The sequence below is a fragment of the Plectrocnemia conspersa genome, unplaced genomic scaffold, assembly GCF_051122295.1.
Source record: "Plectrocnemia conspersa isolate PC_06_02 unplaced genomic scaffold, ASM5112229v1 ptg000001l, whole genome shotgun sequence".
Classification (NCBI taxonomy): domain Eukaryota; kingdom Metazoa; phylum Arthropoda; class Insecta; order Trichoptera; family Polycentropodidae; genus Plectrocnemia; species Plectrocnemia conspersa.
In genome coordinates, this window is record NW_028277165.1 from 21,072,708 (window position 1) to 21,216,886 (window position 144,179).

Here is a 144,179-nt window from a genome sequence, read left to right on the forward strand (position 1 = left end):
TCCTTTGATATTTTCAAAATCTATGAGCACAATTTGGATATTTATCATATAGGTTATCCGACTTCAGCTTCCGAACTTTTCCAAAAAACAAAAAATTTTATAATCGAACATTTTAGGTATCTCTTAAATTATGAAAAATTCATAATGCTAACAGCTAAGAGTTCGAACACAGTGTAATATATTTTTAAATTTTTTTTTCAAATCCTCAAATTTGCAGTCAAACTCCACATACATATATTTCATCAATAAACTTTACAAGTGATGAACATAATATTTCCTGTTTTTTTTTATTTTCCTGAAATGTTCTTTGCAACTAGAAAAACTGTGAAAACATTATTAGCCAACTTTGGCTTAAAGAGCGTTAATTTATATTTAAATTCCTTCAAACGACCGAAATAATTGCCAATATTATGTTGCTTGCCATACAATTCAACTCGTTTAACTGGTTGGTAATATCAGTTATAAATGCAAAAACTGATGCGAGTCATGCATTTGATTTTCAAGTTCTCTTGTTTCAGACTGTACACTGTCTTAATAAATATGGGTACTTCTTTTTAATGGCAAAATAGCGCAAAGATATTTTTCTAAGGATTGCTCAGTTATATAAAACAACGGCACTCGAACCCTATTACCCGGACTCTGCAATAAAACAATTTAAACCCATGTTTAGATGCATTTAGGGCCGGCCCGAGGAGCGGTCGCCCGGAGCGGCAATTACTCCTAATGGGGAACCATTTACTTTAAATGAGGGTGGTATTTGATTATATTTAACACGGTATTGATATCTCCTCGATTGCTCGAAAAAAATCGGAAATTAATCTTCTTGGAGAATAAATTACGAGATGACCTTTTGACTATTTCGCTCATAAAATACAAAATCTACCATATATTCGCGGACTGCGTGTTGGGACAGTCCTGTTCTAGATGGAAAAATAAGTGAAATGCCATCCGTGAAAAATATTGTTTTGGTATGCTGTAGCGTCAATAATTGTTTAGAGCTATTATTTATGAAACAGTTACTACTACTTATTGTAATTTACGATGTTTATAAAAAGCGCATCTAATCAAAAAATCAAACTATTTTTACCTTTGTGATTTTTGAAAAATATTTTATACTCATAAATTAATTATTATTAGTTAATTTATTATTTTGATTATCAATTAATTAGTGAAATAGTTCTCGTGATCGCTGCGGTAATGGCCGTGAACCGACAGGTTTGGGCCCGAAGGTCGACTAGCCGTCATCGCTAGCTGCTGTCATTCGCAGTCGCACTCGAGGTCGCGAAGTGTGCGTCTTCGCTTTGCCACCTTTCCACCTCGCATCCCCAAACAACGGGTGAGTACACTACGTTACAATATACGCTGTTGCAATTCGAACGCTTCTTAAAATTTGGCATTTGGACAATAATACGCCCTAGCCTTGAATGTCGATTCGATAGCATGCATCTTTGATATTAATATCTTCAATGTCACTAATATCTAACGCACATAACGTCACTCTTGCACGCCTTTATATTTAGTAACGATTTCGTCAGTGTCGTGGTTTAACTCGTTAACCTTTCATGTTGTAATATTTTTAGGGTAATGACTTCAGAAATCCATTCCGTAGGCACTGGCGTTTACGTTTTGACGACGGTTTGGATTGTGACGCTGGTGTTGTGCTGTGTAGCGCTCAGGACCGGCCGTCTGCTCGGCGTAGTCGCATTTCTTCTAACGTCGCTAATTACGCTTATATTAATCGCGTTACCGCGCGGTCTCGATTCGTTATCGAACGTAGAAGAGGCTTACGATAAACTGTATATTTCGAGATATTCCATCTTGTCACTGCTATTAGTGAGCGCAGCCGGAGGTTTTGGTTTTTTCATACTTTATTTCTGCACAACGCCAGTCGAAACCAAAAAGATTAAAAATTGGGTACAATAAATTATCGAGAGGTATGGGAGTTTGTTTTTTGTGCGTTGTTTGTTCATATCGGAGATATGTGTTTTATTGTTGTTTTTCTTTCCATTTGCAGGATCATGATGTCGAGTAGTATATCGAAGACTTTGAGGTCTCCAATCCGCCGTTTGATAAGTGCCAAAATCAAAACAAGAGAGATATCTACATCATTGCCACATAATGAGATAATTGTAGTTAAAAATAATGACGATTTCGTCGATCGGGTAATTATTCTTATATTTTATTAATCTTAAATTAATAATTAAAAACATCTTAACTGACCTAGCCGTTATCAAATTTACCAATATTTTATAACAAAAATATAAAGTTTAAAAAATAATCATCTATTGCAAATATATAGTATAAAAAATATTTTGCATATCAATAAATTTCAAATAGTCTTTATTTTGCTCTTTGAAAATATGGTTTCCTCTTTGTATTATAATTATATTATGAAGAAGTTCATATCAATGTTTATTTTTATCTCATACGGTTTATTATATCAATAATAACGAAATGTTGAATTTTTTTTAAAAAGTGTTTATTTACTCAGGCATAATCATATGTATCTAATTAAAGTTAAATAATAAAATTATTTCCTTTTTAAATGTCTCAACATGCTTTCAAATATAAATATATTCAGAATCGTTGGTCAAAAATAACATTTCTAGTATTAAGAAATGTTATGCGCTTTCACCGAAATTTGATAATATCAAATTTACGGTACCTTTCTCTTGTTTCGTATGAATATATAATTTGAAATTATAAACTTTTATATTCAACTACAAAATCCTGCAAACCACACGTTAAAAATCAATGTATGATGATATAACCAATTTATACAAATATACTATAATTGGTATTAAACTTTCGCTAGGTCATGTTGGGTCTGGTTAATTCGTTTAGATTAGGTTTGGATTTCAACACCTAACGGGCGTTTCGCAACTGTAAAATTGAGTTCAATAAAATATTTTAGAGCAGAATATAATTTATCTAATAATTTTTTCGTTAGTATAAATATATGATATCTAACAGATTTAATTTCACTGAAACGCCCGTGAAAATATAACTTCACTGGTAATATACATATCTTACATTTTAAAACAAGTAAGTGGTTATAAATATTTTTTGCAATATGTCATTTCAGTGAAATTGTATATTTTCCCTGGTAGATATATATTTTACCAGTGAAAATATAATTTATCTAACAGGTGCTAGTAAAATTATACGATTTCAATACTTAGTAATATATGCATTTACATAATTATCATTGTTTATTTACATGCAATGGATATATAAATGTTACAGTGAATGTGTATTTTTCAGTAGTAATATTTTCACTAGTAAAGTCCAAATACATTTTCACCAGTAGATATATCTTTCTACTAGTGAAAATATAATTTAACTGATAGGTAGCAGTGAAATTATATGCTGCTCTAGAATATCTATAACATTCAATTTGATGGTTGCGAAATGTCCATTTGCTATTCAAACTCAAACCTAACCTACACGGATTAACCAAACCCAACTTGTCTCAATGAAATTTCTACTAATTATAGTCCAAAATACAAACTAAGGCAACTCATCTCTCAAGGGACAATAAGCGAAAGAAGAATTACTGACAGACGTTGCATATCGCATTTTGCTCCATAGTTTAATTAAAAAGTCTTAATATGAACGCTAGATAACCGAGTATTTGAAATACTATTAGTCTTAACGAAATAGAAATATAAAAACAACCACTGACTGGCCAACTTTTGCCCTCCTCTGGAAAAAGCTGAAATGATGTTCATTCACATCGTAAATTATATATTTAGCTCTTATATAAAACTTTTTAAAGTAGATATTAAAACTATTTTTTTACAAAAATGTTAGTTAACGTATTTTTATCTTCAAGTATTTAGCAATTCTCCATTTTAATTAATACATTTATTTTTAGTTAAATTATACTATTGCTTCTTTTTTCTAGGTAATGAATAGCGAAAAGCCAGTAATCGTAAACTTTCATGCAGAGTGGTGCGATCCATGCAAAATATTAACGCCTAAGCTTCGCGAGCTAATCGAGCCCCTTGACAATTTGGACCTAGCTATAGTGGACGTCGAAGATCACGCCGAGCTGGTGCACACTTTTGAAGTAAAAGCTGTACCGGCCGTCATTGCAGTACGTGACGGACTCGTAGTAGACAAGTTCATCGGCTTAGTGGATGCTAACCTGATCGAGAACCTCATAAACAAACTGGCCGGCGTGAACAAAAACAAAGAAAAGGACAAGGGATAATTATCGAGAGCAGAGTATAGCCTATCGAATTTTTATTTAATATAATAGTCGAATTTCGTTACCTAGGGCAAATATCAAACGTACTTTTGATATGATTTGTTTTTTGTTGTTGCATCAATGTTAATTATTTATGCCAATCGTATTATTAACTGGTTGTAAAATAGTTTTTCCGACAATTGTAGTATAATTCAAATGAATGTATAACTCATAAGATAACTCTTTTAGTATATATATATATATATTATATCAATAGAAGTACCAGAAAAGAATCCATATTGAGTTGTTTCATAAGTACTGTTCACTTTTTTATATATATATATTTAAATTTTAACGATTCCAGTGTAGAGGGAAACAAAACCACTGCGCAATTTTTGTATTAAAAAATAAAATTCTTAGCATTTAAGTCGCCATCTATATATGAAGATAAAGAGTTATGTTTATTTTATTCTTAGAATAAAACTTTAAAAACCTCTGACTTGTATCGATTGATAGCATGCTACTCAATACCACACATATCTTTTTATTTGCAACACTAATTCCAAGGCCAAGTGCAAACTCATAAAGCTAAAGTGTTTTAATAAGCAGTTAGGATTAATGAACACCAACTGTTCTTTAGGCTGTTATTCTTAAAATAATATAATTCTATATGATGCCAGAACTTATGAAACCCGTCTGGCACTTTGGACCATGAAGTTGTTGCGTTCTACAAAACATGTAAATATTTATATTATCTTTGTAATTTAATGGAATTTTCTGGTACCCCAATTGTATCCATACAAAACTTATATATACACAATTACTTTTGTATATGCTGAAGCTGACAAAAATCTATCGCTCACATTTTACATTTGTCAGTGCCTTACTTTCTTGTTTATAAGAGTTATTTAATATTTATTAATGTTTGCTACTTGTATACCACTACCACTATCATGACTCGTTGTTTTTTATTACTTGTGCGTATGAAATAAATGAATTATTTGCCATATTGTATATGTAGATATAATTTAATGTTTAATACGACATAGGAAAGATATTCGGCAGGACCGATGTGATTGCTCTATGAAAATGTTAACACAATAACCTCATTGACGAACAATTAAATAATGCATAGTGATGTAATTTATTGTTGTCAATTATTGTAAATAACAATGTGATAGTTGAGCGTTTATGTTTCTTAAACATGTCGTAATCGACCGCTTAGAGACATTCTATTAATAATTAATTATGTTAAATGCACAATTTTCTTAATTATTTTTAGCTTCATTTATATATTTTTTTTATTAATAAAAGCACTCATTTGTAGTATATGTGTTTTTATAACTTGTTGATCACTATTTATGATGAATTATTATTAGTATATATAAACTCGCTATAATATTATATAATAATGACTAGTTATCTTCCTTGCTTAGGGTCCAAAGATTAGATTTATTTATCAAATAATATTATAATTATATTTTTCTTGGCTTTCGGGGTATTGTTAGAAAGTGAAACAGTGAGAAACTTGCCTTAAGTTTGGTTGTTATTAGTAAATAGTATGCTATAATATTGTTTTTTGATAAAATCCATAGTTTAAAATATTCGATCCAAAGCAAAGTTGATCTTTAGTTCATAAAAATTAGCTTCATCGTCGCATCATCTACTATGTCGTTTTAATATACTGAAAAAGAATAGTTAAACTTAAACGTCCATCTATTTAAATGTGCTCTCTAACGTTCTAGTTTCACAATAATTGTTATTAAAAAAATATTTAGACTTTATTGTACAAGTTTTATCGGCGGACGAAGAAGAGTTTATATTTATAGTGATTTATAGTATGTGTATAAACGGCACATTCATAACTCCCGTCACTCGACCTAGGCCTTTAAATCCCGAAAACCCCTCGTGTCTTAAAATTCAAAAATTGAACTAAAAAACGTGTTTATATTTATGAATATATACATTTTTAAAGGATTTACGCCAAAGTGTACATATACTTTAAAAAATTGTAAAAAAGATTTCGGAGTGTATTTCTTGTAACTAAAAAAAATAACTATTGTGTGTCGATAAATTATGGAGTCAAATCCGAATGTTTCAATAAATATATGTATACAAAATTGGCGTGCTTATTATTTATTTATCTACCGGTTTTTATATGAATCTCTTTTATTGCTCTTAGTTGTTTAACCTCAGAAGTTTATTTTTCATAAGAAATGACATAACATATCACGGCCATAAACATGAAATGTCACGACTATCAATATCATTGACATTGAACTATATTATTTTGTTATTTATGGCTTTGGAAATTAACATATTTGGTTCATAATATATTAAACAAGATTTTGAGTCATATACTTCAAATTTAATAAACCATATTAAACGAATACGAATTGTTGAAATGAAAATCTTTAAATAGCCCAAAAATGTAAAAATCACAGGAGTAAGGTATCTGGTAAGTACGGCGAATGTTCAAGATACTTGAAGTACAAAATCTTGGATATTCACAACTTAAATTGATAGTATATGGCTGAGCATATTGTCACGTTGCAACACTATACATATAATCAGAATTCTACGTTGTTTTGATTCGATTATAGATTGAAAATGCTTCTCGAGGAGATATATATAGTGTCCCAAAATTAACGAACGAAATTAATATATGTCGTACTGGTAATAGTGTTTCCCTATTGGCATATAGTGCTTTAAAATAACCCCTATTCAGGGGTGTTCACGACAACTTGGATCGCTTAAGGTGATTGAATGATGCGAAATGGAAAACAAAGGTTTCATCATTATAGCTGAGAATTATCCATTATCTAATACAACTGGAAATTTCTATAGCCTACATTGCACTTAGCGATCTTAGCTCAAAATTACCTTTGTTGTATGACAAATCTTGGAACCTTTTGTGACAACCATACGTTAAGTCGTTAAGTGAATCCCTTTTGTGACAAAACGGTACGGACGCAATCAATCACCACAATGCAAATCCTTTCCGAAAAACTCGAAAGTCTGGAATCAAGCAAAAAATTCGCATTCGGAAATACACATCCGATTTCTCGAATTCTAAGAAGCCACTGCAGCAATTTGCTAGGAGATCGATGCACAATCGCGATTGACCAGCTAGCGTGCATCCCCGTAAAGGATATAAGTCTGGACTCCGATGAGGAGAGGGCAGACGGTCCGAGATACGAGACGGCTGAGGCACGAGACAAGAGACGTCACCAGACAGCAGAGCCAGCGACGCAGACGACCAGAGAGCCAAGATCTACCAGCAGCCATCCGGAGAAACCAGCAACGCGCCCTCACCGACAGACCTGAAGATCACACCTGACACAGAGCCCTGAGACATAATCACCTGCACACCTTCATCGCGAGAAACGTCACGTCATAATTGTCCATAGTCAAAATTGTAATTATAACTTAATAAATATCTAATAGGATTCACCGAAAAGTCGCGAGGTCAACCACCCCTAGGGCTACGCCCCCTAAACATTGCATATTATTATCAAATAAAATCAGTCTGTCATCAACATTCATAGCTTATCTATCTTCAAAGGAACATCAGTGAAAATCAAGGAAACTTCAAAGTGTGTTTAAGGAATATTAGTGAAGCATAATCCAGTACGTACATTTTAATTTATTTTAAATGAAAAAAATTCTTTGGCGTTATTTAAATTTGGCTTTGTTTATTAAACTTTTTTCTTAAAGTCTTCAATATTTTGTCAAGGAATATATACATATATACATATATTTATATTAGGTTTCACTTTTTTATATTTTAAATGCCTCGCGTACTGGAAATTAAAATTTAAAATATTTTATTACTGAAATTAAAATTACTCAGTTTACGTTGAATCAGTTTATATATTTTCAATATCATGTCTTTTTTATTTTATGGAAAAGAGAATAAGCAAAGTAAAAGGTAGACGACATTTTAGTTTTTATTGACTTAATTTCGAAAGTTTTTATAAGTGTTTGTTATTAAAATTATAAAATATTTTAATGGGATTTATAGATATTACTTGCTTTTTTACCACTTAAATCGCAGAATTTGCTGCCCAATGCAAAAGTTCGATGAATAGTTCCATCTATAGAATAAAATATAAGACTCTATAAATATTCTACTATACATTCATTAAATTGTGTTTTTTACGACAGATGTGACAAAATTCAATTATATATTTTATATTTCATTGTAATTCTAATTAATTTTACATTAAACTCTGTCATGTGCATATAAACATATGTAATATCTTTTCATATCACACCATCTACTATCAATGCTTATCAAATGACTTATGCTGTAATAAATATACTAGAGATAAAAATTTAAAATGCTTGTGGACTGCTAATGTAAGTAAAAGTTCGTACTTTTAAGTATATGTTCGGTTTGGTGATTATTGCTCACATGGCAACTGGTAACAAAAAGGTTGGTTATAAATCGATCGCTCACACGGTTTAAGGAAAGTTATTTAATTTCAATATTAACAAAGTGAAAAAAATTCAATTGATTGAAATAAGAATTAATAAATATTCATACACTATTTGGGTCCACAAAAAGAGCAATCTCCATTTATTCGAATTTTAGTTAATAAGTGTATAATAATCTCCATGTAGCCTTTTATTGTACTGTGATGTCATTTTTTCAAAACACAAAATCGAAGTCAAAAAATGTACTTTAAATAAAAAATAACAATCTCCAACACAAGTGATAAGCAAATAGAACAATCTCCATTTTAATCAATCAGATGTTGGCATTCCGAACATGTGATCACTTTAAATTTTCCAGTAACACAGTGGTGAGCGTACCTACATTACAATAATCGTTTTAAAAAATATTACTTAACACAAAACGTTACAACGGTTACTCCGACCTAAGAGAGGGACAGAAGATTACATAAAAGCAAAACCTTTTAAAAATGACAAGGTAATATTTATTTTAGTTACTATTAAAAAATAGTACGTTATTATTGTTAATATGGTTTTGGTTGAATCAGTAAAATTTTCAGAAATTATGTTATTGTTTTCATTTTTTAAATTTTTCATTATTTATGTAGAGAGATGGTCGATTACATAACTTACCAGATAGTAATAGATAGTTTAAATTTTAGAAGTAGATACTTCATATACTTTTTAATAATAAAAAAATCTTTGTTTTTCACTCCGGTATACTCCGAATGATTTGCCTGAATATCCAAAATGTAAGTACAATGAGAAAATGGATGTTGAAAATTTACAAGTAAAATCATATTTTTTTTTTAGAAAGATATTTGTAACCCGCTTCAATCTTGGATTTAAAACACCTACGGAAGATCCATGTTCTGTTTTTGTGGATTAAGATGGAAAAGGACAGCAGAGAGAAAAATGAATTAATGACAAGTAAGCGAGTTCATGAATGTATTTTATTTTATTTTAAATAATGTAGATGATGAAACAATTGTTTTGTCATTTGACATACAAAAATCAATGTTTACCTCGCTTGTCAGATTTTGTACTATTGTCATCAAATTTATTTTTCACACCTTACTGAAATATCTTTCATCGATGAATTTCAATGGGTATGCAATTCCATTAAGTATAATATTCATAAAAATAACATCAGAGCTTAACTTCGATGCATATTGAAAGTGCAGGAGACATTTTAAGCTATAGGTGTGCCTTCGTGTTGTATGCCTGATTCGTACTTTCGTTTTTATGAAGTGTATGTGAGCACAAGTTTCATCGGCTATTTGTACAATGTAAATTTAATTCGTTCTATTAGAAGTCAGGAAAGGAAGTGACAAAGGAAGCCAAAATATAAGGTATGACAGGTAAAACGTGAATATTTCGACTGTTAATTTTCCATTGAAGATAGAATTTCGAGTATCAGAAATCAATAGTTTTAGATTTTAGTTTTAAAAAATCGATTAGACAATTCTTAATGCAAAATATAAGGATTTAATATCTTTGTATGGCATAGAAATTTTGGAATTGGGTATATTTTGAAACAAGATTTGGACATCAATTTGAATAAAACTAAGTAGATAAAAACAATTTTATCGTTTTATTGTTCCTCTTATCTCTCTTGAAAGTGGCATAATTACAAATCTAAGTTAATAAAATGCAGAGTATAGATTAGGAATTTTCTTAATTAAATTAATTTTGGAGTCAGATGCGTACGAAGCGATCGCAGCCAGTGGACGGACGAATCACTCCGCGGGTAAAGCTCAACGCTTCGAACGCATCCGACTTATCCAGAGTGCAAATATCCAACTTTAAGAATATATAAGTACATATGTCTTTGGGTTTAAACATTTTTTTTTCTTTATCATACATTATCGATTAACGAGAGCATCTCAAATTACATGTTACAAATACAATATACATATTATTATTAATATATTATATAGATATACTTTTTAAATGATTCATATTATAATATAAAATCAGTCTAATATGTATTAAGGCAACTTGAGAGCATATTATAATAATTGTTTTTTTTTTAACTCAATTTGTTCCTATTGTAATCGCTTTTTCTTTTACTAAAAACCGTGTTACGTTTGGCAAATTCGTACGATGCCGAAATGATACAAGGTTATGTACATATACATATAACATACAAAAAATAATAATATAAAAAAGGTAATCTTAAATTAATCAGTGTAAAAAAACGAAGAATAAAAAGTATGTAACATAAAAAAAATTATTATGCTACGTATCATAATAATCTTGATCATTTGGCACAATATAACTTCAAAGTTAAATAATTATAAATTAAAAACATCCCAAAATTATAATATTATACATGTGTGAAAATATATATATAAACTAAAGTGATCAGACGTTCCAGATTTTGCGGAACAGTCTCGCATTAATAATTGTAATTAACATACGAGTTGTTTTCCACTATAAAGTTATTTAAAAAAAATAATATAATAACTGAATCACAGATAAGCATCTCAATAACTCTTACATAATCACAATTTCATTATTTTTTATTGTTTTAAGTTGTTAATAAATAATTTAAGTACACATCATATGTTTTCCTGAAAATCCAATGTAAATTCTTTATATATATATAATCCTAGTAAATACCGAAAGCTAATCCTACACAGATTTGGGAGTCAATCTAAGGCTAGGGCTAAGATTGTGAATGGGAATGGAAATAATTCTACTCCCAGTAGTTTAGCTCTGCACGCTAAATTTCCGGAGGAAAAGTCGTTAGTATGGAAGTGAAAAAATTCATAGACAAAATTTTGTGTTCCTGTTTGATACGTTGGAAATCTGATCACCTTAGTATAGACGTATATAAGTATATAAAGGTTTATATATTATGTATTTTATATTATATGATGTACGCATTTAATTAACACACTTGTTACAATATTACAAGTTTTGTACGTCGACGGTGTAACGCAATACGGAACGAATGTTAATCGTTTTATTAAAAGGTAACTTTTATGAACTAAGAACACTTTTATTGTTAAATATGAGTTATATGAACATTTGAGGATATCGAAAAGAAATTTATTAGAAAGCGAGTCATTAATTTTTAAAATATTAAAAATTATGATATGTTACATATTTTAATTTTATTTCGAAAAAAAAAATTATATTAATATTTTTGATTAGGTTCAATCGAATTAAATAGCCATAATGATACATATTAATGATTCTCAGCAATTAAAATAGTTTTAATAAATAAATTTGGCGATTTATTGCTAGTGAGTTAAATATTTTAGCTATAAAGTACCACATTTGAAAAGGCACTGCTTGAAATATTCATCACAAAAGGAAAGCCTTTTAACCTGGCTAAGCCTAATATGATCTTAAATCGAATTTAAATATTAATTTGTTCCAAACTAAACAGTTTAAGAATCTGATTAAGAACAAGCACATATTGCAATTAAAAAAATATTTCTTTTCGATACCTCTGATTGAGGTAGAGAACTAAACATGAATAAATTGAAAATGTATTATTATTAACATAATATGGTCAGCATGATTACATTGATATATTTTTGAAAATACATTTTTTTTTACGTTTCACAAAATAAAAAAGTTTAGTAGGAATGTCACGGATGCATAGACTCGTACATCCCAGCTTTGTGCATATGCTGATAACATAGTCATAAACAGGAAATCGAAAAGAAGTGTGGGCTGAAAATAAATTCATACAAAACAATATACAGGATCAGCTGGGTCACAAAGTAATAATATTATTGGCAAAAGGTGTCAAAATAATATCTATAGAAGGTTGTAGCACTAAGAAGAAATATTATGACTAATGAAATAAGACTCGCACTACTAGTAAATTTTGTGAAAGGTAAACGTTAAATTATAATCAAAAATATAAGAAAGTATTCATGCCGACATTGACATAATGTTAATAAAATATTCAACAGTTCAAGAAACAGATGATAAAATTTCACGCATATATTATATCAAATTCGTAACGTCTACTGCGCTAATACTAATATTACCGCATTTTTATAGATATAGATGTCAACACAATATTGTAGAAAAAGATTCACCGTCGCACCGTAAAACGACTCCATCTAGAAAAGCTAGGCAAAACGTAGCTAAAGAACATAACTTTCTTAATATTCACGTACCACATACATTATTGCCGAAAATTGCGATGATGTTTGATAAATACGTGCGAATTATATTAAAACTCACTATAGAAACATCGTTACGATCGTCGAATCACAATAATTTACAATATAATTTTGAACAGTTTATAATACATAACTCAAATGTACATTATTAGATTGGTTTTGAAAACCGTCATTAAATACCTATGTACATTTTACAATAAGCAATATGTGTGAATCGTCTGTATATTATATATACATATATAATTTATATAGACTATCATTTAACTACGTTTTGTACCAATTCGTAAATTCTTATCATAATAATAATATAAATCTTTTTTTATAATAATTTGGTAAAAGCATAATAATATTATGTATACAATATTTAATTTCATAGATCCAAATTAAATAAAATAATCAGAAATTCTGTATTCTATATAAATATATAACATATAAGTAATAAATATTATATGTAGTATATAATATATCTGCCTTTATTATGATTTATATAAAGAAAATGAGCACAATAGAATTTACGATAATTAAAAAATATATAACAAATCTGTCCTATATATGCTTTTATCACAATCAAAAGTTATAATAAATAATTCATTTAAAGTTATAAAAAAACGATCGGTGTTTGATTGTAATACAAGCACACATTTCAGAATGACTAGTGCTTTAAAAACGTTGCTCGAAATCAGTTTTATATATACAATAACCAATAAATACTGTTAATTTTCAAGCAGCATCCATTGCACAGGATGAGCCGATAAATATTGAAGGATGTCAAAGTTTTTTCTTTCTTTTACATCGTTCACTTTCTCTTAACATACCTGTATAACAAAATTTAAACAATGCATTATAGAAACTTGATATTTTTAGCTACAATAAATATCAGATAATACAATAAAAAAATACTTCAAAGTGATTAAATGAATGATCAAATCTGGCTTATATACACAATTAGTCAGTTCAATATATGTATTAATGTAATAATATAAGTGTGATATACAATATTATTTATAATATATACAATTGTTCATGCATCGTTTATAACTCATTCACACCCTAGCGGCATTGAATATTTACATTGTATCTATACGCTACTTAACAATTTGTATTTATATATTTATTACAAATATCACAATGAAAAAAACACTCTCTTCGTAGCCGAATCTCAGTCTCTCTCAGCTGCGAGAAAAATGCAGTCCTCAGACTTCGTCTCCCAAGTCTTGAACGCAATTCTCAGCTATGGGTACAAACCTGTCGCCTATCTGAACCAACAGAATGGTCTTGTCAACGTGAGATCGGAGATTCGGATCTCTGTGATTCGGTGTCCATTTGTGTACCACCTGAAAACAAATAAAGCCAAGACTTGAATCTAATAATTAATATGGAAAATTAGTTAACAGAATTGATTCTTGACGATAATTAATTTTTGCGCCCTTCTGTTGACCAATATTCGGTTTGAATATACTTTGACCAACACTCATATCAGAAGTCCATAGTACTATGGCAAGGATAACTATCATATTTTTAAATAGTGCAGACGAACTATAGAGCAATACATATGATGTGACATCTGTCTATACTCTTCTTTCGCTTATTTCCCCCTGAGAGTTGAGTTGGCTTAGTTTGTACTTTGCCCTTGATCTAATGAAAGTTCTAAAACTATTTACAAGTTGAGATTGGTTAATTTGTATAGGTTAGGTTTGGGTTTGAACAGCAAATGTACGTTTCGCAACTGTCAAATTGAGTTTCATTGACATTTTAGAATAGCATATAATATCAGTTAAATTATATTTTCGGTAGTAGAAATATATATCTACCAGTGAAAATGTGTTTGGACTTCACTAGTAAAAATATAACTTCACCGAAAATGTATACATCGCATGTAAATGTATTCATTACTACATATGGAAAAGTTGAAATCATATTATTTTACTAGCACGTGCCAGATAAATTATATTTTTCCTGGTAAAAATACATATCTACCGGTGAAAATGTATTCTGTTATGATTTCACTGAAATGACATTTTAAAAATATTTAGATAACCCGAGAATTTATGGTTTAGAATCAGGAACGTCATTTTAGCTTTTTCCAGAGGGGGGGTGGCAAAAGTTGGCCAGTCAGTGATCTTTTTTTTAATATTTTGATTTCATTAAAATTTATAGTATTTGATTAAATTACATGCATTTCTCTGGCCAAATTCAAGGGGGGGCAAACGCCACAACCTGCCCTCCCCCTCCCCAAAACAGCGTCAATGTATAGTACATTTTAAGCTACATAAATATCCATTTCTTCGTAAACATTAAAGTCACTATCAATGCCTTAAATAAATATAATTAACACTTTACCAACAGGTCGAGTAATATCTACGCACTTTGTCCGCTGCTGGTAATCTATGGGATGGGTAGTGACTAGCTTTTACAACTTCTGATGTTTAACGACGGGTTTATTGGTATATACCCGCAAAAACTAAAGCGTTTTGTTATCTCTGTGTTGCGCAAAGTTCTCGCGAAACTGATCATTTTTGCACATCACGCGGATTAAAACGACTCGTCGGTCAAGCAGAAAAAATCAAAATGGGCTGCATACAGCCAGCGGGCTACAGGTTGCCTACCCCTGGTATAAGGTATCGAAAATATGGAGATCGGAGTATTACATCAACAAAATTTGTATTAATCGAACTATGATATTTTACATTTTTCTTTACGAAGTTGAGAAAATAACCAATAAAATGAGGAGACAAATAATCAATGCTTTCAATGTTTGTACTGCCAGAAAAGAAAGATATTTCGAAAAAGTTTAAGGTTGTAGAGAAATAAGGGATTCCCTAAAAAGAATGATTAACCAAATCAAGTAATAAATAAATAATTTAAATGTGCTTACCTGTCCATCCATCCCCTGAAGTGGGACCCAAGTCCCCCAGCTGTTCCTACCGCCACGCCGTCTCTGATACGGCGACGGCCACGTCACATCTATCCTCCTCCCCAAATTGATACAATCATATACTCCTGCTGGGTCGGTGATTACAACTTTACATCCAACGCTCACATGGTTCTTCAGCTCAGACTTGAGAGACTCGGATCGTTTAACGATTGGCTTTCTCTCTTTGGGATCGACTGCTATCCTCAAGCCGGTCTCTTTGATGGAAAGCTCGCTATATTTCCCCGGTATGTCTCTATAATTTTCTCTATCTAATCTCGAATCTTTAGGCGTTTTAGTTAACTCTCTAGGATTCTCGCCGGTTCTCTTGAACACGCTGTGTTCGGAACTCGATTCAGTGCTTTTTAAAGTCAAATCCCTAGATATATTATCAATGCTCTTTTCAGAGTTGTGGTGCTTTCCTCCTAAGCTGCTAGTGCACGCGAAATCGCTGCTTCTTCGTTTGTGTGATTCTTTCGGTTGATCGAATGAATTTGAATGCTTCGAAGTGTTCCTATTGATTATGATCTGACACCCCTCCGGTGGATTGCAAGAGAGATCTTCTAATGAACTCTCGGGTGTTGGAAAATTCGTTCCTGATGCTGTCGCCATCTAAAGTAAAATAATTATATAGAAGTGAATATTATTTACTGGTTATTTAAAAAGAGTGCTCACTTTGGAAGACGAACTCCTGTGTTCTTTCTTGAATTCTTTAGATCCGCTCGGCTTATCTCGTTCTTTCGAATGATCTTTTGACTTGTCTCCTTTGAACGAGTTCATTTCGTAGCCCTCGTTCGTAGCCGTCGCGCCTTTACTGCCGTTGATCTCCTGGGAGTTCATCAATCGGAAGCTTGACGGACGAATTCTATCACGCTCCCTATCCCTCTTCGATCTTCTGGCGCCGTCTCGAGCTCTATCGCGAATGGATAAATTCTACAATATCGAACACATCGAGACATATACACGATTGAAGTGATTTAATTTACAATTGATCTATATATACTTGTCTAGAATCTCTTGAATAATGAGACGATACAGATCCGTGCCTCCAAGATGAGCCTCTACGGATCGTAGCAGGATTTCTAGGTGCAACCGGAGGCGGACAATCATCACTCGGGGCAGTGTTCTTCTCTCCCGATTCTCTAATCGTTGTATACACTATAAAATACAGAATATTAAATAATTTCAAATTTAATTTTTATAATATTTAAATCGATACTGACCTGATTCAGACTCTTGTCTTTCGTATAAATGCCTTTGTCCAGTTAGAGGAACGTCTATCGGAGCCTGCAGTGCAACAGGTGCTAACTGCTGCTCTCTAGAGCCCAATAATCCGACCAATGACACTAAAGTCGAACTACCTGGTTTGCCGACACTTGCTAAACTTCCGCGAGTTCCCGCTAAAATTTTACATTATTAGATTAGTATAAATTTGCAATGAATCAGTGCATTTTAACATACCTAAAGATGTTCTCGATAGATCTAAAGTATGATGAGGAGTCTGATTCAAATGAGCTGTCGTTGTATTGTTTCCGCATTCGATGGCATTACTTCCGCTTCCAGAAGAACAACCTTCGCCACATCTTCGACGCATTCTACAAAATCATTTACATTATAATATATATTCAAATATGTAATATAGAATATAATTATATCGTCCATACTTTCTCCAAATGCCTAAAGCGTGTTTTTTGATAGTCCCGAGAGATAACGAACCACCAATCACGCTAGTCAATTGCTGGTTCGTCTCCGCATACGACGTCGTCAAAGGAGATACATAAATTGGATATCCAATGGGTTGATCGCAAGACGAATTGATGATGTTACGTAAAGCCTAAGATAAACAATAATAAATTTATATTCTGGCATATATAATGTGTTCAACAATCATACTTGTTTTGCGTTCTGTATGCTGCCTCTCTCCGGATTTATGTTCCTCAAATAGATCAACTCTTGCTGTTGTCCAGCCCAAAGACCTCGCACACATTCTCTATTCAATTTGATAACCCTAAAGCTGAGGTAACGCTTATTGAGCATTATTATTTTGTATTCGTCGTTCCCATCGTCCATGACATGTCTATAAAAAAATACAAAATTAATCATATTTTGAGTGAATTATTCCTTTTTAACATATAATACTAACCGCAATGCTAATAAATGAGGAGCTCCACGCAAAACGTTGTTCCGCCACGTCGGAGAAGCCTCGTGACATATGACGAGGAAAGATGAATGGAGGGATATGGCCGAATAGAGAGCCGGACAACTGCAATACTCTTCGGGCGACATGAAGTGATCCTAAAACAAATAATATTAATTCGAAATCCATATTTTAAATTAATTTTATTCGTCGCATACCTGATGAAGCTTCAATGCCATTCTCACGGCTGGTGCTAGAACAGAGTGCAATAAGGAAACGTCCGAAAACACCCACTCATCTCGAACACACGTGATTCTAAAATCGCCTTTGAATAACACATGTAAACCGGACAGGAAGAATTCAACGCTGAAATTATAAATTAAATTGATCAATCCAAATAGATTATTTAATATAAAAATAGCATACCTTGAAACCGTATTATGGCTAGCTGTTCCTAAAGTTCTTCGACCGACGAGACTCAAACCGAAGCATAGCGACACTAACGGTGAATCGCGAGCAATTAATTTGTCGCCTTTCTGTTTATATAGATCGTCTCTCCTCATTCCACAGTGTGATATCCAGGCATGATAGACAGAACAAAACGATGCCCTAAAAATATTATTTTATGACATCAAATACATCAATTATAGCCAATTATTAATCAATATAATATAAAAAACAATACCTTGTAATACCAGTAGCTCTATATTCATAATCTTCATCCAGGTTTAAATTGAAAATTGGGTCCAAATCGATGAAATTACGATCTAAAGTCGGCTTTAAGGCTTCTTGAATACTTGGCGATGATAGCCACTCTTCCAATTTAGGCGATTGTATTGTATAAAATATGATACTCTATAAAAACAAACGTGAATTAGTCTTTTCAGACTTTATAATGCTAAATACAATTTAAAATGTACGAACCTTTACATAATATGTTATAAGTACTTTACGAAAATCAAACACTTGAAACATTGATAAGGCGTTGTTGTCCGATATGGAATATCCTTCCAAGACATAACGAGCAGTAGTTAATTGCCAAGCCAGCCATCTCAACGAAAACATTGCATTGACTGACAACATTTGCGGTAAATGGCCGACGGCACAACAGCAACAACCGTCGTTATCTTCAGGTCCTTCGGTGATGGCTTCGACTTCCCTTTGCTGGCAATAAGTACCTCTGAACTCCAAGCCTCGTAGCTGAAACGATACTAGGCCATTTCCCATCTCTACTATGTGGACTAAACAATTGAGATAATCCGAGGCGAGTACTGCAGATATAAGTAGAAAATAAAATTATAACTTTGACTATGATTGATGAATATACAGTTAAAAAAATATATTTAAACCATACCAAAGCAATCTCCTTGTTGCACTTGCCCCCATCTCCCGAACATTAAATCACCGCATAGGTAATGCTGCAGAGATCGTGTCAGATGTTCGTAAAAAAGCGAATTCAAGTTATTGTCATCTGAAAAAATGGCCATATATAGTTAAATTAATCACTTGATGATTAGAATAAATGGAATATAGAACAAAATAGAGAAAATATCTATGGCTTGCAAAAACACACTGGAAAAATATTGGTAAAAAAAGTGTTCTTTCATCAAGAAACACTAGAAAATTCTGCTGGTCACTAAACAAAATATTAAAGAACTTTAGTAAATGAGATAAGGAAATAAATTAGTTCTAATGTATTTCTCCATCTCTTATACTAAAATAAGATTTACACTTATTTGTTAGACCTTGTATAGTTTAATTATTTAAAGTAGTGGTCGGCTAACCAGGATAAATTACCCCAAATGGGGTAAAAATTATTTTTTTTTGGGTAATGAGCATTCATTTAAAAATATAATATTTCTGAAATATTTTTTTAAGACTCCAAAATCAACAATAGACACTGCCCTAATTTCTGGAGTAATTAAACATTGTCTTGAATTTATCTTGAAATATTTTTTTAAATGTCATTTCAGTGAAATCATATTGGAATGCATTTTCACCGGTAGATGTATATTTTACCAGTGAAAATATAATTTATCTGACAGGTGCTAGTAAAATTATATGATTTCAACTTTTCCATATGTAGTAATATAATATATACATTTACATACATATCACTATTCATTTTTAAGCGATTTATAAATGTTACAGCTAATGTGTATTTTTCAGTAGTTATATTTTCACTAGTGAAGCCAAATACATGTTTACTGGTAGATATATATTTCTGGGCGCCGTCACAAATGAGCGTTGCATCATAAAACCTAACCTAATGAAAGTTCTAAAACTAATCATAATTTTAGAACTTTCATTAGGTCAAGTGCAAAATACAAACTCATCTCTCATGGGATGTTTGATGTCTGCACTTGGATATTACACCATGTTTTAAAAATATGATAGCTATCCTTATCGATAGTACAACGGACTTCAGAAATGAGAGTATTGGTCAAAGTGTCTTCAAACCAAATTGTGGTCAATAAAAGGGCGCAAAAACTCAGAAGTCAAAAATTCACTTCAAAAGAAAAAAATCGTGCCGGCGGCATTGCAGTTGGAACGCTCGGTACCGAGCGCTCCCACTGTGATGGCGACATCTTATAACTACACAAAAATTTGCGACGCATACCTGTTTTTCAAATGAAAGTTAAACGATAATAAAGGGTGGACCTTATCAACATTTTGTTTCTTTGAACGAATGAATTCTACGAATTCGGTCATAGTAAACACGCTACAAACATTATATTCACAAATGTTTTTCGAAAGCATTTAAAAGTATTTTTTTGTTAAGAAGGAGCATCTCATTGACCTGCATTTCGAAACAAAATAAAGGCGCATAGAGCGAAACGTCAAGTATCTCTCAGTTGAGAACCCTACTGTCAATGTTGTCAAAAGTCATACATTAATTATGTACAGATGGTGAGGCTGAATATTTAGACCTACTTTATCATACAGAAGTGAGTTAGCTCTCACATGGAAATGTTTTGAACCGAGTGCAGGCTATCCAAACTGAACTCGAAATTTTCATGGTAGATAAAAAAAATGTTCTTGCAAATGTTCACAAACACTTTGTGGGTTGCACGTCTTGCATATTTTGCTGATATATTTGAGTATGTAAACACATTAAACAAAGAATTGCAAGGATAAAACATCAATATAGTTTGGAGACAGAAAGCAGAACAAAACAAGATAGCTGTTTTTTTCAAAGTTATCTATGTTTTTAGAAGATTGTGAGAATATAACTTTTGACAAAACACACAGTTATAAGGCATCTTAACAAACTCAAAGAAAGGTGCTCTGATTACTTTCCATATTTTGATTCACATACTGTAAATTGGATTGTAGATCTCTTTAAATGTGAAATTGCTGATTTATCAGATGAGCCTTAAAGATTGGCAGAGGCACTTCTTGAACTTCGATCCAATAATGAAGCACGGATTTAATTTGGTAATGAACCAGATCTGGCATATTTATGTATGTCAATAACTGCAAAGGCATTCAAAATTGCACAAGAGGAGGCAGTAAAAAAATTGTTACCTTTTGCAACAATCTACCTTTGCGAACAAGGATTTTCCACTCTGATATAAATAAAAACAAAACAAAGAAATCGACTGGATCTCTTGAAGACATTGCTCTGACATCAAAATGCCCCAATTTTGATGTCATTATATCAAAAATTAAACAACATCATTTCTCCATAACCTGAAGTAAAAAAGTTTTCTCGAGTTTCTGTTTCATAATGATATTAATTAATTTTATTGCAATTATTTTATATTTATTATAATTATAATCTCTGTATAAATTTTATAAGCCTTTCAAATTTTAATAATATATGAATTTCTACTTTTCAAATCAATGTACCCTCGGTGTAAATAAATATATTTTGGGGTAATGGGTAGAAAAGTTAGCCGATCCACGATTTAAAGGCATTGAATTTTTTTTTAAATAAATGCATGATAAAAAATAAATACACACCGGCTCCAAGATTCCTCTCAAGCTGTGAAAATAGCTTGGTGTTGCTTTGATCTACTCTCTTGGTATTGTAATCACGCTCCCAGAACTTCACAGGCCTCACGTACGAGCTGATGAAAATTGCACTTCCTGAAAAGTGTAAGATTAATTAGATTTAGACTGTATTTACAAGTTAAAGATCAAATTAAAAACAATATTAACCCAGAATGGGATTCAAAGGCGTAGATAGGATCGCCGAAATCGCAGCCTGAAGAAACAGCATAGCTGAATGAGGAACACTAAAAGGTTGTGCGAACGCGTGAAAAGCACTTCCCCAAGTAATTTGCCACGGAGCGATATACGTAACGACAAATTGAATCTGTAGAAATAAAAATGCATGTAATGATTTGATCAGATATTAACCAACTTCATGCGGAATATATATAACTACCTTCAATAAGAACTCGTACACCTTATTGAAAACTATTCCCATCACAAAGTAATCTATAAGAAACGTTTCACTGGCCCAATGGTAATCCAATCTGAACAACAAAACAGCGAAGAGCAGAATCAAATATTGACTGTCCGGATCGGAATACGCATTCCTCAAACCTGCAATAAAAATATGGATAATTACAAACTAAACTATAGATTAACATTTCCGTATTAAACACATACTACAGTTAGTCAATAGGTTAGTAAAGTAGTATTAAAATATATTGATTGAACACATACTTTTGAGTGCACATATACAGACAATTAGAGCTCCTAACCCCGGGCCGAACTTAAGTATTATTTGCGGCGAGTCCTGGGTGACTGCTGATATGAAAACTACCGGATATAGTATGTTTCGTTCAATGAAACATAAATACACATATCCCTAGAATTGAAATTGTTACTGTTAATATTAATACACACAGAGAGACTAAAGATTTTATTTGGCGGTGGTGCAAGAAACCTTTTCAAACCACATGACTTTGGCCGGCTCTCGAACTTCAAACTCGTTGTGCTCCTTAGATTTAAGTACGGGCGTCGACAGCCACAACCACGGCAATTGCTTGCGTAATTGCGGCACTAAATAGTGCAATATCCATCCTAGAGCTCCAGCTATGGACCAGATGATCTGTAAAAATTATTAAAAATAATAGCCATTATTATACAAAACAGTGGTGATGATATTAAAGTTGCTAAAAAAAGATATGTAAATATATACAATCATTTTTTCAGTAGTTCGATCACTATAAAGTTTGATTCAAAAGGTAAACAAATAGCAATGCACGTAATCTAGCAAAGGTTTAATGGAGTTGGATAAAGATATAACATTCTGATTTATCCATTACTGTGGGGCTAAAGCAATTGATAACATATCGGTACTGAACAGTTTTTATGTATTTTGTATATTTTGCACCTAATAAACTTATTCTCATTTGTTACGTTATTAAGTATGAAAAACTGGGCACTGAAGTTTATTATATGCTGAAACTATTTATTATAAGCAAATAATTTTAAAATGGCTATTATTTAGAAAATAAGTAAAAACTAGCTTATGATTTCAGTTAAAAAATGATGAAATTATATTTATTTAAGCATTGGGGATGAAGATTTATTAGAATATAATATAATATAAATCATATTAATGTAAAAAATATATACAGTGGTGTGACAAAATAATTGGACCACCCCAACATTTTACATATTTTACAAGCAATGTAGGAAATAAATGTTGGGCACTAAAAGATTTGAAGCTCGTTAACAAAAATAATGAATATATGTATACCCAAAAGGTTGGGGGTACAATACAATTACAGATTGAACAAATAAGACTGTATTCAGTGTGCAGAAATTTGTGGTTCTGTCAAAACATTCGGATAAAATAATTACGTTTTATTTTTTAATCTCTTTCTAAAGCACCCATATCATAATTATTCGTAATTGGTAATTTGTGGATTAATTCGAATGGGCCAAGCAACACCAAAATTAGACTGCTAACGATTGGAAAAAACTATGTCTTTAAATTATGTTTTAAAATGACTTTTTAATTTTTTTTTAATTTACACTATAAATGTTGGTAATTTTTTTGTGCGTTTATTTCTCCAATGAGACAACCGTGCGCACATTGACCAAACAATGCGATTATTTACATAGACGACCTTCGAAGAAGTACAAGGAATAATGTGATGTTACGATCTGTTATTAGCGGCAAGAGTGCCAGTCCTCTTAATTTTGTACGAGGAATGATGAATCAAGAATAATATAAAAACGTTTTGGCTAGATATTTTTAGCCATATTTTATTGACAAAAACATGAAAAACAATAACTATATTTATGCAAAATGCAGCTCCCTGCCACACGGCAAAATCAATAAAGAATTACTTGCAAAGCAAAAATATACATGTTTTACCTTGGCCACGTAATAAACCTTAATCACCAAACACACAAAAGTGTTGAATAGTTCTTAAATGTATCATATACAAGTACTCAAATACTAATTTAGATATTTTGAAAAAATAAACATTGAAAACATTCAACTAAACTACCCAAAATTAAAAAAATATATAATAGCGAGTTATAGAATATGCCTCGAAGTAATAAAAGAGAAAGGTAGTGTTACTAGATTTACATTTTTTTTAATTAAAAATGTGCAAAAATAAATTGTTTGTGTAAAAATAGTGTTTTTACATTTTTAAATTACATAAAAATGTGTGGAAACTGCAAAAACATAAAAAATAATATCTGGTCCAACTATTTTATCACACCACTGTATATATATATACATATAATTAAATATTTAGACTTACAGGGTTCAGTTCAGGTTGAAGCGTTGAAAACACTGTAGTGCAATGTATTCCAAAGATGAACAGAGCCATAAAACCGCAGACTATTACGTCGTTCTTGAACCTTGCGTATACAGTTTCTTGTAACTTTTTCGGAAGCGGATCTTCCATCTCGTCTTCGTTCGGATCGTCATTCACCTTCGGTTTCATCTCACTCTTGCTATCATCAGTTGGCAAATCCATTTTGATAGAGCCGCTCGAATGTAGATTAACACCGCCCCTCGAATCGGTCTTCAACGAGTTCACACTAGAATTCACACTGGTTTGAGATCTTTTTTGACTCTTAGATACGTTCGTGTCCGAGCTAACATTAATTTTAGACATAGAGCTGCCTATTGATGGCGGTTTAGATATATTGCTCTCAGAATCGTGCTTCGTCTTTGATGTCTTATCGCTCTGAACGTCCTGTTTTTCTTCGATTCTGGAATTTCGTCTACTGTGCACTGAATAAACGTCTGATGGGATCAAATGATTCTTGACGATATTCCACACCATTGCATAATCAGAGGCGCATCGGCTCAAATGGTACGAAATAGGCACAACTAAACCACAAAATATAGAAAATAAGATGTGTTGAGATCCTTTGGATTCAGTCAAACCACCGTATGCAAATCCGTATAAGACGGCGATGGCCATTAACGATCGGAAAACGCAATACAACGACGCTGTGAGACTTGCTGTCGCATTTCCACCGAAGATATGCAAATCAAACTGTTCGAACAAGTACATCGAGAAAGTGTTAACTTGTGGAAATAAGCCGAAGCTGAATGCCAACGGAAAAAACAGTAGAAATACTGATATCACATTCTGCATCACCATTAATATTTCTTTAGGCTTAACTTGCATTCCGTAGAGCGTAAATTCATCAGTATCGTCATTTTCATAGCCTTCCAAACTAAAATGTATGATACATAATAAAGTTGTGTAAAGACAGAAGTACACCGGTCTAGAAAATGCCACCATTCTATTAAATCCGTGGACAGGAGATGCCGAATCCGGTTGTACACTTTTCAATAGCGAGTATTGACTCCCAGCCATTACGAAACAGAACCAGAATGCGCATATATCTTTATAAAACTCTAAATGTAAAACGACGGCACCTAAAACAGCTACCATTATGCCTAATACGATGGATAAAAAAGTCTCTTTCAACGTCAGATTCCTATCAAAGAGTGCCATCAACTTTAATCTATCGACGGTGACTTTTATCTGCCAACACTTGAAAATATTGAATTTATAATACATTGTAGGATGGCTTTCGTTGGTGATTTCAGTCGAATCAGTAGTCTTGAACTTATTCCTGCTCATGCTCACGTCTCCGACGCTACCGGTCACATGCTCGTTAGGCAAATACGGATTTAAGAAACTCATCTGCATATTCGGCGAAGCCATCATGGATAACTCCCTCTCCGAATTTGTAAGACCCAAGCCGGGAGATTTAGGTTGCGTTTGTAAGAGTAACGGCTCCATTACATACACGGATTTGTTCTTCAAAGAACTGATTGGCAGCATGTTCGTAGAATTATTATTACTCGATAGTAACGGATTGTTACTTCCTTCGTTAGACGGCGAGTTGCTGTTCGTAGCGGCCTGATCGATGCTATCGGAATTTTTAATCTTGTTCGATATATCCATATCGTCGACCAAGCTGGATCCGACCGAATGGCAACTTTCAATCATTGTCGATAGTTCGTTGTCGCATTCGACTATTTCAGTCGGTTTTTGGCTGATGCATTCGTTGGCAAGACCAGAACTGTTCTTATCAAAAGTGTACGACACATACTTCCCTTCTTCGTCTAAAAAATAATGTATAGCACCGTCTGTCGTATCTTCGAACGAAGTAGCCAAGTGAACGTTGTTCGATTGATCTTCATAATTAACACTATCTTCCCTCATTTTTCTATTATGCGACTGTTCATCGCTTCTCCTTCTGATCGGTCTTTTTAAATTCCTAACTCTTTTCTGATGGTTCCTATCCATCAATGGTTTCGTTCTTTTTAATTCAGTGGTACTTTCAACGAAAGTTGAAGGTCCAGGATCCGTTTCACCAGGTAAATAGATAGGAACGTGTGGAAAATCGCTCCTCGAGTTTAAAAAAGCTGCCAAGAGAGGCATTGACGTCGGAATTAACGTTTGAGCCACTTCCTCTATAGATTTCTTTCTATCTGGTTGTCTATAATTCGGATCTTTAGCAAATGGGGACATTTTGCTAGATGCTAATAATTCTTTCACAAGAGTTTCTACCTTTTCTAAATTAATTTGAATTTCACCATCGTTAATTTGAATGTCACCATCGTTAATTTTAATTTCACCTTGCTTCTCCTTCTCTCGAGCCTTTTCTTTTTTCTTATTTTCTTTCAATGACGAGGCACGATTCCTCGACAGATTTTTTAATTGCTTAGGTATTGCACCTAAATTTTTTTGATTAACTACTTCCAATTCTGTATTAGAACATGATGGTTTCTCGCTTGATTCGTTGCATTCTAAACCCTTACTAGACGAATCGCTCTGATGATTCGACTCGTCGAATAACCATGTGATTCCAAATAAGCTGTTTTCGTCACAAAACTTGGAGTCGGAATCGTCTTTAGATTGCGATTCAGAAGTCGTCTTTTGATCACTAATTTCGCTAGTCTCCGTAGCAACGTCTTGTCTGGCATCTTGCATCTCTAAACTGCCACTAGAATTGGATATTTCTAAATCGGTCAATTTTTTAACATCCTTTTCAGAGTCCATCTTTTCTTTGTGCCTCTCGAAATTTTCTAAAAGGCATTCGTTAGAGTCGACGCTCGATTTTTCTATTAAAAAATCTTTGGAACTAGCACTTGTCTTATCAAAATAGTCACTTGGTTCTAAACTCTTGGCTTTAGAGCACTTTTTATAATTTTTAGAAGTACTAACTACATCACTATTATCGAATATACGTTCACAATCACCGTTTGATACACTACCGCATCCAGCCGCTTGATTGCCGTCTTCTTCCGTCATGACGGTCGTTGTAGCATTAAAGGAGTTGTTTTTTAACAATTTCTTATTTCTATCGAACCTAAGTTTATCACAACTTTTAGAGTCTGCTGTAAAAGAGTTATTTTTATGGATCAACTGTCGTTTATGATCACTGTCACACTTATCCGATTTGGCTTTAACGATTTTGATGTCGTTTAAACAATCACTTCTGTCTAATAATGGAGATCTTGAACCGTTATTTTCGTATTCCGTATCGGAAGAATTAACTTCCAAAGGATGATTGAACTCGGAATCGAATCCTCTGAGATGATGCTTCATTCCCATTGCGTTATCTTCGTCGTAATCGCTTCCACAGTGACTGGAGAGCGATTCAAGATCGCTCTCTTGGCATTGCGATGTCTGCATCTCGTCTGATATTTCAGCAATAGGATAAACAATCTCCGAACCGTAATTCATGCAAGGCATTCCAGGATCAATAGAACTAGCCGAGTTCTTAGGCCATAAATTTAAATGAGGATTTCTAATCAAGCTTTTACTCGGAGGTGGTATGATGGCGCTCTTTGGATTCTTTAACACTTGTCCGCCGATCGTTTCGACACTATTAGGATGCGGAGATAGATTCGAAACGCTAGGAGGAAGACAACCGATTTCTAAAGCTGCACTTTTTATTCTTCTAACGCCGGGCATCCTCGATTCGGCGATCGATTTATTCTTATTACAAGTTGCTTCACTACTGCTACCCTTTTCCAACATGTAAGCCCCCAGCTCTAAGCTCCCGGTCGGTAAAAATCCAAAGCTAGCGTTCGTAACATTAGAATGCCTTCTAGCGTGCGATACTAATTGAGCCGAAAGACTGTTCAACGGCAGTTGAATCGTCGACATAGTCGAATTGGAGTTTCGCCTCATAGACGACGATTGCGACTGTGAAGGTTGAGCCAAAGCGATCGTCGACTTTGTACAGCTCTCGACTGGGTATATATTGAAATAATGGTGCTGCGATGAGATAGGCACTTTCTTCTTGACTGGAGACACTTGGAAGGCGTTTATGCTCATCTCTGAATTATCCCTAGAGTCGGCGCTTAACTGTCTCGCGAACTTTGATAGAAAATGCTCAGAGTTGAAGTTGTCCTGGTTGTAATAAGGGTTCTTTCGCATCGGTTTGATGGTTTTAGTCGAATCGGTCATACCTTCTATATCGTCTATGTTGACGGCGACGGCGTCTTCAGTTTTAGAGCAAATTTCCATCCTCAACGCGTCGTCTGATGTTAATTCGTCGATTTTGAAAGGAGGAATACCGTCCCTATTCCGTTTTGCCCACCAACGATTCGTCGCCTGAGTCCTCAAGCGAGTTCTACTGCTACCGCTCGACGTTCCGGGCATATTTGCAGCTTCAGCTGATTCGCACTGTTGAACCAGATCAGTACTGGGATTCGCCGTGTTGCGAAATGTGGCTCCTTCGTCTGCGCTCGACTCTGAACTATTCTTTCGGTGAACGTCTACTTTTAGATCTAAACAAATTAAAATAAAACCGTTAATAAGAACTCGGTAATCGTAAACAATGCAACAATAACATTCACCTATTGTACTATTAGTAGGTTTGTGAAAATCTATGGAAGTGACCGATTCGTCGTCACTCTGAGTCCTCACAACTGTTACCCGTCCACCGCTAAGCATTTGTAATTCAATTCCTTCGGTATCTCTGAAAAAGTAAACAAAATATAATATAAAAAAGTATCTTTATTTTATTTATATAAAAAAGGCTTACTTATTTGCTTTTTGCGTCCTTCGTTTCTCCGGCGGTGCAGTGTTATCTGGAGGTATGATGACGCATTCGGAAGTGTCGTACATGTGGTGCAGTGCAAAATTGAACAGCTTAATCAGGCAAAACAAAAGGGTGACCAAGCCGCAGTACACACACCATCCACTGATGGACGGAGGGAAGTACTGAAATATACAAAAAAAAACATTCAAAATACAATTTAACTCATATAATGTCATATTTGCAACAAGATAATTGATTTGAGAACTCGAAGGTATAATAGAACACACCTTGAAACGATCAATCAATCATAGGTCGACTTATTTAGGTCAAGCCATGGGTCATTCTATTTTCCACCGTTTTATATATAAGTGGTGTAAAATTTCCATAGTTTGTTATTGATTATTCAAGAACGTAATGTGACATTTTATTTTTAAGAAAGAATTGATTTGTATGACTAATTAATTATAATATTTTCCTTGAGGATAAATGTGAAAATATTTCATCTGAATTGATAGAATACTAGTTCTAAGTACATAATATATTTTGTGAAGCACCTAATATGATGATTTATAACTCACCTTATGTAGGAATCATTTTAAATAATCTGCTTAGAATGAATTAAAAATGTAGATTTGATAATGTATTTATGTCTGACTCAAAACTTGATTTTTAAGAGCTATATAATTGTATACAATAGTTGATGGACATGGTACAACAATTTTACTGGGTTTTAGCTTTAAAATAAATTAATTAAATATGTATTTATAAACACTTATCAACCTTTTTTAAAATGAATTGATAAAAATGATCGGAAAATGATGATACATTTTAACTATATAACAAAGAGCGCAATATTGTTGCATCATCTAATTTTTAGTAAGCCATTATCACTATATAATTTTCATAATAAATTAGGTTGAGCTAGATTAAACTTAACAAAGAAACTCTTGATATCAAATGGACCTACACATTAATACATTTTATCATATACGGGTTTAATAAAGAATTTCATGGCTATAATATAGTTGAGCCATAAATGTATACGACATTCTGATTCATTATACTGAGAATTGTGGATAATTTTTTGTTCATTTTCAATCGACACGGTACTAATAAATATTTAAATTCAATATTTTGTCTATGAGAGAGGTATGTTATTAATCGATTATGGATAATTAAACAGTTAAAACAATAAGTGGTATTAATTGTAATTCAAATACATCATCGTCGATTTATGTAATTATAAGCTCCGATGTTATATGAGAGAGAAAACTTATTTTAAAGTACAAAAATAAAAATAAATTCTATGGAAAACTTACATATTAATTTATTAATATAGATAAAAATAAATCTTGCTATTAAAATATATATAAATATATACACATATTCGTAAATAAATTTAAAGCTGTTATTCAGAAATTATTGTAGAAATAACACATCGAACACGCCAATACAGAAAGAACTCAAATCATTTAGAGAATATATTATGAAAATGTGATCTTATAACTTAATTTTATAATATCAATGATTTAAGGATGACAAAATACTTTATAGTTCATCGTTACAAGAAGCGCTTCACCATTATAATTGTTTTTGGCATTTCTCCAAGTATTTTTTCCGCTTGATGAGCTTTATAAATATTTTGATTTATATTTAACTTTGCAAATATAACATTTATCTTTTCGAAGCATATGAATTGCATTTTTGTATTTAACTGAATCAAGACTTCACGATTTTCAAAAGCAAATCTATATTCTTTGATTGTTTATTTCAAATAAATTGTTAGTTGATCAATCTTCTTTGGCTTCATTCGAACTATACACTCGAATGCTTCCTTCCTTAATCAAACGCTTAAAACTATCCTTATTCCTAAACATGTGTTCAGTAATATCAGTTTACACACTTTTATATGGTTTCCGTTCGCACAAATTAAAAAAAATGTTCTTGTCCTTCTTAAGCAGGTTTTTCTTCTACATACTGGTTTTGTTTGAACTCAATTTTTTAATATATGCATTGGTATGCACATAATAATTATTACGGTATTGTTTTTTATGAGGTTAATATTAGGTGTAATATAATGTGTTCCGAGACATAAACAATATATTTTATTCCCCCATTGTAAAATTACAAGATATTCACCCGCAAAATATGATTTATGTTGCTTAATGATTTATGAATTCAACAATAAAAACTCAGCTACTGTTGCTACAAAAGACACAAAGTAAGATTATCAAGATAAATTGAGTGTTCAGATATGGCAATACTGGTTAAAAAATATTTTAAGGACGAATCTCGAACTGAACAACCTGCAAAATCGATGATGAAGAAATAAATAATTATATTATATACTCGGTGTCTTATATCAACAGTGCATCAGCATTTAAAGAAGATGAGAAAGCTTTGAAAAAATGGAACGTGGAAGACGAAAACGTTAAAAAATACGTTTCACTTTAAAAAAACTTGAGAAATGGGACTATATATAACAACCGAAGATGTTCTATGCGATTGTTATTATGATAACACCTTGTTTATGTTTGACGTAATTTTTATAAAATTGTATGTTACGAAATTTTGAAACCTGGAGAAACAATCACTACAATTAAAGAAAGCATTGCAAAGAACACATCCAGAGCTTTTTAATAGTGAGAGAACCATTTTACTCTACGAAAACACACAGTTCCATGATGGCAAAAAGGCTTTACTCCGCTCCTCTTCTTTTAAATTACTATTTGATTCGTTCAATACAAGACTTTGTAAAGTATTGAAGAACTAAACTAACTTTTATCAATAACTGGCTAATAAAAGAATGGTCGAAAACTTGTTGGCAATAATAAATAATAATAGATTAATAATTAATGGTTAAGTTGTTTAAGAGAAATCTAGTAACGTCGTGGCTGCTCTGACGGTCTAATTAAGCTCATCCAGACTAGTCTTAACGAACATAAATTCACAAGGAGTGTATGAATTTTTTGTAAAATTCCATCTATAAGAAGTTGTTTACTGACATTTTGTGCATTGCGTTGGTAGTTATGGTTCATGTTTCTACCTGTTAAATGCATTAATATTTGCATGCTTTGCTGTGCCTTGGTTCGAATTTGTCGAACGTTGAGCAAGACTTTCTTTTAAAAAACAATAGTGGATATATAATATCTAAGGCAACAAATGTTCAGAATTGAAATCAAGTTTAGGTCAGAATTTTATTAACAGAATAAATATGAAATGGTCAGAATTAAAATAACGAATGGCCATAATTATATTATTTAGGGTCAGAAGAAATATGAAACTGTTAGAAAACCATAGCGTACGGTCAGAATAAAAATATAGAATGTCAATGTGAATTAAAAAAATATTATAACATTTATAAATATAAATGGGCAATAAATTATTTATTCTAGAAATATCTCATAAAATATTCTGCTAGCACCAAAACTGTTGCACAACAGTGAACACCCCATGAATAACTTTCAACGAATCTATTTAATTGTATGTAGGAAGCGAAGGTATTCTGAGTGACAAACGAAGCTGGAATAACGACAGAGCGGCAGCGGCGGTCGAGAGCACACTTGACTTGATGTGTTGACATTTGACAATATTGCAAGCCAAAACACATTGATAATGACCATGTATTATTATAACATAAAACTGACCTTGAGGTTAAAATACAGATCATATAATATAAATACTGACTGCAAAAAATAATTCTTAACAATTAATATAAATTCGACAATCTAATATTTTTTCTGGCCACTTATATTCTGACCTTTTAATATAAATGTTGACCCTTGTAATATAAATTCTGTTCACAACTGTATTAAAATTCTGACCCGAAAAATACTACACTGGTCGAAATGCTTTGGTTGACAGTTTAAATGGTCAAATTTTGTGACATACTATATACAATTGCTAAATAGTTCACATTTAAAAATTCACTATGTTACTAGGTAAATTTATTCTGTATCTTTGTAGCTTATTAAGTCCACATATTCATAATATATTATTTATATTATATATACACTATGTATAAAAAAAGTTGTATCTTTTAGTGTAGTTCTTTTGCTAAAGAAAATTACATAAGTGTAAAATGACACACGGTGCCGCAAGAAGAGTTTATTATCGATAGAATTTTTATTGCATAAATGATATATTTGCTTATTTAGATTTTGTAAAAATTGTGATTTTTATATAAAGGTCTTGGCCTTTAATCGTTGATAAAACATACAAGCACTAAATTAGTTATTGAAAATAGCCATCATTAAAGCAAATAAGCACCAGACAAGAATCAATAGATATTCCTTCTTAAATAGGTTAAAGATCGGGCCTTTGTTTACCAAGTAGACGGTGAAGGGCAGGCACAGCAGGAAGAGCCAGATGTAGAGGTGTGCCGTGTTGCAAAAGACGGACTGGTGAGGATCGTAGAACCAGCCCCCGGTGGCGGAGGCCCACACGCCCTGCCGCAGGATCTCGAGCGCCTGCGAACCCATGACGTCGCCAGCGCTCCCTTCTCTCCCCCTACCGCGCCATCCGCGCCCCCGAGGGCCTCGCCTCACCCCGAAGACGGATCACGACCGAACGCCACATTCGGACATTGGGCAACATTCGCGGCAACGTGGGCAATCACTACACTACAGCGACTATAGTACTACTGCTACTGCGATGGAGTGCACTTCGCCTCCTCCGCACTACGGTTGTGTTTTTTTTACAGCTGTCATTGCGGTGAATACGCAATCGTATAAATGGTTGTTACTCGTTTGACGGATGAATTCACCCCTCCCCCTACTACGGTGCTGCGATATTTTCTTAATAGTACTAAAAAAAGGAGGATTAAACAATCAAAATGTTGACCTTCTAATGGGAATGTCGATTTAATTAATTAATTCTAAGCCTTATTAACAAGTATAAAAAACCGCTTTGTTCAATTTACAAAAATAGTATTAAATGTTCATTTAAAAAAAACGCAAAATTTAAAAAAAATCTCATTTTATTTATGATAGACATTATTTTTGCTTTTTAGTATTGTAAGGAAAAATTCATCATCAACCTATTTCTACCTTAGATCAGATTCCATTAAAATTTTTAAATATCCAAATTTTTCAAACCAATCAAAATATATTCATATTTTGCAGCTCTCTAATCAGACTATACATACAGTCAGTTAAAGAAATATTCATTTCATAATTATTTATAATTGAGAAAGATGGCATATTTGGTTTTACGCCCCTACTACTAGCTTTAAAGCACACGATACGTATATATGTTAGATATACTATATTCAACTTTTCCATGTGCAGTAATATATGCATTTACATACTTGTCATACAATTTAAGCAATTGGCGCTAGTAAAATTATATGGTGCTCTAAAATGTCTATGAAACTCTGACAGTTGCGAAACGCCTATTTGCTGTTCAAAGATAAGTCTAAAACTAAAACTAAGCCAAATCATCTTTTAGAGAAAATTAAGCGAATGAAGTACAGACAAACGTCGCATCTCATATATTATTCCAAAGATATAAGAGTCTTTATCAAAATATATTCAAACCACTTCTGATATAAGAGTGTTGGTCAAAGTATATTCAAACCGAATTGCTGATATTTTCAGCGGCTTGTTGTGGTTTTTCGGTAGTATTCTCTATTTTCTTCTCCACTGATAGGATTGCTGTATCATCGGCGAATGTTGCAATGGGCCATTTTCTATTTGTCGCAAATCATATGCGTACAATAAGTAGAGTATCGGCCCTAGGACACTTCCTTGTGCGACTCGAGCTCTTATTTCTTTTAATTCAGATTATTCGTTTTTTTGCTTAATTCTGAATAATCTGCTGAAAGTGTACGATTTAATTAATTCTACATATTGTTTCGGCAGTATGCTGTTAAGCCTTTGTACCATATTTTATCAGAAGCTTATACAACATTTAAAAAATACAGCCGAACAAATTTATTTTTCTTATAGCTCTTTCTTTATTAAATCAGTAATGCGATGCACTCGATTGATTTCAGAATGTGAATTTGTAAAGTAAAAATGTTATCGATGTTTCAAAAATGTATTTTTTTTAATATTGAAATTTTATTGTATGATTCTTTAAATTAATTTTATTATTACTTAATTTTGCGAGGATGAATGTTTATCAACAAACATGTATTAATTAATAAGAGTGATTACATTTATAATTTTAGATATATTTTTCATACTTTTGAATAGGTTAACAGCTAAAAAAAGTCAACTCGGACATTTTTGTTTATTTAGGAATGTTGCGAGAGCTAAAAATAAAAAAAAAAACATTTTGAAAATTTTGTAAAATTGGAACAATCCTATCAGACATCAACAATCTTGTTCAAACTGGGTCGTAAGGTAAACCTACTTTTAAATAATTGGTTGCATTATACAATAAACATATAATTTTATGTATATTACAAGATCGCACATGTGTGCGTGTTTAAGCTCTTAAAAATTAAAATACTAAATGCGTTTTTATTTATTGAAATCTAAATATAATATTTAAATTATAAAATGTAAAAATACCATAAAAGGGGGGAAATAAATTAAGTTTGACAGCTGAACGATATTGCACTGGCAACACCGGCATGCCCGTGACGTATGTCACGATATAAAATGGGATGAGCATGTCATTGTTAGAATTCAAATTTCAGAACAAGTCTTGAACAAACGAAACAATAATTCGCTACCAAATGTCAAATCTATTATAACATATCTGAGGCAATGGCCGCGACAATTGCGTTTAAAACCGTGTGCTCATTGCTTTTTATTAATGTTAATTGCCGATGACATTCGAGTGCGGACGTGAGCGGTCGTCAAACGATTTTTTTATAACTTGGACGAACGTAGATAAGAAGTAAGATATGATTTACAAGTCATTGGAGACAGTTGTTTACTTTTAGAGATAACAATGTGGTATATTTAGTTGTCTCGACAGTCGCGTACTATTCTATCGATATTAATTGATTTGCTGCAAAACAGAGGTAAACAAACAGTTTCAAGCAATTATTAGTCGATTATGTCATATGTTATTGAAAAACAAGTTTTAAATTCATTGTTGAGCAACAAATTATGTTTTTCACTATCATTGACTTTGTGATCAGTGGTGTTCACAATCCTATTGCAATGTCTTAAAATATTGTATGAGGGTAAACCACATAAACACCTTAAATATGTTTTATGTCTTAAATTACTAATTTAAGAAGATGCAAAATTATATTATTTTACTATGTTGTCTCCGTAAAATTTTCCGGGGCTAAGAAAGTAATGTGCTTGTAAATTGTTACGAAATAATGTATTTAGAAATACATGAATGTTCATAAATAGCCAATAAATCTCTTTTCAATCTGTATATCCTAAATTCATTTCTGCGATGATATTTTCGCCTAATTCTGCAAAATTAAATCATTTGTAAAATATGTAATTTTAGTGGAATCGTATCGGAATTCATTTTCCCAGGTAGATATATATTTTTACTAGTGAAAATATAATTTATCTTTTTCTATTTATCAGCAGGTGCTAGTAAAATTATACGATTTTAACTTTTCTATAAGTAGTAATATATATATTTACATGCTTATCATCATATATTTACATGCGATGTAAAAATGTCACAGTAAATGTGTATTTTTCAGTGAAGTTAAATTTCACTAGTGAAATCAAAATACATTTTCACCAGTAGATACATATTTCTACTAGCGAAAATATAATTTAACTGATAAACGCTAGTGAAATTATATGCTGATCTAAAATGCTTATGAAACTCAATTTGACCGTTGCAAAACGTTTATTTGCTGTTCAAACCCAAACCTAACCTAATGAAAGTACTAAAACTAATTATAGTCAAGTTCAAAATACAGACTAAGCCAACATTTCTCAAGGGATAATAAGCGGAAAAAGAAGTATAGACAGTCGTCGCATCTCGTATATTGCTTCAGTTTGTCTGCACTTAAATATTATGTTTTATAAATATGATAGCTATTCCTACCAATATTACTAAGGACTTGTAATATAAGAGTATTAGTCAAAGTGTATTCAAACCGAATTTCGGTCAATAGGAGGGTGCAAAAACAATTATCACTTCTCAACACTAGTTACCGATCGTTCCAACTGCAACTGCGCCGACACGATTTTATTGCTTTTGACATGAATTTCTGACTTCTGAGAAGGGATAATTGTTTTTTGCGCTCTTCTATTGGTCAAAAGTCGGTTTAGATGTGCTTCATTCGATTCTCACTGTAAGTCGGAATATTTTTATAAAAAGTTTTAATATGAACGCTAGATAACCAAGCGTTTCCACTGCAATGGCAACGGCACGATTTTGCTGTGGATTCTACACAGGAACCCCCTTGAATTTGGCCAGAAGCTTGCATGTCATTTAATGAAATACTATGAAATGACCACTGACTAGCCAACTTTTGTCCTCATCTGGAAAAAGCTTAAATGGTGTCCCTGAAACTCAGTGAACCCAGGTTTTTTCTCCAGTAGAAATTTTTCCTAGAAAGCCATTACTTTCTGATTCAAAAGCGTCTGGCAGGCTTCATATGTCGTTTTGGAACTGCAGAACATCATAGACTAAAATTTTTATTATTCTTCACAATTCCTACAATAAACTCTGATGTTGTTACTTGGTTCAAATCATTCAATTAAGAGTCTGGTTTACACTGCCTTGGAATTTTCTAGTCCATTTGTACACTTGCTGGAGTGATAGACGTGCATCTTCATACTGTACTTCATTTGACGATGAATTTTAAATTGTTTCACTCCTTTGTTGTTCAAGAAACCAATAAAAAAGCGCTGCTTTGCTGAGCTTTTGTGTTATATGCCTGATCACACTGCTACATGTTGACCACACTGCTACCAATTTACAGGACAAAAGAGCTGTCTTTTGAATTTTTATGATGAACCACTATCAGCATTATTAATCATTTAATACAGAAGCAACATCATAAGCGAATACCAATGCAACTCAGAAACATATATTAAAATTTTAATGATTATTAAATAAAATAAAAATGTAAAATAACTAAAATACTAATGATATTTTTTCTATAATATTCTAGAAAATGGGAGACACTAACAAAATTCTCAAACAAGCAGCCATGCAAATCGGTGCAGGTGGAAGCGCCGGTTTCGTCGAAGTCTGCATAATGCATCCGTTGGATTTGATCAAGACTCGTCTGCAAATACAAACAAGCAAAGCAGCCAATCCGAAAGATCCTCACTACTACACTGGAATAGTAGATTGCTTCAAGAAAATGTACAAACACGAAGGGTTATTCTCGTATTGGAAAGGCATAATACCACCAATCTTAGCCGAAACGCCTAAAAGAGCAGTGAAGTTTTTCTGTTTCGAACAATACAAGAAATTATTCTTGTTTGGTTCATCAACACCTACTCCATTGGTATGCAATATATAACTATACTAAGAGATTGATTGTGCTTATTTATACATTTAAATTATTACTTTTTAGACATTTTCTTTGGCCGGTCTTGGAGCTGGTGTCACCGAAGCCATCTTAGTCAATCCTTTCGAGGTCGTTAAAGTCACTCTTCAATCTAATAAAACACTCGCCGCTCAAATGCCCAGCACATGGATGGCCACTAAAGAGATCATCAGAACTCAAGGATTCGGCTTTCAAGGACTCAATAAAGGAGTCACTGCTACCATAGCGAGAAACGGATCATTCAACATGATCTATTTCGGATTCTATCACAGCGTCAAAGGATATTTACCTGAATACGAAGTATTTTTATAATAATTGAAATAAATTTATCTTTGATATTAATTAATAATTAACGTTTTTCAGGATCACGTTAAAGAATTTTTCAGGAAAGTGACGATCGGATTTGTATCTGGAACTCTGGCCTCAATTTTCAACATTCCATTTGACGTAGCAAAGAGTCGCATTCAGGGACCTCAACCGATTAAAGGGGAGATCAAATATAGAGGAACTCTAAGAACTATCGGAATTGTTTATAGAGAAGAAGGGTAAATAATTTGTTAATAACTAAATAAAGTTATTAATATGACTTCATTTTAATATGGTTTATTTCAGATTCCGTGCCTTATACAAAGGACTTTTGCCTAAAGTTTTACGTCTGGGACCAGGCGGCGCCATTATGCTTGTCGTTTATGAATACGCTTACAAATTTTTGGAAGAAAAGTTTAACTAAATTTATAATTCTATTTTTTTTTATTGTTACATTGTTAAATATTGTATTTTTTGCATTTAATGAGTCAACTTTATTGTGGTAAATGTGTCACAAAGATTAATCATGTTTAAAGGGACCTATAAAAATATATCAAATGTAATTCTGTGATATTTTTGTGTATATTTCAACGTAACTAATTAATGTATTACTTTTCATTCAGTGTATAAAATGTATTGCATATGAGATGATAATGGTACACTAGAACCTTGACTTACAAGTTTTTGAGATACGAGCAAATTATTTCTTTTTAAATTTGACTTGACATACAAGTAAAAATACGTATATAATAAAAATAAACTAAATTTTGATAGTATGTATTCACCATTTCAATCTTCCCCTTTGAAATGGATTAATGGCATTTCAATTCATTTCAATGGGACAATTGATTTGGCATACGAGTAGTTTGAGTTACGAGCTCCGTCACGGAACGAATTAAACTCGTAAGTCAAGGCACCACTGTATATGTAATTAAAAAAATAGATTTACTGCTGAACTCGATATCACTGTTAGATTCAATACATTTATTTTAGTTGCACATAATGAATGAAACGAATTATTTACAATTTTTTTTAATACTACAATAGCTTCAATTATCAGTAAACCAAGTATTTTGTATTTATTTTTAGAAAGAGATACTGACTCGTGAAGAGTAATAACAGGTGACTCACCAAAAAGTCGCTTGCGTTTAAAGGGTTAAACAGATTGCTTTGCCATTTACACTGCTTATTTTAAACTTATTATTGTTCATTATGTTTAATATATATTACACAATTTAGTTTAATGTGTGTAATTAATCAGAAAAGGCATCGTCATATAAATCAAATATTTAATTTTTATATAAATATGTATTAAATGATGTTATAAATCTACTTTGAAGATATTGTCATGTTAAAATATATCAACAAATTGATATTATGATTCTTATCCAAGACTGAGATATAATTTTTTTTTGTATAAATAAAATACGTTGCTATATGAGGTAAATATTTTTGATAAAAGTTTTATATAACCAATCGTTATAAGATAAACTGTTGATTATGCAATTTTTAAATGTTGATACATATATTTTTATACACTGCATTTTATCAATGTACCAATAAAACTATTTTTATAAATCCCAATAATCGTGCATATTTAATAAAATAACACAACAATATTATTCAACAAATTTAATGAAAAATCAATGTACATAAATACAGTCATATAGAAATAGTTAATAATTTAAAATAACTTTTTTTCAATTTACAATTTTACAAATATTAATAATTTAACAAAGCATCATTAATGCAGACGTTTCTTTGAACTTTTTACAACTTTATACGGCAATTGATGTCCGTTGAAGCTCGGATCGTCTATTTGTGTACTCCTCTCTGTTGCGAAATTGTTTCTATATTCTTTCGTAGTGATCTTAGCACTCTTGCTGTTATCTATATCTTCTTCCTTCCATTGAACTGGACTCTCTAATCGAGCTAAATCAGCGTAAGGGGTCGGCTCCGGAGCCGTATACTTAAGAATATCTCTCTCCTCTTCAGACGGTTCGTTCTTAAGTCCGAAGAAATCATAATTATCTTCCCCAGTACTTCCATAATCAAATCCATAATTGTTTTGCTGCTTCTTTGGATGTCTATCTTCTCTTGGTCGTCTTATGCTCTCGTACGGTTTTTCATAATCTTCATAGTCATACCTCGGCGTGCCTTTAAACTTATGTAATCTTTTAGGTTTATCGACTTTGAATATAGGAGGCACTCTTACTGTTATAGTGTCTATATTTCCAGGATTGTTTTCTGTTGGAGGTAGAATTCTTGGTACTAGAGATTTCCTTGGATTTTCAGTGGTTGTTGTTTTTTCAGCTGAAGGCTTCCTCTTTTCAAGTTCGCTTATGTTAAAATCGAATCTTTCAGCTTCATTATACTTTCTTTTATCTTCTACGGGTATTCTATTGATGTTTAACTCAGGCGCTGATTGTAAAGGTAAGCTTCTGGTGAAAGGATGTGGGTGATTTTGTCCCCAGCGCTGATTATAGGATTCTGGACTCTTCGTAGCAATTAGATATGAAGGCGCTCCTGGATTTCTTCCATTGTTCACATAACTCGTAGGGTGAGAAACAGTGTTGGTGTATTCTGTGCGGTGGTTTAGTTTTGGCGAATGCTTCCAGTAATTTTCGATCGCTTCGCCGAATTTTGCGTTCAAGATTTCGTGTTTGGAAGTTCTGTCCGGTTTTGAATCGTAGGAGTGCTTCTGGCGCAGATTTTGTGATTCTGCTTCGTCGTAGTTGGAGTAATCTGGTTGTTGCGATTTTGGTGCGTCTTCTTCGTATTCATCGTAGTTTTGCCTATCATCTTCGTTGGAATTCCTCGGTGGAGTGTTTTGCTGGTCTTCTTCTGGCGTTTGAGGGTTGTTGGAGTAGTATTCGTCTGCGTCTACGGCTGCTAATCTTTGGATGTTGCCTCTTCCGTGGTCGTAGAATGCGTCTATGTATATTTTAGGCTGTTGTGATTTAGCTGCTCCTCTTGAGGGTGATTTTGGTGGAGGCGGTGGTGGTGGTGGTGGTGGTGGCGGTGGTGGCGGCGGCGGCGGAGGAGCTTGCGGAGGTGGAGGTGGTGGTGGCGGTGGTGGAGGTGGTGGCGGCGGTGGTGGTGGTGGCGGCGGTGGTAATTGAGATAAAGATGGTGGCATCGGAAGAGCTGGGGGTGGAGGAGGTGGTGCTGGTGGTGGTGGTGAATTTTTATTCCAGTTGAAATTTAGCGTGAAATTCGTTGTAACTGATTGCCTAGGCGGTGCTGGCGGTTTCTGTGATGCTTGTGGTGGTGGCGGTGGTTGAGGACCTGGTGGTTTAGCTGCCATCTGTGGCCCATTCATTCTAGGTTGTTGAGGTACTGGGCTGATCTGGAAAGTAATCACCGAAGGCTTCGCAGGAGCTATCGCTTGCGGTAGAGGAGCAAAAGAAACTACCGGAGCTGGAGGTGGAGGAGCTGCTGCTGTAGCTTGCAGCTGCAAAACTACAGCCGGTTTCCTCACAATTTGATACCCGAGAGAATCCGCTATGCCTCTGAATAAAAAATCACCAAAAGTCCTCTTTTTTCTAATGACTTCTTCAGGAACATCATCGGAAGAATATTCTTCATCTTCACTATTTTCATAGTCTTGCGCCCAGCCGAACGGCACAATACAACACAACAGCACAAAAACAAATAACTTCATGGTTTCACTTAATGTATCCGTCGCGTATCATGTCTATGTTTCGGAAACTAGGACCAGAACCTGGACACGTTCACCGTCCGACCGACGGCGCCGAATTAAACCTACTTTCGTAAGGCCGCAATGGTTTTACTCTGTAAAAATTCAGCATGAAGAAACTGGCAATAGAATAGATTCGGTTGCATAAGTCGCCATAATTCATCATGTAAAAAACGGTCATTTCTGGGTTGAAAACTTCTCGCTTGAGCGGGCCCAAAGAGCCTTTGGCTCTGGGTCTCGCCGCCCCAAGACTCAGATTCGTTTAACAGCTGGCGGTTAAAAAAATTGACGTTGTGAAGTATTTCTGTCAATGAACGACAAGTACAATTTGTAACGCATTCGAATTGCAATATTTAGAGCGAAATGCAAATCCCTGCTGTTGAGAACTGAAAAATCCAATGTGGCATTGAATGGGTTTTCTAAACTTTTCATCTACAAGTGTGCTGAATCGAAGGACATTAATTGACCCTCGTTTATGTAACTTTTTTTCATTCTATATAACTTTCGTGGTAAAAAAAACTAATCAATTTTGCCCCAAATACATTCGCCTTTCTACATAGAAAACATATTTATTTTCTAATTATCTTTCATACTACACAAAATAATTATTTTACGAGCTGCATTTTATATCGATTTTTATGTAAGAGAAAATGCAATAAAGCAATGACACAATCGACTAACGTAAAGTTTATGCAGAGTGAACAATATTTGATTAATCTATAAAAGTTATTTTTACTTCATCAAGAGTCGGCAAAGTGTTCACGAACCGAATCTTGAAATGATAATAAATATTAATTGTGAAAACAAAACTAGCAAACATATTAAAAAAATATACTTATTACGTATTTTCTTGTGTTCTTTGGTTAACTTAGAAAACTTGCCTACTTGATAAATACATACTTATACTTGGTTATCAATGTATTTTAAATCAAGGTCGGTGACTTTTGATTCGTCGGTCAAAATTATGCGACCCCATAATTTTTTTTATATAAATATCACTTTCCATAAACGTATGCTTTATCGTTAATTATATTCGGTGTGTGTGATCCATTTGCTTTCAATATATTGAATTCTTTCTTAGCTACAGTTATTTTCTTTAATTGATGTGTGGTTATCAGTATTTTTTAGTCGCGGGGCCCCATTAATTCGAGTTCTGTGTGTCTTGCAGACACACTATTTTTAATATGTCTTGTCCGTATTATACGAATCTTCCATCTGAAATTGTAATTTTAATTGCACAGCGTAACATAGGCCTTTTTGGGTAGTGTTATAAATTCAATACCAAACACCAGTTGACAGAAGAAAGTGATCGACACTTTCACAGAAAATCTAAATAGATGGATTCATACGTTTTCAGCATATAAACGTTTGGGTACATTTAGAATATGATTTCCAAATATCTAAATACGCACGTTGAGAAAAATATATATGTACATATACAACATCTGCATTTCTGCTTGAAGCAAAAATATACACCAAAAGATTATTATAATATGTATAGTAAAAATCATTAGATTTTTACAATTTATTATAGTAATTTAAAATAGTATAAGAACATTAACGCAGTCTTACTTATTCTCTCATTTTGAAGTAAATAGTATTATAAAATAATTTAATCAAATTTGTAAAAATCGTGGAGTAAACCAAATTTGATCTAATAATTTAAAGATGGGTTTGGTTCATGGAGGTATACTTTAACAAATCGTACGATAACTTTCTTGGTTTTGAAAGGGCCTAAAAATAAGTATGGAATTTAGTAATGAATTTTGCATCTTACTTCACGACAAAATACAAGATATTTTATCCCATATCAATGATGAAATATAAACGTTTTTCGTTTCTTATTTACGGATATTTGCAATGATTAATTTGAGCATTTTGATTCTAAATACCAAATCGTAAGATTTTTTCATGCTTGAATGAATTTTTAACCACAATTGAAATATTTTAAATTTCAATCAGTAGTTTAAAACGAAAAGTACAATTAGATAATAACGCTATGTGTTGAATATTTAAAAGGAATAATTGAATGATTATATTGATAAAGCGAAATTTAATAAAAAAAATGAAGATCGTGCCTTTTAATCAGAGACTTTGTAGTAAATCCTGCGAATAAGCATTTTTTACATTATACCGGGTATTAATTTTTATTTAAAAATATGCAACGACATTTTTCCATACTAATCAAATTAATAAATAGTATTGCGCGTTAAGAACTAAAATAAATCCAGACCTTTTTTTCTGATTTCGTGCTCTCGATGATTTTATTTAATCGTACATTTGCCGGTCATAAAATCATAAAAAGCGACCAGTCGATATATTTATTTCACAAACTTATCTTTTATGTAAGTTTTTAAAATGTAAATAATTTACAATTCGGAAGTAGTTGTGCTAGGAAATGGGTTTGATTGTAGTGATTTAATTATTTACATATCGTTGCATTAAGAGTACGTAACTCCATTATTGGATCGTATTCGCATTGGTCAGCCGTACACAAGACGAAATGAAAGTGACACGACTGTTGTCACGTTCCCTTTTGTGATTCGCTTTGGTGTGCGCGCTGTCGTGACTGCAGCCGATCACGCCAGCCTAATCTGACGATGAGACAGGCCATCGTCTACCGAGAAATACTACTATTATTAGACTACTTTGTAATCGGCGTTTAATTAATTTTTTACGTCGCATCGGGCAAATTATAAAGAGGAGCAAAAAAATATTAATTTGACATGGACGCTTTTTGTCATGTTATGATTTAAAAATAAATCATTAAATTTGCCACTTGAAAAGTGACGTTTGGTTTTATTGATTAAACACATAATAAATTATTAATTACATTGATTTTTTCCTAAAACATTATACGTAAAAAAATAATATGGAAAAAGTTCGATTGATAATTGATCCCAATAAGATATATCTTACTAAAAATTTGTTTCTTTATTTCAACGTCCAAAACACGAAGATCTCGATGGGTCCACTAAGAATTGGAGAACACTCAAAATTTTGGTTAAAACACTTTGGATAGCTACTATTATATTATTTGTTCTGTGGTTACCGCTGTTTTTCAGCATTGATCTAATATTTTTTAGATCTCAAACACGTTAAATTATTAAATAATTATAATACAATAAACCACTATATAGTTATTTTAATTTACTATAAATTTTAAAATGTTTGTAGTTAATTTTTATTACTATAATTATTTGCGATGGTATAGTCGTATTGGTGTATGATATTTTAATGTATATCAACTTATGTTTTAAATTGAATGTGTTGACAATATGTAGAGGAGTGTTTTTTCCTGGGGCATTAAATAAGCTAGGGTCGGCTATGAGAATATTTATTGACATTATGGACGTTAAAATAAATGTATTACTAATATAATAATAGACTCGAATATTATTTTTTGCTAGTAAAACATAAAATATTGGAAATTATGTGTATAATTAATGATTTATTAATGAATTGGTCATATAATAGTATCCTGTTAAAACGAGTTGTACATTTCTGTTATCGAAGGTAAAATTTATTAATAAGATATACTTTTTTTTTGTTTGTATATTTTATTCATTTATATACGATTATAAACGATATTTTTAAGCAGATTCGTTGCAGAGAGTTATTCATGGGGTGCTTACTGCTCTGGTTTTTAAAAAGGATAGGTGCGAACGAGCGGCAGCGAGTGAGCATTGGTCAGAATAGTGATGTATTATAATAAATACTTTTTTAGAATAAATTTGATCCCTGATTACAGGAAAGTAAAAACGTTTACGGCCTAACGATTTGTTAAATAAGAAGTATATACATGGTCAATATAATTAAATATAAAAAATTATACTGTACTAAATCACCATGTGTATTTTCATTCAATGAATAAATATTTTCATACCCCACCATTAATCACAGTACTTTTAATTAAGTTATAAACTTGCAGCAGACGATTCGAACTCGACCTTAAACGATTGAATCTTAACTTTCTTTTTGCACATGTGTCTCGATTTAGTTGTGTAAAGAAATGTTAGCTATCGCTGATGTCATCAATTGAATCGAGGGACGAATTTTGATGAGAGAGAAAAACATCTACTTACAAATTATTCAGACATAAAACGGCTACATATCAAAATACTTTATTTTTAATAATATAATTCACACCCATATATAATATAAACTCTTCTGCCATAATTATGTATGACTTTATACATATAATAATAATGAAATATATGTATATAAAATATTGAATGTTATTTATAAAATATAATAATAATTAAATACATGTTCTAAGTATCAACTTAAAAAAATATTATAATGATTGACATTGCACTGCATTGTAAACAATTGGTTTATATCTTTATGGTGAAAGAAATGGAAAACTATTTGTGCATGTAATTCGAATGGCAATTCGGTCGACAGAACCGTACTTTTATTTAAATTAATTTAATAATATTGTTAAATAAAATAAGTATTTTTTTAATATTTTTAGCTGATTGTATTTTAGCACATACTTGAAAAAAAGAACTGAGAATTAACTATTCCAATAGTATTCTCAATGATACATGCTCAATGTTGTGTTTAATTCTTGGCTACTAGATATTTAATTTTCTGTACTTTAAATTATTATATTCAAGTTTAGTAATAGAATATCAAGTATTCAATAAACTCGGTTCTAGTTCGTCCCTGGCCATTTCTCTTTCACCTTGGCGCTTCACCATAACGCACTAGACACTCATCGTACGATATATGAATCGAAGATTTGATCGTTACGCATTGAATTTCAATAACCCCCTATCGATCCAAGTTCATCAACTTCCTTATGTTCCGGGTTCGTCGAAGAGGTGGTGAAATTTTCCAAATTAAAAATGTCTTATGCGTTGTTATAAATAAAAGTCAAGCAATTAGAGAGTGTCACATACGCTGTAGGTCTACCAAGACCATCGTTTCTTTACAAAGATTCCAATAGGAAATCTGTAAATCATGAAGTGGCTTTCGTTATTAGTGAGTGCTTCACGTCATCTAGTTTTGTGATTGTGTCCAAGTGCTAATATTATTTCTTGACTTTCAGGCCACTCTATCGCTGGTCTCGGTTTTGGTTCAGGCGGACGCGCCCTTAGCAAAACCAAAAGGAGTTACCCATGCAGTCACCCATCACCCAAAAGCCTATTTTGTTCGAGCATTCTTACTAGGAAAGAATCATAAAAAACGAGGATCGATCCCGACATATTCTCACGGATATGACATTCCAATAGTGAAACATTCCATCGTAAAGCCCTTCGTCGTAAAATATCCAGTTCGATCTGTGCCATTGGGTGTTAAAATACCTGTCAATCCACCAACAACACACTTCAAATATCCAGTATCAGTCGGACATCAAGCACCAGTTCCTCATCACAATGTTCCAGCAGTCCAAGCCAATTCTCAAGTCAATCCAACAATTTCTAAACCAGGATGGCCAGTAGCTAACTGTCCAGAACCAGCCACCATATTAAGACCAATAGCACCAACATTCATACCTTCGACGACATTACAAACATCTCCTACATTCATTCCAGCACCCCCGATATCACTTTTGCCATTGCCTCAAGCTCCACTACCATTCTTTACAAATCCAATCGTAAAACCCGCCGTTCCAATATTTCATCCAACACCTATCGCACCATCAGTGATCAGGCCGGGTAATTCTTTACACACTTCATTCTTTGCTACATATCCAAGACACCCATTTATTAATTCAGCTACAGTGCCCATATCTCCAGTTACTCATTTACATCCAGTATCTCATCTAGCTCCTGTTGCACCAATTCCTCCTCCCTTTGCTTTACCAGGGCCACAATTTCCATTACATGTATCCCATCCACCATTAAATTTAGGACATATTCCAGCTCAAAGATTTCCATTTATACAACATTTCGTACCACAAGCTCCCACTAAGTTTATACCAACGATTCCACCGAATCCATTCCCGTTACATCCAATAGGACCCAATCCTACATTCAATTTTGGTCATCCGTTAGGAATCAATCCTGCTTTTCATTTCGGACAACCACAAGCTAATATACCTTTAGGTGTTGGAGAATTACCGGGGAGTATTCAAGTTCACCAGCATGGTGAAAGTCTAGATCAATCAAATGTTAATTTACATGGAATTCAACCATTTGGTGGAGATGGCAATGCTTGGACGCCAATGGCCCCATCATCTTTTCCAACTCAAGCCTATTTCCCGCACACACAAGCCCATTTCCCGAGCCAAGACAATGGAACTCCACTCTTTCATCAAGGAAGCCAAGACAATGAAACTCCACTCTTCCAGCAAGGAAGTCAAGAAAATGGAACTCCACTCTCTCATCAAGGAAGTCAAGACAATGGGAATCCACTCTTCCATCAAACGGGACAAGACGGAAGCGATTTAAACCAAAACGTCGATCAAAATCAAGGATATTACTATCAACAAGAATCGGAACAGTCCTTCCAAGAAGGAAATCAGCAGTATCACTTCTCAGGAAATCCTCAACATGAACCTCAATTGCCTGAACATCATCCAACAAATCCAATAGAGCAAGAATATCATAATCACATACCTCTGAGGCAGCATCTACCTTTAAACGATCCTTCAGAAAACTTTGCAGGATATAATAACCAATAACATATAATATCTAGTGCTCTAATATGATTTAAATATTATATGGATCAATTTAAAGTTTACTATAATAAAATTATTAATAATAAAAAAAACTTTGAATGATTCGTGCGCTAACAATCTGTGATCTTCTGGATGTGTATGTTTGTATTTATTTTTTTATTCTTAATAAACGTGTTTATAAATTAAGTTATATCTATTTATTAAACAGCTGTATTAAATTAACGCACGATTGACTATTTTGTCACTGTGGGTTATGAAATTGTCGTTGTCATTTTTTTGCAATTTTACGCTTTACTCAATCTTGACTATCACGCAAATTGCTTAACTGTCTGAATAGATACAATAAAAAAGGGTAAAAATGAATTTATTGAACGGGTTGAGAAATGAAATAAAATTGGGTCAAGTGCGATGTAATTAAACAGTAATAAATCGATTTGATGGATTGAAAGCTTAGCGAAGATTAATTCAAAGGTTGTATTTTATAATAAAAAATAATAATAAATACATACATATGTATATGTATTTATATAAATAATAATTTATGATTGGAATAATCGTTACCGTATTCATATTTATAGAATACAACGACTCACAGAATTTATCTAGACATCTAGAATCTGCTTCTTTGAACAAAAGCCTTGCTTAAAAATATGTTTATGTACAACGGCAATCCAATATATTTTTTTTATTTTAGTTTTTAGTAATACATGTATTCTACAATCGTCTTTTTATTGTGTTATGTTTTATCATTGAACAAATTTTAAAAGAAGTTTCGTTGATGACAATCACGAAACTTACTTATCTGTTAGTGATTAGGCAATGAAAGATAGCTAAAGTGATAATACAAAAATCAAGAATATCGCTTCTCCCAGCTATTTTACTTGCAAGATATTTAATAAACTGCTTCTTTAAACCAATATATGAGGACCAGTAGCTAATTTTGTCTCACCAGTGTTTTTTGGGAAAAGTATAGAGCAATTATGTGGTGCATTTGCTCTCAGCCATAGAGCAAATGCACCACATAATTGATCAACATTTCAAGAAATAAATAAAAAATGATCCAAGTTCAGAGTCCGAATATTTAAAAAAAACACAAATTAAAGGATCTCTATTTTTTATATTAATCAAAGATTTGATGTATTTCAATAATTATGAAAAATAATATCAATGAAATGGCCGCCTTGGATCTTTTGCAGCAGGCGATCCTTTCGATGACTTTTTCGTAAATTTCTTGGTGGCTTTCAGATGCTCCAACGTTTTGGGCTTATCGGCGTAGACACTACTCCTTAGCGTACCCTCACAAAAAAATTGCACTGGGAACTTTTCACGCAAAACATTCATCGTTGCGATGTGTGGCAAGTTGCGCCGTCATCTTCGAATCGATTTTTACCAAAAATAATCAGTTATCATGCGCTCACCGTTGACTGTTACAGACCGTCCTTTATCGTTTTCAAAAAAACTAAGGCCCAATGACGCCGCCTGACAACAATGCGTACCATCACAGTCAAACATAATTATTAATCTTACAAAAAAACGAAACATTACTGTTGAAGTAATTTATTAAAATAATTTTTATTAATCACATTTCCAAATTTCAATATAGCATTATATAAGAATCTTTAAATTGAACATGTAATTATACAACCGCATATAATATTATAATATTGTAAAAATATTGTATTTTTCATAAATTAATGCAACAGCGGGTAACCATGATTGTATCCGAAATAGCCGGGATATCCAAAGTGAGACACTGGCGACACAGTTTTGGAGATGATCGGGGCGTGGTATGGGGCTGCGTAGCCGAGTGGAGCTATCGGAGCCACAGCTTTGGAGATTACTGGAGCGTGGATAGCCGGAGTTGCGTAGCCGTGGCTCAATGGCAGAGCACCGTGGTAAGCCGGATAACCGTGGTAGCCAAAGGGATAGCTGTTGTAGCCGCTGTAAGGTAGACCGCCATAGTAGCCACCGTATCCGAGGCCTAGAACTCCTCTCTTCTCTGTCTTCTTCTCTTCCTCTGCAGAGCAGACTGCAAGGAGAGCTAGGACAAATACCTGAAAAACAATTTATTTTTTAATTCAATAAAATAAGAAATAATGAAAAAAACATTAAATAATGAATTTTCAAAATAATATTAATTATTCGGAGCAGCTCCTCATATATATATCATTGAAGAGCTCAAGGCGACAGCCTATTGAGAAACAGTATGTTCTCGCCGAAAACTGGACGAAAAGTTGACTTGAGCGCATTAACCTAAAGCTGTAAATTCTTAAAAATTACCGAGCGTACCTACTGCGACGGCGCCGACAAATTTTTTATTGCTTTTGGCGTGAATTTTTGACTTCTGAGAAGTGATAATTGTTTTAGCACCAGGGAAAAATCCTATCTCACAATGATACTTTTATAATGTCACTGTTATTTATTTGTTTAAGTATTTGTTTTAAGTCGTTTTATTTTGTCACGATAGAGAAACAGGACGCTGCGACAAAATTTAGTGATTTACACGATTAAACTATTTTTTGACTTGAAATTGTTTTGGGTACAAACTAAAGAACAAAGTTTACAGACTCAAGGCAGTCGGATATTATACAGTAGCAAATCTACGAATATTTTATATGAAATGCTTCATACGATAATATAGTATTTTAACTTAATTTATAAAATAATTAAAAATATAATATTTAAATGTGCTATATATTTATATTTTGTATAAACTATATAGCTTGCATGTTTTTTACAGGAGTGCTATGGAGTATTTCACATTTCCTGAAAAACCTTTTTCCTAAAAATAATCCATCGATAGTTTTTCGTACTAATACATTATTAATTTGATTAAAGTTCATGCGAAATAAGTAAGAATTATATATTAATAACTATAGACAAAAAATTTGTGACTATAATTATTTTGTCAATATCTACTTAATTTATAAAAAATCTCAAACATGTGAATATTTATTAAGGTTTACTATAACATATTTAAAAATAGATTTGACTCACGAAAGCCTTCATAGTGATTATATTCTTGGATGCTGGACCTTCTCGAGCTACTAAGACCGTTCTGTGTTGTCGAAGAGATCAGGGAAGGCTTATATACCAGATTTGACCATATGACCATACGACCACACCCTCATCAGCCTTGCCTTTTGCACATACATACACTCTGATTGGTAACCCTTCCATTTCAATCATAACACTATAACAACGTTCTACTTTATACATATCAAAATCCAATGCTTTATGGTGGTCGGGATTTTTCTCGAACCTTGTGCATATAGAATAGGTGAAGGGGCCCGCATTGGGATTTTTAGTAAATACACTACACATAACACGAATACATTTGTAATATAATATAAGGATAGTAAGAAATTTAAGTAGTTTATTTATTATGATTGAAATTAATCTGAAAAAACACAGGCAGTGGACTTTTAATCTAAAGAGTGAAATCTCTTAAGGGTATGCACTTCAATACATGATTATAGAGATTCTTGCCCATTGAAAAAGCTACCGATATTTTTTGTCAGTATACAAAATACCATTATGGACAAACGACCGAATTAGTTGAGAGGCCGATAGGTACAAGGCAAAGATATTATCACAAGTTTTCACAAACATTTTGTAGTGAAAGTTAAATAACTATGAGTTTTTTGACTGATTCCACGCGGCAAGCATGCGAAGCCGAAATAAGTAAAACCGTGTCTCAGATCACTCTTTGCGTGGCGTTCGATCCAAATAAAATATTGAGCGATGTCGTTTTTCGTAAATTTTTATTTTTAAAAGCCTGTTTTATTTTTATTATTGCATTTTATTTTGTTTTGCAAGTTGTTAAAATTATTTTCCCTTATAGAGAAAATAGAAGAACGTTTTGTTATTTTTATTCCAGTATTAGGATACATCATAAATTAAGTCTAGTCTCTTCAATTGTATGAGCTTAACTTTTAAATGTAATATGGTGTGAATTCAGTTGTGCAGAACTGTAGTGTGTCTCAAGTCGAAATATAAGTAGTAGAACAATAAAATGTTGACTTCCTGAAGTGTCTTTAATGTGTTATATTAGCGCTTATATAATTTTTTGGGATATATTAGAAGTACTTCACTCTTTCCTATTTTCGATCTTCTGCTAATGCGACGTTTGGGGCGGAAACAGACTTGTTATTATCTGTTACTTTTATATTTAGAATAATGTTTAAAACAAACATATTTAACACTTATTTTGCAAGTCTCAAATACTTATAGCAATTAATTTTATTGAGCTTTTAACAAATATTTGCGCAAGGGGCTGTCATGACAAATCATACATATTTGGTTCATATAAACTACTGAAATATTTGTCTTATACATAAATATATTTTTTCAAAAAAATAATAATTCCATAAATTTTACAGATATTTATTGACTATTTAATATGATTATAATTGACAAGATACACTTAAGAAATTACAAAAATATTTTATATTTTTTGCCTTTTCTTGGTCATCTTTATATTTTTCGATCATATGTTTTTTTATAACTTTTTGTCCATATCGGCTATGTATACACATATGTTATAGACTTTATGGCTTTCGAGTTTTTGTTTTTTTAATAGATTTTATTTAGTCCAACAGATATGTTTTATTTGTAACAAATCATTTATTATTGTCTCAAAAACCATCCCTGCTATTTGACACGATCATACCTAAGAAAAGAGCATAGTACTACAATATAACGATTGCAGTTCATGCGGTTAACAGTATTACTGCCATTACATAATACTAACACGACACACTACGTCGTCACCAACAATTTATTATATTTAATCTCACAACAATTAAACAACATTCATAACAATTAGATAAAGTAAGATAAATATATAAATCAGTTACGCGTCGGTTATGAAATAGTGTTCATTATCATATTAGACAAATTCCTCTCTAAAAGGATTACAAGACAAGAAAAAAACTTTAAACCAATCAAGATCTTATTTTTCACTCAATTAAATTATGTATGTAATTGCTCTTAAATTAATAGTTTTCCACCTCTGTCCTACTCTACGATCGTGATACACTTATTTTCGGTATTTCATATTTGTTTAGTTTCATTGTGGAACGAAAGTGAGAGGTTTGCAAAAATGTAAGAATTGTTCCAATTGTAACAATGCATCTGAAAAGGTCGGACGCAATGGATTCTGATCTGGCAGAAAAGTGCTAAATATAAGGTTGCAAAATCGGCATCGGATTGAGATTGTTCCGCTAGATAAGATATTATACAAAATAGCCACGAGGGATTTCGTAGTTATTGATCAGAAACGACGGATGTTTGAACTGAAAGGAAAGGAATTAGATTTTTTTTAAATGCATGACGCTATTTAAAAAGAATAAAAAGATCAGCGGATATTGATTGTTGACAAGGATATTGCCAGCGCCTGTGTTTTGCTATAAAACAATATTGCGAAACGAGAATGAACTAATGACGTGATCAAAAGTGAAGTTCTGATCCACGACTTGGAAGTACTCGATCCATCATAATTTTAGATAGGAATGAGTTTGATACTGTTACATTATGACACAACATACATTATTTAAATTATTCATTTTATAATTATATCATATATGTTGTATAAACCGACAGTACGGCATGGAAAAACTGTCCCAATTATGCTACAAGATAATTTATTAGGTGATAATCAAATCGAATTTTATTTAAGCAAATTTTGAATCGTCTCTCTTTAAAAAATACAACAATATAAATTAGCAATATTATATGAGATGTAACAACCATGGCATTTTCAAATATTTTTATGATATTATTACACAAAGAAATAGCAAGCTAATGCTGATCACAGAAAATAGCACGGATTCCGTCGTAATAATGGTTTATTGCATAAATATAAGGGATTCGTTCAACTTCAAATCTGAAAAGAAATTAAAGTCTGCATAACTTTCACTCTCTTTTATGCTGGTTTCGAAATCGAAAATATTTACATACATACATTTATATAAATAAATTCTAAAATGGAAAAATGCAGCAAATTCGTTTCGATCGAAAATAAATAATGCCGGTTTTGCGCAATACGGATTACGCGTGAAACAATGCAAATTATTCAGCGAGCGCTAAAAGCTCGACTATTGTTCGATTATATGCAATTTTACTATCGATTCTAACGACTGTGCAACGATCAATTAGAAGGTGGTAATGTGGAATAAATAGTGAGACAAACTATTACGTGAATTGTTCCGCAATTCGTGCAGATCGTGCTATGCGATAATCTGTTTTAAATAAAAATTTTCAATAAAAAAATTGTTTCTTTAGTATTTTACCTCCCATATATTCAATTAAGCAAAACAGTAATAATGTGTTCAATTATATCCATTTGGTTTTGTTTTATATTTACATATATCTATATGTTCATCTCCTGTACCTACAATACTTTATATTTTTGATTTTCGGATATTTTTTTGTATAGCGAATGTAATGTCCGAATGTAATGTTACTCGAATGCATCTACTATAAAAAAAACAGCAGGTCATCAATTATACATTTAATATTTCAATGTTAGTTATTAAATTTCGATTTTTATATAAAAAATGTTGGGACCATCCATAATTGTTGCGTCGAAATGTTATTTATATTGTTATTAGTGTCATAAAACTAATTGAATTGTGTCCCTTAGTGGTTAGGTGTATCAGCACGGATGACCATTAATGCTATCAATTATTAATTCCGAAACAATTCTATTAAAAACCGTTGGATTTTATTATTTTTATTATAATATATTTATTTAGATAATATGGCTAATTGTTTATACACTAAGCAAATTTAATCAAAATATATACATAAAACATAATATAAACATAAGTAGAATTAATATTTTAATTTTTTTTTCATAATGCACAAAGGTGTTTCTTTATTTCATTGAGGAAACCCGCTACATTTTAATTTTTGTGGATTGTTCTAGGAGTATTATTATACAAATTCACTCATCCGTACATTATTCCCCTGGACGTACTCGTTTTCTTATTATGCTTAAATTGTCTCTATTTATAGTATTAAACCTATGCACATCTTTAGTTTTTATTTAATATTTAATAAAATACTCACAGGTAACAGATTAATTTCTAACTTATATATAAATACTAAGACATTCGTCTTTAACGTTTCTTGAACATCCGACCATTCTAATCTATCAATCATACTTCTACAACTAGTAAATCTATTTTTATTTAAAACTATTCTCATTGCCCCATTTTGTAATTTTTGCAACATCGATTTATCTAATTTATTAGGCTTATATAATATTGTTGCACAATAATTAAAGTGATTAATATAATATAATACTATTGTATTTTTTGTGTTTACAGGCAGTTCTCGAGTTACGACCACCTCGACTTATGACCATTCGGAGTTACGACGAAAAAAAGTTGTAAAATTTTTTTTTTATGTCATATACATAATTTCAAGACTGGTTTGATAACTGTTTCATTCCAGAAGTAAAGAAGAAATGTGATGAAAACGACATAGCCTTTAAAATTTTATTGATTCTTGACAATGCTCCAGGCCATCCTCCACAGTTAGGGGAATCACATCCAAGTATAAAAGTGGTTTATTTACCTCCAAACACCACCAGCATTCTACAGCCGATGGATCAAGGGGGTATTGCTAACTTCAAAGCCCATTGTTTAAGAATCACTTTTGCCCAAGCAATTGCAGGAACAGACAAACATTAGACATTGAGAGAATTTCGTAAAAATTACAACATCTTTCATGCAATAAACAATATCTCAAAAGGATGGTCCAAAGTAACGACGAATTGTATGAACGGCATATGGAACAAACTCTTAAAAATATATAATGACAATATGTATTTTAATAAACAAGGGGAAATAGATGAGATAGCAAATATTATTGTAAAATGTGCTCAACAACTTAATCTGGAAGTTGATAATGAAGATGTAATTCATCTTTGGGAAAATGATGTTGAGGAACTCACAAACCAAGATTTGATTGAGATTGAGGAACAACGAGTTGTAGAAAAAAATGTAATGGAGCTAAAAGAATTAGATGAACTCGAAGAACCACCAAAAAAATTGTGTTAAAAGACATGGCTGCAGCTTTTAGCCAAATCAATGATGCTTTTAAAAAAATTGAAAATATGGACAAAGACATCGATAGATCTTCGAGGGTACACGGCCTTATTCAGCAAGCACTTGCGTGTTGTTATGAAATTTATAGAGAAAAGAAACAACAAACTGTACAAACAAACCTGGACGTTTTTTTAAGAAAAACAAGCACTATCACTGCACTCGCTGAAAAATCTCAAGAATTAACAATGGATATCAGTAGCACAGATGATAAAAATACTCTAGATCAATTCTTATAAATGAATTATTTATGTAGATATTTGCTAAAAAGTATTTAGTTAACAACTTGAAGTCAGCAATAAAAGTGGTTTTTGTATTTCGCATGTATGCATTGTTTTTAATTATTTTTTGTATGATTTTCGACTTACGACCTTTTCGAGCTACGACCAAGGTGGTGGAACGGAACCCCGTCGTAACTCGAGAACTGACTGTATACTTAACATATTTATCATCCTAGATATTATACCTATTTTTCTACTAATTGTTTTTAATATGTAATTACGATGTTCCTTAAAATTTAATTTTTTATCTACAATTACTCCTAAATATTTTATATTACCAACTACATATTTCTATATTAAAACGATAATTCATTCTTTAAAAAAGTACACGTCATCGACAAGTATGAATGACCGAAATCAAATTATTGTAATACTATTAACTCGAACATATTATAATTCGCCTATAAACTGGAATGGAGTGTTTCCATAGTGCAGTGCTTTAGTCGAGCTCTAATCGATGTAATTTGCTTTGCCGCTACATTATCATATTTTATATTTTTGGGCACGGAATATGACAAACAATTTAAAATAAAAATGAATCATTACATCGTGATCATTTCGATATAAGAATAAATTTCACTATTTTTATTTTATACAATTAAAAGTAATAATCGACACTAATTGCACGTTAACAGTGACGCGCTATAAAACAAACTATATTGCACAATAAGAATAACTTCCCAATACTGCTGCAATTATATGCATATAAAAACGCCATTTCTTTTCATATTATAAATAATTTTCTTCATAGCGCGTAATTAAATAATGTCGCGTGCGTTATAATATTACATTGCTTACAAAAATATCACTGTAAACATTCATAAATATCACTTTAGCAGGCGATGCACGCAAACGTATATAAAAACTGAAATTTTACCAACAAACTCATCAGTCTATGACTTTCGTTCGATTCACAAACATGACCAGTATGAAGGCTTTGGTTAGTGTGTAAATTTTGTGTTAAAATTGTAATGGTTTTGATTTGATATCTATAAATTGCAGAATCTATTCTTAATTGTGCTTATGATGAGCGAATCGAGTGTCAAATGTGCTTCAGAACGAAACAAACGAGCAATATACGCCATTAGTTTAGGACACCATGGATATAATATGCCAACAGCTTTACCATATTATAATCCATATAACCTACCAATTATCCATCCAAGACAAATGATGCAATCAGCTTCTTATATGTCACCGATGATACATACCGCTCCGGTAAAATATATAAACATAGGTCACATGATGCCTACCACAACCAAATACATGGCTGTTCCTATCTTAAGATATATAAATCAGTGGCAACCAAGCTATGGAATGCAAGTACCGAAGTTTTATCAACCTTTTCAAAGATGGGTATAAAAAATAAAATTATAATATTGTTGACTTATTTATTAATAAATATATTTAAAAAAAACTCTTTATATGCAGTAATTATATCACCATGTTTCTAATTGTATCCTACCCTTTTCCTGCATTTCTTTAAAATATTCCTCACATTCGTCTTTACTCATTGATCCTTCTTTAGATATCACATTTTTAATACTGCTTTTAACTGCGTCGGGCATATCTTTAGAATTACCAGCCACAAATATATAAGCTCCTTTTTCATTTAATAAATTCCATAGTAGGGTTCCATTTTCTTCTATTTTATGTTGAACGTATCTATAAAATAAAATTAATTAAACAAATACATAAGTGTTTTATGCTTAATTAACTTAACAAACATTTTATTGACTTGATCTCGCGAGAATGCAGATATTAGAATCAATTTTTGGTTTTCATGCATTGCTTTTAGATAATCTGAGCAATGAAAATCGCCAAGTTCATTCCTACACCCGAAAAATAGAATGAGCGTATCTTTTGAAGCTTCATTCAAAAATTCCTTCTCCATTATTAAGCTCCTAAAAGGGGCTAATCCTGTCCCTGGACCGACCATTATAATAGGCGTGTTCTAAAATATATTTAATATTTATTAAAAAAAACCATCTCAATATCACAATTACCCACAAAAATACCTTATCTTGTGGAAAAGAAAAAGTCCCTTCTTTAATCCAACCTAAAACATTATCGCCAACATTAAGTTCTTTCAACCAATTAGAACATAATCCCAACCTCGGATTTTTCAGCTTTGAATAATAATTAACGACGGCAACCAATAAAGCAATTTGGTTATTTTCAACAGCTTTACAACTGCTCGCTATCGAAAATGCACGTGGCTTTATACAAGAAAACAATTCAAAAAGCGATTCTAATGTCAATTTTGATGTTGAATGATGAAAATCCTCTAGAACCTATAAAAAAAATATTCACATAAGAAATATGTTATTTTGAAGTTATAAATACAAACTTATTACCTCGATAATATTTCTTCTTGGTCTATTACAATAATTAAACAATTCCTCTTGACCTTCCGGTGAACAAAACTCAATACATTTATTTTTCTCGAGTGTGTTCTCAGATACGTGACCGAGAATAGAGAAAGCATATTTTTTAGGAATTGTCGATAAATCCCAAAATTCTTCTACGATTTTTATCAGTTTAATAGGCTTAGAAAATATTTTAGGAACAGGCATGTCTAAAATGTAATTAAAATATTAATATAAAGATTTTTTTATACATAAAAAATTAAATTCACCTGAATATATTTCAGTAATATTAATCATATCATCGGGTTTTAAGTTCAATTCATGATCTTCAAAGATCTTAAAAAATCTTTCGACCGTCTTATTAGAATTTTTAGGTCTTACATACAAAACATCTCCAACCTCGTAATCTTTGAACGGTTTATCAAGTGCTTCAAATTCCAATAAACGAACATCCTATCCCAAAACATAATTATGATTTGAAATACAGTATATTTTAAAATTTAAATTAAACTAATAAGTTCTATAATACTTGAAAATGATCTTTGGACGTAGTCCTAGTGTTGCTCTTCAACTTCATAACAAATTGTTCTTCGTTTTCATTCTCTAAATGTGCCCTTTGATATAAGCTCATTGAACTATAAAACTGCTCATCTAAAGCGTGATTTGTAGAAATTTTCCACCTTGGAACAAAAGCCGGTACAATATCTCTATCAATAGTAAATTCAGTATCAGGAAAAAATGATTTAAGTGAATTCCATAGCTTCTCCGTCCACGGCTCAGCGATTGAATCGTGACTCAGATCATGCTGATAATCACACAATCCTAAATAACATAAATTAAATGGGAAAAACTATTATTTATTATTATAATTAAAATATATTATCTTACCAACGTCGATCAATTGATTTCCACCCAATTGCAACAAACGTTTGCTCAATTTCTTAGCCGGATAATTAAATTTCGAGTAAGTAGAATCTCCGAGTCCCAAGACGGCAAAGCGCAAGAAGCTCAGCGAATTCGAAGGCAGGTTTTTTCTTAGTAAAAACCTCCAAAACTTTTTCATATTGTCCGGTTCTTCGCCGTCGCCGGTCGTTGCGCAAATGAATATGACAAACGGCTCCTTAATTAGATTTCGGATATCATAATCGTCCATAGCCATCACGGGGCCGGTGAAATTTAAGCGTCTAAACTGGCGCCAGAAGCCTTCGGCCATTTCTTGAGCTGTGCCAGTTTGGCTGCCGTATAATAATACTACTCTTTTTTCCATTTTCATGTCCATCTTATTTCAATGCACTAAAAAAATTTCAAAACATAAGCTTATAAAAATGTATCATTAAAAATTTGAAAAGTTGTGTTACGGAAATTAATGATAAGCTTTATCATAAATAAATTTGAATTAGTAAATAAGTCGTTTAAATAAATAATATTGATATCATATTGTTTAAAAGCAATAAATGATATAATTATATCGCTTACAACATAATCTGACCTTATCAGACGTCAAAGTTTTCAGCAACTGTCAAACCATTTTGGTCTTAATAGACATTATTTTGAGCTTAATCTTGACCATAGAGGTTAATTTTTATAAAATACCATCAATACTATAATATGTTTTGGATGGTACAAAAAGATATATTTTAATATTATTTTAAGAAATTCATTATTAAAAGTATATGCATATTTTTCTTATAAGGGGACATCAAAATATTTCACTAGCGTTAGGGCAATTTCCATTTTTCTGGCGCACTTACCGGTCTTCTGGAACAATAGTATTTTATAGAGATCAAAAGTAAACATTACGTCTGTGTTATGAACTTCAGATGCACGCTGTTACAATTGAAGGATTCTACCGGTCTTTTTTGAATTCGCAATCTTGGTAGCTCCAATTATAATTTATAATAAATATGTATTAGTTCTTAGTATATAGTATTTTTTTAAGCTTGAAAATTTTCTGCGTCGTTTACCATCTTATGATGGCCATTTTAAGTCTCTGCTCCTCTACCTGACCATTCTAAGAAAGTCATAGGACAAAATACTAGTCTGCTAGTCTTTATCTTATCACACCAGAACCGTCGTATAGCCGTGCTTTCTTGTTGATGGGGAGGTAAAAGTTAATTAATTATTTGGTGTTATGCTTTCCTTGAACATATTGTTTTATAGAAATATCATCTTCTATTTTTCCTAAAAATTCATCGAACTTAGTAGATACCACAAGAAAATAATAATATAAATCTCGATATCTCGGCTATAACTTAGTAGGTGATGGTTTTTATGTGTCTTCCACATCAACATCTTCAATTTCGTGCCAAAAATTATCGATTATCATGCGTCTACAGCGCTCACCATTAACTGTTACAGTCCGACCTACTCGTTTTCAAAAAAATAAGACCCAATGCCACCACCCGATCTCAATGCGCACCAAGCAGTCACTTTTTGGATATGTAATGGTATCCCGTAAATCACATATGCAGCAATTTTGCATATTAACATACCCAGAGAGGTGAATATGTACCTCACCAAAAGAAAACAACTTCCTACTGTTCCAACACCAAATCTGCATTATTTATTCGCTATCCATTGTCTCTGCGCTTCAGTTCTTGTGTTATCTGAATTTTATACAGATGTAGATGGAAGTCCAGATGAAAAATACACCAAAGGTGATCCATAAGAAAAGCATAAAAGCTGCGAATGTCGACGAATCGACAATTTCGGGTCTTCGGCGACATCTTCACCTTCGGCTGCAATATTTTTGGCTGAACGAGTGCCATGATGATGCATAGGCCTTACCCTATCTCCAAAGTTTCGAACCTATTTAATTTTTTCCCTACGTTGCGATTTGTTCGCTCAGTTTAACGAGGAAACTGATCATAATCTTCCCGTAAATTTCGATACACAGTTACAGTACAAAATTATTTATTTTAAGCAATTAAATAATGCTAACGCATTGATCGGTGGTTAAGCAATCCATTTCGTAAACGTATTGCTGCAAACTAACATTTGACACTTTGAACATGTGTGATTATTGACAGCTGTCTGATTTACAGTGCTGCCAACCTAATAAATATGAATTGGATCAACCTGTATTTTCAAAATGATAATTTCAATTAATTTGCATAGATTCAAGTAATGCCAATACTGCATCTGAATTTTCTGCTGCAGAAAAAAAGAATCTTATTAGAACCATATTATAAATATTCTTGCGCAAGCAAAATTTAAATGTATGGGTTTGCTTTGAATTTTGGATATTAGTGAAAAAATATTATTTTAAGTGGGAAAGCTTAGATATTTAAAATACATTTGTGATATTTCTTGTGCAAAACTGTGTATTTGGTGGTTGTTTATGATAAAAACCAAGTATCGCGCGAAAATCAACGTGAGTGGTGGTGTATCTATGATTTGAAAAAATATGCTGTGATCGACGGGCTCATCCATCCCACTAATTAAAATTAGTTGAATTTGTGCAATTACATACACGATTACCCGGATTACCCAAAGTGTACTTGTTAGAATTTTACTTAAAACGCTTTGAGAAAATTTGGATTCAGCGAGAACACCATTACTCGAAAATGTTTGGACACCACTGTTCTAGCACTGTTCTAGCCGTTATTATTGTAAATATTTTAAAATAAATTTTAGATAAAGCTGTGAACTAACATAACTAAACAGTCGGCGTATCCCGATACACAACATGTTTCAAATATGTTGTGTATCGGGATACGTGGTGAACTGATTGTTCTGTGGTCTGAATCCAAAACACGTGTATTTGTATGTAAGTTTTATTAAGTTCGGCGTGTACTAACCGTTTTGTAACGCCGATCGGAGCCGACTGGCTTGTCAAACATTGACAAATCCGAACGCCGTAAGACGGCGTTCGCGAACGTGTACAATAGGCGAAACGGGCTTCAATACTTAGTGCCCACCTAAATGAATCCAAAGCCCAACACAACGACGTTGACAGTATGCGAAACAGTTTACATTAAATTAAGTGTTGCAATATCTAAAAATGTATCAATTTGTTTTTTTACATATTTTTTAATATCGAAATTTTCCCAATTTTTCCCACCGCCATTTATTCCTACCCAAAAAAGTCGGTTTTTCCTGAGAATAAATCCGTGTTTTTTCCGGCGGCACGTCTTATGTATATTATTTGAAAAAAAATGTAAAAAATATATTGTGTTTTATTGCGAACGTTCGAAAAGTCACGCGTGCTTGACGTCATGGAGTCTGAGTAGGAAATGCGTTTGTGTGCGTGCTTAAACAGTGACAAAAAGGCATAGCGTGATCTCGTTCTAAGCTCGATTAAAACTATTTCGGCCTCTCGACAGTTAAAATAAAGTATAGTATCTTATCTATAAATTATGTTTAGTTTTGTGTTTAATTTTAGCGTTGTTTTATTCCTAGAATTATATTTTTATTTATTAAAAAATATGGAATCTTAATATATTGGTAATTGATTATATTACCCCTAAAATGATAATTGTATTCCATATTTATTTTCCCGAGCTATCTGTGCGCATGCGCAGAACGGCAAAACAACAAATTGATAATGGCGGACGTCGGGATTAGAGTGCGTTTTCTCCGCCGTCTCTCGCCGCAGGAGTGATAACGACGGCGGCTGCAGCGGCGTCGCCTTGTACCTATTTGTAGGTCCATCTGCCGTTTGCGGTCTCTTATCGGCGCCGCAGTCGGTTTGTTTACGATTTCAAATATCGGCGCAATCGACGTCAGTGCTGCCAACGTCGCGCCGGTGTACGGGCGGCCGGAGAGGAGCCGCGGTCATGGTGGAGGAGCCGCGCTGCGTCGCCTCTGGGCTCCGAGGTACCTCGAATCCGTCGTCACGCACCCTACGCGTTATCGCTTCGCTCGCGCTATTGCCGCGACCGATGAGAGCGACGCCCTGCGTCAGTGCCACACTCATCATTCACAGTATCACAATATCACAGTGGCGCGAGGATTAACGCTTTTATCGTGTTTGCTCTATTTCTACAATAATATTGTGAAACGTGCAAAAGTCTCTTTGACCATCGCGTCGATCGTACACTCAATTCTAGCGAATAAGATGATCGAATTGGACATTCTAAAATTTACATACCAGGCATGATCGATTAATACGCATTTTAATTCGACTTGCTCCTCTGCATGTTTCATAGAAACACATCTGTCATTTTTCTTATAGAATTCAAATTAGAACATCAACGGTATATGGATCCTTATCACCTCATAATGTTATTTATATCATCTATATACAATAGTATCCTAGAACTAAATGAGCGTTGCTTCTCAGAATATCCACCTCACCTCACTGAATATCCACAGTATCATTGTTCACGGTTCAGATTAATTATTTTATTATATTTAATTGAGCATTCTAGCGAATAAAAGTATGTATTTTAAGTTGCTTTATTGTTAAGCAGATCATTCACAATCAATTTTGAATTAATCATTGATGTTTCATAGAAAGATAAGAATACTTGTTCATCTTGCATTTATATTATCAGCTCAGAATGTTATTTATTAATTAATTAACTTGAACTTAATACAACAATCGACTCACAGACAATTGTCAACACGCCGCTTCACTTCACCTCTGTGACCACAGAACGGACCTCGGCATTATCTTCCAATCTTGAACGCATATGACGCTGGTTACTTTTTCTCAACTTAAAGCTCGGCAATATTTTTTAGAGTTAACCAGACAGCGTTAGATTATTCTTGTTGATGTTGCACTAGCGGCAAAATAACCTTTGAGTGGCCACAATCATTTTTCATTTTTTTTTCAATATGAAACCGTAAGTCAACATATTCTCTTTATTTTAAATACTTTAGTTGCTAGTTCTAAACCCTTAAATTACCTGATATTTATTCTAAATATTAATCTCAAATATAAACTGCCCCTCATCATTCATCATATCGTTGTTTAGCAGGAACATCACTTAAGCTTTTTCCAGGTTCATGGTATTTCTATAAATTACATGCATTTTTCTGGCCAGAATCCACCTCTAAAGCAATCAAATTATGCCATCGTCGTCACAGTAGATACGCTCGGTTATCTTGCGTTCATATTAAGACTTTTTATAACAATATTACGACTTACAATAAATGAGAATCCAGTGATCCATATATAAACCGAATTTTGACCAATAGAAGAGCGCAAAAAAACAATTATCCATTCTCAGAAGTCAAATCCACATCAAAAGCAATAAAATAGTGTTGTCGCTGACGCAGTGGGAACGCTCGGTAACGAGCGTTCCCCCTGCATCCGCACCCACGCGATTTTATTGCTTTTAACCTGAATTTTTGACTTCTGAAAAGTGATAATTATTTTTACGCCCTCCTATTGACCAAAATTCGGTTTGAATATACTTTGAACAAGTCCATAGTAATATCGGTAAGGATAGCTATTATATTTTTAAAACGGTATAATATCGAAGTAGAGACGAACTATGGAGCAATATGCGAAATGTAACGTCTGTCTATACTTCTTCTTCCACGTACACTATTTTCACCTAATGAAAGTTCTAAAACTTGTATTAGGTTACATTTTCCTCAACAAATTAAATTAAAAAAGTAAAAATTAATTGCACTTGTAATTTCACAAGGTCACCCTATTATATTTTCTCACCAATACTATGACGATGAGCGTTCATATCTTGGACGGACCGTAAATGTATATATTACTACATATGAAAAAGTTGAAATCATATAATTTTACTAGCACCTGACAGATAAATAATATTTTTACCGGTAAAAATATATATCTACTGTTGAAAATGTATTTTAATATGATTTCACTAAAATGACATGTTTTTAAAAATATTTTCGGTATAAATTCGTGACTGTTTATTTTTCAATTTTCTTCGAAAGATAATCCTAGAATTTCTAGTTTAGAATCAGGGACGTCATTTCAGCTTTTTCAGAGGGGAGGGAATATTTCGATTTTATTAAGATTCATAATACACTTGGGTCTCTTTTTAGGCATATTATTTTTAATATGGTTTTAAACTTATGCGGTTTATATTTCAAGAAATATTTTTTAAACAAAACAAAGTTCCAAGTTTATTATCATCATACTCGAGAGATGATTTATTAGAAAAAACGAAACGAACGCTCGTAATTTGGATTGAAGAACCTAACTAAAATTTAATTCTTATAGGTAATTAATTAATTAAGGAAAACGCTCTTGAGTTTCATGAACAGGACAACCAAATGATGTCCCTGTTGTTTAGTTTTATCCTACAATAATATAAAACGTAAAAATGAATCAGTTTGTCACTTCACCTTGTTTGGTTGTTCAATTAGTATGCAATTTTTGAATTTCTATCATTGTTTTAATATATAGAAAATTAATAAACATCATCATATTCTTAAACTTAATCATAATATCAATTTCTGATATCTTGTAGTTCACATTTCCGATCAGGTTTCATTACGCATCCAACGTCATGTGTTAAAGTAAAGAATCCACTTCTCATCTTCAGTAACAATTAGACTCAAAAATAAATCTTTCTGTTCTAGAATCATTAATTATTAGCATATTAAAATTCGCTGCGTGAGGTTTTCCTCAAACAATTTATGAGATACGCATATTCTGAAAATTAACACTTTTCGTGATTTTTTAAATATCTGTGAACCGATGTAGGCGACTCTTTGAGCTTTTGTGCTAGTTTCTGTATCGGTAATCTCGGACCTGTTTTGATGACGGCCCTAATATCCTCACTAACAACCCACCCTTACATAGATATTCAATGTCAAAATATCCAGAGTAAAATTTTTAGAACCACATTTAACACTTCCTGAATTTAATGGCATCCCTGCCCTTTGCATTACATATGTTTTTAACTGCTATTGTCACATTATGACATTTGAAACTCGTATAGCTTAATTAAGATTATATTATCTCCACTGCCATTGTTGATTTAGATTTGAAAATATCGAAACAAAAAATATTCCATTACTAAATAGCATCATTGATACGACTACTGTTAACAAACGCCGAAAGAATAGTGAAATTATCATTCATTTATAAAAATTTATACATTTTTGCAAATGTAAGAAAAAATCGCAACATAATATGTATAGCTTTGTTTGTTGTTTAGACTATTATATTATATATTATATAATAGGTTAAAATAAATGCCATAAGAACTATTTCGTTTTCTTCGAATTTAAACAATGGTTATTATTACTACTAAAATATTTGCTGATTATTTGCTATGAAAATATATTAATATTTGAATTGTTTTTGTATTTGTAACGTTATTGGTATTTTTTATTGCATTTAGTCTAGAAAATCTAGATAATGTAAGTTTTCAATGATTACAGATAGAAGATGCATATGTGAATAAAGGAACGATTCGGCGAAATGGCAATTAGAGCTTGTTTTGAAATCGGTCACGAGGCAGCCATCCGTGCGAAAAGACCGAGCGAAGTGTTCACTCACGATTGGGAGGTATTCGTTCGCGGGGTCGACAATGCAGACATTAGTCAATTCGTGGAGAAGGTAGTTTTTCAACTACACGACACGTTTCCGAAGCCCAAGAGAGGTATGAAGTGTTTTTATCGCTTTCGGCTCGATCGTATCTAATATGTGTTTATATTTTTAGTCGTTAAAGATCCACCGTACTGTGTGAGAGAATCTGGATACGCCGGGTTTACGCTGCCAATCGAGATCCATCTCAAGAACCGCGACGATCCTAAAAAGATCAAGTTCACCTATGAGCTGACACTCCAACACTCCGGGCCCGCCATCATCAGGGTGCAAAAAGAAAAATTCGTATTTAACAATCCATCCGAAGAGTTCAGACGGAAGCTCCTGAAAGGTGGTGCCGTCATTCAACCCAATAACGCTAATCATTATCTTGGACATCTGACCGTCGAACCGGAAAGGAACAGTCGGGACTCGTTCACCGACGAGAAAGCCTCGCAAATGATGGGCAAACCCAAGTTCGGAAGCGACGTCGCCAAGAAACACAAAACGAAAGAATACAAACCGGACGATACGCCGCGGGCTTCGAACAGTTTTAAAACCCTGTTCGGTACGCCGATACACAAAACGTCGACGATATCACCTGATCCTAAAAAACCATCCCCGAATCCGAAATCTGACAAAAAAGATAAAGAAAAGTCACATAAGGATATCGATAAACAGAAGTTGAAGTATGAAGCGAAGGAGAAAGAACACAGAGAGGAAAAGAAGATTAAAGAAAATGAGAAAGAGAAATCTAAAGATGATAAAAAACAAAAGTCACACAAAGAGAGAGATATTAAAGATGTTATTTTAAAAAGAGAGAAACCGGCGTCTCCGAGTCCGCAAGCAAAGCGGCCTTATATTCCTCCCATACATAGTCCGCCTCGCGGTCCTAGTCCTAATAACAAATCGAACAGCTCCGTTTCCAGTAAAGAAGAAAGTAAGATTGTCAAGGTTGACGAAACCAGGAACAAGCTCAATAGAAGCTCTGAAAGTAATCCCGATAAAGTAGAAAAGAAATCAAAGAAGGAAAAGAAAAACCACGATAAAGATAGGGAAAGTAAGAAAGAACATAAAAAAGAGAAAGAGGCCAAGATTCAGATCCACGAAAGTAGAGATACGAAGCCTAAAGAAGTTCCGAAAGATATTGGTTCGAGAGAATCTTCAAAAGAGTCTAAACCGCCGCCGCCACGACCAGAAAAGGTCGTAAACAAATTTTCAGCTGAAAACTTTCTCAAAGAACCAGTCGAGAAATATCTGCCACCTGAGAATCCTAAACATAAAGACAAAACGGATCGCGAAAGGAAACATAAACATAAAAAGAAAGACAAGAAACGTGACGAATCTAGCGATAAAAATAAAGATACGGGTCACAAAGATAAGAAACATAAGCATGAAAAACATAAGAATAAAGTCCTAGAGGTCAAAAATTCTCCGGCTTTAAGCGATAAAGTCGAAATTGTGACGATCGTCAGAGAGCCCGAAAAGAAAGAAATTCAAACGCCCAAGATTTTCAAAGAAAAGGAACGGAGTCAGTTGACGATATCTCCGATATCTTTGGATACTAGTTCGCAATCTAGTTCGAAGAGTGCGAGTAAGCATTCAAAATCGAGTAAAAACCCATTGGGATCGTTGTTGGAAGATTTACCGAGTACTTCTACTAGCAACTCTGACATTTCTAGTTCGTCCGATAGTGAAGAGTTATCGTTCGGTACGGATACATCTAAAAAATCGGCTAAAGTCGAACCGCCTCCGCCGCTGCCGAAACCGATATTGCCGGAACCGAAGCCACAAAAGCAAGAGGTGGTACAAAAAACACCAAAAAGCAAAGATAAAATGAAGTTAGAGAGTCGAGAAGAAAAAAAACAGAGGAAGAGGAAAACGAGTACAAAAGGCGAAGAGCCCGAGATCGTTCCGAAAGCTCCTAAGATCGACGAACCGGATCCGATTCCGAAAACCAAAAACCTAGAAACTTTCCATAAGGCGAAGGAATCTTCGTCTCGAGTCAAAACCGAAAAAGTCCAAGACGATGGAGTGTCGAGCAGTTTAACCGACGCTCTAGTGAAATGCGATTCGCCTGTGAACGTTATCGATAATGGTGTCGTAGAGTGCAATGAAATAACTCCCGATTACATAATGCAGCTGCAGGAGTTGCAGCAGAGGATTATGACGATACAGAGCAGCGACGAGCTGGACAGAATCGTCAAACTGATCGCTAATACAGGAAAATACGAAGTCACTAAGAAGACGTTCGACTTTGACTTGTGTTCGCTTGACAGGAACACCGTTCAGCAGCTCCAGGAGCTTATCAACTGCGAGTCGAGAGCTTAAGACGTATTTATTTCCTACAATCATTATTTATATTACGTTTGATGTGTTCGATTTGAGCAAGGTGATATATAGATAATGAGTTTCTTCTACTGTGCAATAAAATAATATGTATGTTGTTTTGAAGATTATAGTATGTCAACAACTCAATAGAGAATGAATCTCATCTGCAAAGTGAGACTATCGAGTGATAATATGACTTTTGGCTTCTTTATACGTTTGGCTTAATAATTTTATCTACAGATATTGTCGCATGAGTTCTGTTATGTTAGTGACTGTAGTCGCCAATTATGGGGTTTGTACTCTAACCGAGTACTTGATGTAATAAGATTAATTTACCGTTGATTTTGATATCTTCCAACGAATGAAATTCAGTCAACATTTACTCGCATAATCTAATAATAACGGCTATGAAACAGTCATTTATCATTTTTGTGCACATTAATCTTAGCCGAATTAAAATCATTCATTGAAGATATCCATGTTACAAATTAATAAACAGCATCGTTAACTGAGAACGACAGTTTTATGGCTTAATTTTTTTGCTATAAGCAGATTTTTACTTGCCAACTCAATTAATAATATCGTATTACCAATAGATAAGTGTTGAATATTTATTTGTTATAATTAATATATTATATAGATACCTTTGTAGTTATTTTATCTGCTCAGAAATAAAGTTCAAACTACGTGTTTTAAAAGTCATCATTTTTACATTGATGTCTCAAATATGTTTATTATAGTTTGAGTTACAATGCCTGAAATAGATTTTTTTTTATTAGAGATAGAGCAATTGTTAAAAACTAAACTGACTAAAACGTTCCTCAGGCTGTAAGAATTTATTAAATATTTCTTGTATTTTTAAGCGAGCTTATGCGACAATCTATTATTTATATTAGCTTAATTTATATTGTATATAAAACACTCGCACGCTTACACAATGCGAACTATTAGTTATTATTTATTTATTTTGCAAATATGTATATGCATGACATACCGTAATCATATCATCTATAAGCATGCGTATATTATATTCTTTTTATACTACAACAAAAATATAATACTCTTAGTTGCGTTAACAATATTATTTTCACTGTCAGCTATTTACGATAGTGTTGTGCAATAGCATAGTTTGTTTAATCAGGTCTCGTAAATTGTTTTTTGTTTTATTTTTAAGTTGTATTATTATTATGGAAAAGATTCTTTAGATGATATAAATTTTGCTCAATGATATATTTTATAAGCAACGGTTTGGTCTCATGAAAAATTAAACCGAAGACACATTGCCATATGGAAAAGTTTCTGAAATTAAGTGCGAGGCATTTTCAGTTATTTATTTATATAGTGTACTTTTTATTTTTAAACGAGTTTTATGTATGCCGATAATGTTATGATATATTCGGTTGTGATTGTGCGTTGTTCACACATATTTATAATAATGTATATATTGTTTCATTTAATTGATTATTTATTTATTAATTTTGGCTGCTTTGCCACTGTTATCTACAAAGAAAATTTACTCGTTCATATTGAAATTAAATTTTTAGCTTTGAACATGCGTGACAAATGTTTTGAAAAGTTTTAACGCTTCAGCAGGTTCATTCCTGCCATGATCAGTCTTCAATTGTAGTCTACGATGATGGCGGGAATACACTTATCGAAACGTCTTGTCAAAAGTGATAATTTAAACAAGATTCATAAATTATATATTTTTATAAAACCTCAATTTTTACACCATATATAAATAATAAAAATCATGTATGTACTTAGACGTTGGAATTGCGATAATAAAATCATAATTTGAACACTCATATTAATTACTTAAATAATGCTTTATTTAAATATCTTGTGCGTTTGCGAACGAGTCATCAATTTCAATGGAAGGGTGTGAAATAAATTTATGTCAATAGCACTTTTTTCAAAAGTAATATTGTTCTTTCTCTAAAACTCATAATGTCATTTTTTTGTATTCATATTTTTTATTCAAACTGAAGTATTTTTATATAAAAACTATTAGTTAATAATAGATTTAGAATTAGCACTTTGAGATGGTTTACGATTAATATTTGTGCTAATTCTCTTTTTGCCACATATTGATATACTTTTAAATCGCAATTCCGATTTCTAATTAATAAATATGTAATAGGGCCTTTACATTTATTTGCTCTTACCTGAAGCATTAGCAATTAGCATATCAAGTGTTACCGTAGATTTTTCATATATTTGTACATAATATTTAAAATCAGTTGCTTTAAAATTTATGAACGGTGACTGAAAGCCTATGTGTATTTAAAAAAGGTTGAACACGCATTTTATCTTAATAAAGAACCTAACAATCATAATATTATTTAATATATATAAATATGTGAATGTATAAATGTGTATGTAATATGTTTAAAATCCTGTGTAAATATCGTTTGTAAATTTTTTAGTTCTAGTGTTGATTTCGTTTTAAAATTTAATATTATGTCGTTTTTTTGTCGACTGATCAATATTCTTGTGTACCTTTTTATTGTTGTTGAATAGCTAACACGTGCGTCTTATCGCGAGTTGCAATAATCAATATACAAATTTTTCGTAGTCTATTACGATGCGTTAAGAGAGGGCCTTACGTGAACCTAACTGGTTTTTTATTCAATTAAAATGCACGTAAACGTAAAATTAATATATATCAAAAGTAATTTTTAGAGCATAGTGCATAAAATTATATTGGTAATATATAAAATATAAATCTTTAATAATGAATATATGAGAAAAAAGTACAAATCGGTGTAATGTTTAAATTTATTAACATGTTGATACAAAATATTCATCAGATTACATATTAAATGTTTTTATCGTGTATTATTCATAGTTATTACGTATTTACAAAATTTAAAAAATATGTGCGATTGTACGTAAAATACTTTTGTATGCACAATCGTGAATTTGTTGCAATGTTTTTTATTATTATTATGCAACAAAGGCGCTAGCTTGATCTCGAATGATGTGAAGGAATGTATGTTATGATTTGTATATGGTTTATTTTTATTTTAACGAAAAACTCGTAGAAAAACCAACCTTGTGTTTGCCTAGAAAGATTATTGTAAAACTTATATTGATCCAGTTTAATAAAGAAAATGCACAAAATTATTGGTTTAATATCTATCAAATATTGATAAAATAAATCTGTCTGTAACATTGCGTTTGATTCAAGCATAATTAAAATATCAATATGACTGAATGAAATGTGAAATGCTATAATAATAAATTTATACCATACGTTCTTTGTTTTGAAGTTAGAAACCCAAAAAGTTCTGATCGAACGATGCCAAAATTTCTTGATATTTTTATGCTTAGCAAGAGGTAATTAAATAAAAATGCACACTGCTTGTAGTATGTTTGTTTATTTCAATATTATTATTTTTCAAAATCAATACATCAATGACTGTTTTTTTTTAAATGAATTGTACAAGTCAACAACGGCTGTAAGACAGTTCCATAAAATAAAACAATAATCAGCAACATTTGTGAAACACGCACAGGTGCGACCCGTGCCGCCGCGAGACTGACACAAACTCGGTTTCCGTTGTTTCAACGAAGCAAGCTTGCTGCTGGGGGCAATCGTTGGTTCCGTCGTCGGAATCTTCCCAGAATCAAAAGCAACATCATATGCTGATCTGTCACCTTTTCTTGTGACAACTCTTGTTTTTATATTTGAACGAACCCTTCTCGTATTTCTTTGCGAGGTTCATCTTCAAGAAAAAGTCTTGGATGTGCTCCATGGGAATACAGGCGTCTCTGATCAAACTATTAAAGTTGGGCTCTTCTTGATCTTCGGAAATTTCGTTTTTAATTCCGGTTAAAAGGACCAGTATATCGCTATGGTTAGATTTGTTATTAATATCTACTGAGGTTTGATCACTTAATGTATCGTCGGATTTGGACGAGTTTGAAGCATTCAGTGCCTCCTTCTTCTCTTTCAGGATGAAATAGTTACAAAATTCTATGATTTGAATCGAGTTGTTCATTTCTTTACCGGTCTTCTTTAATATTTGTAATGATTCTATTGCGGCGGTTTCGGATGCGATTTGAGTACGAAGATAATTCGATCCGACTAGAAGTTGTTCTTCCAACCAACGGATTACGTAACGAGCTTTGCATGATTCTTTTTTCATTTCGTCTATGAGTTGAAGAACTGAAATATAAAAATTAAATTAATGATTCAACTTTGTTTTTGTGCATCAAATAAAACCACATTCATTCGAAATATTTATCTGCTAGTTCCTTATTCGCAATCTATTTGAGAATGTCGGCTAATCAAAAAAATAAGGAAATCTAAGATTTTTTTTAAGTTGGCAGCACTGTAAATCAGACAACTGTGAATAATCACGCGTGCTATATTAGTTTGCAACAACACATTTATGAAATGGATCGCTTAACCACTGCCGTGTTAAAATTATTCTATAGAAATGATTCTGTATGAATTATTTATCGAAATTTATGGGAAGATTATAGTCAATTTCATCGTCCTACTGAGAGAACAATTCTCAACATGGTGAAAAAATTTAAAGTGTTGTAGGTAGGGTTAGGCTTGTGCATCATCGTGGTGCCCGTTCAGCCGAGAATGTTACTGCTGTAAGTAAAAGTGTGGCCAAAGGCCCGAAATTGTCGATTCATAGCTTTTGGGCTTTTCTTATGGCTCTCTTGAGCGTATTTTTCATCTGATTAAAATTCAAATAATACAATAACTGAAGCACAGAGACCATGGACAGTGAAGAATTTAGACAGATTAGGTGTTAGAGCAGCAGAAAGTTAGTGCTGATTTTTTAAAGAAAATCTTCTCTGATGAGGCACATTCCCACCTCTCTGGGTATGTTAAAAGGCAAAATTGTCGTATATGAAGGGAGGAAAATCTTCGTATGATTCACGAGAGACTGTTATATGCCCAAAAAGTGACTGTTTGGTGTGCATTGTGGTCAGGTGGCGTCATTGGGTCTTACTTTTTTTGAAAACGATGAAGGTCAGACTAACAGTCAATGGTGAGCGCTATAGGTATTTGATAACTGATTATTTTTGGCACGAAATCAAGGATATTGATGTGGAAGACACGTGGTGATTCCAACAAGACGGCGCAACTTGATGTTTGCATATTATTTCACATTTTGGCAACATTGACTGGCTGTCAAATAATGCGATTTAATGCTGTTGGATGTTTGGAGTCGTGTCTACGCCGACAAATCCGAAACGTTGGAGCACCTAAAAATCAACATCTGCCAAGTATACCGAGATACAGCCCGAAATATATGAAAAAATCTGTTGCTACAAAAGGTACAGAGGTGGCCATTTAATTGATATTATTTTTCACAATTAATGAAATACATAAAATGTTCAATTAATAAAATAAATCAAAAGATATCCTTAATGTTTTTTTCTACCACTGCTGGCATATTTGCATACGATCGAAAAAAACCCAAATAATCGCAATTTTAAAATTGTCATAATACTAAAACTACGCTACTGACAATAATTATAAAAAATGGTGTGGGCCAATGGTGTCACCAAATACAATACCAATGAGAACTTTTCGGTCATAAATATTCCATCTACGTAAAATGGAAAGAATCTTTGTCACAAAAACAAAAACTCGAACCATTATTTTTTAATTATTTAATTTTGTATGGAAAGAATTATAATAACGACATCTGTTAAAAGAATATACTATCTAAAATATAATTAATCCATTTTGGTGCCCAAAAATATTCAAGAATGTCAGCAAGTCTGTTAAAGATCGAGTTTCATAAACACGTGGCCGGCTGTGTGATCGCGTTATCAAAAAGCGTGTTAATCTGAATCCCGCACATTAAGTGTTAAAAAAGTTCGGAAATTGAAGTTGGATCACCTTTACTTTATCTATATCTGGATTGCAAATAAAATTTTTACTATACAATTATTTCATATTAAATTTTTAATACTAACCAATAGTCGGCACGAGAACCATACACTTCTTCTGATGAACTAGCTTCTTGATATAGTATATATATTTTGTTAAAGCTTCAGCGTCGACCACAACATAAGCAGGTAAAATCCACTTGTGTCCTTCAGAATGAACTTCGCTCTCCAACTCATTAACTTGGGCCGAAAGCCACAGTTTACCCAAACTGCGCATAAATGTCTCAGATTGAGCATTCTGATCAGTCTCTTTTATAGGCTTATTATTCTTCACCTTCTAAAATTAAAATTAAATTATACACTGTATCGAAAAGGATTAATGAATAAAATTTACCTTCACAATCACGTGCGAATTCTTTGCATTGTTTTTAGTATACTTCTTATTGGTAAGTGCGTTATGTTTCTTAGCCGCCATTCTTTCATAAGAATATAAATGATGCACCATCGTAAATCTGATGCCAATCTTTAACGATACAATATAGCGGCCGAAATTCTTCATTCTCAATAATCGTACCAAATTAGCGTCGAAGCTCGTTAAACATTTTTGCTCCCATATAACGTCTTTCAAACCATCACTGAATATCTCGGTGCTTTTCATATCGTTATCTTCCGGCAGAGCCGTCAGCATGAACTCTCTCTCGGCAGAATTTTGCGTGATGATCAACGGCAATCTTAAATTTGTCATTTTTTGATAGTTTTGAGTGTTGAGATCGTGTTTGCAATTATGCAATCTGTCGACGAATTGATGTTGAGCTATATTCAAGATGTCGACTATAGTCTGAAAGAGGACGTAAGCCGACGATCGGCAAGAAATCAAAAACTCATCTTCTCCCATCAACCACATGATCATTAGATTAATAACGGACAGTACGTTATCATCGTTTATGAAATCGACAAACTTCAACTCGTTGAACGGCTTTTCTTCAATCTTGATTTTATCAAATTCTGATGAATCATCTTCGATCAATGGCTTATCTTCTTTTTTGTTTATTTGATCGTCACCGTTATTATCTAATCCGTTCTCATTATCGCTGCTTTCGTGATCAAATTCATCATCTTCTTCGCCATCCGACGCAGATGAAAAATTATCTTCTTTAGGATCGGAATTTGATTCGTTTTCGGATTCGCTGCAATCGGAAGAATCTTCACTGTCGCTCACAATGATACGTCTCCTGCGTCGCACTTTATGTATCGCAGATTTTTTATTATTTACCAAGTTCTTCTCCTCGGGTTTTTCTTCCTTTATAATCGTTTTAGTTTCGACTAGATTCTCTAAAACGTCATCTTTATTGATGATTTTAAAACCAATATCAGTCAAATCGGCTAATAGCTTCTGTAATAATTGTAGAAAGACCGCTAATGCGAAAGCTTTCATCGGCAATGCTTTTGATTGATCGTTAGAAAACTTGTTCAAACTCAACAGTGTTATACTGACTATTTTATGCAAAATTTTAGGACTTAAATAGCTCGGAGTCAAATCTTGCTGTTGAACAAATTTATTATATTCTTGATAAGATAATTTAGGATCTGGTATTTCGACCGTATTATAAACGAGACACGTTTTCAAATCATACAGCGTCTCAGTACAAAAATTAGTGAATTTATGAGAGTTTTTATCAAAATAGCAACTTTCAATGACATTCAGAAATCTACAAATAAAGTTCTTAACGGTTTCTTGCTGTTCTACCATTTCGTTCTGATTCGGTAGCAACTCTAGATATTTACCGTTCTTTTCCAAAACCCTCGTTAAATTAACTTCGGCGCCCTCGAACGGATTCCCGCAAGATAAACATAGCAAATAATATCTAACTGAATCTAAATAATAATTCCGTCCCGTAAACAAAGTACCCAATTGGTTATAAGGCATCCCGTTCTTTGAGTCGATACTGGCTGCTTGCAGATAATATCTTACAGCCATGGAACAATCGCCATTTTCTTCAAACTCCATCTTATATCTGCACAAATCGCCTAAATACACCAAACATGTCTGAATCGAAGATCGTCCCCAGTTTCGCTTAGTGTCCGTCTTATCTTCTTCGTTCTTCTTTTGATGTACGATAGCATAGTCGACTAAATTTGTCATGTCGATGTTGAGCTCTATTTGGATCTTCGAAATGAGCTGATGGTAATGACCGATGCCGATGTTCACATGGGATAGTATGAAATCGTCGTACTTGCTGTTTCCTGCTCTTAAGCGTTTCGCTGCTGAGATGGTCTCGTAATATCCTTTTCTCCACAGCAAATCTTGAGCTCTGCGTCCGTAGAGTATCGGATCTGCGAAGATTAGCTTTTCGCAGTTTTCGCGCAGCTTTTGTCGGTATATTTCCAATGAGACGGCGAAAAGATCGAGCATAGTCTTAGAACGGTTTGTTCCTTCATCTACTTTGTGTACAGCTTCACTGATGTAACTGCAAGTAAAATAATGAAATATATTAGTATGTATTATAGAAATAATCAAAAATACAGATATTTTTAATAAGAGCAGTAATAGAGGATGTACAACTTCTTGTGGGACATTAAATGGCTACACCAATGATAGGTATTACAAGTTTTAACTAAAACAATATAAACTGTCGTTTTCGCGAGAGCAGTGTGAGTGCGTGTGTCTGATCCATTTGTTTTGAGCACGGACAGACGCCAGACAGATCCCTCCGTGGTTTTTACTACCACACACTGTCAGATTTGTCCGCCGGACATCCATCTCAAACAAATCCATACGTGTGGCCAACTAATATATATTTTCACTAGTGAAATCCAAATAAATTTTCACAAGTAGATTTATATTTCTACTAGCAAAAATATAATTTAACTGATAGGCGCTAGTGAAATTATATGTTGCTCCAAAATGTCTATGAAATTCAATTTAACACTTGCGAAATGTCCATTTGCTGTTCTAACCTAATAAAAGTTCTAAAACTAATTATAGTCCAAAATACAAACTAAGCCAACTCGGCGTCATTTGAAATTTTACCAACACCGACTTTATTTTATAGTCTGACTCCGGTCCATTTTTAACAATCTTAATTTGATAATTTTTTGCCACATATAATTACTAGTAATAAAAATAATGTCAACGATTTTAAAATTACAAGAAAAATTAAAGTATTTAAAAAATTAATTTAGCTAAAAAAGGCTATATCTATCTAACTCACGTTTATTGCAGTTTATTTTATAATGTATTTCTTAAAAATAATAAATAATTTACAATGCGTATTCCGTATATGCAAGTGTGTAGGTATAGCTTTATGCAACATTGGGCTGATTTTAATAATCTAAGAATGACTGAACCAATGCTATGCAAAAATAGTATAAATTAAAACTTAATTTTTTGTGTGGCTGATACAAAATGCAAACGTCACAAGCGATGCTAAATAACGATTTTGGTGACCTACTTCTTAGAAATAAAAAAAGTCATTTGAAAAGAAATTGTTGCGGGAGCTCAAAAATAAGACATTTCGAAAAAAATGTTTAAAGAGGCCAAAGAACAACATTTTTGAGGAGGACGTTTGGTCGCCTTTCTTATCATCCATAATAATAAAAAACATATTGCAGATTTGAAGGTTAATTATAATTTCATATAAAAAAAATTGAATGATTATTAATTTAATTTAATTTATTTAGTGTTTTTATAAGTTAAATTTATAAAGGCAATCAAACTTTCTGGTAGGACACTGATAAGAGATTAAAGGTTAACCATATTGTAGTTTGGGGAAGATCCAATCTTGACTAACTTACGCACAAGCATTGTAAATGGTGATGTTTATGAATGATTCTGTAGTACGTGACAAGAGCGAGCGATAAAAACGTGATAACAAGGGGGAAAGAGAGAGAGAAAGCAACGAGAGACCGATAAAGCTTCCTGGTGCGAGCCTCGTGGTCCGAGCGGGCCGCGGCCATGCCGCTGGCGGTCCGTCGCCGTAGCGCTAGCGGATGGTGAAATTTTGGGGCCAAGGGGGGCTGAACCCGCCGAAGCCCGAGTGTCTCAAGATCCGCGCAACATCGCCGCAACGTAGCCGTCACAAGTGACCGTAGACAAACGTGTTCGGTATTACCCCGCGATGGCAATAGTCTATGGTCGTCTCCACACTATATTTTAGAAAAATACTAAATAAATGAATTGATGATTATTTTTAATTTTAAAATAAAACAAAATAATAAACGATATATATTCCAATTTAATTGAATATGACTAAAAACGGCCGAAGAAGACCAGTAATGCCTCGTGCTCTTAATCGTCATCGTTGATTATGACTTGTTGACTTGTCATTGTGTGAAATAAAAACCACAAACCATTTTTTTATTAAATGCTAATTTGAGATTTTTACTCACTAAAACACCCCTCTGTTTTGACTGCCCTCTGGTATCTACTCTTACGCTTTACTTAGTGGCGGATCAAGTTTTTCGGAGGTCCCAAGCGCAACATAAGTTAAGCTTTATATGTGTACAGTGGTACCTTAATTAATATTAGTTTGATTCTACAATGATAATTGAACCCACGGCTATGGATAATCAGTCCAGCACTCTATCAACTACGCTACTCCACTCTTACTCTATGTAAATCTGAAAAAATACGACGGAAATAAATTTAAATAAGATTTAGTGACTAGTATCACCAAAAATTCTGTCCTCATTTGTCCTTCTCAAACAAAAGTTTCCGAAATATCCTATTTTTAGTGTCTTTTGATATTTTCAATCACTTAGAGCTGAATCGGAAACCGAAAAAATCGTTATTATATTCGGAACGAAACCCAGAAGTGAACTGAAATATATTTTTAAATTGAACTGGAATGAAAACCGATATGAACAAATAACCTTGACAAATTAACCAAACCAGCTTGTCTTAATGAAAGTTCTACAACTAATTAAAGTTTTATATATTTTAGTTTTATATATTAAATTATGTTTTAAAATATGATAGCTATCCTTACCGATATTACTACGGACTTCTGATGTAAGAGTATGGTTAAAGTGTATTCAAACCCAATTATGGTCAATAGGAGGGCACAAAAATTTCTTCTCAGAAAAAGACTTCTCAGAAGTCAAAAATTGACGTCAAAAGCAATAAAATCGTGTCGGCGCTGTTGCAGTGGGAACGCTCGGTAACGAGCGTTCTATTTATATATGCTGCTCTAAAATGTCGATGAAACTCAATTTGCTGTCAAACCCAAGGCTACTACACGAATTAACCAAAACCAACTTGAGTTAATGAAAGTTCCAAAACTAATTAGTTTTAGAACTTTCATTAGAACAAGTCCAAAATATAAACTAAGCAAACTCAAGTCTCAGGGGAAAATAAACGGAAGAAGAAATACAGACATTTCGCATATTGCTCCATAGTTTGTCTGCACTTGGATATTATACTATGTTTTAAAAATATGATACTTAAAACTTCAGATATGAGAGTATTGGTTAAAATGTATTCAAATCGAATTTTTAGTCAATAGGGGAACGCAAAAACAATTAACACTTTTCAGAAGTTAAAAATTCATGTCAAAAGTAATAAAATCCCTGCTACAGCGACGACACGATTATATCGCTTTTGACGTAGATTTTTGACTTCTGAGAATTGTTTTTTTGCGCTCTCTTATTAGTCAAAATTCTCCTATTGATAAAGAGTGAGTAAGAGATAAAAGCATGCGGTCTGCATGTTCTTATCTCTCATTCACTCTCGACACTTAACACGCGAGCGATCGAGATGGAAAGTATCTCACCGCCCGTCCCAGATATGTTCATATAATTTTGTTAGAATTTTGTAGCAATTATTAAGTTTTATCAACTAAACTTTTTCATAAACGTCGCACCATAGAAAAAAATAACGATAAGTTTAGTACTACATTTTGTATTTAAATTTTAATTAACATTTTAAAAACATTAATATTGCATTGAAAAATTTTTTTATAAAGAGCAAAATATATTATTGTTTGGTTGTTTGTAAATCTACAAATATTTTTCTTATACTACCAACAGATGTCATTCACTAACGAAATTCTACACTAAGTAATATTTACAGCGATTACACCGAACACTAATTTATAACACAATTAAATTAATGTTTGCAATTCGTGTCAACACATCCGTCTAGCGTTATGAATAAAACGTTTCCATTTCTTAATTAATTAGTAAGATAACCTTTATGTGACATAAATTTACATCGATTATTTCTAAATATGTCGGCACGATAAAATTTATGCTGTTAATAATATCACTTTTTCACAAAATAAAAAATCGACTACTTTGCATTTTAGCTATAAGCTTATACGATTTATAAAAAAAATTAAAAAATGCGTGTAAGATTTTTTGTGTGTTCTCTTTGTTAAAAAAAAGACAAACACAGCATTGTCTCATCGGTAACATGGATACCGGAGTTACCTACGGTGGGTAAAGTATCCCACTCGTTTTATACACAACAGTCCATAAGTGCGTATAAGTGATCCCCCGATATAAGTTCACATACTGCGGCGGGCATATTAAAATATTTATCAAGTGCCTAAAAGTACGCACTTACAAAAGTAAGCAGAGGATTCTTAGAAAGAGACACACGAATGCCAGCTTCTGTGCGGTAGAAAGAGAAAGAGATACGGCGGCAGTCCACGTGGACTGAGGAAACAAATGTTAAACAAAAGCGACCAATCAGAAGCGCCGCTGCTAATGTATTTCTCACCTCTTCAAATATATCAGAAGGCGCAAACGCTTGGTAAGCGAACTTTTTTTAATTGTTTGAAAAAAATATGTATTTTTTTTTCTACGATCCTCTTATAAGACTACAAAAACGACTCACTTGACCTTAATTTATTAAAATTATACCAATTTTTTTATTTTTCTAGAAGCGGTTATTTATAATGAATATTATATCATAAATTATAGATATTTTGAAACGCAACTAGAGCACTTATGATTTTTAAAACGTTTTTACTTTCTACAAATTTTACAAATAAGAAGCCGCGCAGAGAAAAAAAATCGCATTTTTCTCAATGAGAATAATTATATATATATTATGTAAAGAAATGCAATAATATATGAAGCATTGGATAAAAAAATATTTTAATTTCGTGTTGAGTATAGGATGACTACCGTTACATATCTAGTATATAAATACATTTATATGCGATGTTTTATATTTAAAAAATGTGGAAACAACATTAAAATTGTACTTGTCTTAAGGGCGAACTAACATTAATTGCCAACAAACTAGATATTTTATCAAACATAAGTAAAGAGACGGCATAAGTCCAACTAATTAAAACCTATCTAAATGTAAAAACATTCATTAAATTATACTTGTATTCTGAATATCTCATATAGATCATTTGAGTTTGTTGATGGGTAGGTAAAACCTATACGAGTAATCCATAGCAACTAATTATTTATTTGAAAAAAATTTTAAGAATTATGTACATGTGTTAAAAATTCATTCAAAGAAAATTAATAAGTGAAGCAGTAAAAAATAAGAATTTTAATAGTAATTTAATTTAATAAATTGCATCATGATTCCTGACTTGAATAATATTTTGATTGCATGATTATTGCGTATATCAATTTTTTAATATGTATCTTGTGTGATGGTAGAATAGTTAGAGGAAAATTTATTAATTTAATATTATAAAATGTAATTAAAATGTTGACGATCTCTGAAACCACGAAAGAAAGGGACGTATTAATGTGGGGTATAGTGCATCGAAACGAAATCGCGAACCGCGCAGTACATGTCAGTGAGACGAAGTAAGATGGTAATTTTTTCCCAGTCACACTAATGTTGAACACATAGGTGTGTCCCTGTTCACTACAAAACGAGGGCTTCCACAATAATTATATAGCATTTAATGGTTAGCTACGCTCGAGGAACGGCTTTAAAATTTAATAATATTATTTAATAAAATATAAACATATAAATAACACAATAAATATAAGACATTACTGGCAGCGATTCTCAAATGGTGTTACGCGGGTAAAATTAACCGACCGTTCACACTACGACGGCGGCGACATGATTTTATTGCTTTTGACGTGAATTTTTGACTTCAAAAATCTCCCGTTGTACTAAAATTATTTTGTCCAATTGTGGGAAAGTAGAAACAAGCGGTTGGTCTCTTATGAATCACATGAAGATTTCTTGCCCCATATGCGGCAATTCTACTCATTAGCCCAGAGAGGTGGAAATGTGCCTCATCAGAGAAGATTTTTTTGAAAAATCAGCATCAACTTCCTGCTGCTCTAACACCCAATCTACGTAAATTTTTCACTTTCCATTGTCTTCAGGCTTAATTTATTGTGTTATCTGTCTTTTATACGGGTGTATGTGCAAGTCCAGATGTAAAATGAGCCAAAGAGAGCCATACAAAAAACCCAAAAACCGCGAACCCCGAGGAATCGATAATTCGAAAGAGAGAGAGAGAGAGAAAGCTAAGTTTATCATGTTGAATTATTCAATTCCGTCAAAAACATAAAAATGACTCATACCTACATATATTATATACTATATATATGTACATATATAATATAAAACCGGCTTGAGTTGCGAATTATATTAAAAATAATTCTTAAGTAATAAAAATAGATGTATTCAATTGCAAGGCATTGTTTATTTGAGCTTTGTTACACACGTTTATGTTACAGTGACATGTTTACAATAATGATATTTCATGCATTTTTTCTTTTTATTTAGTTAAAAAAGTAATGTTGAGCATTCCGACAATAGCTTGACCTCGATAGCCCGTATCAAATAATGACAGGGGAAAGAGCACCACATAAATGGCAAAAAATATCATCTGCGTCGCATTTATTTTTGTACAGTGTTTAACATATTTAGGTGTAAATTTTATTGTGAAACTCTGATGTATGGTATTTTTGTACGTGGGTGCTCCCACTCGCTTTCTCAGGTCGCGTGTAAGCCACGTTTGGTTCATTAACGACCCTGTTACTGAGCACGTTTGCTTTCCATTGGTTGGTTTCCCGGTATGGAGCTATTGATGGTCTCCCGGCATCACTATCGTGGATGTAGGGCATTCAAAGCTAGTTTGAGCTAATATGATTATTTTGAAAGCTACTACAGATTTATTATCTTGTCGGGGAAATAAACTGGATTCTCCCAAATGAGTTTGTGGCGTTCTATACATAACAATAGACAAAAAAGCAGCACAGCACACGCGCGCCTGTAGTCGCGCGAGCAGTACCCGCGGATCTAGCATACGTCGAGAAGTACGCCAGCCTTATGATCCAATTAACGCACGGGATGGAAATACACTCGACGCTCAGACTACTACTTCGTTTCAAAGACTACGCATTAAATTTAAGAAGTGAAAAATTTCACACGATAAAAATTGTACTAGTGCTTACAACAATATATTTTTGAAAATATTATTTTTATTTTGATGTAACTCATTTATAAAATAAAGTAAAATAAAGATATAGATACTTAATGTACATTTAATAATTTCAACATATGTTTGCTCAAATTTAATATATAAATTATTTATAAAGTGCTTGTAAAAATAAATAATTATTTAATACAAAAATATTTTATCATATATGCATAATTTAATATCATAAAAAAATCTTGTCTCACTAATTCTTTATTATACACTTATAAAAAACGCATTTTTTTAAAGCTTAAAATTTATTATCTATTTATATAAAGATAAATTTCAAAACACAATATATTTTATAGCCGTCCGCTGCGGTAGAATGTTGTGGTATTCCAAAGGACGGAGGTTACATACCAGTGGGAAGTGTGGAAGTCGGTATTACACGCTAAAATCGTTATTTATTTATTTATACATTTTTAGGTAATTTTTTTCTTTACCCTTCTAAATAATAAATAGTTTTTGCGGTAATAAAAATGAGAAATCGATTTTTATGCATTTTTTTTTCACAGCTGCCGTTCACTTATTATATTTATGCATTTCACTTTGCTGTATCGCAAAATCGATTATGTAACATTCGGTATTTGTGTTAACGTTTTTTTAACGGCAAGCATAACATACTTACCGTCACTTAATAATAATCAGAGGCGTGTGTATCAATAAAAGGTATCACAAGACCTTGTTATTTTTTTAGTTGATTATTTTTTGTCGTATTCGTTGGCGGCTTAAGAAGTTCACGAACTTTCATTTTGTATTTTTTTAGGGGTTACTTACAACTTATTTAACCTTGTCGCCTTCAATGTACTTCCTTCTTCTTTATAACCAGTATGTAATGTAACTAATACCAGGTTTGGATTTCAATGTTTTCAATTGCTATTATCTTGGAGATTGGGATTAGCTATTATTATATTTTTTTTTAATATTTGATTTTCTTGTATTATTTTTAAATACTTTTTATTTTAATTTTTAAAATGCTTTACAGTAGAACAGGTGTATAATACACCCTCGGTGGATTTAAGTAAGTCAAAAGTGAGAGGGGTGGGCGAGAGGCGAGTGGGTGGTGAAGTGACTCGGTAGAGACACTCCACGAGCATAGAGTATGAAAAAGTGATGGGATGCCGAGTGGCTAGCGCTATCTTGTATTATTCACCACCTAACCCAGAGGCTATCACCCAACCGAGAACATATTCTATAATGTATTTTGACGCCATTTACTCGGAAAAAGCTCAAAATTCTGAACGCGTTGGCGCATATTGCAGACTGGGATTAACCGCTTTATGGGTGGGTGTATGTCAATGAATATACATAGTACATGTTTCCACATTTTTAAAAAAAATACTAATTACTTCCATCAAATAATAAAAATATACGCTACCATTTACTTTTATTTTTAACCTGTTTTTTACCGCTCTAAAATATGTGTTCGCGTTTATCTATCACGTATCTATTTGTTTTCAACTTAAACGTTCATAATAAAAAATAGGTTGTTAATTAATGATTTTTTAATGAGTCAGACATTTTTTAACATGGGAAATAGCAATAAAAATAAAACGCTATTTTGTATAATTAATATCTATAACCGTAATTTAAAATATTATGTAAAATAATCAACATAGAGAATGTTTATTGGTTCTGTTCTTCAAAAATATTTAATTCAATTAACACGTCACTATTTAAATTAAATTATGTAAATGCGACAGATATAATTAATGACTTTATCTTATATAATCATCTTCTACTTATCTACAGCACTACGACCGGCCCTTATGTACATCATATGATTGTTTTAACAACTATATGCCAAAAGAACAGTTATAAAGGTGTTTTTTTTTTTAGTGGAATAGAACTATTATTAAATTAAACACATAAAAATTGTGGTAATGGCCATGGTATTGTCTTTATTAACCAGATAAGTTAATGCCATTAGTTGGCATTTGAGCGCCGCGCCGCAAGTCTAATTTTTTACCACTTTTTCAAGCAACTGGGGTCGTATATCGGCAATAACGCAGCGAATGTTGGCCTCCATATGACTTCACATATCCCCACGGAAAACAATCCAAAGGTTTTAAATCACACGATCTTGGAGATCAATTCACAGGTTGATTACGCGAAATTATGCGCTCATCGAATGTTTCCCTCAATTAATTGGTTGTGATGCGCGCTGTGTGGCATGTCGTACCGTTTCGTTGAAACCAAAGCACTTCCACGTTAATGCCATTCAATCGGGGAACGAAAAAGTCAGTAATCATAGATATATAGCCCTCTTCATTGACTGTAACGTTCTGGACGGTATAATTTTTAAAGAAATATGGACCAATGATTCCACCAGCACATAAGGCACATCAAACAGTGACTTTTGTGGATGTAACGGTGTCTCAATAATGGCTTGTGGATTTTCTTCACTCCAAATGCCAAAACCATTCAACCAAAAATGAGCCTCATCGCTGAACAGAATTTTGTGGTAAAATGAGGATCAAGAGCAGTCTCGTTTTCGGCCCATTCACCGAACGTACCACGCACACAATAGTCAAGCGGGTGCAATTCTTGCACGAGCTGGATTTTGTAAGCTCGTAAACCAAGATCTTCCCGCAAAATCTTTCATAAAGTGGATGAACATAGCTCCAATTGCTGTGCACGATGACGAATCGACTCATTTGTGTCCTTCGAAATATTACGCTCCACAGCAGAAACAACTTCTTCGGTGCGCACTGTACGACGTCTCTACGGATGCGTATTATCAATTAGAGTATGCGTGGTGCGAAAACGATCCATGGTTATTCGAATTACTTTCTCGGATGGACGTTTAATGGACGTAGCGCACGGTAATTTTCGTGAACTGAACTGAAAAATTGTTGCCAATTCGAAATACAAACCTCTAAAAAACACCCTTTATATATTTGGAAGCAATATCTATGCCACGATGGCCATTATAAAGCAATAGTAGATATTTTAAAAACAAATTAAAAAACGGTTATGGTGCATATGGCAAGCTCATTGAGAAGCTGGATGGCTTGAGCAAGAGGAGTGTTTTCAAGGACTGACGTCCTGGCCGCAACAGGCAAGAATAAGGAGCGCGATCGCGACGCTGGGCGATGTCATCGAATAATATCTCACTACGCTCCATATAATTTATATAATTTATAATTTAAAATATATAATAATTTAATATAAATTTAAAGATATTAATGTATTCGGATATATAGTCGTTTACTTATTCATTTTCATTTTTAATGTTTCCAAAATAAAATTATTTTCCGGAAAAATATATATCAACATTAACAACAACACAGCAAAAAACCCTCAATGAACCTTAATTTTGTTTATTTTTGTTTGCCAAGTTTTTTAGACATACATAAATAGCTGTTTTTAATTGAATCGAATTTGCGTATGCGCTTGTTTATTTATCATACATTCATAAACATTTTATGCCATCGTCAATATTGACTGTCGTAACTCCGCACACACTTGGCAGGATTTCCACATTTTTCTTCTTCTTTTTCTTTCCCTGTATTTTACATCGCTTTCGAAAAACAAGACGCATCTCGAAATACCGTCGTCGTTTACGACTATAAAATACGACTTTCTATTTTAGTGGCAAACGATCGCTCTAAATGTTTTCAATCGGGATGATTTAACAATTTGTCGGAATCGTTGAACAGCTCGTTTTAAGGCGATGACTGCCAAAAACAAAATGAAAAAACAAGCACCAACAATGCGGAACTCGGTTGTTCTATTTGGCATGATGACTGTTGTTTATTTTTTAGATGAATAATTTAATATTACAGTAATGAGATTTGTAGCATTTTTTTAATCTAATGAAATGATAACAGGTTAGTAAAATTTATTACTACTAAAGAACATATGAAGTAGCTAACAGGTGTACCGGTAAGAGACATTTCTACTTCCGCAGAAGGAAGAAGCACTCTCATGCATACATATTACATAGGATAAATTCCTACATTTCTATGGAAGATTCCCAACATTTAATGATGATCTATCAGCATTATACACGGCCAGCAACAGCATTAAACTTCCACAGAAGGAAGCACTCACTACAAATATTTCTAACGTAAAAGAAGACGTATAATATGTATTATATACATATAAGAATTTCAGACACTTTTATTGTACACTTAAACACTTCCGCAAAAAGAAGCAATATAACTATAAATATCTATAATATATATAATATAATACACTAACGTGGAATGCTGTATTTGACTTCAGTTCACTTAGCTATATTGACTTTAGCTCCTCTATGATCTCAATTAATGATTGCAATAATACCGAAATTTTCAATACCGGTATTATTAAGAATAAAAAACAGTAATACCGGTTTTAACGTCTCTTACTAGCCCACGTGTTGTCTTTCCGTCTTTGATAAAATAATGTATGAAGCTGTTATCATTTCATAAAATTAGGTATTAAAAAATATGAATAATTCTAAAAGTTAACTAGTCATCATGCCAAATTAAACTTGGCTTGACGGTGGATACACAATTGATATAATTGAACAAGCCTTAATATAATATATAAGAAACACTAATAGAAGTATATACTACATGGAATACATTGAAATAAGGCCCTACGAGTCTAACCCTTATGGGTGGGCACCCAGCTTGTGACGGCCGGGTAAGCGGGTCCTCCACCCTCCGTAGTACTAAGTATGTTATTGGAGATATATTAGTGTTTCTCCCGAGCGCTCAGCTCTCGCTGATTGGCCGCCATTGCATTGCACTGCATGCATTGCGTTTCATCCTAATAACATCAACACCCCCTAGGTATATGGGGGGTGTTTATGCTGCCTCAGTCGCAGCCTTAGCACTCGGACCCTAGATGCCGGGGCGCTGACTTTGTTCGTCCTACGTAGTGCCTCGCGCTCTACCTCAGACGGGCAGCCAGAGAGGTCCCTTCCCCTCAAGGGTTTGGGTTTTAACCCAAGAAAGGTCCCTTACTCTCCCACACTGATAGATGGCGTGCGTCCATCGTGTGGTGGAGTGGCGCCCAAAGAAACATTGATAAAAAAGTAATAAATCACGCCACTGTAGGACACAGTGATGCATCATCAAGGTGCTGTTGGTATCGCCGTACATGTACGGTCGTCGATCTTTCACTGTATATAACCGAAAAAAGAATAAATAAAAAACATTGTATTTGATTTCTATAGAAACTAATACCAATAAAGTAAGAAGTACAACATGAATAAACATAATAAGAAATATTTTATTTTAATTTTATAAAAATATTCAGAGCCCTTGAAAAAACACAAAAGCCGAATGACATATATAATAAATTATTAAAACATACTAATACAAAAAAGTATTAAAATAAATCAAAGCAATAAAAAGTTGATAATTTATTATAATTTAATACAAAATAATAATAAATTACGTAAAATTAATTCACTCCTAGGTGTCTAAAAACAAATTAACAAATGTGTATAAATTAACTCACTACTCAAAGGGTAAAAGAAATGCTGGCGCCATGACAATATTAAGGAAGTGCACTGATCTTTCTGCTCTATTTGCCGACTCAATATCGCTGGCGCCTAGCGAAAGGATAGAGTTCTGAGAAGCACTCAGAAATGGGTAACTATTCGAGATTTTAATTGATAAATCCAGGATTCCTATATTTTTTGGAAATATTAAGTGATTCTAAGAAACATCGTTATTACCTTTAAGTGCCAAAGGGTAGAAAATGGTCGCTATATCATGATACTACGTTATTAATTTGGGGTCTTCATATACGAATAAGTTTGGAAAATATTGTATATACAAGGCCAAGAATTTTTCAGAAATATTTTTTCTTCCAAGTTTAACTAACGCCTAGCGAAAGGATAGAGTTCTGAGAAGCACTCAGAAACGCGTAACTATTCGAGATTTTAATTGATAAATCCAGGCTTTCTATATTTTTTGGAAATGTTATATTTTTTTAAGTGGTTCTAAGAAACATCGTTATTACCTTTAAGTGCCAAAGAGTGGAAAATGGTCGCCATATCATGATACTACGTTATTGATTTGGGGTCTTCATATACGAATAAGTTTGGAAAATATTGTATATACAAGACCAAGAATTTTTTGGAAATATTTTTTCTTTCAAGTTTAAGCGGACAGCTCAATATGGTTTTGAGTAGATATTAGCTTATTAAATATTACAAAAAGTATGAGACTAATGATCTTCCGAATGATAAAATCTTCTTCACAAGTCTCTAATTAATTTAATTTACACCCAGCGATCCCCAGAATAGCAGCATTTTTTTCTGGGAGCTTTTTTTAACCTCTCGTTTTCTAATACAAAGCATATGGCTGACGTGTGATCGGTGATGCGTTAATAAGCATGTGTGTGGAAGTATGCAGTGTGTATTTGGCCTAAGTATTTCCGTTTGTCAGAGTCGGCGAGATAATTAAGTCAGCACCGAACAGTGAGTACCGCGACTGGAATTTCGCAATTATTCACTGAGAACGCGAGACGAAAACGGGAAATTGTTGATGGTGGGGTTGGAAATCACGACTTGGTGTAGTAATTATGATTTTTATTTTGTGCCTTTTCACGATTCTTTCATTAATGCTATATCCGATGATAATCTACTATTCGTTATTAGACTTATTATCTATTCATATTAGGCTAATATCTAATTAGAGTTTGTTCGCGAAATAATTATGTTATCATTAATTTATGCGCTATGTCGTTAATTTACAAGTTTACTGTCTGTGATTTTTGAGATTGTCGAATTCAACAAGCGTGTCTATTATTTTATAATCTTAATGGTTATGAAAATCTTGAAAAGTAAAATATTCTATGTACTAATAACGTCGCCTGTTATGGCACGGCCCTGCACACGCCGTATTATTACGGTTGTTTACGGAATCTGAGTAGTAATCGTAACTTAGACGTTTAGTGCAATAATTTGGCTGGCGCAATTTAATCCGTTCAACCGTTTCAAAGTGCATAATTGTATTTAATAAGTCCAATCTTGTAGTCGGGTTGCTATACAAACAGCCTGACCACCACCGAACGGAAATCCCACAAGTGTAATAGCTAGTTAAGCTTCGAAACATTGTTTATTTCGCATTGCTCATACATTAACCTCAAGGTGTACAGTGTCATATAATTCTCTTAGATCAGTAGTATTTTATTAATATTCTATGCTTTATGGAAACAATTATTTTATGAAAGACTATTGATTTTATTGAAAATAGAAATATACAATAGCACAGTTAAAGTATGAATTTTAAGTTGATCTAATTAAACGTTAATTTATCGTAACCAAAATCAGTAGAAAATAGTATTTTTCTGAATCGATTCCGACGCTTAAGAATGCATGTGACATGTCAATTGCACGGATTAACCTCCATCGATCAGAATTTCACAGCATTAGGTTATTGGAAAAGTAGACAGTTCGATTATCGAAAAAACATTTCAACCCTTAGGTGTTCCTCAATGGTTCAATCTAGGCCAGTTATTTATTAATAACATAAATACGGCAGTTACAAAATTCTGCTTTCTTCTGTATGCCGATAATTTAAAATTATTTATTGAGTCTTTCTCAGAGTTTTACAACAGCTACATTTTTATATACCGCTGCATAAAAAAGATGGGTCCGTGCCAGATGTATGCTTTCTCAGAAGCTTTGAATCTAGGCCGGAAGTATTTTAATGGCAAAAGAATATTTACGATTTACTCAATTATATTTATTTTAATAATCTAAGAACTACATTAACCATTTTATCGAAGAACTCTCTCCCTTCGCACAACGCCAAAGTGGTCCGCCATTCACTGAGCTTTCGTCCTTTGCTGGTGCCTTCATTAAAGATGCAGATGGCTCTAAGTCAAGCTTTCCATTTTGGCCAGTCGGTCTCCATTTAGTGAATCCTAAGACTGCGGCTTCTACGCAGCGTGTACAGAATGAGGCATCTAGTCCAGGGTTTCCCAAACTTTTTCAGCGACGGAACACTTGGCAAATCCGAAAATTTTGGCGGAACACTTAGCTTATTTTTTAGGATGGGTAATTCATAATAAAATAAAACATGTTATTAAATTTATTTAATAAACATAAAAATACAAATAAATAAAACTCCTATTGACTGATGATTTTGGGTTTTTAAATAACAATTTTTATATCAGGCACAATTTTGGTTAGTTGTATTTTCATATCTGCGGGGCGTGGAGTCTATTTCTGTATTTTGTTTTTGTTTCAATATACTTAAAAAATCCCACTTCGCATAAATACGTCGTGAAAAACGGAAGTAAACAAACCAGAACTTATTTTGCCACCTTGGGGAACTCTTCAGTCAGACTCGCCCAGAAATTATTTAATGGCTGATATTTTTGTTTCAAATCAGAGTCATTAACTAAATTCTCATAATCCCTTAAGCCCACTGGTTTTACTGTTACGGAAAATGGATTCCGAACCCAGGAATCGTCCTTACTAGTTTTCGGAAAATATTCCGAAAGAGTTATTTTCAAGTATTATAGGTGTTCTAAAAATACTTGTGAAACTTTTTTATCTACTTGAAAATTCAATTCATTTAAACATTCATATCCAAGACAGGAAAACAATCAGAATTATTAGATTCAACCGATAAAATCTGAAATTGTAATTTTTTATCAAAAGATTCAATTTTATCTCATATTAAAAATTGTAATACTTTTTTCTTGTAATTATAAGTTAACATCATTTCACTTTGTAAAAATATCCGCCAGATATGCAGATGTATCAACCAGGAAGGATTTGTTAAAATTTTTATAAAATGATGTTGCAAATTATTTTGTGCTTTCAAGAAGACTAATAATTCATTTCGAAGTTCATAAAGTCTTAATAGCACTTTTCCTCTGGATAGCGATCTCACTTCAGTATGTAATAAAAGTGCTTCATGTTGACTACCCATTTCATCGCACAAAATTTTAAATAATCTGGATTGAAGTGGTCTAGATTTTACATAGTTTATCATTTTCACGGCTACTTCATAACATTTTTTAAATTTGTGGAAATTTTTTTAGTCAACAGTGCATGCCTATGCAAAATACAGTGACTGCTAGTAGCATATGTAGTCACATAAATAAAATTCGTATAACAAGCACTAATATCGTGTGATTAATTAACAAAAAAAATATTGTTTAAATGCGATCAAATTTTAAAGTTAAAAAAAACAACACCGACTTATGAAACTTTTCCCTCCAGATTTTATACACATCAATGTTGAATATTTAACACATATTTTCAAGCTTTTTTATCAGATTTATGAACAATTTTTATGTAGTAGCAAGACTAACAATTTTTTTAATCTACTCTAAATTTTTGTGAAATATCTATTTAGGCTCCGTGGAACACCTATTTTGGATCCGCGGAACACCAGTGTTCCGCGGAACATAGTTTGGGAAACCATGATCTAGTCCCATATACTTCATTCGCGCGTCTCGCCGAAAAATGGTCCTTATATAGCGCGTCGTTGAAGGTTTGTGCTTTTGCTCTTATCCGACGTAATCTACTTATTTGAATTTGAAAGCGTAATATGTATTATTAGTATATAATCTTTTTTATTGGTAAACTATATTTTATTTATACACCACATTTTTCCGATGTAGTCTTGTAATGAAGATTGTATCATAACTAAATTGGTAATTTCACAAAATACCACCAATGCCTCCTGGCGGCTATTCACACGAGCAACTTGGTATCCCATGGCATTACATATTATTACACACACATACACCCGCCTGCCCACTTCCTACCTGCCGACTCACCTGTGTTAATTGACCGAATACCTGCCCACGCACATTAATAAATAGCTAATCGCTTTTTTTTCTTAAACACCCGCGGCAAACACACTATGTAATTTTTTTGTCCGGGTCTCCCTCTCCGCTCGTCAAACATTACAACGCCGAAGACAAGTTTAACGCCGAGGCGATTATCCAACATGATTGGTGTATGTATATAGTGTGTGCTTATTTTTACATAATGTTAATGTATAAGCGGGCAGGTTATTAAAACGCGATATAACGCAACAGGGTTACGCATAACGTGTAATTTACAGTTTAACATGACCTAAGAAATTGCTTTTAAACAAATTGTAATATAGCTGCACATTTAAATTAATAAAAAAATGCGTAGTTTTTGCAATAACCAGCTATGTTTAAAAAAGCCCTAATTCGTCTCCTCGATTCAAAGGATTCGATGCAATCGATCGACTAGCTTTTGCGATTTTATTATATCTACTTTACTAAGTAAGTAAGCAGTTTTCATTAAAATGTCTTATTTCAAAAATACATGTATTTTATTGCACGGTTAATGTTAACGTTCTTAATAGTATAGAATCCATGCAATCATTGAAAATCATAAAATGTCTTTAAACCGGACGTAAAACCTTATACATTCATGCGAATTTTACATCTAAAAATAATATTTCTTCCGCGAAAAACAGTAAAATTTCCATTAGCATAAGAGGTAATAAATATTGATTATGGTTTAATAATAATTCAGTTGTTTACAATAATTACTGTATTAAATATTTTATATTATTTTAATTAAATATATTAAAAAATCAGGCCATTGTTTGAAACTAAAGCTTCAATGTAAAATTAATATTATGATCCAACTTCAGTTTCCTTACTTTTTTTTAAACAAAACATATAAATTCGGATTTTTTTATTCATTTTTAAAATCTTATTTATTAATATATACAATAATATATTTTGTAGCATATATTTAATAAAATGATGTACTTTTATATTATTATTGGAATGTTTAACAATGGCCTTCTAAAAAGCTAGAAAAAACAGTAATTAGATATCGTAATAAAGAAATAAAATCAATATATTCACAACATATTTATTTTATTTGTTAATTAAAATAAATAGAATTTTTTATTTTTTTAAATAAAATAAATTTTACTCAGCAATATTAAAAAAAAAATTGGTAATCCATTATGTTTAAAGCAAAAGCAAATTTATAACACGTTAACGACCATTCACGCGTTACTGCGTAAATTCGCGCACCTTATTTTATTTATTTTTATTTTTATTTTTTAGATTAAATTAAGACCATCGTGGCCTAACAGGTTACCCCAATGCGCCACGATGGTCGAAAATAAATTTTAAATTTACAAAGCAAAATAAAAACGTATATATTCATAAATAGAACAATACTTAAAAATAATATTAAAACATAACAAAAAAATTTAAAATATCAAAATTAAATGATACAAACTCGATCAGCTTCTCGTAGCTAACATTAAACAGGTCAATATGTAATGCCAGCGTATTAAGGAGGTGGGTGGCCACAGCTATAGGCGAGTCGGTAAGTGCGTACGTCTTAGCCCTAACGGGATTCTCGAAAGTGTTCCGGAACCCAAAACTGGAATTCCTCGAGAATAGCTGGATTTTCGACAGCACCTTTTAGTAATTTGAAAAAATGCTTAGCGACATACAACTTTCTGCGAGAGCTCAGCGAATCGTATCCCAATGCTCCTAAAAGAAAGGCGCTGGGATATATGTACGGATAATAACCAAATGTCCTTTTGTAAAGGTATCTTAAATACCTTTTTTGAATTTTTTCCACTAAAAGGGAATATTTGGCTATTCGGGGATTCCAAATTATAGATTCCGATTCAAGAATGCTGCGTACTAATGTGCCATAGAGGATGCGAATAACTGACGGATCGTCAAAGTGAAAGGCATTCCTCATAACAATGCCGAGCATCTTGAAAGATTTATCACAGACGTCGTGTATGTGTAGAGAGAACCTCCATTTGCTCTCGAAAGTGATTCCGAGATCTTTAGTGGAAGTTTCTCTAGTCAAAATGTTACCACCGAGATGTTAGAAATAAGCTGATGGCGAATGGGATCGAGAAAATGACACAGTATGGCACTTTCCGACACTAAAGGGCAGACGGTTAACGGAAACCCATCTCCATAGAGAGTCTAAATCACTTTGTAGAGATGAGTCCACAACAGATCGAATGCATTTGTATAATTTTAAATCATCTGCGTACAGAAGAAAATTTGAATTTGTTATTGTTGTATTTATGTCATTAATAAATAACACAAAAAGCAGAGGGCCTAGATTGGATCCTTGAGGAACCCCCGAAGGGGTAAAATAGTCTTTCGACAATCGGCCACCATAGGTTACAAACTGTCTACGATTGCTTAAATAACTCGAGAATAACAGAGTTAAATTATCCGAGCAACCGAGGATCGACAATTTTTTTAATAATAACCTATGACAATCTTTGTCAAAGGCTTTCTCAAAATCTGTATACACGACGTCTACTTGAATTCCCGCATCGAGAGAAGTTGTCACCGTTTTGGTGAACGACAGAAGGTTAGTAACAGTGGAGCGGGCAGGACGAAACCCGTGCTGTTGGTCTAACAAAACTTGTCGAAAGTGATTATAGAGATATTTATGAATAATTATTTCAAATAATTTAGCAGGAGCTGACAACACTGCGTTTGGTCTATAATTCTTTATATATAATTTGTCACCCTTTTGTGCATTTCCATAGATCAGGAAATGCTGATGTCTTGAGAATCAGATCATAAATACATTTTAGAGGAGCAGCGAGATTGACTTCGCAACCCTTCAAAATAAAATCGGGAATTAAATCAGGTCGAGAAGAACCTGTCTTTAATTTATTAAATCCGTATTTAAGATCTGAGTGCTAAGTTTCTTTGATGGTTAGTACTGAAGACCAAGAACATGAAGAAGGAAGCGACTGAGCAGAAGGCGAAAAATATTCCTCGAAAACAGAACGAAAATATTGCCCAAAACCGTCAGCAATATTTTGTGAACGTAACGTATGTGTCCAGGCAATTCTCGGATAAGAAATAAAGATGTATATAGTTTAATACTAAAAATAAAGAAAATTTAAGGATACGAGTACGGCCAGGGGAATTAAGTACGGAGGTGTGAATTTGTATTATAATATTCCTATCCGCAAAAATAAAATTGTATCGGGTTTCCTAAATGGAATAATAAAAACACCTTCGTGCATTAAGAAATAAATTATAATATTAAGTCTTTTTTTTATTTTCTCTTTATGGTACATATATATTATATAAAAATTTGCTGTAAAAATGATCTATTAGGCTAAATAAATTAATAAAATAAAATTAATAATTAAAACTGATTTTACCGTATTTTTTTTAACATCAAAATGCAAAATTGGGATAAAACAATATTCACTGTGAGCGTTGTTTTTTCCTAATTAGCGAAGCTCTACCGTATTTATATTATACATATATACTGCAATGCATCAATTTTGTATTATAAAAACATAAACCCCCAAAAAAAGTATGCATGTCGTGTATTTGATGAACACTCACGTTCACCAGTCGATGAAAAATTCATCAGTTCCGCCCCGCGCATTTCCGCCGCCGCGAATTTAAAACCTCACACTCCATGAATCGTAATTAAACCCTGTTTAATAAAACCGCATTTTTTAATCCGGTCGCCACAGGGGCGTACTGGGGAATGTAAATTATTATTTATACATTCATTTACAATAGGCGTGTTTATATCGTAGGCGAATGGGCGTATGTGTTTGTAATATTTATTATTATTTAGATATACTGATTCACTCGTATACGCATAATTTAATAACGCTTTAGCTTAAGTTGTCAGACGCGTCGCTCAAAAAGTGACTCGTACTCGTTAATTTGCATAACATATGGCAAAAAAAAATATTGAATTAAAATTTAACACCTCCTAAAAAGACCCTCGCGCTGCTGTGTAAATTTTGATGCAAATTATTTAAAATTATTTTGATGTATCAGAATTGAATATGTATATATGTATTTTTTTAATATATAAAGTTAAATAGACATTGAATATATCAATTTGTTACACTGCGTCATAAAAAATAATCGTAAATAAAACCACAGACTCATGATGATCAAAATATATCTAGAATTGCGAACTCAATAACTAAATAAAGACAATATATTTTATCGCTTTTAACATTCGACTGCGACTCTTACTTAGCTTACAAAAGCATGAGCTAAATACACCAAAGTTCAATGAGTTTTTTGATATCCCTGATATAAAAACATATGTACACAAACATTAATTTAAAATTTAAAGCTGACATCAACTGCATTTTCCGCCTTTGAATCGTTAACTGCACAGAGCTGGCATATTAAAAAATCAATGCTACATGGTCCATGTGTGTGTGCCAAATTTTCATTAATTATATTCGAACACAAAAGAGTCTATGTTTACTAGCAACCAATTACCAAGTACAAATAACACGGGCACGCTTCAAACGTTGATGCTAAATAAATCCGCTAAAAATTATTGGCTAGACCAAGAGACAAACTTGTAAAAGTAATAAAAAATTATTACTATACCAATTTTGTTACAAGTATAAATTTTACTGCTTTTTTGTGGGTGGTTGAATTATGGCCGCTGAGCAAAGAGCCTGAAATCGTCTGAACGTTTTGAATGGTTTCAGCTTGATGATAATGTGAATGCGTGCTAAATTTATTCGAGTGCCAAAATATCTATGTACATCATGACGCGTGATGAAGACGTCTTCGCTGAAGACTCAATAAACCAATTTAGACTCCCAGTGACGACATTGTATGAGATTGGGATCCTTTGTGGCTAGGGGCACCAACTCATCGGCACACACCGGTAGTAATAATGGGAAAAAATACATAAGAACACGCACCTATTAAAATAATTCCAGGTTCCAACGGTTCAAGAATATTTTTTTCACTAATAATATAATAACGAAACACTTTAAATAAAATAAGCAGTGAGTGTTATAACTAAAGACTATTTGTAATGAATTTTAATATTATAAAATTATCATAAAAAAGTGTTTTATTTTCGTTTTCACGCATATTATCGTCGTCGTTCAACGTCAGTTAATATTATATTATTATTGAGTATTAAAATTTAGATAGAATATACTCTCGATTATCCGGGTTAATGCATGGAATTGAAAAATACGGATGATCCAAACTATCAATTTATATTTGGTTTTAAACTATGTATAAACTATTAGTATTTTTTCTTTATTAAGAAAATCTGTGATTCTAGTTTGCTTTTTAAAATCTCAATATAATTTTTAAATATAAGTACGAATTTTTGTAAGAGCTATTATATCGTCACAAGCTAGCGAGTGTGCGAATACCGGACCCTCAACTTTTTGGGCTTAAAATATTATTTTTGCTACGTTTACATTTTTTTTAATCTATTTTTAAATTTTAATGCTTAAAATTAGACATTAATATTTAAGAATTTCAATAATAGTCAAAATGGTTCAATCTATAAAAAACTACTTAACATTTTCAATTCATTTAAAAATAAGTTTACAACTTAGCTAAATATTTCCAGAAGAAAACATTTTATATTATTTAAAGTTAGATTTGAAACTAAGATATTTAATGATAAAACTAAATATTGTATCATTCAAAGATTAGGTCTAAAACTTAGCTAGATAATAATAAAACTAAACATTGTACAGCTAAATATCAGTATAGCGAAGTTCGTAATACTGAAAAATCATTATATTTAATGCAAGGAAGATGATATATTTTCAATTAGCGTATTACTACAGCATCAAAATAACCTCTTATAAGATTGACAGATCGTTGTTTGTGCATTTTTAAGGATACTGTAATGAACACAATAGAATTTGTTTGGAAAGTTAGCGAAACACCTCGAATGTCGCTTGTGAACAAATCCGGCACATGCCAAATCAAGGATGAACTGAATTCAGAGAAATATTGTGTCAAGTTATAACGTCATTCTTAAATTCAGATCAAAATATTCCGTTATACTGAGATTAGTCTTCGTTACAACGAAAACATGATATTAAAAAATATTTTTATTATTGTTTATTCTTAAGAAACCATGAGCGAGCAATAAGATACGCAAAAATGGAACCAAACTTCTCCAGTTAAAAATCGACTGCATCACAATCATTGTCACGCGATCGTCATGAAAGATAGTATCCCCAAATATCAATAGATAAAAAAATCCGTTTTATTAGCATTTATATGGTTTAATCGACATTAACCTCAATCCGCATACGTACTAAGTACATATTTTTAATTCGAGTGATTATATTCAGTCAAATCTACGAATATGTGCATTAAATCGGAAGCAAAGATAATGTTTATGTATTATAAAAGAAAAAAACTTACTTTTCGTCCTTGGAGCCCGTCGACAGGAATTCAAAATTTGAAGATCTCACCACGAAGATTGTTTTATCATTGTTTATCTAGTTTAATCAATGTATTATTACAATCCTTACACACATTATGTATATATTTCATTTTGATAGTTATAACATACCTAGTTAATTTGCAATCCGAATATTTATATTCAGTCAAATGAAACAACGCACATGACGAATTAATGAAAATTATTGTCGCGTAGCAAAATTTTGTTTTAAATAATAATTATTTAAATCTGTTGTCACGTTACTGTCGGCCATCTTGTTTTATATTTGAATGCCTTTTTTTCATTGGTCGAAACAACAGAATGCTTTATAATAATTAAATATATTTTCTTTTTTTACGTGTATTATTATATACACCGTTCATACAAAGCGATGCGACTTACAGAGTAAAGAATCGAACGAAGAATTTTTCTTAGAACAATTATTAATAAGATATTCGAATCCCTTTTGGCCGATGTAGTCAAGTCAAGTTTCAATATAAGTCAGTACCATCTTGTGACTTGGAGATTACAATACCGGTCGTACTGATTCGGGCAAAAATTGATCTTTGAAGCAAAAATATTTGTAAATAATTTTTGAAATCTATACATCTTGTTTGTTTAAAACAATATCTCCATGACTTAAAACTATGGAGATTGTTATTCTCCGAGCGGTGGTGGAGAAGCTGGCGGAGGGATGATGTCAGTGGAAGATCCTCAGAGGTCTTGTAGTTAAGTAGCGATAGTGTAGTGGAGGTGAGTTCCTCTTTGCTGCGGTGATAGTCTCCAGGAGTCCCTCTCTGACTTCGAGTCATCTCCGACCGTATTTGATCTCCTCATTGGAGTCCAGCCTTAAGTATCAAAGGCTGCAAAACTCGCTGACGAATCACAACCATCCACCCATTGTTGCACTCGTTTCTTCAACAAACGAAATATGCATACGTGACATTTGCTTAATAGACATCTTTCCGAGGTCGAATTGTGTAACGGGAATATTGTAAATATATTGTTTCCCGTGACCGTTTCGCAACAAAAAAATATTCTTTCAATGCATCGGAGAATAATGGGCGTCTTATTTATGAGAAACTCTTTTTTTCTATACATAACAAGGGCTTTTGTGTGGTCCCATCCATTCTATTGTCTAATTCATCCTTATTATCATCATTGGTTACGGTAATTATTGCGCGAGTTTCAAAAATAAGAAGTCCCAAAATATGTTTTTATTTTTGTATATGCGTGACGCGTCAACTCAAAAGAAACACATTTGCTGCACCTCAGGCAAATACAACGGCATTCTGTTATTTAACAGAAAAATGATCGCGCCATTTTTTACGATAGGGATGGCTGGCGAAGTGAAAACAAAATCCGGTATTGCATACACGAAATTTTATCTCCGTTCAGACATAATAAACCCAAATAGTCTACGGAATATGTTTCACTAAACATCGGTGTTAAATATAAGCAATAATTATATTTAAAAAATGCGCGAAATGTGTGTTTTACGAAATAATTTAAAATAGGTAATAATTAAAATGTGTGGTTGGGTGATTTTTTAAATCAAACTTTATATATATCATATTTTTTTAAGAAAATTAAAGTTTTTTTTATTACTGTAACGACTAAATATTATTGCTTTTATTACCTCACATCATTAGAAGTGCACGAAAGAGTTTAAAATTGAAAGATACATACATATGTATAACATAATTTATTTAAAAATGCAAATCTATCAAAATAAAAAATCGCATATTCTAGATCTAATTATCAGGGATTTAAAGGGTTATACAGTATTTAATATTTGTTCCATATTTTTATATTAACATTTTTGGGTTATAAAACGAATCAACTCAAGCAAATTTTTTTTGCTAAATTTGCTTTGATATACGAGTGTTTTGTAATACGCGCACATTTATGGAACGAATTATGCTCGTAAAGCGAAGTTGTACTATATATGCTTTAAAATTTTTGTTGTATTAAAATAGCAAATAATTGTAAAATATATCTATGTCATAAAGTGAGGAAATTATATTTATTTTACAAGGGATTCGAAAAATTATTTTATTTCAATGCATTAAATGCAGTTTCTTTTTCACTGTAAAGTTGACATTGTGGTTAGATGCTATGGCTATAATGTGATTTTTTCTGAATGCAATGTTTCCATTCATGGAAACATTTTTATATTTTAATCAAGTGTAGATTTGTCTGTACAAGGATACAATTATATTGTACAGAAATATCTATTACGATAAAGCATATAATACGCTAGTATTGTGTTATTATTTTCCCAAATAAATAATAGTAAAATTATTTATATAATATTGTACATGCCAACGTGGGAGATAGGCAGTGATGCGAGGAACATCAAATAAGAGTGAAACAATACAAACTGACACGTAATTATAAGTTTTTCCAATAAATATATAATAGAATTCAACAGAAAAACTTCCGTTATGTCTGTTTGCCCTTTTTTCAAATGAGCAACCAATTTATTTCCCGTATCAAAAACACTTCCCCCAATATTTTCACCATCAAAAAAATGCGGTATTCATAATCAATTATGGCATATCTCAATTGTACGCCATATTGTGAGGAGGGAGTCTTCGCGGCATAATATCCCTAATGGCCTCCGTTGGCGCTTATACTCCTCTTATATTTTATCCATTCAACACGACTCGGTTAAGTATTATTACAGTGTATTATAATGATAAAAAAGCACTCGGCCGTTGAAAGGCCGCGGGATGAAACCTTCCAACACATGTATACATATGTAGTATACACAAATATTCATAAAAAATGCATACAGACACAATCAAACATATCGATGATATTAAATCCATATTCTTTTCTTAACTTCTCTGTATAAAAGAAAGTTAAATTCATTTTTAAAATCTATGCTCGTGATTTTAACTTACTCTGGCAATAAATGCCTAACTCTCGAAAATATTTGGAACAAATTACAATTTTTAGAGAGATCAATTTCAATCACAAATAAACAAGCACAATCATCTAGTGAAACATTTGAAGAAAAAGTAGATGATTTAGAGGATTTTTTACGAAGTAAAGAATTGGCAATAGAGACACATAGATTCCCTATTTCTACAGATGTGGTCATTAAATTCATGTTGAATAACTTTAACCATGTACAAAGATTAGACAGAAAAAACATATTTTATAGTATTGGAAGAAAATAAAAATAAAATATTTATTTTTATTTTCTTCCAATACTATTACAATAAAATATTTATTAAAGTTTATTTTGCGAAAAAATCGAAATAATTAAAAAAAAATACATTGGAAGATATATTCATAATTAGAGAAAACTTTCATATTTTTTAATTATAAATAAATATACCCAAGAATCCTGTATACCAGGTGTGCTCAAACTTTTGATCAGTACGGGCGACCTTATTTTTAAATTATTGGCGGCGGTCTGATTTTTAAACTATTGTATGTGTTATGTGATCATAAGAAAAGTAGTAATTTAAAGCCAAAAATAAGTATTAATACAAAATAAACATAGATAATACCAATATCTATTCAATATCAACATATATTAATGATTACTTCACACAAACATAAAAATAGTTTAAAAATAAAATAATGTGTTCTTTTATTTTCTACCTGTATCTTTTATTTTCCTTCTGGCGGACGACTAGGAATAGCGGTCGATGCTTTGGCTACCCCTGCTGTATACACTCAACCGTAAATATATGAATTTGCCTTGTTTACATGTTTCGCTGAATAAATTATATTGTTATCATATATTATATACTTATAGTTCTAATTATTATACCTTTAATTAATTATTATACAAATTAATATACTTTGCTTATAAACAATAGAATAAATAAAATGTTTTAAAATGCAATTATTACCATAGTGATAGATAAACTTAGTAACTATTTAATAAAATACTAATGATTATCTATTAAAAGTTTTTCACACATTTGATCGCTTGTCTACATAAATATATATATATATATATACATATCTTTGTCCAGCTGAGCTAAGCAACTGTTCAGTAATAATTACGAATATTTAACTGCAGGTTGTTATAAAACGTAGATGTAGGTATTTTGTGTCGAGACAACCCAAGAATTATTCCCGGGAGTTCTTGGGATTTTCGCTATTGAGTCTCATATTCGAAATACTTTTATTATATTTTTTTTTGAGCATCGTGATGCATTGGGGTAACCTGTTAGGTCACGATGGTATTAATTTAATTTGAAATTATGTATAAAAATAGATATATAACATAGTTTCAGTGTTTCCCAATGAAATTTAGCTACCGAGCCCATTTATATTTTCTACAAAAGTTTTATCTTAGTATATAAAATAGAAATGCTAATATTTTTATATGTCTACTATCGAACTCACATTACAGAACATATTAATGAGCACTTAAATGTATATAGTAATATAATATTATAGAGCCCCATATTCAGCTTTAAATCTAAGGAAGGTGTAGTGTGTATCTATCAGAATAAATTAATAAAGTATTTTATCAAATCAAAAAATGTAAGCCTTAAAAGAAAAATAAATTTTGATTAGCGTGTAAATTTAACATATTTTTAAATCAAGTTTTCTTTGTGGCAAAAAATGTGGCACCTGGTGACAGGTTATGGGACTCTAAAAATAAAATAATATATGCTTAGAATGGAATCGAGTGAAAAAGGTTAAGCGTTTGAGATTCCGTATAATTGCACAAACGACCCCATAATATTCGGCTTGTTTTGAAAGTGTCAAAATCGACATTGCAGCATCCATTTACGACTTACGAATATCATTTTTTCGGCTGATTTATGACGTCTGATTCTCGATAAACATTCACGGACAAATACGGCGTTGAAAATAGTTTTATACGCTGATTGGGTGAGATTCCCCCCTTTTGTCGAACCATTGACTCCCATCGCGGATTCTTTACACTCGCCGGTTCTCTCCCCAAATAGGGAAGACGTTTTTGTCCGAAATGAATTCCGTCAGATAGGAATCTTGATTTGCGTGAGTACGGTGGGGACCATTCATCCGATTTCAAAGGATGCTCTGGGGGAAAAAATATTATACCTGCCGATCTGCCGAGAGCAGCGCTTTTGTCAGCGTCACTTTTCGAGGGACTGTTCTTAATTTGCAAATAAAAGCCTCCTTATATGTGGAAGTTTGTTTTTATACCCCGCATAAACGCGTACCCGGATAGGAGATGGCCATTTCAGATAAACGGGGGGTTAAATATTTAAACGCTCATAAAAAAATGATGTTATAAACACGTCAGTGTTTGATTTATGACGCGATCGTCGTAATCCCGAAATTAAAATTTATTAGTCGTCAAATTGAAATTAAAAGGTTTGAATATATAATTCGAATTATGATAATAATAAATAATGGAGGTCGTTTTCGAAGAATGATATGGAAGTCTCTAAAGGCAAACGCTCCGAGCAAAAAAGGGAAGATTGGATAAAAGACCAAAACATATGCCATGCGAAGCTTTCGTTTAACCTACACTACACGCTCCATTGTGTTGACGCAAAGTCAGATATAACGAACCGTTTATGTGCAAAAAAATATTATAAAAGAACATTATGATATTTAAGATGAAACTCAGTGAAAGCTATTTGTATGTCTATGTTTTATTATTTTATTGATTATTACTCATTATATTAATTTTGTAGTATTATTTAAATTTAAAAATGGCAATGGTAAGATTTGGCACATTTCATTTTTGTATCTCGTTTTTTTTAAATCCGGCAACTACTAAATTGGTAAATAAACTCTGCGACGTCACGCGTTGCCAAACGAGTAGAAAATACATTTTGCTTTGTTCTTATATTCATTTCTTTAGTACATACATGATATGTTATTATTTGAATTAAATAATTTGAAAACATTTTTTAACCATAATATTCTTTGCAACTCTTTCATTCGATAACATTGAAGTATGTATATTAATGTTAGCATATGACCAGTGGCGTAGCTAGGGTATGTGCCGCCCAAGGCGATCCTTACAATTGCCCCCCCCCCCATATTTTTTTTGCAGAATCATAAAATCAGCATTTCTTAAAATAATAAGCTATTGTTATTTGTGGATTTATATATGTTTTAGTGCATTCAGGGTTAAGAACCACACTGGACGACCCCATCGCGAATATGCCGCCCCCAAGCAAGTGCCGCCTGGGGCGGCCCGCTCCCTCCGCCCCACCATAGCTACGCCACTGCATATGACATAACTAAGTATACTTAGATTTATTGGGAGAAAGAATAAGTGAGTCATTATGATTCACATGCCACGTGTAGAAGTGATTTTGTTTTTATTCTTATTGTTTTATCGATTCGAAATTATACAATGATATTTTTTTGGCGCGCGCATGTTGATACGCACATACAAATAATTACGCCGAATCCTCGTCGGTTGTCAGACCATCGAACCCAAAATTAATACAGAGCCATCAATCAAAAACACAAATGGCCAACTATACACAAACGACTCTATCATATTTCTTCCTAACGAGAGAGCCGATGCCCGAGAAGTTCGTATTGATTAATCGGCGCCCATTTTTTTCTGTACTGGTCTATTTCTTATCTTTATTTTTTTTTCTTTAGTTGCACCCAATATAGTACCTGTAAAACAACAATATAATAGGTGGAAAACATGTATGTCCATGTATGTCCATGACTTTGGGAAACGCTGGACTCCACTGATTCCAGGATGCGACTCCAGACTGGTTGGCGACCGCTGCTCTTGGGGCGAATGTCTTTTAAAATGTCACGCGGCGCGTAAAACCAGACGGTCGCCTTTTGTAGCTCGCCTCGGAATTATTCACAGCGCTCAAGTGGCGAGCAGAACTAATGCAAAAAAGGAAAAGAACGGAAAAAAGAAGGAGAAGACAGCGGCGGGGTGGAGGAGAGAAAGAACGCCATTGTGCTCCGTGCACCGAACTGCAGGCGCATTGATTTATCGCCGCGGTTCGCCCCTTGTACTTACACAAACAACAACGCTGTCAGGAAAAAGGATCAGGACCGCCGACGGTCACTTTACATCGAATTAAGGAGTGGGTCGGTCAGTTCGCATAATTACCCTTATACATAAGTATAAATCCGCAGACTAAAGTTTCGGAAGCGCTGATGGAAAATCTCGTTTTTATGAATCGTTTCCGAATTCCCGGAAGGCAGAAGAGAAGGGACCTGCCTTTCTGGAATTCTAAACAAATCAGAAATGGTCTGTCTGTCTTCAGCTGCATAGGAATTATGGAAATGTTTACACAATGTGTATATTTTTTTCTGTTAGCTCATTATTATTTTAGTGGAAAGATAAAATCTTGAAAATTTATCAATGTTGCTGCTAATGGGATTCTGCTATTTATACAAGCATACATATTAAATGTTTTTTGAATTTGGAATTAATCAGTCACGATTTATTCTTAATATGTGATTAAATAAAAAAAAATATTATTCTAATCATAAACATAATTTAGTTGCCAGCGGACAACATACTGTCATGGATGCTCAAATCCTGAGAGGGACTCCACCATACAAGTACCGTAACAGAGAGGGAGCAATTTCACGACGCCTACAAGACCTCCGAGGATCTTACACCGACAACATCCCTGCGCCAGCTTGTTTACCACTGTTCGGAGAAAACATCTATCCATTTATAGTCTATCGTATGTAATATAATCTAATATAGTCTGTCATATGTAATATAATCTAAAATTCTCTCTAGTTTCCACCTGCGTCTTACTGGCTGCAGAGTCACGCCCTTCAGGGTTAGAATCTTGAAAGTGATGGACCCCGATTTGATACGAAGAAGCAAAGTTCAACACTTAGCCCTTTAAGTAGTGAGTTAATTTTCCGTATTTATTGACGTCTGAAATTTCTGAATATGTAGTTTTCGATTTGTATATTGTATATATTCTCTCATTTAAGTAGCGCCACAATAATAGCCCGAAAACGTAAAATGTGGAATTAAATATATCCGCATTATTATTTTATGAAAAAAATACAATACGATTTTTACCTCTTTCTTACAAAACGTAATGTGTTGATGCGATTTTTTCACGAAGTTGTGTTCCACAAAATATTTTATTAACAATATGGCAAAAACCCTCGTAACAATCTTTTTTTTATTTCTTTATGTTTTTATACTAGATATAAAACATATCCAGTCGACGTTTCGACTCATGTGCGTGTCACTATACAATTTGTCTTTTCTGTTCAACTGCATGCAAATGGCTGTAGTACTTATAAGACATGTTTGTGGTTGAATAATATTTTGAGTAACAGACTGCTTCTTTAAAATGATTCTAAATACTAAATGAATACTAAAACTTTTTTTCAATAAATATAGAATTAAACACTTTATTAAAAAATTTTTTTTTTCAAATTTACACATTAAATCTGCAAGTTTGTAGGCAATGTGTCGATGGCGACTGATAATAGAGTAGCAAATATACGCAGTTACTGTTTTTTAAAATTTTAAAATCTACTCTCAAAGTCAAATGATAAAATAGCGATTAAAGCCGCATATTTTTTGATATTTGTGTGGCTTTGTTCGGAGAGTGTAATTTACTGATCTTATTCTCAAACAGGCACAATTTTGGTTTAATTACAATATCTGTCGCTGTTTGCAACATTTTCATTTTGGAGATGTTTGTTTAGTTGATTAAAATGAACAGTGATATCCACTAGAAAAGTTTTCTTTCTGAGTTTATAACTTAATTACTTTACTTCAGTAAAATACACAGTGTTTCCGTAGCTAGTTTTCAGAGGTTTAAGAAACTTGAAATTAATGGTGATTTTGATTTTTATTAAATGTATTTTGTAAATTACAGCTTATATAATATTGTCAATTTTTAACATCCCTTTAATTATGTAGAATGCAATGATACTTTATGAAATACAAATTATTGAATCCACAGATTTCGCTAATCTTTCCTTTATTCAACCATTATTGATTAAGCATGTGATGTTTAAGCGAAATATTGCCTTTTCTGCTTCATAAAAATCTGTGAAATAACTTGCCCCTTAGTGAAACAAGAGTAGTCAGTTCTTCTGTCATATTAAATTCGTTATCAATCTATAAAATAAGTTGAACCATATTTGTAACATCAGTGTGTTCATCCAAAGCTATGGAAGCTATAAGCTGTATAATTTTAAGACAGATTATTTACGCTATGCTATAAAAAACATACTTTATTTAATAAATTCATCGTCAGTTAACGAATTTACTTTGTTTAGAAATTAAATTTGCTACCACATCATTTTTTGAAATAGTTATTGTTGAGATATAAGATTTTTTAAGATCTTTATTTTTTTATACGGCACATTCATTGCAGTATATTTTAAATGCATAAAATTTACAATACTCTAAAAAATTTTTTTTCTTTTTTTTTTCATTTTTTTCAAAATTTTTTTTTTTTAACAAAAATAGTCGTCAGTCTATTATTTCATTTCACCAGTATTCTCAAAAAATAATGAAGAAGACATGAAAAAATGTGAAACTCAATTTTTAATAAATTTTCAACAATATTGTCACACCGGCCGCGGATTGTACACATCTGTTCTATGGTGTTTATACGACTGTATGATAATATCCATATATAAGTGTATGTAATTTTTATGGATTACATAGTGACAAAACTTTTATTATTATTTTTTAATATTTCTTTAAAAGCATCGAATAAGAAGTAAATTATAAAACATAGGCTGAAGAAGTTATTTTTTATAAAAGCAAATATATGATATTTTATCATAATTTACAATATTTCTCTTTTAATCTGAATTTAGAATTAATGTGGACGGCATTTACCTTTTAATAATTTGGTTAAAGAGAGAGAGAGAGAGAGTTTACTATATATTGGTGAAATTTAACAACTCTGAAACGCGAATAGAATAGGTATAAAATTTAAATTTATTAGCAGCTTCAGCCGTTTCAATAAAAGTTCCACGGGATGAGATAACTCTTTTAGTGGCGATAAAACTCTGATCCATTGATTGAGCAAGGAAAGAGATATTTAAGGGGAGGAAACGTAAGTTAACATGTCTATAACGATCGTGAAATGAATACACACATATCTCGTGTAAGAATTGATTCCCAAAGTAATTTGTACGAAGAGTCTTATTGGCTGTTCATCAAAAGTCAATCGATAAATCGCCGGGTCATGAATTTTCTTCAACGAATGTTTTCGTGAGTAATGGATTGTGAGCGTGGGATTCGAACCCGTGACCCTTGCAAATCACGTCTCAGATCGTTCTTGAATCCCAAGAGACCGATTTGTAGCGCGGCTCTCTTAAAACTCATGGACTTTTTCATGTCAATAATGGATTATAATAGCGGGTTAGGGATTGAAGCCCTTCAGTGAATTGTAAATATTAAAATGTTATTATTGCAGGGTTTGAAATTATAATGCGTAATTGCTTATCCAGCTGCGGGGCTATAAGAGAGCCTTTTCGCTTTATTAAAAACGTCATGTGTGATTGAAAGGGACAATTTGGTATACAATAGGGCAATTTGATATGCGAGTAGGTATGCCCCGCCTTTTGTGTGACAAGGAACGAGTAATACCTTAGCAAAAAATCCAGGTATTTTGTACGATCACAATTGACCGACATTTAATGCGTAGTATTTTTTGCGCTTGATGAAGTGTAAAGTGTAAGTTTTTGCGGTAGATCTATGAAAAAAATAAAAGTAAAATAAGCTCTTTGTATAATTAAATACGATGATATCACCGCTCTTTATGTAAATCCCCAACCGCGGCAAGAATTTATAATGGTTCTTAATGCCATTATCAATTTTAATACGGACGGTAAATAATGGAAATAGTCTCATATAAAATGACACAAATCCCCCACTGGTCAGAAAGAATCAGAACTTTGAATGCAAAAAACACACAGAGTAGCAGTTACTGGGAAATGAATCCAAACAACAAAAGAGAGGGATAAGGAATGAAAAAAAACTAAAATGAAAACACGCACCGACTTTATCTTTTTCCCGGATCAATCTGGAGGGATAGTTGAAATTTCGTCGTGTTTGGATATATCCCACCATAAGCCAAATTGAACGACTGGGATTTGAGGAATATTCCCATGAATGGAGATTTTAGATGGGTTTATTATTTTGTATTTAATGCAAATTGTGTTATTGATTTTTACTTAAGTTTTGATGATTGTAAGACACGAACTATAAAAGCAATAATTCTTATGCAAATATAATATTATTTTAATATGTGATTGGGTGCAAATGCTTTACAATTTATATAAATTACCTAATTTATTAATAAAAAAAATTAAATACTAAAGCAATAACATTTTTAGAAATTTGCAAATGTTTTATAGTTAGGGGATCTCCACTACACATATTTTTCGATTTTTTTTACAATAAAATATTCTATTGTATATATTGTATATAATTTCCTTACTTAAGAGACCACATTTCATTAAAAATAGCTATTAGAAAGTGCAAGCATGACATAACCTTGATATTAAAAACACACACGCGAACCTACACATCTAAATATTAAATAACTAACACATTCTTAAATGTATATATATGTATATATTTATTACACATCGAAAATATCAGAAAACATGGTCTACACTTACAGTTCTATTTGTAGCAATGCAACGATGTTCAATTTGTGGCGACCGTTCACCAAATAATATAACAACGTTTCTTGGAACTAATTTTTTAGCTGTTTTCAACGTTTCTCTGTTCCGCTTCAAAACTGCTTAAAAAGATAATATATAAATTGTTGGCTTATCACCCAGTCCTTCCTAAAACTTTTTCGCTTAGCTACAACAGTAGATCTTGGGTGTCGGCAGAGCAGGGAATAGGTTTTATTTGCCAATATGATGTTTTTAATCTTCTCCTATTCTTGAAAAAGTTCCAATTTTAATCTTTTAATATCATACCATTTACTTTTTTAAACCTATTTTTAATTGCAAAACTAGAGTTGAAGGAATGTCTGTTGAAGTTAAAGATAAATTTATAAACTGTTTAAAAAGAAGCATATTCTAATATGTATGTTGTTTTTAGCTGTCAAATAGCGGAGGTTTAACGGTAAAAAATTATTAGAGAAAGATTGTTTTCACCGAAAACCATTAAAATCCATTAAGTATAAACTCAAGTGTCAGTGTTTAATCAACATCCAATCCTCATTGCCATATTCATACAATAACCTTTTAATCTCCACTGTAACATACATTATTTTTAGCAAATTATTTAATTTTTTTCTTACCTTATCTTGTTTAATTTTATCAATTTTCAAGTTTCATTATTTATAAAAATAATCATATTAGAAATTATTTAATATTAAAAGTCAAAACTGAAATAATACAAGGTTCTTGCCATGATCTGAATTAGTGTTTACATCACGTAAATTTACACAAATCAACAAAAAGATTAGTGACTAGTTTTTCATATGGAGATATCATTCATTTTTATATAAATATCTATCTATTAATAATTTGTTTTAAAGTGTACCTAATCTAATTTACTTTACATATAAAACAATCAGCGTATCTAAATTTTGTATGTACAATATCTTTTCTATTTTATCTATAATCAATATATTTATAAGCTGTACTTTGAATTATTAATAATAATAATATGCCGAAGTCGTTTTTACGTTAATCTAATCTTATTGTTATGTTAACAGTAATTGTAAAACAATCAAACTTATCTCAAATTTAGATTGCTTAAGAATGTTTTAAAAGAAAAGATAATCATTTTGATGAATATAAATGATAATGTAGTCCAATCTTTCCATTAATTACTTGTTTATATTTTGTTGCTTTATAGACTTTACAATAAATCAGGTAATAACAAATAATATTAGCGGTTCAACAAAACCGATATACTTTGTAAAATATATCTATCTCTGTATAGTCGTATGATCAAACTGCCTTAAAAACTGACCAATAATCGATTTCAATTGGTACAGTGTCGGAAGAATTCTGATCAATAAAATAGCGTTCATATCAAATTCTATTCAATCAAATGGTGTTCTGCTTTCAGAATTGTGCAGTGACAATTGTGTTATATAATTATATGGGCTGAAGCGAAGATCAATTATTTGTAGTTTGTGTAACGACCAAATTTTGAGACAAAATTTTGTTTCTTCACATTTTTAATTAACATAATAGGGGATTTTCCTTTGTTAGGAGTGACATCATATAGAATACTATGCCATAATATCGAGTCACAGCTAACTCTTAGCGATAACAGTTATTTTATGTCGTGGATATAAGTTTATTTGTAAACCTGGCAGCTAGGCTGTAAACTGCCAACTTATAACAATCGTATAGGACTTGTCGGTATATTAGTTCATCGAGTTTATTATTCTACAATACACAACTATTCGTGCTAACATGCCTAGTATTTTATGACTTGTCCATTTGAGAATGCGTCCTATTCGGATCGTGTTTGATCTTGATTCATTCCACACGATATCTTGGAAGTCATCAATCAGGCATAACGATGGATTACCGCGTAGCCTCTCCTCAGATCATCGCGCAAGAAAAGGTCTCGTGAGATCGAAAAGCAGTTAGAAGACGATAGAAATTCGGGTCGGACCGTTTTCATTCTTCACGCGCTCTGAGCTTCCGAGCCAACAGAGGCGGTCGCAAATTGAATTATTGAATCGATTACAAAAGGTTTAATTCGTGTATCGAATTGAGACGTGGCAAGTAAACGCGACGGGGAAGTCTTTTTCAAAATCACATGTGTAGTAGTTATTTTTTTATAAACACCTTGCCATCATGAGTAGGTATTTATTTCATTTTATATTTTTTTTTATTTCATCATGGTAGGCAGGCGGGCAGGTTCGGCCTTCGGCGTCTGTAATTTATTGTAACAGCTCTAAAATGTATTTTATTTGTTCGTCAGTGGGTCATTACTGGCCGGGCAGGTATTACATTTATTAATACAGATTGCTGCGCCGTGTTGGTCCCACAGCCAGCGCTAAAGGCGTAAACATCCTTAACAATGGCCGTAAAACTGATTCTCAAATTGTGAACTCATAATTTAGTATTTTATTCTTCATATGCCAAATCACACGTGTATCTTATTTGTTACTTTATTTACTCCGGGCTATCATTACAGTAGGTATTTATTTTATTGATTGCGTTTTTTCAACCTTTGCTCTAATGACACAAGAGTGTATGCTATAAGCCATGTATCTACGTTTACAGTGCTTCACTGATGTACAGATAATATATCAATATAGTGACTCAAATATATAGGACTTTGTTTGCTGTTAAATCAAAGTCATTATTATCAAAAATATCATTTTCACTGTCATCAGAATCACTCTCAATTATTCTCCTTCTTTTAAATGCTGATGATTGATCCATTTTAGAAAATAACTGTAATGTAAATTAAAATATATTGTGATATTCATAAATATATATATACATATATATTTATTTATATGTATGGAAAAGTTTAAAACATATAATTTTACTAGCACTTGCCAGATAAATTATATTTTCACTGGTAAAAATATATGATTTCACTGAAATGGTATATTTTAAAACATATTTTCTGATATATTCGAGACTGTTTTTTTAGATTTTTTTTAAGGATAATCACAAATTTTCTGGTTAAGAATTAGGTATGTTATTTCAGATTTTTTCAGAAGGGCGGGGGGAGAGGCAAAATTTGGCTAGTAAGTGGTCGTTTTTTTAATATTTCGATATCATTAAAATTCATGGTATTTTATTAAATGGCATGCATTTTTCTGGCCCTATTCAAGGGGGGCTAATATCACATGCTTCCCACAAATGACGTCCCTGTGCTTCATTGTTGAACCTATAATGTGTGATTCAAATGTATAAGACTTCGATTTCTGTTAAATCAAATTAAAATAATATTTCATTAATAAAAGTATTATTTATTCATACTATTGTCGATTGCTTAAAATAAACGATTATTTTCCTCCTAGTAAATATTGTATATTTTTTGCCCATCTCCTAAATCAAATATTTAGCACCGCTCCTCAACCAAGCAAAAGCAAAAACAAATATGTTTATACTGTTTGTTCTGTTATTGCATATCTATGTAATGCAAATAAATATTACTGACTTGGGTTTGCATATTTGCTATATAGATAATGAAGATGATTTAGGTTTGGTTTACCTATAAGCGTTTTTGGCAGGGCATTGTATGACTTTGAAGGCGATACTAATCTAAGCGCCAAGCCAGCGTTAATGCGCCTATTAATAAGGGATGTTATTCTCTTTTTTTTGTATTAAAACAAAAAAAATGGTTTGAATGGCGCTGTCAGAGTTATTTATAGTGAGGCGATTATAGTTGGGTTTGAAGCGAGTATGCAGCGCCAAGTTTGTATGGACGGGTCGGCCGCAGGTACATACCCTTACCTGTCTGTAATACACTCGAGGTATCTATAATGAATACGTGAATACCTGTCCATTGTATAACACCGGAATATATAGTAGAACGACCGGAGAAGGAAGGAAAAAAGTGTGCAAAGAAAACGAAAAGGGGTGAAAAGCTCACCGCGAAATCAATCGCACTCCCTCCTTATAGATATATTATTCCTAATATTCTAGACCGCAAATTGTGGATATATGCAAATAATACACATATAGTTTGTGGCATAAGACACGCGTATATTTATTGCCGGGGCGTGCAGCTTTTATCGGGGAGATTCTTATATATTATGTATTTTTTTGGTTAAATATGCGGAGTGGTATGTGTGCGGCATTCTCATGTTAAATATTACTTTAGTTCATGTGCGCAGCCGATGCGATGTAACAAAAATGTATTTGAGATTCGCCGGGAGTAAAACAAAAATTATGAATAATTCATAATAAATGTGTGTTAAATTATATTTCTGCGAGACGTTACCCCGAGCCTCCCTAATAACCAGTAGGCGAGCAATGGGGCATGTTCCTAATGTTGGCATCTATGTTCATATTGGATTCGAAACTGTGCGAGGTAAAATTGGCATGGTTTAAATAAAATATTTTTTTTTATTATTTTTTTTAATAATGAAATAGTAATAAATATAAAATCAAAAAGTTATCTTTAATTAAATATTATAGTAATATGACTAATTCATACTAAACCTAATAAATAAATATTTTGGAAGATAATATTAGTTTAGTATGACTTAATAATTCATTGCATTCTCGTCATAGCTTGTATCCATTTAAACAAGTTTGAAGTCTCTGAGTGGCGGTGTCTACAATCCGTTAATGCTCAGTGGTTTTCAATTGCAAGTGAGTCGCGATTGCGTCCTATATTATTGATTTATGCTGCTCCCCCCCCCCCTATACAATTATCAAATGCAAAATCTGATCTTCCTAAAAATCTTTACCTCTTCACTTTCCGGGGCAGGACTTTCTCATTAAAAAAAATATTTTATAAAAAATCAAGTTTAATGAAATATATTAATGGTTATTAGACATTTCGTTATTTTAGAAATTCTAAGAAACTGACAAATTTTCGGGCCAGGCAAAAATATTTTTATCTATAGAGGCGACATTTTATGATCGGTAGGGTCATAAAATTATCGTTTTCACATATTCAACTTAACTTTTAGTTGATATAGTTTTACCGCATTCAGTTGAAGAACCACATTACACGAACGGTCCTACCATCGCGAAAATGCCGTCCCTAAGCAAGTGCCGTTCGGAGCGGTTTGCCTCACCCCGTAGCTACGCTACTCAACGTACTATGTATATGTTATAAAGACGAAAGGTCTTTTGAAAATGTGATATTTATAAAATATGAAAATATAATTTGAATTTCTCTATATATGTATTTATAAAATAAACTTTCCGGCGTCTATTTGGTTGCAAAGCCCTTCGGTCTCACAATCGTATTTTTTTATAAAAATATAAAAACATACTGGAAGTCACATAAAACAAGTTAATTAAAAAATAAAGCTCTTTGGAGAGTGTATTTAAACTAAAATGTAATATTTTTGTCAAAATCCGTTAGATATAATCGCCATATTATAATGTGCGGATATATACGTTTGTGGGGAAATTGGTGCATACATGTTTTATGTTTTGAAACGTCCACGGGATTAACAGCAAAATCGATATTACAATGTTTTTTTTAATACAATATTTCATATATTATAGATAAAAATTAAGAAGATACAAAACTAGGTTATAAAAATACTATCTGATGCGGTAAATCTATGGTGTACAAACTCTTGGAAAGTTAAATGGAAGATTATATTGAGAGAGCTATTACATTTTGAAATGTTTGAAGTCAGGAATTTTAAAAGCCGGATTATACTAAAATTTGATTTAGATAATCCTTTTGTTTAGCTATAAGTGTCTATTGTCAGAAATTCCAATAGAGTTTATTATTATTTTATTATGCTGCCAGATGGCACTGCGAACTTTCGCCACATTGACTGATGCATTAAGTGGCTCGAATCTAATTAAGGCGCCATAGCTCGGATGCGTTCACTTCTTGGCTCGATAACCCACAAGTGCTCAACTTATCTCGTACGCACTCCGCGTGCAACCGCTGAAACGAAAACGAAAATGAAAACGCAATCAACTCGACCACTCGAAGAGGTGACGAAAAAATAGTTTACAATAAGAAAATGAAAAGAAAAACGAGATCAAATATAAGTGGCACGGCGAGTGAGAGACGAGCTCGTGAAACTCTATTCCCCTTTGCCGGCTTGTGCGCGGCCCACTAGATTTTATCTCTCTACTCGAAAAATGTACGAAGGCGCACACCAGCGCGCCTTTTCACGAACACATGGTAAAAGGCGCCCCATGTACATATGTACATGTGCATACGAACACACTGGACTCGCCCGCAAGTCACGCTTGACCATACGCAAAAATTTATTCCCAAAAATGTTTCCGCATATATGAAAACGAATAAATCGTGGTATAAAAACTGTGACTATGTATGTTTATATAGATGGATAGATAAAATGGCACACATGAATATTAAATCTATTACGATGGGCGATAACCGCCTTGTTGTTATTAATTCGAGAGAAATTCACAGCGATAACATCATTATGAAATTAATTTGCAAATTTAAATATCGTGTTCAAAAAACAAGCTAATAAAAAATTTCACTAAATAACGAATTCTTGAATGATGATGAAATTAATTTTGTCACGTATGCGTTTACATAATTATGTATTAGCATTCAATTTGCAATAATATAAATTAGTTATATGGATATAATAAATCAATATTAACGAGCTTAACTTTTTTTATGAAGGGTGTCAAATGCATGGGGTGCAAACATTCCACGATGCAGATTCAATATACAGTAGTCTTATGACACACCATAAGTCTAAAATTAGTTTAAAATTACTAGATATCAGTTATGGCCGTTTATAGTTAATATCTTTTTTTTTATAAATACAAATTTAATTATATACAGCTCTGGATTATCAGTACAGCGCCTAAACGATAGCAAAATTTGCTTTTGACGTGAATTTTTTACTTCTGAAAAGTCAAAAATCTACGCCAAAAGCAATAAAATCGTGTCATTGCTGGAACAGTGGTTACGCTTTATTTACGGATTGAGGTATTCTGCCTTTATATAAATACCTAACATAGAGCAGTATTGAATTCACCGAAAATTTAGCACCACAGATTTGTACATATATCTAGTAAACGTTGATCAGAATAGCATAATTGATTTCCAGCAGCAGAAAAAAATTGTTAAAATACTATATTAATAAATACCGACCCAAGTTGCACGAATACATTTAATTAAGTCTAACGAAAAAGCTTAAATGTGAGGAGGGGATTTTTTTTTATTTTGAAAAAATATTTTTTCTTAGCAAAAACTATGTATAATCATAATCGTCTGCACTGTTCGTAAAAAAATATAAACATCGTTTTATTATTTAATTCAAAAAATGTTTTTAAAAAATTCTCGACCCTCTTTGAAAGCTTTGTGCCACCTATAAACAATATTTCTTGATATAGCGGCTTCTCTATAAGCTTCGGTTAAATTTGCAAATGTCTCGATGGCAGATTTATTGAGTGTCAAATCAAATATTCTCTATTGCACGCGTAACGAGATATACAAAAAGCGTACATAAACAAACGTAGTAGTGTTGCAGCTAACGTTTCTAGCACGTTGCCTAGAGGTAAATCATTGTACATATATACTTTTTGGGTGGGATATTTTTTTTGGATTGAAAATTTGTCGCATCAAATGCATAATATTATTTTTGTTGGAATCCATTGCTATTTGTTTCTCATATATATTATTTACGCTCTGTATATGTTGCAAACCAGGCATTTATTACCAAATAAAAATAAATAAAAATGTACATATTATCCAATAATTGAAGATCTTATTTAAAATTGTTATTGTATTATTTTCTAATAATTTTTCTTATTTCACATGTCTTTTCTTAAAAAATATTGATAATGTATGCATGCATGCATATATGTATTCAATACCGTTAAGCTTAAACGATCAATGTGAGCAAATTTTAAATAAATTTATTAAAAATATAAAGTTTTATCGGAAAAACATCCAATGTAAAAAAATGGCCAATGTTCAAGTAAGTTTTTGTTTTTTTTGTGTGTATTATTTTATTTATAATATAAATTTTGATATTTATTGTTTATATATAAAATGTAATAAAGTATTTCCTTGAAATCAAAGAAGAAAATTAGTGTTTACCCTCTTCTGTTAAAAATTATTTTTGTGATAATAGTGGTTTTACGATTTTTACCTTAATACGATCTTGTAGAATGTCCAGCACTATCAATTTCGACAATAAAGCAGACAAAAGGCCTTCAATTGCATGTTGATTAGGTGGTATATAATATTTCCAAGGAGCATATACAATTAGGTATAGGCGAAAAGACATTCGGAATAACTGTATTGTTGAACTACGCGTAGGATCGGATAATCAAATATTTACAATGACTACTTTATAATAAAAATCAATCGATCATATATTTATCGACTCTCGCCATAACGAACTTCGCTCGCAAACGCGAAACAAACCGGCGATAATTGAGCGCGTTCGGTAAACGCACTTCGCGACAGGTGTAACGTTAAATTACGCAAATGCGGGCGAAACGATCGGCGTGACTTTCGTCCGCTCCGTGTACATCCATCTACACACACACGGGTATATATAACTACACATGTACGGACAGACGTGCACCGCGTTTATTTTTTGCTGTCGCCCATTTTTGCCGGTAACCCATACAAATTTATGTTTTATATCCCGGCCGCGTACACTTCTCCTCGCCGTACCGACCGGTCCACGTGGACTGGCAACGTTCTGTTCGACGACACGCGCTACGTGACGCGCAGTTGGTCCGCGCCGCAAGAACGCTTATTAAGGGCGGGGCTTGAGCAAAACGTACGCTGCTATTGGCCAAGAGGCCGCGCGGCCGTCTCGCGGTTGGCGCTCGCGCCGCTCGCAAGAGACCCGGTCCACGTGGACTCGTTTATCTATTCGCGTTGGGTTTTTGCGTCCGTCGGTATGAGAAGCGGCCGCGCGGTGGGGGTATACGGGCAATCAGTATACGTGTGTAGCGCTGTGTTCGCGCGCAGGGCTGCCGACGCGCGGGTCGCAATCTTTTATATTATTGTCGGACGATTTTTTATATTATAAATAAAAATAAACAAGCTTATAAATAAACTGAAAAAACATGTAATAAATAATCTAAAAACATCTATCGATTTATTAATTTGTATTTAATGTTCGTTTGTTTGTTTGTTAGTTTCCAAGGTTTTTTTGTTTATTACGGAGGGTCTCAATTCTTAACTTCTAAAAAAATGTCAATGGAGTTTCTATGACTATCATCAGGAGACCCCAAAACCACCCTCAGTCAAAATATTTATCTATATTTATTTATTTGTAAATATATAAGCAGGGTCTGTCAGCTTGACGCCAATGCACCACAGGTAAAAATAATATCGTTAATTACAATAATTAAAATATATCGAATTATAATTTATGATATGCAGAGACCCAAAAATATATACATTGACACTCATATATGCACTTATATACATAGATATGGACTTTAAAAGGCCATATACCAACACGAAACAAAAAATAAAATAAAAAGCCGATAAAAAAGGCTGACAATAATTATACTTTTGATATCCGTGTTGAATTAGTTATTATGTTGAATTTATCTTGTCAAATAAGTGCATTTATGTTTTTTTAATTTAAAAAAAATAGCGAAATATATTTCTCAGATTTTTAATGTTGATTATCATTGTTTAATTTAGTTGAAATCGATTATTATTTTTAGAATATTTAAAAAATAATATCGATTTTTAATGGGAATTTTGACCGACATTCTCCAAACAGAAACTTGTGCAAAAGAATACGTTGCAATTTTTTTCTTTCTATTATTTTAATGTGCCCTTGCGCTTTGGATCCGGATGTAAAAATATGGGTTTCAAAAATGTTCATTCCTAATTATATTTATATTTTTTATGCTCTTGCATTTTTATGCTATTTATATCATAGATAAATATATTAAATTTATAAAAACATTTCATTAATTTCTTATTCACTTTTTACATATAAATATATATTTTATTTACTAGCCTGATTTATTATGTACTTTCTGAAAGCCAACTGCTTAATGGAACATATTTGCTTATATCTGACGGCCTCTGATCTATTATAATTTGATTATGTTGGCATATAGTCTGACAATTTATACCTGTTAAATAAAAATAAGTAAATTAATTTTAGAATATTAAATAAAGCAATACATTATAAATCGATGCAGATACTTCATTTAGTAATCGGATTTCTCTTACTAAAGGCGAATATTATAGTGAGTCGAAACAGTGTGCGGGATCATAACGCACGAGTGTGTTTGGAGCCAAAAAACTGGAGTTCGAGATGATGCGTAAACTTTAATTTCATAAGCAATTGTACTAAAACTCAGTCAATCATCTATGTACTCCTAAGATTTTCTTGGGTATTGAAAAGGATCCATACTGCTTTATTATTATTTGTATTCATTCTAACAGTAAGGAATGTTTCACGATACTGGGATTCTATATTATAATACATACATGCATATCAAAGTATGATATTTTTTTAAACCACAAAAAATCAAATCAAAAAGAACATTTGATTATTCGTACGTGACGTATATTTTATTCTATAAAAGAAATTGCACTTTTTTACAAAACTAATTGAGTCATTATACATACCTCATTCCTCAGATGATGGAGAAATTCATTTTAACAGGCGTGGAGGTGCCAGGTGTACAGAAAATATATAATACTTCATAAATTGGCTAAGATTTGGTATTAAATTCTGGTCGAGTTCAATATGTACAATTTTTTTGTCATTTTTCATGATACAAATTTCAAAAACCCTATCTTGAAACCAGGAATAAATAGGTTTGGTAATTATTTTTGAGGATACGATGACTACTGTAGTTAATCGAGATTTTTTGCAGTTGATCTTATGCATAAGTAAAAAAATACCAGAATATTACCAGATTTTTGCGTCCTTTTTTAAGGATTTTTAAAAATAATTGACTGAATTTTTAGTACAGGAAAGTTTTTTTTATAATTTTTATATTAAGAACGTAATTTTTATGCTTATTTTTTTAAGGATATATTGGCTTATTTTACTTAATTTTAATTAGTTCCATCTTCTGATAAAAAGTACTTAAATAGAATCTCACATCTTCAAAATAGCAAGTTATCTTAAAAAAAGTTATATAATATTATTTAATTAAAAAGTTTTTAATAAAATAATATTGTTCAGAGAACAATGATAGATGTGGAGAGTCGGCATGCTTTTAAACTCTGCCATTTTTTGGATTTGTGCATATAACAAATACTGATGACTATATTGTCTAACTCTGCTTTTGGATGAAAACAGCTAAATAATATTGCCATAGAGCAGACGTAGGAAATTTTATAATGTGGTATCTGGAACTGTTTCTCTTTGCTGAGGCGAATGATATTAGCTGATTTTGACGATGTTACTACTCACAACTAATTTTTCAGGTTTATTCAGCTTGTGGTCAATATGACAAGGCCAGAACATATGACTTCGCGAGACTTGTACGGACTGCGGACCCATCCCTGCACTAGAGAGTTGTGATTGCGTCCCTTATTCTTATCGTCGCAGCCAGGACGTCAACGCTCAGGTATGCTTTCATTACACGAGTCATCCAGCTTCTCAACGAGCTTCCCAGACACAAGGATGTTTTCGGCGATAGCTACGAGGAGCTGGAATAATTTATGTGGAATGGTGTACATCTCTTTAGATGTGTGTTACTATAATTTTATTAAACTAAATATTTCGTATGCATTTGCATGTTTAAGTGTTAGAGTTAATATTTGAGCTGACTAATTTAGTCTGAACTTTTCAATTTAATCAATGAATAATAGTAAGCAATAGTTTAAATAGTTTTAAAATATGCAATGTTACCTCCAAGAAACGATATAAAACATTGTTTGAGTGGTTAATTGCATATATTGAATCATACGTTTCAAATACTACTGTTCCAGTAACATATAATTTTATTGGTAGGGTAATAATAACTAATACATATAATTGAAACTGATGGGTGGCAATTATACACAGATTGGGCCGCTGCAGTAGTATTTTTATTAAAAGTTTACAATTTATGTTACATGTTAAAACGATGTGAGTGATCGGCGGATGAGGCACCGCCGATCGTCAAGCTCCCGTCGCAGTCCGCCAAATAATATTCTGCCTCCACCGTTAGTGTTACAAGTTTATTTTATTATATGAATACACTCATGCCTTTTTGATAACAACTACCATTGAATATACAAATTTAAAAAATCTTAAAAATTTAACTCTATCCAAATTCGATAAAAGCAAAACCACCCACAACCGTCGAGATCCAAAGGTGCAAAACGTCGACCATTTGACCCTCGAAAAAAATTAAAAAAAACAACAATCAGACAACGCACGCACACATACGCGTGCACGTACCCATCGGGAGCCCTGACATCACACGTGTGTGTGCGAGCAGCACGGCCATATTTATAAGGGTTCCGGGGGTGCAGTCGCAAACCGCGCGAGCGAAAGAGAGACGTCGGTCGTATTCATTAAAGAGAGACGCACGGTGCATATTCGCTCGGCAGCCATTTTGAGGGCTGTTTTTTTTCGCCTTCTCTATATTATTTTTTTCCCCAGAAGAGCGAGCTCATAGGGACCACCGCGCATCCGGCGGGGATAAAATTTCGAAGACATGTTTTCTTTTGACGTTTCGTTTGAACCAAGCGCCGTTGGTGTAGTTCCAAGTTATCCGGGCGATGGCGCTGCGATCGCTCAAATATCCTGCAAAACCATGCAATTTCCCGCGAACGTTAACTTAATATTTGACAGCTTGACTAGGAATAAGCTTCCTATAATTCTCTCAACTTATCCATGACATTTTGACGGAGAAGAAAATTATGTTATGTATATATGTACATATATGCATTTATTATTTTTAGAGTAAAATTTAAGTAAAATTAACTATTTATTTAAGTAAAATTAATAACTTTAAGTAAAATTAACTATTTAGAAACCAACTGAATATTTGGTTTCGGTCAGTTTCGGCTTATAACCTGTAAATAATTAGTCATTATTTCAATAGAAATATGTATCTGTCAAATTACGATGCGATGCCTTGTCTTAGAATAATATTTTTATCTACGGTGATGGCTCTTAGTCAAGGGTGCCATAAAGTATTTATAATTGCGCTAATAGTTAGAATAACTTATTTTAACTAATCTGTAATATAATTTTTTATGCAAGGATTTTGAAAAGCTTTTGGTAAGGAATAAGTGCTGATCATACTGTCTTTTTTATTTTACCAGAATTAGGATCAGCTGCGATTAAATTAATTCAGCAAAATTTTTGGAACATTTTAAATACATAATTTTTTCGTATTTATTGAGGAATAATTGTACGGGGAGAGGGGGGGGGGTGTTAGGGCGGCATACACCCTAACTATGCCAATGCCATTGTTTAATAAAATTGTACTACAAAATGAGGAAATCATTTCATGGATATTTTTACACGGGAAATATTGGCTATTGAATACTTATTTTAAGAAATTAAATTTTCTTACTAAAAAACAATGCAATACAACGTTTGAGAGAAATTTGTGGGACAATTTTGGCTAAAAAGGAAGTAAAAGATGGTGTGCAATTAAAAAATTCCAAAAATTATTGTGTAGTTCATCGATATGCTAAGAACTGACTGTGTTTTAGACTCATCAGAATTGAATTAAAGAGTTTAATTTTAAATTAAAAAACCGGTCTTCTTTTAGAAAACAATGCCTAAAACATAATCATACTTTCAGTAGAATACCACAATGAAGCTTATTTTCTAGAGAAATTTGCCATTCACCTCGTTATCCGAAACACTGCTACTAATTTATTAAGCGCTATGCATAGCTGACTGCACTGTTATGGGGTGTGTGCTACATATCCTTAAATTGGCGATATGTGATGCTATTTTCCTACAAGAAAATATTGAGTATATTTATGTATTATTAAATAATAATTTCATGATAACTCCATAAAGCAAAAAATAAATTTCTCTATGCAAGCAGTACTTTGCATATTATTTAGAAGCAACGTGCTTCTAGGTATAAGCTTATGGGCTATCCAATTCATTCCCTCTAATATAGGGGTTGAGAACCGGCGTAAATTACCACAAAGGGGTGAAAAATAAAATCTCGAGGGTAGCGAAGGCTCAATAATACTACTTACACTTTGAACAAATTTGTGTTCGAATGAAAAATTGCATGAGTCAAAAATCAAAATAATACATATCATTGATATATAGTCTATATTTTCATTTAGTTGATATGTAGTTTAGGGTGAAATCACACGTGATAAAATTACACACTGTAGTAATTTCACATTTTTCCGTAACAGGTGTAACTTTCGGTGTGCATTTAAAATATCAAAAGTGGAACTAAAATGTGTTTTTTTTTATAAATAATGCTGATTGAAAATGATTTTAAATTAAAAATATATTTAATTTTTTGAATATAATTAAATTAGTAATTTATAATTACAACAAAAAACACTTTTCAGAAACACTATTTTTTAAAACGGATTTTGGCGAATGGATGCTGACGGGTGGCCACTGCTGTATTATTTTTTTCATTGTAATGCGCCCTGTATAGCATGTTGCGCCGTCTTGTTGCAACCAAAGCTCTTCCACACTAGTGCCATTCAATTGAGGAACGAAAAAGTCAGTTATCGTGGATCTATAGCGCTCTCCATTGACTGTAACGTTCATGAAGTGGATGGATCCGATTGTTGTGCACGATGGCGTGCACAACAATACTACGCTCCACAGCAGAAACAGATTCTTCGGTACGCACTGTACGACATCCCTGCGGATGCTTGGTGCGAAAATGATGCATGGATATTAGAATTATTTGCTCGGATGTCGACCGTAAAATGTAAGTTTTGCGAACTGAACCACGATTTTCGAAATAAATTTGCACAATTTTCAAGCGCTGTTCTGGCGTAAGTCCACTCATGGTTATCATATATCATATCCCAAATATATATGATTTATTTTAATGTATCCTTACAATAAGTATACATACATAAAAACGACAGGAAAAAATGAGCATTTTTGTGAAGCATAATAATTCAGATTAAAACTTTCATTATCGCACCCCAAACGTTGCACTGTTGTGTAAGGTCAATATTGCTCTATGTATATAATTCGATGATTTATTTTGAAGTCACGGCACTAAAAAAATATATTTTTTAATATTTATTTATTACCTTCTTATATGGTTTAATATTAATGAAATATATACATAACAAAAAAAATATTTTTATGTCTAAGTTGAAGTAAAAACTTCTTACTTAATCATGGCATTTGTATTAAAAAGATAAATAAAAATGTATATACAAATTAAAAGAAAAATGCAACCGCGATAATTCACACAATCGAACAACAGCAAAAACAACTTTCCGAAGCGGTTTGTTCCACTCGGATGAAATCAAACCGAACAAACTTATGACCGCTTACTTAGCTTTAATTGCCTATTATATTATGTTTGTAAGGCGATGCCGGTTAAATTAAAAATAATAATCGCTTATTATGCAAAACGAGATAGATAAATATTTATCATACGACATGTGTTTGTTGATGTTCCTCGACTACGAATTAAAGCCACCCCATTTGGTTCCCCTTTAAAATCCTCACTCACCTCTAACGCTGTAATACGCAGCCAATTATCATATAACAGTGACTTCTCCGAACAAATATTTGCTATGTTTCATACGAAAACGGTTTGAAAAGCCTATGTATCATAGTATACTAATAAGTTAATCGATTCAAATTAGACAATTAATATGTATGGCGATCTTCTCTGAAAGTGCTATCTTTATGAGGTGCGTGGGAGTGGAATGAGTGATGTCAGAACTTTCTTATGTATTAGGATGTGTATGAAAATCGACCAACGCGAACTAGCGGTCCTTACTCTGAAATGCATCTGGACAAAATTCGCTACACACTATGAAGTTTTCACGAGAGTGTGACGATAAGCACACTTTGCACACAAACCTCTGCTCGAAAGTTGCCAAAGTCGGCTCGGCTTCCTCACGTGCCAGATTATATCAGACACTATGATGGTTTTGGCAAGTCGCAAAATTTGCGGTATGCACTTTGCGCATGGATGCAAAAGAAAATTGCACCCATGTACGCGGGTTATGTGTAATATAATTTTTGAAGTGGTTAGGAATTGAGATGAAATTGAGATAAATTTATATGGCTCAGCTAAATGCATTTATCTTGATGTATAAATTATATACACTGAAACATATGTGTGTACATGTAAGATTACACAGTACAATAAATTTGAGCTTTTGTGGTGCTGATACAGTCACCTAATTTATATTTATTATAAAAAATGAAACGAAACAATACATGACAGATGTTCCTCAATGGTCTAATTTAAGCCAATACAGAGGTGTCGATTCAGGAATTAACAGATAAGACAGGATATTCATGGTCTAGCATTCAAAGAAATATTAGGAAGGCGTGTGGGCTCACAAATAGTTGCATAAATATTAATTACAAACAAAAATAACACCCTTAACAAATTTGTTTTTGCCATCTGTCTTTTCATCTTGACATTTAGCAAAACTTTTATCATTAAATTTCACATGATCGCCCATCAGTGATTCATCGGTACAATCATATATTAATATTTTTTCTCTTTAATCTTCCAGTCGATCCCTCCGTAATCAATTCTTTGATGTTTCTCTAGTCTTTTCTTGTATTTCCGTTTTGCAATTTCAATTTCTTCCTTAACAATTTTTATTTTCAAATCTTTGTGAATAAGGAAGTTTAGGACATACCACAGAGCATCCAATATTACGCTTAAATTTTGATTTAAAAAATTTGGAGTTGTTTGTTGATCCTTAGAGTTGAATACACCCATACCTCGCTATACGGCCGCTCTTTATACGGCCTTTCGCTATAACGGCCCTCTTCAATTAAGGAACGTTTTCGATATACGGCCTAAAATGTTTCGCTATAACGGCAAAAAAACTTTTTTTCGATGTCGATTTTTAAAAAAATTTAAAAATAGATTTAATTTGCATAATTTTAATGAGGCCGCATCTAAGAAATATCCCAACATTTTAAAGGGAATTATTGAAAGAGGTGATCATAAACCTGAACAAGTGCTTAACGTAGACGAAACAGGGCTTTATTGGAAGCGAATGCCTGATTGCACGTACATTTCAAAAACCGAAAAATCTGCGCCTGGTTATAATATGTCTAAAGAACGATTAACTTTGCTACTTGGTGCAAATGCCGCGGGTGATTTTAAGCCAAAACCACTTTTAATATATTTGTCCGAAAATCCAAGGCCTCTTAAAGGACTAAATAAAAATCAATTACCCGTCATATGGAGATTCAACAAGAAAGCTTGGATGACTAAAGCTACTTAAGAGGATTGGTTCAAAAATCACTTTTGCACAGAAGTGAAAAAATATTTGCGAGACAATAACTTAAGCAACAAGGCTTTGCTAATTTTGGATAATGCACCAGGGCATCCTACTAATTTATCCGAACTATCTGAAGATGACATGATTGAGTACCTTCCGAAAAATACAACAGCTCTGATCCAACTAATGGATCAGGGTGCAATAGCCACTTTTAAGGCATATTACCTACGCCGAACTTTCCGACAACTTATAAGGGAAACCGATGGTAAATCTTCAATTAAAACATTTTGGAAAAACTATAACATCAAGGATGCTGTTGACAGCATCAGTGAATCATGAAAGAAATTAAAATTAACAACAATGAACCATGTTTGGAAAAAAATATGGCCAGAATGTGTAAAAAGTACTGATGCGGAAGTTAATTGCCTTCCTGAAATTAGGCAAAACATTTTGGATCTAGCACATGATCTCGGCTTTGAAGGTTTGAACGAACGTGATGTGCTTGATCTACTTGAAGCTGATAGGGAACCCCTTTCATATAAGGAACTCATTCAGTTGCAAGCAGAACCGGCATTTGATGAAGAGACAGAGCCTGTTGTATTCAAACAGCTAACATCAAAAAAATTGTCAAAAGCTTTTTCCTATTTCGAACAAGGAATACACATCTTCCTTGAAAACGATCCTGACGTCGAACGTAGTGCTAAAGTTTCTCGAGAAATTAACTCAGCCATTAGCTGTTATTAATCACTGAAGAACAAAAGAGACAAAAAGGCAAGACAAACATCGTTGGGCAATTTTTTAAGCCAGGCCCATCCTTACCAGCGAAAAATGAGAACGACAGTGATCTGAAGGTTACCATTTTATTATCGTCTTCAGATTAAAGCCATTTTAAAAAAAATTATGTATGTATTCATACACATATTTTATGTAACATAAAGTTGTTTCATTTTTGTTTATGGATTATTGTTGGTTTTTGGAGTCTGTTATTATTTTATGTACAAATGTATGTACTTGTTATGTATGTATTTTTGATTTAAATGAAATAAAAAGATAAAATTCATTTTAAATGATAAACCATGTTACATTTTTAACAAATATGGAACCGATCATATTGAATTTGAATGAATTTGTATTAGAATAATTGATTCGTTATACGGCTTTTCGCTTAGCGGCCAAGTTTCGTGGAACGTATCTAGACCGTAAAGCGAGGTATGGGTGTACTGTACGTCCACTGTTTGTATAAAATTAACGCATTGTCAGTTGGGATGTTTTGCACATTAGCCAGTAATATTTTTTCAGACTGAGTCCTAATTGTTTTCTTTTATTCCTAATATAATATTTCTGTCGAGGTGCATCCCCATTATTGCATTATTTAATCGGACAGAAGAACATGTTTTTTTTTCTCATGGTTAACATACCATGGAAAGAAATTAATCTAAATTAAAACAGCAGTGGACCAAGATTTGATCCTTACCGAACTTCAGCTAATGTTAAACACTCTTTTGAGTATTGCGAATTATTAACAGCAAATTTATTACGATTTTCCAAATATGATAGATATGAAAACCTATCGGTAGGTTATCAGAAAATCCGAGATCCATCAACTTGTTAATTTAGATTGAACGATTCATTAATGTCGAAATATTAGTGACAGTAGCATGTGTACATATATATATAAATCTATGATTAACGAGAAATGGTTAGTCATTGAAAATATATTTAAGTAAAATAATTTAGCTGGTGCTTAGAATAAAATGAGAAAATTTCATTTATGGATAAAAAATATTTAAAGGAAGATTAAAACTGAGCTTTTGATATTAAAGAATAATTACAAAATATGTACAGCAGTTGTATTCAAGTTTCTGATGTATATTTAGATTTTTTAAATAATAATATAGTTTTTCGCGATACCAATTAGTATCCTTGTGTTTCATCTTTATTATATCAGTTGAAATATCCCAGTTTTATATTCGGGTTAATTCCACTCTTGACGCCAGACGACTCTTTCGCTTTTTTTTTTATTTAATATCATAGTAGTTCAATTTGTGTTCAAACACTTGTATATTTTGCCGCTTGGAGAATATCTCTGTCAACATCGTTTGACAAAAAAGCTTCAACATCTTAGCGTGTGTTTACACATGTGGGCACTCGAGTTGGTCTCAGCGTCCGACCCAAAAAAAGAACCCAAGAATCGTTGATCCCGTCGTTGAAGTTCGTCACTCGATGCACCCGGGATATTTTCCAAGACTAATTTTGGAATTGGTCGGAAAACGTTCAAAATTTATTATGTGACGCGAGTAAATTATGCAGACACGCATACCGAAAGCCAATGATCTATCGAGATGATTGGCCATTTTCCAGGAACAAAAAATAAGTTAAAAATGCAGCTGTCATTGTTACAATACTATTGTACGAATATTTTTCATCGGCTTTTACAACGCCTGAACATGATTTGTTTTTGTGTTCCAAGTTTCTGTACAGCAAAAAAACTTGGCTATAGAACAAAGGTCGTCTTTGATTGTTTAATAATATATCACTCCTGTAAATTTGTTTTTAAGTGAATCATTTGCTTATTTTTAAAGTTTGTATTCACTTAATTATCTTACACAAAAATATTTGTTAGAAAGACATAATTGTTATGATGAGTATAGATATATTAATAGACATTTAAAAATATCAAGATATTCGACCTGCTTTATGAGCCGTTCACGCCATGAAGCGTCATTTGGTAGACAATGGCAATAAGTCGCTGACGCCATTTCGTGTATCTTCTTCGCTATGGAAAATAATGCTTACCATCAGTTTTATTTTTCGATATCATATCCTTTTTTACTACTTTTCAATAGATTATGCCGTTTATTGCGGTGTAAAGTTAAAAAATTTAAAGTAACAAAGCTTTAAATACGAATTACTATGACAAAAGTAAAATGATAAAGTTATCGATAGATTGAAGTAGCACTACCTCAATTATAAATTGTGTAATTAGATCTTTGATTTTTTACATATTTCTTTATGAAGTTTAGATATGTAAATATAATCAGGACCGGCTCATGGATTTCTGGGCCTGTGTGTGTTTTTTTGGCGCCTAAAAAAATATTAGCAATACCGGTATTACCGGTATTGACTGTTTTTCTTGTTGTAATACCGGTATTATTGCAATCCCTACTCACAACTCAGTCTATGGTTCTTCTTTCTCTCGCTGCGGGATTGGTAACTTTTACAGCACGTGATCGAAATTCATGTTGTTATGGATAGTATAAGGTTATTATTCAAGTTTCCATTATTTCTTAAGAGAAAATTTGTTATAAATATATTAAATTATTCGATTGTTAAATATATAGAAATTATTCAGCAACGAAAATTTGGTCAGCAACAAACGCTTCATAGTTGTTTTTAGAGAGTTAACACACGATAATGCTATAAATATAGAAGAATCCATTGTTTCGAGAAAATAATCAAATAAAACTTCGGTAATAAATTAAAATATACTTCACGCGAGTCGCAGTTAGCTTGTCGAGTTAACATATTATTTTATGTCGTATCTATGAAGTTCATTAATAAACCAAAAGCTGAAGTTATTGAAAGTTAAATTAGACCAACCCTCCTCGAAACCTTCATCACAACAACGTGATTCATTAAGGACACGTAAAATAACGTTAAAATCGGTGAGCTTCATCAAGACTACGCTTTGAATAAATACTAAAATGTTTTGAATATATTAGAAAGCACAAGAATCTATCAATCATTTAAGATTGCTGAAAATGTGTATAATTGAATAGGAAACTCTAGTTTATTTAGATCATTAACAGAATAAAAGAAAAAATGCAACCTCTTAGTCGACGTGGAATAGAAGAACTAGCAAGGCAAAACAAAGGTGATTTATAATTTAACCTGATCAATAGGAGTAGTCTGTTGGTGGAGGCCAAGACCCACCATGGGTTTACTGGTTTACATCACCGCAAATGAGTCAACTCGAAGAGTGAACAAATCCAACAGCACCGGGAGCAGTAGACAAGATCGGAGCCAAGAATGCGCGAGCGTGTTATCAATTTTTGTCGCCGCCGGCAATCTGATACAGCGGTCACGCTTCGTTAAATGTTGGGAAGCGCTGGTGCTCGTAATTAATTCTTGTCGCCCGTTCGGCATGTGCGTGTCGGGAGATCGCCGACGATAAAGTGAGAAGTAGCAGTGTATTCGCCCACCAACCTGGGAACGGTGTCTAATTGATTCCCGCATCATACCCCGAGACCGTTAACGCGTGAAATCTTGGAAAATACAGCAGAAGAATATAGACACTATATATAGAACACACCGCCAACAATGACTAGCCACCCACCCACCGTGACCAGAACAACGAGCCGGAAAGTGCGGATATTCACCGGATCGCTTACTTCCTGATTCGTCCGCTCGATTAGTTACCGAAAGCGACAAAAGTTTCCCAAAAACGACGACAAAAAACTAATCGCTCAGCGGAGGGGAAATGCCAAAGTTGAGAAGCTCATATGTCGACGTATCGTTCATTGGCAATATGTTCAATTACCACTACGAATAAAAATAATAATTAAAGCTAGTGTGCTTCACTTAATTTCACTAAAAGTAATCATCATATCAACTTCTTATCTACCACTAGACTCGTGTCGGTATCAGATATTTTTTAATGTATAATTGAGTGATCTATCTTTCCAAACGATTTTCCAAATGATATCTTTCCAAACGATTTTCCTGTTGGATAATCAGAAGTATCCGACAGGAAAATCGTTCGCGATTTTTATAGTGTCTGGGATGAATCCGAACTTTGCATTTGAAAACTGAACAGGGTACTATGAATTTATCCGTACCTCATACCCAAAAGATTATTTTTTGTCTTGTCTTCTACATAACAGGTGTATGCTTCTCGACCAACAACATGGTTTCCATAAATCTCGATCCACTGTCACTAATCTAATGGTTTTGTCTAACTATGTTTCAAAATCATTGGACTCTGGTGTACAAGTGGACGTCATATACACAGATTTTGAAAAAGCATTTGATAAAGTTAACCATGCTTTACTTGTAAAAAAGTTGTCTAATTTCGGGTTTTCTGAAGATCTCATAAATCTATTCTCAAATTACTTGACCAATAGATATCAATTCGTCAAGTATAATAACTCCTTTTCAGAACGATATAAGACCCCTACTGGAGTACCTCAAGGCTCCAATTTGGGTCCATTGTTGTTTTTATTGTTCATTAATGACATAGAAACAGCAATAGAGCATTCAGATTTTTTATTATATGCAGATGACTTGAAAATTTACAAGAAAATGCATTCGATTTCTGATTCCCTCGACCTACAGGAGGATCTCAACTCTATATGGAAATGGGCTTGCTATAACCAATTGCCTTTCAGTGTAAAGAAATGTCACACAATTTCATTTTCAAGGTCATATTCATACCATCTAGGCGGATATTTTCTGGAAAGGTTTTCTTCAACTAAGGATTTAGGAGTGACTTTCGAAGAACGTTGGAAATTTAGCCAGCACATTGCAGAGACTCATAGCAAATCCTTAAAAATGCTCGGTTTTATCTTGAGAAATGCGCGTTACTTCAGGAATACTTTAGTATTGCGCACTCTTTATGATACTCTAGTCCGCAGCATACTAGAAACTAGCTCCATCATTTGGATCTCAGGCGTAATGAATCAATGTAATGAATTGAAGCTGGAAAAAGTACAACGTAAATTTCTTCGATATTTATACTTGAAGGAATACGGGTATTATCCGTTCTTGTTTCCCAGTGCTTTTATTTTGGGATCCACTATTCTTGCCTGTTAAGTCTAGAACTGGAGCACTTGCCAACTCTTCTTTGGCCAAGGCTATTTATCTGCTCAATTCTGTCCATAGAAATATTGACATTTTCTCTTGCACATATGGAGTTTTTGTTCAGTTCGTATGGGACAATGCACACCTGTTGAGGTGATTTGTGTCTGTTGTTTTGTCTTGTTTATATTTGTATGTATTATGATGTATTAGTACTTTGACTATCGTGACGCATTGGGTTTGCCTGTCAGGTCACGATGGTTATAATTTTAATAAATAAATAATAATAATAACATGATCCATAGGGTCACCTCGCATCCGCGCATTACGGAGGCAAGCGTTATAAGTAAGACCGGGCGGGAGTTTCCCGTTCAGCTTGGCCATAAAGTTTGTAATGGACATAATGCATCTGTTATTTCTTCAACCTTGTATTATATAAGGGACGTCATTTCAGTTTTTTCAGGCGAGGGGGGGGGGCAAAAATTTTTCTGGCCAAATTCAAAGGGTCTCTGTTTAGAATCCACGTCAATAGCAATAAAATCAGCAGTGAAAACGTTCCATAAGGATTTTTATACACCTGATATTTTGGACTTGACCTAATGAAAGTTGTAAAATTGTTATTTATTTTCCTGAACTTGTTTGCCATCAGATTATTTCTACGAGACTCGGTGGGAACGCCCCAACGAAATTTGGAATTTTCTCTCACCAGAGCTTGAGAAAATTTCACTAAATATTTCAGAATCACTTTTGAGAGCAACTAGAGCTTAAATTATTGTAAAAAATCTTCCAAGATGTTCGGCTTTGTTATGAGGAACGCGTTTTATTTAGACGATCCGTCAGATATTCGTGTCATTTATGACATTTAATTCGCACTATTCTTAAACCGAGATCAATATTTTTAAATCCCCTAATAACCAAATACTCTATTTTAATCGAAAACTTTAGATTTTTAAAATATAGCTGTACTTCTCCTGTCGCTTATTTTTCCTTGAGATGAGTTGGCTTAATATGCAATTTAGATTTGACCTATTGAAATTTCTAAAACTATAATTAGTTTTAATATTTTCACTTGGTCAAGTTGGGTTTGGTTAATTCGTGTAGGTTAGGTTTGGGTTTGAACAGCTAATTGCGTTTCGCAACTGTCAAATTGAGTTTCATAGACATTTTAGAGCAGCGTATAATTTCACTAGCGCCTATCAGTTAAATTATATTTTTGCAAGTAGAAATATATAATATAATATATACTGGTGAAACTGTATTTGCTCTTCACAGAAAAATACACAAATAAATGTATATGTAATATTACTACATATGGAACAGAAAAAATCATGTAATTTTACTAGAATCCGCCAGATAATTATATTTTCACTGGTGAAAATATATATTAATATATTATACCCTTGAAAATGTATTCCAATATAATTTCACTGAAATGACATATTTTAATAAATATTTTCGGCATAGATTCGAGACTGTTTTTCAGATTTTCTTTGAAGGAGAATTTCTGGTTTAGAATCAGGGAAGTCATTTCACCTTTTTTTTAAATATTTATATTTCATTAAGATTTATAGTATTTAATTAAATGACATGCATTTTTCTGGGCAAATTCAGGTGGCAAATGCCCTTTGAATTTGCCTTAAAAAAAACATATTATAAGGCTCAAAATTTCATGACACATTTAGGTGCCCTATGCATATTCTATTGTAGATTATTTTTTTTGTTTATACTTAACATGTTTTTCATCTTGGATAATGTACTATTTTTTTTAATATATAATTACAATGTTTCTTAAGATTTAATTTTTAATCTAAAATTACTCCTAAATATTTATATTGTCTGTAACATTATTTTATTATTATCCAATATATCTTTATAATTAATAAACATGCATTTAATATCTACTTAAGAACATACTCTAGTTTACTAGTTAAACTTTTATTTAAATAAAACTTCCTCTACCCCATCATGAAATAAAAAGATTAAAATCAATTTTATGCAAATAAGAAAACAAATATGTATTTACTTTTAATTAGGATATCACGTATGTAAAAATTAGTAAGCCAATATATTAATACATTAAACTAATTTTATTATTAAAAATATCACTTTTCATATAATAATAAATTAAATTAAATTTATTATATGAAAGTTTAATTCATTAATAATAATAACGAGATTCTTCCATGTGTAGTATACATATTTTTTTTTTTTTGATTTAATAGCTTACAAGGTAATGTATAGTTGTTTTTAAACCAACACGATAAAAACTGGTTTTAGTATGATACATGCTATGTTATCGTTTTATTATTATCTCTCTTTATACGCATTATGGGATAATAATAGACAATGATTATGTGAGCGATTATTAGTTTTTTATTTATGGGTAAAGTACGTCTATTTTCAAAATTGATTTTTTTAAAAATAACTATTTAATTGGCGAGAGAATGTTCGCTCGACGTTCTTTTTGTGGGTAGACAGAATCGAGTGAAACCAGTTCCATATTCACAAAGTCGATAAATTATCAATAATATATGTACATACATATGTATATTACATTTAGATCAATGATAAAATATATCGCTTATCAATTGAAAGATCTTGGATTTAAATTACACATGAATCACAATTTCATTCGTATCTGGGGGATCAGAAAGAATGATAATTAAACGGATGAATTTCGATATGAACTTTCATTCCCTATTTTGAAATAGTAAGCTATTTACATAATAAGTCGTTTATCGTCTGCTGACAGGTGATGTAACCCCAAAAAGATGATAATATATGAATAAGATAGATATCGATGCGCTGATGGGAGCTAACCACAGCCGTTTTATGTTGACTTTCTTTTCGCAACTTGGCGACTATAAAATCATTTTCTACCCTCGTGTCAATCATGCATAAGTGCTATAAGCGAGGTAATGGCTACGTATCGGCCTACTCCAGCCTCACTGAGCAAACACTGTTCAAACGAGATGGCTAATCTATTATTATGTGTCTACATGCGCACAAAAGACGTGGCAGTTAATTCAAAAATGCAAATTATCGGTAAAATTGTAAAAAAAATATAAGCATGATTATATTTTTAATACAACTATTTTAGTTAAATTTGCGTCTTTTATATGCAGATCATTAGAATTTTTTGTATACCAAAAAACGGATCTTTACATAATATTTGTTCACAACAGCAATAAATATTTATCTTGAATTACTAAAATCTTGCTTTATTTACTTGGCCCATATAATCAGTGCTCGATTCAATACAATGTTCAGCAAGTTGAATAATTTTTAATGGGAATATTAATGTTTTAAAATTGATATCGTAAAAAGTTGTTCATAATTGTGTCAATATAAATGTTTTGCTGTAAACGATATAAAGGCATTGTATTCATGTTGACTCATTGCTAAAAATATTCTTCAAAAATAATAGCAAGAAAAGTTAAATTTATATAGTGTGTAAAATATATTCTAAATTTAAATGACATTTATTCATTGTATTAATATATTCCTTGACCTCTTCATACATATTCAATAGTGATAATAACTTCAATTTTAGTGTAATTAAATCTATATTTTCCAAAATATTAATATATAGCATATATCAGTTGCGTACTGTGAGATACTTTCTCTTTCGCTCGCTCGCGTGAGAGATAAGGGCGTGCGTTACATGCGTTTCGCACGTCCTTATCTCTCACTCACTCTCGTCACTTAGCACACGAGCGAGCGTAAGGAAAGAATCTCACCGTACGCGATGTTAATATTTGCTTATTTTCTACTTAAAATTACTTTTTGCTTATGATAATATTGCCTGAATGGATGACGAGGAATGTATCATGATTCTTGCCTATTTAGTTGACATTTTTAGCGACTCAATAAACTACATCTTCAGATGCAAGGAAGGAATACAAGCTTTCACGAGAAAGCTCAAAAATTGTAAGAGAATGCTAAATATAAAAAGGCAATGTTTGAGAGAAGGCAGTGGTGAAGAGTTGGATTTATTAATATTTCAATACATATGTTCGATGAAAAACCAATTGCAGAGTTTTGGTCCAAGTTGCGATTCCTATACAATATTGGCAGAAAGGCTATTCATATATTATTTCCACTTGTGTCTACATATCTTTGTAAGTCAGTCTTTTCAACATCGTTGCAAATAAAAACGAAGCAGCATAGTAGATTGAAGGAAGAAAATGATATCTTTGTGCCCTTTCAAGCAATCCACTGCGAATCTAAGTATTGGCAAAGAAAAAAAATATACATAGTTTTCTCATTAACTGTAATCTTCGTCATATAAACTACACGGTCATAGAATTTTATTAACCTTTTGTTCATCAAAGTATGCTTTAGTAACGCTTACCATATTCATTTGTAAAACTTCTATAATGTTTTAATACATAAAAAACATTATTTGGAATAATCTTGTAAAAGGGAGAGGGGAATTATATTCCGAACAATGGTGATAAAGTACTAGCCGTTTAAATGTCAGTTACTTTTAGATGGAATATTATATTTAAAATCTGTATAAACATATAAAAGCTCATAAAATAGTTATTTGGCCGTTGTACAATGTTAATTTATATAATAAAAAAATCCATGTACAGAGGCATCAGAAAGTGTCTGTAACTGTTGTCTTTAGTATGATACCGGCAAGAAGACGGCTCCATAAAAACAAATTACCGGTTATAGGTACCTATTCTCGGAATCTCCCAGGCGCCTGCTCACCTCACATTACCTGTTAATGTGGCTCGGCACGATTATGATTAAGGATCCATAAATAATGCTGGCCGCGACCGCACCATAACAAAAAGAAACGCGAATATATTGTTATTATTAAAAAGAAGAAGAAAGAAAAAAGTAGAAGTGAACCGATAGACGTTATTTTTGTATGGTGCGCTATAAATTTTGCGGCGGTTTCTGTTATGGCGCGTCCGCCTTTAATGAAGTTGTTGTAAGCGAATCAATTTAGTGATGATATAAATTATGTGGAAGAAAATAGAAACGCTAATTGGTGGCTGGGAAGAATGTGTGGGGTGAGATAGTGACTGCGATGGAATGCGAACCGACGAACGAGTGTGAAGAACCGCGGTAGTAACTTGACCAGATAGTGAAAATGTTCACAAATGATAACGCATGTGTGAAATATTATTACAAATGTATAAATAAAATTTATGGAATTTATTAAATTAATAAGAAATTATTGAGAAATTTCCATACATATTTTTAATTAAATTTAAATTTAATTTGTAGTGATATTCAGTGAGATAGTTTTGACAAATTTCTAAAAAAATATAAATAGTCTGTAATTTTTATTTATTTTATTAATTTATGTATAATATAAACAGAATATAAAAAATACTTTATTATTATAATTTATTTATTAATGTACGAAGGTGTTTCTTGATTCCATTGAGGAAATCCGCTACATTTTTATTGCTAGATTTTTGTGGATTGTCCTAGGAATATTATTATACAAATTCACATCTCCGTACAATATTCCCCTAGCCATACTCGTTTTCTTATACCTAACTATTCCTAAATTGTCTCTATTTATGTTTATTATTATTTTTTAATAAATACCTATTGATAAAAAATATACAGGCGGCCCTCGACTTTCGCACATGATTGGTTCTTGAAAATATGTGCGAATGTTGAATGTATAAAAGTCGAGGGAAGTAAAAAAAATTGAAATTGTGTGTATTTTAAAATATTTATTTATCAAGTAAATATAAGATGTTTAAGAGGCGTTTAAGATACACTGTTTTCCACTATTCTTTTTTTTTCTTCATATAGTATTTTATAACATGCTATGTTTTTATTGATCGCTTTACCCACTTGAGATATGCGTTCTCCATTGGGATCATAATCTTCCATAATATTTAAAAAATTGTCAAGGTGCGTGAAGGCTTCTTTAATATTTTTCATTGTTAAAGAGTTTTCCAAAATAAACCTGTCTCATCTACATTAAATATTTGGCTGGAGGAATATTCTCCATCTTCAATAATTTTGGATAATTAGGAAATAAATTCTTTTGCAGCATCTTTATCCGCATCAGCCGATTCTCCAGTAAATTTAATATTATGAAAAGAATACCTCATTTTAAAATTATAAAATCAACCGTTACTTGTTTGAAAAACCGTGTTAAAATCTTTTTTTAATCTATCCTTCCAATATTTGTGCAAACTAGGAGCTTTTGCTTGAATAATTGAAATACTCAGAGGGTCATTTTTTTGATGTTGGTCATCGATCCACGATGACAAAGATTTTCCATTTCATCCATATTTTTTTTTGCCGTGTTTTTTTGGAGACATATCTTTAAAGATTGCGGGAATATATCTTTATTTTCCACAATTTTGAACATATTTCATAATTTTTTTTATTTTGCAAAATTGAACATATCGTAGACCTGTTTGTATCATACGAACGTCCGATTGAAGCAAAAGATTCATCGCTATCAGAACGTCTAATAATTTCCATCTTTGTCTTGAATCGTGTGAAGTTTATGAGTCCTTGATTTATTTTTGTTCGTATCAACACAAGTTTTTCCGTTTCTCACTCTTGTTTATATTTTATTTAATTAAAAAAAAAAAAAAAAAATTAAAAAAATTGTTTTTTTTTTAAATGTGCGAAAGTCGAACGTCCGAAAGTCGAGGGCCGCCTGTATAGCAATGTTATGTATACTATCAAAAAAACTTTTGGAGGTATATATTACACCTCCAAATGTTGTTTATTGGAATTAAAATTTCACGAAATTGGAAAATACAAATTATTGGGTGGGTGTTATAAGTTGTGTCCGTTTTTTTTCCATGTGAAGAGAAGAAGAGGACAACAAATTAGTAAATAATATATTCTCCTTCAGTATTTACAACTTCTTGCCAACGTCCTACAAGTTTTTATGATACCTCTGCGATAAAAATCATCTGGTCTTGACTCGAAGAATTCGTCTTGCGCGGATACAAATCTTATTTCCCTTTGGGGGCTGCTTGTCGACCATGACTCTCCCATTCTTTCCGTCGCT

General features: G+C 32.6%; 9 protein-coding genes and 1 long non-coding RNA gene across 15 annotated transcripts; 5 read left to right on the forward strand and 5 right to left on the reverse strand.

Annotated features, from left to right (window-relative positions):
• The first annotated feature begins 1,203 nt into the window (after positions 1-1,203).
• LOC148239161 (thioredoxin, mitochondrial) lies at positions 1,204-6,312 on the forward strand. 2 transcript variants are annotated; one of them, XM_088192054.1, is made up of 4 exons: positions 1,210-1,336; positions 1,581-1,934; positions 2,015-2,162; positions 3,908-6,312. In XM_088192054.1, exons 3-4 carry the CDS (start codon positions 2,019-2,021, stop codon positions 4,214-4,216), a joined length of 453 nt encoding a protein of 150 aa, XP_088048180.1. In that variant the 5' UTR covers positions 1,210-1,336; positions 1,581-1,934; positions 2,015-2,018; the 3' UTR covers positions 4,217-6,312. The 2 variants fall into 2 exon arrangements, with proteins under 2 accessions (XP_088048188.1, XP_088048180.1); XM_088192062.1 differs by lacking the exon at positions 1,581-1,934 and having other exon boundaries at positions 1,204-1,336.
• A 2,312-nt stretch (positions 6,313-8,624) lies between these two features.
• Positions 8,625-10,234, forward strand: LOC148239162 (uncharacterized). The gene is made up of 2 exons (XR_015811252.1): positions 8,625-9,128; positions 9,464-10,234. It is a non-coding gene; the product is annotated as an uncharacterized LOC148239162 (long non-coding RNA).
• Positions 10,235-13,750: 3,516 nt separating this feature from the next.
• Positions 13,751-34,162, reverse strand: pcx (pecanex). 2 transcript variants are annotated; one of them, XM_088196327.1, is made up of 23 exons: positions 33,683-34,162; positions 29,358-29,536; positions 29,170-29,291; positions 24,590-29,100; positions 22,750-22,914; positions 22,527-22,671; positions 22,243-22,403; positions 22,014-22,170; positions 21,816-21,941; positions 19,204-19,320; positions 18,774-19,120; positions 18,535-18,704; positions 18,276-18,458; positions 18,068-18,215; positions 17,856-18,007; positions 17,606-17,789; positions 17,377-17,546; positions 17,174-17,307; positions 16,936-17,112; positions 16,699-16,870; positions 16,388-16,625; positions 15,677-16,324; positions 13,751-14,135 (listed from the first exon to the last, which is right to left on the reverse strand). In XM_088196327.1, the coding sequence occupies exons 1-23, from the start codon at positions 33,833-33,835 to the stop codon at positions 13,995-13,997; spliced, it is 8,700 nt and encodes a 2,899-aa protein (XP_088052453.1). In that variant the 5' UTR covers positions 33,836-34,162; the 3' UTR covers positions 13,751-13,994. The 2 variants fall into 2 exon arrangements, with proteins under 2 accessions (XP_088052453.1, XP_088052442.1); XM_088196316.1 differs by having other exon boundaries at positions 13,860-14,135; positions 16,388-16,645; positions 16,716-16,870.
• A 1,757-nt stretch (positions 34,163-35,919) lies between these two features.
• LOC148239164 (mitochondrial 2-oxodicarboxylate carrier) lies at positions 35,920-40,683 on the forward strand. 2 transcript variants are annotated; one of them, XM_088189339.1, is made up of 5 exons: positions 35,920-36,203; positions 38,410-38,751; positions 38,821-39,093; positions 39,157-39,338; positions 39,406-40,683. In XM_088189339.1, the coding sequence occupies exons 2-5, from the start codon at positions 38,413-38,415 to the stop codon at positions 39,521-39,523; spliced, it is 912 nt and encodes a 303-aa protein (XP_088045465.1). In that variant the 5' UTR covers positions 35,920-36,203; positions 38,410-38,412; the 3' UTR covers positions 39,524-40,683. The 2 variants fall into 2 exon arrangements, with proteins under 2 accessions (XP_088045465.1, XP_088045471.1); XM_088189345.1 differs by having other exon boundaries at positions 36,197-36,330.
• Positions 39,692-44,099, reverse strand: LOC148239165 (uncharacterized). The gene has a single exon (XM_088189302.1). It carries the CDS (start codon positions 42,761-42,763, stop codon positions 40,844-40,846), a length of 1,920 nt encoding a protein of 639 aa, XP_088045428.1. The 5' UTR covers positions 42,764-44,099; the 3' UTR covers positions 39,692-40,843.
• LOC148239166 (uncharacterized) lies at positions 44,096-49,616 on the forward strand. 2 transcript variants are annotated; one of them, XM_088189318.1, is made up of 3 exons: positions 44,096-46,315; positions 46,401-47,788; positions 47,856-49,616. In XM_088189318.1, exons 2-3 carry the CDS (start codon positions 47,768-47,770, stop codon positions 49,431-49,433), a joined length of 1,599 nt encoding a protein of 532 aa, XP_088045444.1. In that variant the 5' UTR covers positions 44,096-46,315; positions 46,401-47,767; the 3' UTR covers positions 49,434-49,616. The 2 variants fall into 2 exon arrangements, with proteins under 2 accessions (XP_088045444.1, XP_088045453.1); XM_088189327.1 differs by having other exon boundaries at positions 46,401-46,488.
• Positions 49,617-51,058: 1,442 nt separating this feature from the next.
• On the reverse strand, positions 51,059-52,466 carry LOC148239167 (uncharacterized). The gene is made up of 2 exons (XM_088191355.1): positions 52,428-52,466; positions 51,059-51,484 (listed from the first exon to the last, which is right to left on the reverse strand). The coding sequence occupies exons 1-2, from the start codon at positions 52,437-52,439 to the stop codon at positions 51,122-51,124; spliced, it is 375 nt and encodes a 124-aa protein (XP_088047481.1). The 5' UTR covers positions 52,440-52,466; the 3' UTR covers positions 51,059-51,121.
• A 6,738-nt stretch (positions 52,467-59,204) lies between these two features.
• On the reverse strand, positions 59,205-61,722 carry LOC148239168 (NADPH-dependent diflavin oxidoreductase 1). 2 transcript variants are annotated; one of them, XM_088191367.1, is made up of 8 exons: positions 61,671-61,722; positions 61,083-61,487; positions 60,724-61,016; positions 60,464-60,647; positions 60,183-60,403; positions 59,844-60,119; positions 59,553-59,779; positions 59,205-59,490 (listed from the first exon to the last, which is right to left on the reverse strand). In XM_088191367.1, exons 2-8 carry the CDS (start codon positions 61,471-61,473, stop codon positions 59,265-59,267), a joined length of 1,818 nt encoding a protein of 605 aa, XP_088047493.1. In that variant the 5' UTR covers positions 61,474-61,487; positions 61,671-61,722; the 3' UTR covers positions 59,205-59,264. The 2 variants fall into 2 exon arrangements, with proteins under 2 accessions (XP_088047493.1, XP_088047502.1); XM_088191376.1 differs by having other exon boundaries at positions 61,684-61,720.
• Positions 61,723-64,920: 3,198 nt separating this feature from the next.
• Positions 64,921-74,118, forward strand: ear (ENL/AF9-related super elongation complex transcription factor). The gene is made up of 3 exons (XM_088202259.1): positions 64,921-65,012; positions 68,517-68,737; positions 68,798-74,118. Exons 2-3 carry the CDS (start codon positions 68,557-68,559, stop codon positions 70,990-70,992), a joined length of 2,376 nt encoding a protein of 791 aa, XP_088058385.1. The 5' UTR covers positions 64,921-65,012; positions 68,517-68,556; the 3' UTR covers positions 70,993-74,118.
• A 238-nt stretch (positions 74,119-74,356) lies between these two features.
• Positions 74,357-80,944, reverse strand: Smg5 (Smg5 nonsense mediated mRNA decay factor). Its single transcript, XM_088202248.1, has 4 exons — positions 80,768-80,944; positions 77,255-79,328; positions 76,948-77,197; positions 74,357-75,166 (listed from the first exon to the last, which is right to left on the reverse strand). Exons 1-4 carry the CDS (start codon positions 80,815-80,817, stop codon positions 74,652-74,654), a joined length of 2,889 nt encoding a protein of 962 aa, XP_088058374.1. The 5' UTR covers positions 80,818-80,944; the 3' UTR covers positions 74,357-74,651.
• Positions 80,945-144,179: the final 63,235 nt, after the last annotated feature.

Excerpts from the sequence above, each read along its gene's own strand:
- pcx (XM_088196316.1), bottom strand. The coding sequence starts at position 33,835 with ATGGGTTCGCAGGCGCTCGAGATCCTGCGGCAGGGCGTGTGGGCCTCC. Across the intron at positions 18,459-18,534 it reads AGAGCTACTGGTATTACAAG|GGCATCGTTTTGTTCTGTCT; the intron begins GTATTGTTTTTT and ends TAATATTTTTAG. Across the intron at positions 14,136-15,676 it reads TTCAGGGGATGGATGGACAG|GTGGTACACAAATGGACACC; the intron begins GTAAGCACATTT and ends ATTTGTTTTCAG.
- LOC148239161 (XM_088192062.1), top strand. The coding sequence starts at position 2,019 with ATGATGTCGAGTAGTATATCGAAGACTTTGAGGTCTCCAATCCGCCGT. Across the intron at positions 2,163-3,907 it reads ATGACGATTTCGTCGATCGG|GTAATGAATAGCGAAAAGCC; the intron begins GTAATTATTCTT and ends TCTTTTTTCTAG.
- LOC148239165 (XM_088189302.1), bottom strand. The coding sequence starts at position 42,763 with ATGAAGTTATTTGTTTTTGTGCTGTTGTGTTGTATTGTGCCGTTCGGC.
- LOC148239166 (XM_088189318.1), top strand. The coding sequence starts at position 47,768 with ATGAAGTGGCTTTCGTTATTA. Across the intron at positions 47,789-47,855 it reads TGAAGTGGCTTTCGTTATTA|GCCACTCTATCGCTGGTCTC; the intron begins GTGAGTGCTTCA and ends CTTGACTTTCAG.
- Smg5 (XM_088202248.1), bottom strand. The coding sequence starts at position 80,817 with ATGGCCGCGGCCCGCTCGGACCACGAGGCTCGCACCAGGAAGCTTTAT. Across the intron at positions 79,329-80,767 it reads CGCACCAGGAAGCTTTATCG|TTACATCAGTGAAGCTGTAC; the intron begins GTCTCTCGTTGC and ends TTTTACTTGCAG. Across the intron at positions 77,198-77,254 it reads ATTCGCACGTGATTGTGAAG|AAGGTGAAGAATAATAAGCC; the intron begins GTAAATTTTATT and ends TTTTAATTTTAG.
- ear (XM_088202259.1), top strand. The coding sequence starts at position 68,557 with ATGGCAATTAGAGCTTGTTTTGAAATCGGTCACGAGGCAGCCATCCGT. Across the intron at positions 68,738-68,797 it reads GTTTCCGAAGCCCAAGAGAG|TCGTTAAAGATCCACCGTAC; the intron begins GTATGAAGTGTT and ends TTATATTTTTAG.
- LOC148239168 (XM_088191367.1), bottom strand. The coding sequence starts at position 61,473 with ATGGACATGAAAATGGAAAAAAGAGTAGTATTATTATACGGCAGCCAA. Across the intron at positions 60,648-60,723 it reads CGTCCAAAGATCATTTTCAA|GATGTTCGTTTATTGGAATT; the intron begins GTATTATAGAAC and ends GTTTTGGGATAG. Across the intron at positions 60,120-60,182 it reads CAAGAAGAAATATTATCGAG|GTTCTAGAGGATTTTCATCA; the intron begins GTAATAAGTTTG and ends TTTTTTTTATAG.
- LOC148239164 (XM_088189339.1), top strand. The coding sequence starts at position 38,413 with ATGGGAGACACTAACAAAATTCTCAAACAAGCAGCCATGCAAATCGGT. Across the intron at positions 38,752-38,820 it reads CATCAACACCTACTCCATTG|ACATTTTCTTTGGCCGGTCT; the intron begins GTATGCAATATA and ends ATTACTTTTTAG. Across the intron at positions 39,094-39,156 it reads GATATTTACCTGAATACGAA|GATCACGTTAAAGAATTTTT; the intron begins GTATTTTTATAA and ends AACGTTTTTCAG.